The sequence below is a fragment of the Saimiri boliviensis genome, chromosome 4 (genome assembly GCF_048565385.1).
Source record: "Saimiri boliviensis isolate mSaiBol1 chromosome 4, mSaiBol1.pri, whole genome shotgun sequence".
In the NCBI taxonomy this organism is placed as follows: Eukaryota; Metazoa; Chordata; class Mammalia; order Primates; family Cebidae; genus Saimiri; species Saimiri boliviensis.
The window spans coordinates 6,190,454-6,334,632 of NC_133452.1; the positions used below are offsets into that span (position 1 = coordinate 6,190,454).

At 39.0% G+C, this 144,179-nt stretch overlaps 1 long non-coding RNA gene and 1 pseudogene across 1 annotated transcript; one reads left to right on the plus strand and one right to left on the minus strand.

Moving 5' to 3' along the window:
• Positions 1-33,675: 33,675 nt before the first annotated feature.
• On the minus strand, positions 33,676-35,096 carry LOC120363264 (large ribosomal subunit protein uL14-like; annotated as a pseudogene).
• Positions 35,097-46,280: 11,184 nt separating this feature from the next.
• LOC141584222 (uncharacterized) lies at positions 46,281-92,408 on the plus strand. Its single transcript, XR_012517127.1, has 7 exons — positions 46,281-50,030; positions 58,629-58,811; positions 83,835-83,914; positions 85,636-85,843; positions 87,453-87,621; positions 87,907-88,206; positions 91,756-92,408. It is a non-coding gene; the product is annotated as an uncharacterized LOC141584222 (long non-coding RNA).
• Positions 92,409-144,179: the final 51,771 nt, after the last annotated feature.

Below are 144,179 nucleotides of genomic sequence, written 5' to 3' on the forward strand. Positions count from 1 at the left end.
ACCCATAAGAGGCTTCTCTGAAATTCGCTTTGGGTGATCTCTTCTCTGCCTGTTTGATGAAATGCCAAGGTGAAAGAGATTACCAATTGGATCAAAGCACAAGTGCCACACTAGTCACTTGGCACTGTACCCAATATTGGTCTCCCAAAATGCCACCACACATCCACTTGGGGATGGACTACGGCCGACTGGTTAGCCCTTGAAAAAGTTAGGCCTACTACATCCCATCAAGTTTCCAAGGAATGTCAAATTTTCCCCTTGCTATGAGAGACACAGGTAAAATTCACATTAAGAGCTGGAAGTCAAGTGGCCCTTGGGGCTGTCCCATAGGGCTCTGACTTTGGGAAAAGCAGTGAGAGAGTGGCGCATGACTTGTTTCCCCAGGCTGTGGGGTGCTGGAGGAGAGCTGCCATACAGTTCGTGCCTGGTTGGTTGGCCCATCCAAGTGGGAAAGGAACCATTATGCCTATTGCACAAGCATAACAATCACTTTTATTTAGGCTGTGAACGGAATATTTAATCTGTTCCAGCCAGGCATATACATCTTGATATCCAATTTCTATGGCTAGGGTTTGCTTCAAGTACTTTACTTCTGCTATAGACACTTTGGTTTTGTCATTGCACATGAGGTGGGAAATTGTTTGATTTTGTGGGTTTGGGGAGGGGGTAACGGTGGAGGATAGAAGAGGAGGAACAAAGTACATTTCTTTTTTCTTTTTCTTTTTCTTTCTTTTTTTTTTTTTTTTTTTTGACACGTAGTCTTGCTCTGTCACCAGGCTGGAGTGCAGTGGCACAATCTCGGCTCACTGCAACCTCTGCTTCCTGGGTTCAAGCAATTCTTCCACCTCAACCTCCCGAGTAGCTGGGACCACAGGTGCGTGCCGTCACACCCGGCTAAGTTTTTCTGTATTTTTGGTAGAGACAGGCTTTCACTATGTTGGCCACGATGGTCTCCATCTCTCTTTTTTTTTTTTGAGACAGAGTTTCGCTCTTGTTACCCAGGCTGGAGTGCAATGGCACGATCTCAGCTCACCGCAACCTCCGCCTCCTGGGTTCAGGCAATTCTCCTGCCTCAGCCTCCTGCGTAGCTGGGATTACAGGCACACGCCACCATGCCCAGCTAATTTTTGTATTTTTAGTAGAGACGGGGTTTCACCATGTTGACCAGGATGGTCTCGATCTCTCGACCTCGTGATCCACCCGCCTCAGCCTCCCAAAGTGCTGGGATTACAAGCTTGAGCCACCGCGCCCGGCAGGTCTCCATCTCTTGACCTCATGATCCGCCCACCTCTGCTTCCCGGAGTGCTGGAATTACAGGAGTGAACCACTGCACCTAGCCAACAAAGTACATTTCAAAGAAGCCTACAGGGTATTTTCCAGAAACATTCGCTCCTAGGCCATAAAAGCACTCTAAAGTGAGTGTAGGGTTGGTGGAGGCAGAGGTATTAATAGAGATAAGTACTGGGTTGCAGTGGTGGAACTGGCAATTAGAGGGGGTGGTCCTGTTGGTGAAGTGGAGGTAGGGTTTTAGGGTGTTGCAACCCTCTGAGGAGGTCCAGCCCTGATACTTGGTAGTCCATATAACATCTCCCCAAGTATAGCAAAACCACAATGCCAGGTTCGTGTCTGCTCAGAGCAAGAGTCAGTTTTGTAGGCAGTGTAATTTATCCTGGAGGCACAAAGGTAGTTTTCTCAAGAGGCTAACTGTCTCTGATTTTGGAGATCCCCAAAGGGCATGACAAGATAAGCATCAAATGTAATTGTTTGGAGGAGGGTGACTGGATTACGTTGATGATAAGATGTCCTTAGGTAGCTAAGGGAAGAAGAAAAAGATAGATTAAACCCCTTTGAATGTCAGTTTGGAAGCTGTTGGTTCTGGAATGACGATCCATGACTTTGCAGGGGGTGGGGCTTTTTTACTCGGGTGTGGTGCGTCCATCGTTTTTCAGCCGTTCAGATTGCTGTTTCAGTGGTTAGGAGTACTCGCTAAGGTTCCTCCCAGGTTGGTTGGAGCTTTCCCTCTTTCCAACTTTTGATAAAGAACTGACCTCCAGGCTGGTGCTGCTGAACCGGGAATTCGAGGGCTGGAGTCTGCGCTAGGAGGCCTTGGGTCCTGAGGGAGGATAGGGTGGAAGACAGATCAAATATATGGTTTTTGAGAAACTGATCTTTTGTTTCAAATATAGGAAGGTGATTAGCAAAATTTAGATAAGGCAGCCCGTAGAGAATTTCATGATGGGACAGGCCAAGATCTTTTTGAGGGGTAGTCTTAGCAAGGCAATGGGAAGGCATTTTGTCCATGGTAACTGAGTTTCCAATATTCGTTTGGTTAGACGTTTTTTTTTTTAGAGTTTGATTCATGCTTTCTACTGTCCCTGATGAGGGCAGGTGCCAAGGAATATGACATATCCATTTTATTCCTAATGCTTAGGTTAGCCCCTTAATGATGTGTGCAGTGAAGTGGGCTCCATTATCCAAATCAAAGTTCGCTGTTAATCCAAACCTGATATAATATATTCCAACAGAGCTCTGACGACATTACTGGCTGTTACACTTGGGAAGGGGAAAGCTTCTACCCAAAGGGTGAGATGATCTACTATTACTAGTAAATACTTGAGATGGCCTATAGGGGGCATTTCTGTGTAGTCAACTTGGACGCTTTGGAATGGCCTCAGCCCTGGGTTACTTCCCCCAGGAGGCTGTTCCTTTTTGACTTACTTATTAGTTTTTCTGCATACTCTGCAACCATTCACCAATTGCCTAGCAAGGGGATATATCCCTACTCACCAATAGACTCTGAGGGTGGCATGATACACAGCTTGAGGACCCCAGTGTGTTTCTTGATGAAGTTGACAATACTTCCCTCATGAAGGGTTTGGATAGCATTTCCCGTCTATCTGCTACTACCTACTTCCCCTCTGCGCTCTCCTTAGATCCTAATTTTTTTTTTTTTTTTTTTTTTTTTTTTTTTAAGTTTCTCTTGGTCTGTGTGGGAGAAGTTAAATGGAGAATGCGGGCCTCTGGGAAAGAGGCAGCTTGCTTAGCTACTTGATCTGAGCGGTTATTTCCCTTGCTTTCAAAAGATGTGTTTTGTTTTGTTTTGTTTTTGGTGTCCTGGACACGGACAATCGCAATGTCTTTTAGAAGCTGAAGATTTTCTAGTACGTACATAATTAACTCCTTGTGGACCAAATTTTGGCCCTTACTATTGATGAGGTCTCGTTCAGTCCAGATCTTACCAATGGTATGGGCAACTCCACAGGAGTACTTGGAGTCAGAGTAGATAGTTCCTTCCCGATTCTGCAGGGATTTTAGGGCTTGGTTTAATGTAAAGAATTCTCATGTTTGAGCAGACCAGTTATTTGACAGTCTTCCTAACTTGACTTGTGTGAGGGTTTCCCCATCAACTACAGAGTACCTGTTGTGCTTTTTTCTTTTAATGACCTGGGAAGAGCCATCTCTAAAGACATGATGCCCTGTTTGGAAGGGTGTTTCCCTTAGATCCAGTCTGACTCTAGTTTGATAACTGACTAGATCTAAGCATTTATGCTGCTTCTTCCTGGTTTGGATTTCCTGTAGGAAAGCAGCAGGGCTGAGTGAATTGTCAGTGGTTAGTATTAGGTTTTCCCTCTCTAATAAGACAGCTTTATATCTTGAAATTCTTGCAGTGAGCCAGCTCCCTGCCTTCTGATTAAGAATGTTTTAACTTGATGAGGAGCACTTACAATGAGGTTTCCCCCAAAGGTTATTTGTTTACTTTCTTAGGTTAGCAAGGCAGTTGCTGCTTTGGATTGGACATATTCAGGTCATTCACAGGTTGCCAGGTCAATGATTTTTCACAGGAAAGCTGTGGGCTGCTGGTGGCCTCCATGTTTTTGCGCAAATACCCCTAAGGCCACTCCTTTGCTTACATTTACAAAAAAAGTGGACTGGCTGTTCTAAGAAGGGCAAAGCTATAATGGGGGCAGCTGCAAGTAAATGTCTAATTCTTTTACCTGTTGAATCTTATGGGGTCCAAAGGAGAAGGTCTGGTCCTTCTTGAGTGAGATTTTGATGTAAGGGCTTGGTTTATAAGGCGTAAGAGTGAATCCGCAGGTGACAATATTCAAAAAAAAAAGGCAAAGATACAAAACCTTCAATTCATTGGGTTCCTACCTTTAATTTACCTTCACTGATTAGGTGTCCTAGATATTTTACCTCAGGTTCTATGAATTGGAGTTTGCTCCTTACGACCCATAACCCTTGTTCCCTCAGGAAATTTAGGAAGTCAACTGAAATTGCTGTTACTTGATCTTCGTTCTTTCCTGAAATGAACAGGTCATTCACATATTGGAGAAGGCATATGCATGGAGGCAAGAAGAAGTTTTCTAGGACTTATTCTAAAATTTGACCAAATAGATCTGGGGACTCTGCAAACCTTTGGGGCAAGACTGTCCATTGGTACTGCTGTTTTTGACCAGAGTGAGGGTCCTCTCACTTAAAGGCAAACATGACCCAGCTGTCCTCCACTAAAGGGCAAGCCCAAAAGGCATCTTTTAAATCTATCACCGTGAACCATTGGTGGTTGTGCAGAATTCTACCGATAATGGTATAAGGATTGGGAACAACAAGATGGGTGGTCTGAACTAGTTGGTTAATAGCCTGGAGGTCTTGCACTAGCCAGTATGCCCCATCTGGCTTCCTTACAGGTAATATTGGGGCACTATTAGGGGACTTACAGGGCTCTAGGAGCCCATCATGAGCAAGGCTTTCAATTACAGGTTTTAACCCTATCCTAGCTTCCAAAGGAATAGGGTATTGTTTTATTTTCACTGCTTTCTCAGGAGTTTTTACTTTGACATGGACTGAAGGAACCCATAGCTTTCCTTGATTTCTTCCTTTGCCCATATGTCGGGATGGATGTGGCTTTCTTCCAAAGTGGTGAGAAGGTTTAAGGAAGTAAGTTTTCCCTGATTAACATAGAGGCCTATGCCTCATCTTAACATTAAGTCCCTTCCTAGTAAATTAGTTCCTGCTTTGTAAATTAACAAGAACTTAATAGTGATTAACTCATTCTTATATTTTATTTCAGTTTCCTCTAGAATTTTTGCTTTAAATCCTTCCCCCTTTTACTCCTGAGACATTAAAGTCTTCTGCTGAATAGGCTAAACCTGATGGGAGAGAACACGGGGAGGAAGGAGCTGCTCCCAAATCAACTAAGAAAGTAACTGTCTCTGATTTGGGTCTCACTATTAGGTTTATCAAGGGCTCCTGGTGGGACTTGAGATAGAAGATGTAGAACCCCGGACCCCCCTGTTCTTCTTCAAATCTCATGAGTGGAAGGAATTCCTTTTTTTAAAAATCCCACTCAGGGCATTCCCTCTTCAAATGTCCTGCCTTTCCACACCTGAAACATCTGTTTTTCCTTCTCCTCCTCCCTGTTCCCTGACTCAGGTTTCATCCCTCTGCTTCCTGTATAGGGTCTGGCAGCCAGGTAATTAGGAGGTTTGCAACTCTTATTTACCTGGGCTCCCTGTTGAAGAATTCCCTATTGCAGGATGGACAGCATAATTTTGCCTTTTGCTTCTGTTATGCATACCTTTTGGGCCTCTCTTAAAATTTCCTCTATGGGACAGTCGTTCCAATTTTCTGTCTTTTGTAATTTCTTTATAATGTCTGGCCAACTATTGGTGACAAAGGGGAGCTTCAACATCCCTTGTCCCAGTGGATCCTCTATATCTAAACCTGAATATTTTCTTATCTGTTCCTTAAGTCTGTTTAAGAATTCCATGGGCTCTTCATCTTTTCCTTGTTGTATATTAAATGCTTGGGAAATATTTTGGGTTCGAGGAACTGATTCATGAATCCCTTTAATTACCATATCTCAGAGATATCTCATGTTCTTTTGGTGGGCCACACTGTTGTTATCCCACTGAGGGTCCTGGCCAGAAATTTATGCTACACTGCAAGGACATTTTGCACAGGGGATGTTTGCATTCCCAGACTAACATAGCAGCCCTGCAGATCATGGTTCTTTCCTCTCCTGAGAAGAGAATACCTAGAATAGACATTAATTCAGCCCAAGTGTACAATTGTGGCCCCAGAAATTGGTCAATTTGATCCATAACTCCAAAAGGGTCATATAATACTGGCTTGAGTTCCTTCTTTAAATTTCTAACCTCTGAACTAGTTAAGGGGGCATTTGCGAAGCCAATACCCCCTCCTCCTAGTGGTATATCCCTTCAGGGAGAAAAGGTTGAGGCGGACTTCTTCGAGGAAGAGGGAAAAGGTAAGTTTTGCGTATCCCTTCAGCATTGTTCTATTTCCCATTGGAGATTTCCTGAGGAAGGTGCATGTTTGGGTGGCTGTCCAGCAGGGCTGTAGGGTGTCAAGGACTATCAGGTAGGGTTATATGGGGGAGGGACTGAGCGTTCAGCCTGGGGCAGAGAGGTAGGTGGGAGAAGGTGGAATAGAGGAGCCCATGCGTTTTTAGATGTAGAATATGTCTTAGCTAGGTCATCTTTATGGGGTTTTGAGTTTGAGTTTTCCTTTTCATCTTTTAGGGGATGAAGAAGGACAGGACCTTTTCTCCAGCATAGAGCATACTGTTTCCTCTTCAGAAACTGGATTTTATCATTGACCTACTACATCAAGAGTTGGCATATCCAGTCCTCGTACAACCCAAACTTTGGCCCAAAGACTGAAGGTCTGAGGATAGGTTCCTTACTCCAAATCATACAGCAATTCTTTATCATTTGCTGTCTTTTCTTGTATTTGGTTCCCCCTTTCCAGTACTTTAACATAAGGCCTAGGGGACTGTCAGGAGGAATTTTATTGTGTGCTTGGCCTTTTATAGAACCTGACTTACTTGGGGTATTTCCCATCTTGGAAGCTGGTGAGGCTCAATCTCTTGTATTAGAGATTTCTTGCACTACTGTATCCTAGAGGCTCAGCCTTCCCTTTTCCCACTGGAGGTTTCTTGCACTCTTGTGAGCACTCACTTCATCCTTACTGGCCACTTCTCTCATGGGAATTTTAGACTCCTCTTAGCATTGGCAGGTTGATATAATCCCTTGTCTGGAAAACCACCCTAAGCTGTATGAGGTGGCCACAGAACCAAGTCTGGACTCTGCATTCACTTCACACCCAACAGTGCATCTCACTCACACACTTTCATCCTCCAGAGACCCCAACCACCAAGGAATATTTTGTCACCCCAATAGTGACATTTCTTACCTTGGTCTGTGCACAGAGTTGCCTGGTTGCCATGAATTTCTTAAAGATACTCCCTCTCCCCAAATTGCTGAGGGTTAGGATTTATTCATCGCTTGGGATGGGACTCAGTCCTTCACTCCTGGGGCCACCACCACAAGGCAGTGGGGTGCATCTCCCCATGAAAGGTAATCTCTAGCCCCTTTTGAAGGAGAATTGGATCCAGAATGAGCCCCCAAATTGTTGAAAACAAGTGCTCTGCATAGCCAAAAGAAACATGAACTTAGAAAATTTCTCAGCAAGGCACCTTTGCTTCTGCAGAAGCGTGCTGCTTGCTCTTGTTTCAACTGCAAGAGCACACCAAAAAGGAGGGAAAGAGTTTTTAATGCTAACACAGTTCCTGTTTCTGTGTACTTTCCCTATTGGCTGGAGTTGGACCGCACAATCGTAGCTGATCCTGATTGGCTAACACTTAGACTTTTCCATATATGGTAAACGTGGGATTTACAAAACACAGAAGGGGGTAGGATGGATTGATTTACAACTTATGACCAGAAAGTTGAGACTCTAAAGAGGAATTTTGTCATCCCAAAAACTCATATATTTAAATGTTCATGGATGCTGTACCTGGTACTACCAACATTTCCTTCCAAGACAAATAATATTGATTCACCATCCACTCTGTCTAGCGAAAGTTGTTTAAAGTTATGCCAATTCTGTCTTTAAAGTTTGAGGTAAGTTAATCCAGTTGACAGACCCTAAGCTATGTAGTCATACCTTAGTCGCCAGGGAAGCTGAAGGAACAGAGTCACAATAAAGAAGGTGAGAAATTCTTCAAACAGGAAAGTGATTGATTGTAGCAACACAATAAAATAGCAAATAGCCATTGCAGAAGATGAGGTACAGTTTGGGCTGAGAATAAATAAAAAATACCACCATGGTCATGGAATGGTAAGGCAAAGTAGAAAATAGGTGTTCTATTTGGATCATGTCAATGAAGGTTTAGGAGTAGATACTCTCCAGAGAAGGCTGGTTCCTCCCATTCTTGTACATGCCTGCTACTTCCATCAATGAAGCCTACTTCCTGTCTTAGGCTAACCTGTTCTCTAGTCTTAATCAATGTAAAGTGGCAAAAGTCATCTTGTACCAGTTTCAGGAGTAGTCCATAAGAGTCCTAGAAACATTTATTTTTTTTGCAAACCAACCACCATGTTATGAAGCTGAGGCCAGGCAACTGAAAGGTGAGTCCACTTGGAAAATGTAAAATAACATGGAAGAGAACCTGGATTCCCCAACCAACAGTCCGTGCCACAACCCAGACACCTAGGGAGTTTCCCTTTAATGCTCCAGCCCAACTCAAGCTTCCAGCCACTAGAGCAGCCTCAAATAAACACTACCAACAAAATCATAAGAAATAATAAAACATTATTGTTTTAAGCCACTAAGCTTTGAGACCGTTTATTTTATGCTAATAGCTACCTGAAATAAAAATTGCTACCAGAAATGGAATATTTTCATAACAAAATTTTAAACACGTGACATTGGCCTTGGGACAGGGCACAGGGTAGGTCAGATAGTTTGTATCTTCCAACTTTATAGTTGTTTATTTGCTTTTTCAAATTTGTTTTTACTTTTCTAGTTTCTTGGTATTTCAATAAAATCTTTACAATCTGCTTGTGCATTTCTGCAAAATTTTTGTGGATATTTGATTAAAACTGCATAGCATCTGCAGCTCAAATTGGAAGAAAAATTGTAACCTAACAATATTGTCTCCTAACATAAGGGGGAAAAAAACCCACAAACAGACACACACACATACACACACACACACACACCCTCACCATTTTCCGGGTGTGTTTGTAATTTCTCCCTGCAATATTTTATAGTTTCCAATGTATACATTCTTTTAAAACTTTTGTCATGTTTATTCCTAAGGTAGTTCATATGTTTTCATGCTGTTATAAATGGAATTTTAAATTTTTTTGCCAATTTTTTTTGCTAGTGTAAAAAAATATGATTAGTTTCAGTATATTAGTCTTGTTTCTTGCAACTTTGCTAAAATCACTTACTAGTTTTAGATTTTTATAAATTTTATCAGTTTTTCTAGATGTCACATAAATAAAACTGTGCATAAATAAATAGGATTTTACTTCATTCTCTCATTTCTGGGAACATTGGATAGAATTGATCACACTTTTTTCATGTTTTCTTTTTTAAATTTTTCTTGCATTGTCATGTTGGATAGAACTGCCAGTGTATGTTGACACTAGAAATGCCAAGAACAGACATTCTTATTTTTTTCCTGTCTTAAGGAGTATATTAGTTTGCGAGTACTGCCATAACAAAATACCACAAACTGGGTGGCATAAGCAACAGAAACTTATTTCTCACAGTTGTGGTGGCCAAAAGTCCAAAATAGAGGTTTGGTTTCCCCTGAAGCCTCTTGCCTTCGTGTGCACACAGCCACCTTCTCATCATGTTCTCAGATGGCCTTTTCTTTGTGACCATGCATCCCTTGTGTCTCTTCTGTGTCCTAATCTCCTCGTCTTATAAGGACACCAGTCCAGCTGGATTAGAGCACACCTTAACAGCCTCTTTTTAATTTGATTACCTCTTTAAAGGCCCTGCATCAAAATACAGCCACATTTTGAGTTACTAGAGGTTAGAGATGGAGGACACAATTCAGTCCACAACAGAAGAAAAGCTTTCACTTTTTCGCTATTGGATAGAATGCTGTAGATGCCTTCTATCTGTTTGAGTAAATTCTGTTTTATTTTTTATTTAATGAGAATTTTATCAGCAATAGACATTTGATTTGGAAAAATGCATTTTCTGCATCTATTGTGGTAATCATGATTTATCTGTTATAGCGTGTTACTATGGTGATATAGGCAGGATTTGAATATGTTCCCCAAGATTTCCCCTCCTTCCCCAGGATTTAGGCTCTGCATAATCTGCAGAACTGGGAATATGGTGAATGTGATGATTTTACTGCCCTGATTAGGGCATTTTACATGGCACATTTGACTTTAAGAAAGAAACATTATCATGTGAGCTCATTAAAAGCAGAGTTTCTTCCAACTAATTGCAGAAGAGCAAATCAGAGATTTGAAGCGTGAGAAGGATTTGATGCACTGTTGCTGACTTGAAGATGGAAGGAGGCACAAATTAAAGAATATGAATCATCTCTTGAAGCTGATTGCAGCTACCAGCTGACAGCCAAAGTAAAATGGGGACCTCTGACCTACAACCACAGTCACTGAATTCTGCTGACAAAAATTAACATGAAAGCAGATTTTTCCCCAGGCCCTCCAGAAAATCATTCAAACCACCCAACACCTTTATTTCATCCTTGTAATATGCTGAGCAAAGGACTCAGCTACATCACACTGAACTTCTGACCTACAGAATATATACCAATAAATAGGTGTTGTTTAAACGGCTAAATGTTTGGTAACTTACTATTTAACATTAGAAAACTGATACATATGGTGAAATTAAATTGGTTGATTTTGGAATAGTGACTCAATCTTGCATTCTGGAATGAATCCCACTTAGTAATAATATGTTATTCTTTCTAAATATTGTATGATTCAATTTGCTAAAATATTATTTAAATGTTTACATCCTATATTCATGAGAAATACAGGTCTGTACTTTTCTTCTATTGTAATATCTTTTTTTTTTTTTTTTTTGAGATGGAGTTTTGCTCTTGTTACCCAGGCTGGAGTGCAATGGCGCGATCTCGGCTCACCGCAACCTCCGCCTCCTGGGTTCAGGCAATTCTCCTGCCTCAGCCTCCTGAGTAGCTGGGATTACAGGCACATGCCACCATGCCCAGCTAATTTTTTATATTTTTAGTAGAGACGGGGTTTCACCATGTTGACCAGGATGGTCTCGATCTCTTGACCTCGTGATCCACCCGCCTCGGCCTCCCAAAGTGCTGGGATTACAGGCTTGAGCCACCACGCCTGGCTATTGTAATATTTTTATCCTAGTTTTCATATGAGGACAATGCAGGTTGCACAGAATAAGTTGGAAATATTTCTTCCTCATCAACTTTCTGGAAAACTTTATGCAGATTTAGTATTATTTCTTCTTTAATTATTTGATTGAATTTACCCATGAAGCCATCTGTGCCTGTAAGTCTCCTTGTGAAAATGGTTTTAACTACAAATTTAATTTCTTCTATATATATAGCTATTGGAACACTTTATTTCTTAAGGGGTGAAATTTGGTAATGTGTATACTTTAAGGAATTTATTAAATCCAAATTTTAAAATATATTGGCATAAACATGTTCATGATATTTTATTATCCATTTGGTATTTTTATAATCTCTCTTATTCCTGATACTGGCAATTTGTGTCTTCTCTTTTTTTTTTCTCCTAACCACTCTGGCTAGAGGCTTATCAATTGTATCGATTTTCTCAAAGAATCACCTTTAGGTCTCATGGATTTTCTCTATTGTTTTTCTGTTTGATATTTATCATTGCTCTTTATTATTTCCTTTCCTCTGCTTATGTTGTATTTAGTCTGCCCTTTTTTCTAGTTTGTGAAGGTAGAAGCTGAAGTTACTGACCGGTCACTGCTTTTTCTCTAATATAGATATCTCATGATATAAATTTTACCATAGCCCCAGCTTTACTGGAAAGCCGCAAATTTTTATATGCCATGTTTTTATTTTCATTCAACATAAACTACTTTCAACTTTCTTTTTTATTTCTTCTTAGATCATAAGTCATTTAACAGTGTACTTTTTAGTTTCCAAATATTTGGTTATTATCCAGACATCCCTCTGTGATTTATTTCTAATTTAACTTCATTGTGGTCAGAGAAAATAATCTGTATCACCTGAATTCTTCTAAATTTATTGTGATCTGATTTATGGCCAAGAATATTTATCTATCTTGGTGAACAAACACTTGGAAAAAAATGTTTATTTTACTGTTTTGGAGTTGAATTCTAAAAATATTAATTATCAACTCTCACATTGATAGTATTGTTCAGTTTTTATGTATTCTTTCTGACAATCTGTCTGCATGTTCTATCAATTATGGAGAGAGATGTTGAAGTCCCTAAATAGAATCATTAATTTGATAATTTCCCCTACAGTTTTACCATATTTTTCTTCATGTATTTTGAAGATGAGAAAGTACTAGATTCAATAGAGGCTAACATGTTTTGGATTGTTATGTATCATTTTGAAATATTTCTTTATCATTGGTAATTTTTTGTTACCAAATCTCTTTCTGGTGTCAATGTCATCCCTCAAGCTTTACTTTGCTTAGTGATAGGGTTACCATGATATATATTTTTTTCATCTTTTACATGTAACTTACTTGTGGCTCAAATTTTGAAATTTTTACCACTATTCTTTAAATAATTTTTCTGTCTTCTTTTCCTTTGAAGAGTCAAATTTCACCTACATATTTTCTTCCAAATTGCCCCACAGCTCACTTATCTTTTGTATATATTTTGAAAATTACTTTTTATCCAACCTGTAGTTAATCACATCAAATGTCTTTTTCACCTTACACATCAGTTTTTATTTCTGGAGTTTCAATTTTGATCTTTTTGTATCTACTATGTATCTTAACTTTTTGTACATATGAAATATAATTCTAAGAATTGTTTTCTTCATTTTGATCTTGCTTTTAAGGTTTTTTTAGTAAGAGCAAAGTTTATTCTAGGGCTAGTCACATCCCTCTTCTAACGCAAGACCCTAGTACTTTACTCAAGCCCTGTAAATGATGAATTTTCATTGAAGGTGTGAAGAGGCAGTATTCCTAGCGTTGTGTGAGCATCAGTTACTATTCCCTCTAATCCTTTCACATATTTTTATTGAGTCCCTTGAGCAGTTTTCTCCCACACATGTGCTGATTCCTTCTCTGTACAACACTTTTCTTTCCTGTACTCTTGTTCTGAAAACTCTAGCTTTCTTGGTCTATCTGTATCTTGGCTCTCTCTCCTTAATGTAGGAATTTGACTGGGCTCTATCTCGGCTCCCCTCCCTGCATCATGCCATAGAAACTTTCTGTAATCTGGAGCAAGCCTAGAGCTTTCTCTAGTGAACATTAAAAATGTCATTAGCTCTATAGGCTATCTGGTCCACAGTGGAAGAGAGAATTTCAGGAAAAATGTCAAGTAAATCTCCTCCACTCTTTCCACAGAAATCCCATTCCAAGTTCATAACAATTCACATAATAAATGTGAGGAGACAGCAGAGAGTGACCAAGTAGATTTCAGTTGAGACTTTGAACAGGAAAGATTTGAGCCCTAGTTCTTGCTATGAATTCTTTATCATGCCATTTTAATTCCAAGTGGCTCATAGAGAACTCTGCATTCTCCATATCAAACCTTTAAAATCCTAAATTTACACAGCAGATGAGAAAACAGGAATTCTTCATCAATTTCACCTGCATCTTGTTTACAGAGGAGCCATACTTATGACTAAGGGAGCATTTCTTAGGGATTTAACAGAGATGTTCTAAGTGAATTTCCAGGAAATGAAAGTAAAGTAAAAACAGCACAGAGCAGATGTCTGGCCATTCAAAGCCATTCTGCCTTAATTATCAACAGAAAGAGAGAGAAAGTTTGTCTGTGTTTTTAGATTTTCTATAATGACTATCAAGTATAACTGTACTTCAAATAATGCCTAACAGAAATGCATAGAAACAATCAATATTTATTCTGCATTAGTTACTTAACTGAGTAAATAACTTTCACTGGGAACAGTTCAAGTCATAACTTTTTATAAAAACCATGATGTTGCCCAGTTTTCTAGACACAATTTGGATAGTGTAAGAAAAAAAAATGTTGCCTTTAACTAAATGTGTAGAAAAAGCTAAACTTTCCCTAGTTGCAAGGATTATGAAATCATGGGGGACATTATCGAAGTTGGTGGTGCAATTGCTTGTCCTAGACGCACTTTCAAAATAGACTAGTCATCCAAGTACTGTGAACAATTAAGGTACAGGTGCAGCCACACCTGCAGAGAAGAGTGAATACAAAGATCCTAAAGAGAGTGTCCTTAAAGGGGCAGCAGTAGGTCTTTGATACTGAATTGAACTTTCCTACCATTGGTGTGCTTTATATAAAAAAGAAAAGTCATTTGAATAATTCAAGAGAATAAGGCTACAGCTCATCAACAAAGGAAGAGCTGAATGACTAAGCCAACTTTTGGTTACAAACAAGACAGAAAATAAGGTACAGCCAATCTATGGGAAAGTATAATCTACAGTAGAAAGACCACTTGCTGAACCAAAAAGATATGATAATTGCTCATACAAGTATATTTTCAACAGGGACCCTTAAGCAAAGCAAAGAAACAACTTGCAGGTGACAATGTATTAAAGGATGACTCAACACTGTCCTTTTACATGTAGCAGCAGCAGTTTACTACATTTAAAATCCACAGGTAGCCTGGTACAATTTGAATGACCAATGAAACTGCATTTTCACTTAGGAAAAAAACATTTACAATGCAAACGAAACTTCTCTGGTGATCCAGAGGGGCTGCCAGTGTTCCCCGGATTAGGGAAATTAACCAAAATAGCATTGCTAAATTTGCTACAGGTTTTAACCAATTTAGAAAGTAGAATACAAACACTGGCTTAATGGAGTTAGGTAGCTGACTGCGTGTATATGAACAAGTTCAATTGTTATCACTTCCCTCTTTAAAAAGCATTATCAGTGAGGGAGGTACAAAATAATTGAGGAGCAAGCTTATGAGTCTCTGGTATAAGTTATGTTGGGTTTCAGGCTGGTAGACTTTCGCAGAGACTAATGTTTCATGCTGAAGTGCTCCAGGCAGTTTGGAATGAGAGGGGTATTTCAGAAATAAAACAAAATCATCACAGTATGAGATGCTTAACTGAGACAAAGCTATCCATTTCTTTCAAATGTTTCCAACTTGAACTCAACAACTGGTTTGAAATTTTAAATTTTAGAAGTTGTTTTCCGTTGTGAGTACAATCATAAAAGTGGAATATTGGAACAAGAAAAAACACAGACACCGTTTATTTCAAGACTTGATTTTATGGATGGAGAAACCAAACCACTGAAGGTTTAATAAGCTATCTGTCACAAGAAGACACAACTGGGAGGTACTGAAATACACTTTTCGGCTGGTGCTGGCTGCTGAGCCACAACCACTTACCTGATGAGGTTAGAAGGAGAGGTACAGTGGTGTGTGAGTGCATTACAGTAGAGATACTTCTATTAGCAGAATTTGGAAGCCTAGATCTGTGTGCAAGAACAATCTCTAGTTCTTAGTTCTACATACCAAAGCTTTAATGTCCTAAAGGACTTGCCTGAAGTATTATAAAGTCCCCACATCTGTGTTCTGGCAATATTCTAGGACAGAGTCTGGCAAACTTTTTCTGACAGGACCTCATAGGAAGAATATTAGGTACTATGGGCCTCATCATCTAATTGATTTACTCAACTGCCATTGCAACAGGAAAGGAGCCACAAACGAAACCTAAACAGATGAGCATGAGTGTGCTTCCACAGAATTTTGTGGATGGACTCTGGAATTTGAATTTTATATTATTTTCATGTATGATACATTATTCACCATTTAATTTTTCTTGAACCATTAAAAAATGCAAAAATCATCCTCAGTTTATGGGCTGCACAAAGATAGAGAGAAGCCAGAATTTGGACCAAAGGCTGTAGTTTGTTGACTCCTACTCCAGAAGTTAGTGACAGGCATGTTGAAAAAAGACAAGAAGGATTATGATTCAAAATCAGAATAAAGAAGAGCCTAAAAAGAACATTCTCAGGCATGGCCTTGAGTGTCTTCCAGGAAGCTAGGTCTGGAGGAGAGATGAAGCAAAAGTCGTCCCATATTCCCTTGGAAGGATTTCCACGTTCTACAAGCAAAGTGGCAAATACTGCCCGGAACACTCACTGTGGCTCTTTCCCAGAAACAGACCCTAGAAGGGCCTTCTGGAAGCATCCAAACAACTGTTTCTGATACAGAACAGCTGAGCTCTCAGTTAAACCCCACCCTTAAGCCTGGAACCGTAGCCCTAAGTGAAAAGAACTGACCACATTTTTCAACCCAAACGTGACCTTTTGGTGTGTCATGCCCCTATCCTGCGCCCATAAAAAGACCAGCTGGCAGAGCAACACAAACAGCTGAGCACTGGGGAAGACAAGCAGCCGCGTGTCAGGAATACAAGCAGCTGAGTGGTGGGGAGAGAAGCGGCTGAGCATCAGAGACAATGAAAAGACATGGCCAACTTCAGATGGTGCAGCTTCAGGGAAAGATTGCCTGCTCCCCATACCATCCCCTTTCCAACTCCCATCCCACTGACAGCCACTTCCACTGCCCAATAAAATCCTCTGCACACACTACTCTTCAATCTGTTAGAGTGACCTGATTCTTCCTGGATGCTACCCAAGAACCCAGGGGCCGAGAGGGCAGGATCTTGGACAGTGCTGTGGGGCCCACACAGAGCCTGCTCCCACCGAAGAGGAGTGACCGTCTGGTTCCAGCATTCATTTGCTCCGGCTCACACATTTGCTTACTCACACGCTCCCTCTCACAACGAGAGGCCAGCAGTGGGCTGAGTGAACCGAGCCAGTCCAGTTCCTGCCCACGAAGGGGGTTAAGGTCAAGGGAACAATCCTGTCTCGTCTCCAAACGACTTGTGCCATTACCAACTGGGAGCGAGGAGCAGGGAAATAACTGGTTGATTAGGTTTTATTGCCTTTTCCATATTAAGGTGGAGAGGAGGTACAAGGTGAAATTTATAACTTCATTGATGGGAATAGAGACTGAGTGAAGAAGAAAATAATTTTGAACTTGCAAAACATCCAGCTCTGGGAGGCAGAGGGATGTCTACACTGATTTTTAGGCTAGGAGCTTGGAGAGATGTTAGAAGAACATTCACATGGAATTGATATAATCTTACAGTTATACCTCAAGAGAGAAAATAGATTGAAACACAATTAAAAAGAAAAGAATAATTAGTGCAAGCTCTTAATATTTCAGAGTTCTGACTCCTTTTGAGTTAGAAATTTTATGATTCACTGTATGAGAGATTGAGGGGAATGAAAAGGAGGAGGCAGGTGCTACAAAATGCTGAATTAAATTTTCTCAATTCAATTTCCTTCCTAACTCGAAAATTTCTGAAGTGCTACACAATCTAATAGGACTTTTAACCATCTTTGGTTTTGTCAGAAAATGCTCTTCGTTTCTCCTTTTTAACTAGATGACAGGGACCAATTAAATTAATGAGGCTCACAAAAGTATTTCCCTTGGCAAATGGCAGACTGTATTAATGTTTGCACAGTGCAGTTTTTGAGCTGTAAGCCTCTATGTTAAATGCCTATGTTGCACAAGATACCTCCATATGCTATTGGCTTCTTCCAAATTATATATACTAGAATCAGGTTTATTTTTGATTGGTACAAATAATTTAGACATCTATGGAGAATATAGATTATCAACAATATAAGAAACATGAGTAGCTTCATGTAATTCACATTATTTAGGCAAATTAGTTATTTAATAGTGACAAATAAAACTTCTCAAATGATAATAAAAATCTAAAAGATGCTTAAACACGTCTGTTAACATTGTTTAATATTTCAATACTTTGATTGTGATCTAATTAAATGTTTATTATCATATCTAATATTATTTTTAAACATATTGTAGATTAGAGAATATATATATATATATATATTTCAGTGAAATAGCAAAGACTCAAAGATGTGAAAGATGCCTTCATTGTTTTGCTGGAGAAAAAGGATAATAAATATATCTTCCATTGCCCATTTTGTAATCACCTCAAAATAGCACAATATTCTTGCCATATATAAGCACAATATATATTTAAAGGATTCGTTAAGAAAAAAAACTATAGTTATTTTTAACTAAGCTATTTAATAATATTTAAACTGTAGATTTTTCTTAAACTAGACTGCAATGCCTTTAAATGTTCATGCAACTTGGAAAATAAAAAGTCAACATATGAATCTCTTGGCTTATTTTAATATATCCTGTTTTTACCACATATCTACCTCTTAAAACAATACATTTTATATCAGCATTCACACATGAAATTAGTTAGAGCTCATACAATTAAGGAAACTTTTCTCACAAGGAAATCTTTTTTAGAAATAATCTATTCAAAGTTGTTAAATCTATATATTAATTATTATATTCATTAATGAAACTCACAAAATAAATAAAATAAAGGTTTTTTTTAACTCTAATACTGAGTCTTTGAACTTATGAACGCATAGAATAAGGCTAATCTATTGCTGTAACAATGATTCAATATCAAAGGTTTACTTGACTTTTCATCTTACTATAAATACAAAGATTCACTAGACATGAAAAACATAGATTCAATTTTAATATCTTAGTAAATTTCAAATTTAGGTGAACTGATTATATTTAACATGAGCTATACATTGTAGAATTATGTTGTGTTTGTATAAAATACTTGGGTTTAATTTCTAATATAAATACTTTACAGGCTTTATGGTTACAACATAATCTACCCAATTTACTATTCTGCATTGAAGGATACAGTTTCACCTAGAAATTTACTTAAAAGATGGAAAATTTTCTTTCACCTAAAGGGGAATTAAGAATTGATACATTAATTGTCAAATGCACAATCACCAAGAAGGACTTTATTCATATTGATGTTAGGAATACGAAAACATTGCACTTCTGCCTTTATGCTTTCAACCTACCATGCTCTGGAACAAATTTACTAAAACCACAAAATAACAATTCTCTGTTGACTTTTAGTGCACTTCTAAAAACATGAATCAGATAAGACAACAGATAATAAATATGTGTTGAGCAAACTTAATACAAATATATTTAGAATTCTACTTGTAGCTCAGAAGTAATGAGCTGATCCAGAATTAATCTCTCATCATTAGCATCTAGAAATGGGTGAAATATAAAAACAACTATTTTCAGACATTAGGAAACAGGCAGCTCTGACTGTGATCCTTGTGAGAAAGGAAACACATGATGTAAGCTGTGCCATTGCTTAGGCTTAGGGCCAAGAAGCAATTTTCAAAATATATCAGACAGAGAAGGATCCCAAACAGGGCTTGGCAATGCCACTGAAGTAAAGAAATAGAAGGAGGGATTTGAGGAGGCTGAGGAGTCTAGAACTGGTGAGGGAAATTCCAGCGGTTACACAGAGGAAGGCATCCAGTAATTTCTATGTTGTTCCAACTGAGTATTTGGCTGAATATCAGTCTGTAAATGTATAGAATAAAATCCCATAGAGCTTGACAAGATGTACTTCTGAGGGGAAAACATTACCAGGAAGCTCTAAGAATAACAATTCTCAAAGCTTGCATCAGGTTAGCAATCATAAAATTTCTCTGTTGTTGATTCAAATGTTTACATGAAATGCAAACTGCCAGCACCATAACAGTGAAAAAGGAAAACAAAGCTGGTAACAAGATTGAAAAAAATGATATCTTGTATCAATTATTACAGCAATAACTAAGAGAGTGCTCTATTGATGTAATGACAGATAAATAAACTAATACAATATAAGAGGAAATCCAGAAACAGCTCATATTTTGGAATTTAATCAAAGGTGACACTAAATTACAGATGGTATGGCTTTTTAATAATAAGCTATTCTGTATCACTGATATAGTTACATGACTACAAAATGTGTCTACTCCCTGCCTCATGCTATGCACCAAAACCATTCACAGCATGTTTGTACGTCAAAATACGAAAAGGATAGCATTAAAGCTTTTAAAATGTTTTTCATCTACAGTAGTAGTATGTTTATATGAATGTGGAATAGGCAAAACCTTCTTAAACAAAACACAAATATACCTAGTAAAAAGGAGTAAAATGGAACATGTAGACTATGTTAAAATAAAAAATGATTATTTATCAAAAGATACTCTTAAAAGGCCAGCTAGATGCAATCAGGAAGATGTTTTCCCACCAAGAGAAACAAGAATATCTAGTAGATTGGCATATTCTTAACAGATCTTTTGAGAAAATGCATTGAGAGAGGACAGAGAGATAGCACCGACACCAGGGCTGAAGGGGGAAGAAGCTGAGAACCCTGCACAGGGTTGCTAAGTGCCTGGACTTTTTCCTGGCACTAAATGGCTTCTAAGAAAAGTGTGTGTGAAATAAGTGTGGATCAGCCCATTCTTGTCACAAGTTTTCAGGGTCCTCCAGGAAACCTCACTATCCCCATGGATATTTTATTTAGCAGGGGTAGCTGGCCTGTAGGTCAACAGAGTCAGAGCTTGAGTCTGCCTACAGGATTTAGTGCGATGATGGCTGTAGTGGAATGCAGCCATGCGTTCCCATATGCCAAGATGCTCCATACTCCTCTATGTGGCTCTGACTTTTGCCCATTGCTAGACCTGAAGAAAGGAAGTCTGTCTATCCTACAGGACTGACACATGTCTGATCTGTGCACCTCCCCACTTCTGCCAGTGTCTTCCAGGGTCCCTGCCCAGGTGTGCCTGCTCACAGGGCAGCCTGAGCTGCCTTGACAGAGTGCCTTTGTCAGTAGCCACCACCCAAGTGATTTTGCTGGTGACCCCACTACCCCACCAGAACACTATTGATGATGACTTCTGCTGGAGCACTTTCACCTGCAGCACCCCTGTCATTCTGCTGCAGCACTACTGCCTTACCAGACTGCTATTGCCAGTGGCCTGGGAGCATCTCAGTCACCCCAGCGCAATTGGTGCTCAACTTTGAGAGGCCAGAGGACAAAGCTATGGGCCCAGTACTAACCTCTCAGGGTTAGAAAATGCAGCCCAGAAGAGTCAAGCTGAGTCTTGTCACTCTGAAAACATCTAGAAACAGCCAATAGAATAAATCCAACTTATACCATAGTCAAATTCTCAAAGACAGTAAAGAAAATAAAAACAAAAAGCTCCAATCAAAGTACAAGAACTTCAAAGTTTATAGAAATTTCAGCTCTCACAAATGAGAAAGTACCAGTGTAAGTATTCTGGCAAAACTGAGGCAGAATGTCTTCTTACCTGCACATGATTGCACTATGTTTACAACAATGGTCTTAATCAGGTTGAAATTGGCAAGGAAACTCAATGAAGTATAGGAAAAGGTTGAAACCCATCCAAAACAAACAGTAAAACAATTCAAGAGTTGGAAGAGGACAATTTTAAGAAAGAACAAAACTGATGTTCTAGAATGGAAAAATTCACTCCAGGAATTTCATAATATAATTGGAAGCATTAACAATGAAATAGACCAACCTGAGGAAAGAAACTCAGAACTTAAGACTACTCCTTCAAGTAAACACAGGAAGACAAAAAGGAAAAAAGAATTTTAAGAAGGAACAAAACCTCCAAAAATATGACATTATATAGAGAGACAAAATCTACAAGTCATTAGCATTGATGAAAGAGAAAGATTAAACAGCTTGGAAAACTATTTGAAGGCTTAGTCTGAAAATTTCCCCAATCTTGCTAGAGAGGTCAAGATGCAAATTACTAGTAAAGAAGACTATCCTCAAGACACATAATAATTAGATTCTTCAAGGTCAACATGAAAGAAAAAGTCTGAAGGCAGCTACAGGGAAAGGGAAGGTAACTTACAAAGGGATCCCCAGCAGGCTAATAGCAGACCTTTCAGCAGAAACCTTATAAGCCAGAAGAGATTGAGAAACATGTTTTTAGTATCTTTAAACAAAAGAAATTCCAACCAAGAATTTTATATCTTGCCAAAGTAAGCTTCATAAGTGAATGAGAAATAAAATCCTTCTTAGACAAGCAAACACTAAAGGAATTTGTTATCATTAGACCTGCCTTACAAAAGATTTATAGGCTGTGCTAAACATGGAAACAAAAGAACAATACCTGTCAACACAAAAACACTGTTAAGTACACAATCCGTTGACACTAGAAACCAACTGTACAATCAAGTCTACATAACAACCAGTTAACAATATGACAGGATCAAGTCCTTGTATATTAATATCGACCTTGAATGTAAATGGGCTAAACACTCTACTTAAAAGGCATAGAGAAACAAGTTAGATTAAGAACAAAAAGTAAGACTCAGCTATGTGCTATCTTCAAGAGACACATCTCATGCATTAACAATGACCATAAGCTCAAACTAAAGGAATAGATAAAGATCTATCAACCACGCAATCATCTTAATAGATGCAGAAAAGCCTTTCTAACAAAATTTAACATTGCTTCATGTTAACAACCCTCAACAAACTAGGCATAAAAATAACATATCTCAAAATAAAAAGAGCCATCTAGAACAACCCCATAACCAACATCATGCTGAATGGGCAAGAGCGAGAAGCATTCCCCTTGAGAACTGGAACAGGACAAGGATGCCCACTCTCATCACTCTTACACTACATAGTTCTGTAAGTGTGAGCCAGAGCAATAAGGCAAGAGAAAGAAATAAAAGCCATCCAAATAGGAAGAGAGAAAGTCAAACTATCTCTCTTTGCAGATGATATAATTCTATACCTAACCCCATAGCCTCTGCCCAAAGGCTTCTAGAATTGATAAACAATGTCAGTATAGTTTCAGGTTACGAAGTCAAGGTACGGAAATCTAGCATTTCTCTACACCAATAACATTCAAGCTGAGAGCCAAATCAAGAATGCAATCCCATTTACAATAATCACAAACAAATAAAATGCCTAGAAATGCAGCTAGCAATGGAGGTAAAAAGACTTTACAATAAAAATGACAGGCCAGGCTCAGTGGCTTACACCTGTAATCCCAGCACTTTGGGACACCGAGGTGGGCGGATCACTTGAGGTCAGGAGTTTGAGACAAGCCTAGCCAATATGGTGAAACTCCATCTTTACTAAAAATACAAAAAATAGCTGGGTGTGGTGGTAGACACCTGTAGTTCCAACTACTTGGAAAGCTGAGGCAGGAGAATCACTTGAACCCAGAAGGCAGTGTTGCAGTGAGCCATCATACCACTGCACTGCAGCCTGGGTGACAGAGTGAAATTCTGTCTCAAAAAAGAAAGAAAGAAAAAAAAAAAGAAACACTACTATAAGAAATCAGAGATAATACAAACAAATAGAAATTCATTCTGTGCTCATGGTTAAAATGGCCATACTTCCCAAAGCAATGTACAGATTCAGTGCATTCTTATCAAATTAGCAAAATGTTACTTGCAGAATTCGAAAAAAAAACTTTTCTAAAGTCCATATGAAACCACAAAATTGTCTGAATCACCAAAGTAATCCCAACCAAAATCAATAAAGCCAGAGGCATTACCCTACCTGATTTCAAGCTACACTACAAGGCTACAGTACCCAAAACAGCATGGTACTGTACAAAAGCAGATGTAGACCAACGGAACAGAATAGAGAATTTAGATATAAAGCTACACACCTACAACCATCTGATCTTCAACAAAGTTGACAATAACCAGCAATGGCTCCCTTTTCAATAAATGGTGCAGAGATAACTGGCTAGCCATATGCAAAAGTTTGAAACTGAACCACTTCATTATACCATATAAAAAGATTGGGCCAAGATAGACTAAAGACTTTAATGTAAAACCTGAAACTATAAAAATACTTGAAGAAAACCTAGGAAATACCATTCCGGATATCAGCATTGGCAAGAAATTTATGATCACATCCCCAATAGCAATTGCAGCACAACCAAAAATTGACAAGTGGGACCTAAGTAACTAAAGAGCTTTTGCACAGAAAAGTAAACTATCAAAAGAATAAACAGACAACATACAGAATGGGAGAAATTATTCACACACTATGCATCTGACAAAGGTTTAGTAATCTATAAGCAACTTAAACAATTCAAGGAACAAATTAAAATGGGTAAAGAACCTGAACATACACCTCAAAAGAAGATATACACGTGGCCAACAAATATATTTTTTAAATTCTCAGCATCACTAATGATTAGAGAAATGCAAATCAAATCACAATTATATACAATCTCACACCAGTCAGAATGACTATTGTTAAAAAGTCAAAAATAAGTACTGATGAAAATGTAAATTAGTTCAGGCAATGTGGAAAGCATTATGGAGACTTCTTGAAGAAACTTTAAACAGAACTACCATTCGTCCCAGCAATCCTACTATGGGGTATATACCCATAGAAAAAAATGAATCATTCTACAAAACAAGACACATGCACTCATGTGTTTATCATAGGACTATTTCACAGTAACAAAAATATGGAGTCAACCTAAAGGTCCATCAACAGTGGACTAAATAAGTATGATAACATATACACCATTAAATACTACACATCCATGAAAAAGAAAGAAGTTATGTCTTTTGCAGCAACATGAATGGAGCTGGAGGCTATTATCCTAAGTGAATTAACTCAGGAACATGAATCCAAATACCTGTTCTTCCTCATAAGCAGAAGCTAAATTGTGGGTAAACATGAACATAAAACTGGCAACAGTAAGACACTAGAAACTACCAGAGGGATGAGGGTGGGATGAGGGGTAAGTTGAAAAACTACCTATCAGGTATTATGGGTATTATGCTCACTACTGGATGATGGGATCTTCTGTACACCAAACCTCAGCAACATGCAATTTACCCATGTAACAAACCTGCAAGTGACCCTCTGAGCCTAAAATAAAATAAAATAAAATAAACCCTTGTAATGATAGTAAGCAACAACAACAAAAAACAAAAGCTAAATTTTGTGCATAACTAATATCAAAGGCTCTTGATGTCAGCCTCTATTCAGTCTCCAAAATGATAACTGATACAAATATTCTTTAATTTAGAATTTTTAAAATTATGCTTCTGATTTTGAGTCTACAGTTGTTTTTCCTTCATGTATATTTCCTTTAAAATTTGCTCAGCACTTATTCTTCATACCATTATAATAATTCAATACAACAACAACAACAACAACAACAAAGACACTCATAAAATAGTGATAAGACACAGAACACTCCTTACACAGAAGATATCTTCCATGAGAAGATATCTGCAATATGTTTCTTCATGAAAGAACATACACTCAGAATATATACACCCCTACTACTAATTTAAAAAGAGAATAAACATTGCTGAAGTTGCTTATCAGTTTCAGGAGATTTGGGGCTGAGACGATGGGGTCTTCTAAATATACAATCATATCATCTGCAAATAGAGACAATTTGGCTTCCTCTTTTCCTAATTGAATATCCTTTATTTCTTTTTCTTTCCTGATTGCTCTGGCTAGAGCTTCCAATACTATGTTGAACAGGAGTGGTGAGAGAGGGCATCCTTGTCTTTTGCCTGATTTCAAAGAGAATGCTTCCAGTTTTTGCCCATTCAGTATGATATCAGCTGTGGGTTTGTTGTAAATAGCTTTTATTATTTTGTTATATGTACCATCGATACCTAGTTTATTGAGAGCTTTTATCACAAAGACTGTTGAATTTTGTTGAAGGCCTTCTCTGCATCTATTGAGATAATCATGTGTTTTTTTTTCTTTGGTTCTGTTTATATGATGAATTACATTTATAGACTTGCATATGTTGAACCAGCCTTGCATTCCTGGGATGAAGCCTACTTGATCATGATGAATAAGTTTTTTGATTTGCTGTTGCATTCTGTCTGCCAATATTTTATTGAAGACTTTTGCATCTATGTTTATCATGGATACTGGCCTGAAGTTTTCTTTTTTAGTTGCATCTATGCCCAGTTTTGGCATTAGGATGATGTTGGTATCATAAAATGAGTTGAGGAGGATTCCCTCTTTTTGTATTGTTTGGAATAGTTTCAGAAGGAATGGAATCAGCTCCTCTTTGTACGTCTGGTAGAATTCAGCTGTAACCCCATCTGGATCTGGGCTTTTTTTGGTTGGTAGGCTATTAATTACTGTCTCAACTTCAGCCCTTGCTATTGGTCTATTTGGGGATTCAACTTCTTCCTGATTTAGTCTTGGGAGAGTGTAAGTGTCCAGGAATTTATCCAGTTCTTCCAGATTTACTGGTTTGTGTGACCCCTTCCTGACACCTTACACTAAAATTAACTCCAGATGGATTAAAGACCTAAATATAAGACCTAACACCATAAAAAAACCCTAGAAGAAAACCTAGGCAAAACCATTCAGGACCTAGGCATAGGCAAGGACTTCATGGCTAAAACACCAAAAGCATTGGCAACAGAAGCCAAAATAGACAAATAGGATCTAATTAAACTCCAGAGTTTCTGTATAGTAAAGGAATCAATCATTAGAGCAAACCAACAACCAGCAGAATGGGAAGAAATTTTTGCAATCTACCCATCTGACAAAGGGCTAATATCCAGACTCTACTAGGAACTATAACAGATTTATAAGAAAAAAAAACCCATTCAAAAGTGGGCAAAGAATATGAACAGATACTTTACAAAAGAAGACATCTATGAGGCTAACAAACATAAAAAAATGCTCATCACTGGTCATTAGAGAAATGTAAATTAAAACCACATTGAGATATCATCTCACACCAGTTAGAATGGCAATTGTTAAAAAATCTGGAGATAACAGATGTTGGAGAGGATGTGGAAAAATAGGAACATTTTTACACTGTTGGTAGGAGTGAAAATTAGTGCAACCATTGTGGAAGACAGTATGGTGATTCCTCAAGGACCTAGAAATAGAAATAAATACCATTTGACCCAGCAATTCCATTACTAGGTGTATACTCAAAGAATCATAAATTGTTCTATTATAAAGACACATGACATGTATGTTCATTGTGGCACTGTTACAATAGCAAAGACCTAGAACCAACACAAATGTCCATCAATGATAGACTGGATAAAGAAAATGTGGCACATATACACCATGGAATACTATGCAGCCATAAAAAACGATGAGTTTGTGTCCTTCATAGGGACATGGAGGAATTTGAAAACCATCATTCTCGGCAAACTAACACAAGAACAGAAAACCAAACACCACATGTTCTCACTCATAGATGGGTGCTGAACAATTAGAACATGTGGACACAGGGAAGGGAGCATCACACACTGGCTAGGGGAGGGACAGCGGGGGGTGGGGTGGGGAGGGCAGGGAGAGATAATAAGGGGAGAAATAGCAGATACAGGTGGGAAGGGGAGGAATGCAACAAACCACCTTGCCTTGTATGTACCTATGCAACAACTCTGCATGATCTGCATATGTACCCCAGAACCTAAATACAATAAAAAATTAAATTAAATTAAATTGAAATAAAATAAAACACTGTAAGGACATGATGTAAAAAAGAGGATAAACAACCTAATAAAAATATGAATATTAAACAGATACTGTATTTAAAAAATTAATGACCAATAAGTTATTGGCCTTATTAGTCATGACAATAATGAAAGTTAAAACTGTGTAAGAATTAATTTTTTAATTAATTAAAATAGGATTGTTGAATAGAAAAAAGACAAATCAGCAAACATTCTTTAGGATGTGGAGCAACTGGAATCCTCATGCTCTAATGAAGGGAATGTAGCACTTAACGTAACTGTTTGACAATATCTACTGAAGTGAATATTTATTTTCCTTATTACTCACTAATTCCAGTTCTATGTTACGGTCCCCCCTAAATGAGCATGTATGTTTGCTATGTTCTTAGCAACACATTATAATAACAAAAAAGTAGAAATAATTCAAACATCCATGAACCATAGCATTTAGGAATAAGTATGATACAATCATACAATAAAATGTTAAATGAGAGTGCTGGTTCTCATACTTAGTAATCCTTTTGAATTTGGGCAAATTACTCAAACTCTCTAGATACTGATACTACATCTGTAAAATGGCTACCAAATCTGTTTGGCTGGATTGAGATTTATATAGAAATGTGTGAATGTAAGACACCTGAAAAGTAGCCAGCAGAATGATCATTTCCCCTCTCCCAATGAACCTAGTAACATTTACATTTATCATTGTATTTATTAGACCAAATTTATCTCTTTACTTTGGTTTCATTATAGTTAATCCAGTACAAGAAATTATACTTTATATTTTAAATGTGAATATTTAGAGCCTTCTACTAATTTGCACACGACTTGTTTGTGCTTATTTTCATTCTGTCTTGCTAGACCATCCATACTTTTCTAATCTCCTGCTCAATTTTTTTCTGTAAAGCTTTTTATCACTTGATATTTTTTCTTCTGTTCAGATGTAACAGTGAAGTGCAACTGCAGCACATACTTCCTTATTCTTGAACATTTTATTAACAACTTTGATGCTGGTGAGTAGGAGGGGAAGACGTTCGATTAATATTTCATAAAATTGAAATCTATTCTTTTCTTCAAAATGTGCATCATAAAAGAAATATGAAGGGAGAAGATTCCCCACATTAACCCTCCCACTCCTCCTTCTTAAGTGTTGTTCATGTTAATTTGTTAATAATAGCAGTGTCTGGAGAAACCTATTAGCACTTTAACAGCTTAGTGGAGGAGTCTCACTTATGACTTGAGAAAATGCAATATAAAAATAGAACATCTTGCCACAAAATCCTACAATTTATGGACTTTTTAAAAACAAAAAATAATTGTTTTAAATATATACATATATGTATATATATATACACACTTACATGTTATTGATTTTAAAATAATTTGACTAGGTATGGCAAAAAGTAATAATCTTAGCCCATTTTCTGTTGTTACAACAGAATGCCACACATTGAGTAATGTACGAATCAAAGAAATGTATTTAGCTCACAATTCTGAAGTCTGTTGTCCAGCTGTTGTCAACTATGCTGCTGTCCAAGAGCAAAGTGCTGACACCTGGTGAGGGCCTTTTTGTTGTGTCATATCATGGCAGAGAGCATCACGTGGTGAGAGAGCAAGAGCAAAAGAGCCAGAGAGACCTTGCCTTGGTAACAAAGCCCCTCCCACCATAGCAAGCCCATGCCTGTGTTAGTGGCATTCATCCATTCATGAGTGCAGAGCCAGTATTAATCCACTCATGAGGCATTAAGGTATAAGTTTTCAATCCATGAACTTTTAGGAAACACATTCATATTACAGCAACAGTAACCTGCATAAACTTGACAAAATTTGCTGGTGTTGGTTCACATTTTTTAACTGCAAGATTACCTGCAACATGCCATTTATATAGAACAGCCCCCAGACAGGAGCATCACGCAATTGCAGTGGGCTGAAATAGGTTGGTGCTAGGTCATAACCCTTTTTTTTTTTTTCTGACTTTTTTCTTACTTCATCTTTATTCAAGTAGAATTGGTAGACCATGAATGACATATATTTAAGTGGACATTGTGATGAGTCTTTACATATGTAAACACTTGCAAAACTGTCAAATTAAGATAATAAATATTTTCATTAATCCCAGTTGTCTACAGTCTCTTTACAATCTTTCCTAACTACCCCTCCCTGTCTCATACTCAAGTAACCACAGATCTGCTTTCTGTCACCAGACTAACATGCAGTTTCTAGACATTTACATAAATGAAATAATAGAGTATATGTTTTTGGGGCAAGATCTGTATTCTGCCACTCACTCTGCTGCTGTCTTGAATTATTTGACCCTTATTGATGTGCTTGCATATATTAATGGTACATTCTTTTTTAATGCTGAGTATTCATTCCATTGTGTGGATGTACCAAAAATTATTTTTCCATTCGTCTGCTTATGGACATTTGGGTTGTTTCTAGTTTTTGGTTATTCTAAATAAGGATACTATTAATGTTCTTTACAAGCCTTTGTTTACATTATGTTTTCGGTTGTCTTGGGTAAAAAAAAGGGAGTTGAACTTCTGGGTTGTGTAATATATATATAGTCAACTTTTCAAGAAAATGCCAAACTTTTCCAAAGTAGCTGTATTATTTTTATTCGCACCCCAGTAATACATGACAGTACTAATTGCTCTACTTCTTTGCCAGCCCTTGGTGGTCAGTCTTTTAGTCTCAGTTATTCTAATGGGTATATAATAATATCATATTATTTTAATTTGAATTTATTTAAACACCAGTGATATTCTAAACATTTTCATGTGTTCACATGCCATCTCAATATGTTATTTTATAAAGTGTACATTTAAATTTTTGTCCATTGTTTTCTTTGTTAATGGGTAATTTTAAGGATTTTTCCCCCCAAAAAAGTGATTTCTATTTAAAACAAAATGGCAAATACAGCTATGCCTCCAAATATCAGCCTAATGGCTCCTGGAATCAGAACTCATAGAAGTATGACCACATTTAAAAGTCAACACTACAGAAAATTTCTTCAGTGTCATGATAAATAATATTTGAAATTGTTAAGTTTTGCAATAGAGAGAAAGTTTGTCAGGTTATTCTGCAATAAATTGACTTACATTTTCATATTTTGTTTGTTTAGCTTGAATCTTACTCTCCTTTCTGGGCTACTTCAAATCCCTTCTCTCTGCTTCTTTAGCACTATTGCTGTAAGAGTTTTGAATGACAAAATCTTATACATTTTACATACATTTTAACTATTTTGCATAAACATTTCATATTTGGAACAATTTTATATCTTTAGAAAAGGGCAAATATAATGCAGAGAATTCCCATGCACCTTTCTCCCACTTCTCCCTAATGTTATCAACTTACATTACTTTTCAAAACTAACAGACAATCATGGATACATTACTATTAATTCCACAAGTCATTCACAACATGGCTGGGTGCTTTCTTCCAGGCCAGCAGAAGTCTTCTGCTCCTGCATATTTGTTCACCCAGGATAATGTGCCACTGGACAAACTCAAAGTCAACTGATTAGCTACCTAATAATGAGAGTGAAATCCATTATATCCATAAATTCTCAGGGGGCCATTATACAGGGCCTACACACCCATAGAATGGGCAATCTATGGGGCCATCTTAGAATTCTTCCTGTCACAGGTTGTCTCCTTTTTACTGAGTTATAAAAGTTCTTTACAAATTCTAGATACAAATCTATTAGATATAAATGTTTTGCTAATATTTTATTTTTCTGTCTGTGGGTCACATTTTCTTTTCTGTGATGTCTTTTTAAAAATGACATTTTCATTTTAATAAAGTTAGTTGGTCAGTTTTTTATTTGATAGTTTGTGATTTTTTTATGTCTACTTAAAAAAAAAATGTGTCTCACCCAGGGCCATTAAAATGTTCTCTGACATTTTCTTCAATAAATGCCAAAGTGCCAAGCAATTAAGTGAGAAAAAGAAGATCTTTCAACAAGAGATGCTGTAACAAGTGGGTAATATGTGCAACAACAACAAAAAAGTCTTCTTTACTGCACATCATTTATAAAGTGTAAATCAAAATGGACCACAGACTGAAATATAAGTCATGAAACAGTGACTTCTTCACTGATAATCTCAAAATTATCTGTGATGTATTAGATATATGATATTCTAACAAAACAAAAATTTCTTTTAATGACAATTTTTTTTTTTTTTTGAGATGGAGTCTCACTCTGTCACCCAGGCTGGAGTGCAGTGGTATGATCTTGGCTCACTGCAACCTTTGCCTCTTGGGTTCAAGTGATTCTCCTGCCTCAGTCTCCCCAGTAGCTGAAATTACAGGCACGCACCACCACACCCAGCTAATTTTTGAATTAGTAGAGATGGGGTTTCACCATGATGATCAGGCTGGTCCCAAACTCCTAACCTCATGATCTGCCTGCCTCAGCCTCCCAAAGTGCTGGAACTACAGCCCTGAGCTACCGCACCTGGCTTAATGATAATTTTATGACAAATATTGACTCAGTGACAGCTTTGTGCCAGGTACTGCAAATACAGTGTTCAGAAAAATAAATGAGGTCTTTATCAAACAAATAAGGCTAATAAATACAAATAAATCTAGCAAAATTAAACATACATACTTTTTGAAATAGCCATCTCAGGAGCCTATCCCAAAGATATACTGGTAATACCAGAAATTTCACCTTCCATCATTCAGTTAGACTTATACTCAAGCAGATGACAATTATAAGACTTGGACAAAAATTTGCAATAAATATTTGAAAAGACTGTAGGATTACCAGAAGTAGCCAGATATTTGATCTTCCATAGCATTCTTTCTCATTATTTTTTGTGCCTAGGGAGTGTACCACTGTGTTTGCCATTGGTTATTCCACAATCTTTCCTTTATAAATAATTTTTAAATTTGTTCTCAGTGTTTGCTATAACAACAAAAATGCTGAAGTAAATAGCCTTGTCATTTGATACATTTCGTCAGAAAATTTTTGAGAGATAATATTTTATGAGTCACGAAAAAGTGTAATGTTAACTATAGATTTTTCAAATACGCCATTTTTTTAAGTGGAGGAAGTTTCCTTCTGTTCCAAATTTGTTGAGAGGTTTTATCAAGGGTAGGTGTTAAATTTTATCAAGTGCTTTTTTATGTATCCAATGAGAGCAAAAGCTCTAAAATAATATTATTGAAATTTTAATGTGAGCTCAAAGCTAGATACAGAATTGGTTTTAAAACTTGATAATGGAATTACAGTCATATAAAAATGTTTTTGTTCTTATAAAATACACAAAAGTAGTTAGGGATAAAGGGACAGAAGGTAGGTAAATCTGAAATTGCATTCAGTAGTCTTTATTTTTGCAGGAATAGTAGTATTGTGATCTTGAAATGACTATTGTATGAGAAACCAAATACATAATTTGCTTATACTGGTAGAAATAAAGATTTACCAGACAATAGAAAACAGATAAAAATACAAAATCAAAGAAGTGATAAACTTAAGAATGAATTGGAAGAAGTAGTATGAGCACAGGAAGTTTTTGAATTTTTTGCTATTAAAACATATACTAAAAAGAGAAGAAATGGCAACCCAACAAAGACTTCTAGCACTTAGATCATGGTCTCTAAATAACATTTTCCATTAGAAGGGATGACAGGAATTTGAAGGAATATCTAATTTCTTGTCTAAGGCAAATAAAAGATCATGCTGATTATCCTGAACATCATAGCTTTTCAAGTAAGGAAATAATGAATGTTCAATGGAATAACATCAAAGAACGATGGGAATAAAAATAGACACTCTGACTACAAGTGACTGAAGTTAAGACAATATGACCATTAAAAATGGTCACCATTGCAGGTTGTTAGAGTAACAAGTCATTATTCAGAGAAACTGAGAGAGAGAAAAAGTATTTTATCTTTCAGATACAAGTTATTTTTAGGATAACTAATAATAAGTTTTTCTTTTAGAAAAATTATAGCAAATAAACATAGAAGGATTGATAGCAGTAGGAAATCATTTTTGCCACCTCTAATGACAATCTGATTCTGGGCAGCAATTTCACTGGCTATGGAAACTGTATCAGCAAAAGTTTGATGAAAAACTTTTTAAATAATAGATCAAACTGACACCACCTGAGCTCAAAAATCAAAAAGTGGATCAGCCAAATATTATGAGCTGGATGATGAGGTGCAATGGGAATTGCTTCAGAATCATTTTTGCCCAAACATTTGAAATAGGTTTTTTTGTTTGTTTGTTTTTAACGGTTTTAAAGTTTTTTATTTTTTATAAATATACTGGAGAATCATGCAATGCTGCCAGCATTGGGTGCAATCCGGGGCTACAGGTCTGCACACTACTTTGCCACTGGTGCGGTAATAGCAGAACCTTTCATCTCACCTTTATTGTTCACTATGACCCCTGCATTATCTTCAAAATAAAGAAACATGCCATCTTTTCTCTGGTATGACTTTCATTGTCGAATGACCACTGCTGGATGTACCTTTTTTCTAAGCTCTGGTTTGACTTTCTTGACTGTGGCCGTCACCATGTCACCAACACCAGCAGCCGACAGTCTGTTCAGCCGTCCCTGATCCCCTTCACAGAGATGATATACAGGTTTTTGGCTCCTGTGTTGTCAGCACAGTTGATCACAGATCCTACCGGAAGACCCAAGGAAATCTGGAATTTTGTACCAGAGGACTCACCACGTCCTCGCTTTGACTGGAAAGAAGAAAGCTGAAACAGGTTTTTAAGGGAGCAATTGATCAAGTCTATCAGAAAAACAATTTGGTTTATATATATATATATATATGTGTGCGTGTGTGTGTGTGTGTGTGTGTGTGTGTGTAAATTTGAAACATATAATAAAAGTAAATTAAATGATTTTAACAACTACATGCACCAGTTTGGATCCTGATTTGAACAAACCAGCTACAAACATACATTCAAAGCAGTCAGAGGATACTAAATAGGGACTAGGCAGTCCATATTTTGTTAATTTTGTCAGGACCTGATGTCACAATAGAGATTTTAGATGTTTCTTAGAAATGCATAGTGTATAATGAAGTTCCAGAGAACAAGGGACAGGAATTGACGTAATATGTTTTACAATATTCACACAAAGTGAAGTAGGGGCACAGACAGATTAAATGCCACAAGTTGACGACTGCTCTCACTAGCAGCTGTAAAAGGAACTTCAATACATCACTTTTCTACTTTGTTAGGTTCTTCACCCAAAAAATAAGGAAAATCTACAATTTAGGAAGAACACAATGGAGGAAAAGAAAATGACGTAGGCTGGGAAGGAGAGAGCTAGAGTTGGGCTTTGGTGAGGAAACATTAGGAGGATTTAAGCTAAACCGGGAAGCTAGAATGTTCCAAAAACTAGGACCAGAACATGTAAATATCCTGTGGAGGTAGAAGCATAATTCTGTGAAAGAACGGAGTGATCTGAATGTTCAACTTTATGTGTTAATATTTCACCCAATGAGTTGACCTAGTGAGTACCCTAATATCTCCAGCTGTAAGCAGCTGGGGCTATTAGATAATTATTTTAAAATAAAAAACGACAGGTGAAAAATGTTAAGTCTCCGAGCATCATGTGAAACCCATACCTGCACCACATGTCATTCAGCGCTCCAGCCATTCTCCACGCACTCTCCCAGGAACCTTGCTGTGATCAGTTTCAAGTGCCTCCTGTGCTGAATGTTCTCCAACCTCCATCTCAGTTCTAATCTCTGTTTTAAACCCTAGCCCACATTCCTAAAAGGATAAGAAAACCTGGAGGCTCCTAAGCACTTCATGATGAATTGGTCTGCACCTAAAACATCATAGTCCTATAGAATTTCACAAGAACTATGTGAGCACAGTTCTTGTTTCTTTGAATGGCATATCACTCCAGCTGCTTAAACCAGGGCCCAGAAGAATCTTAAATTCCTTCTTTACCCTTTTACTCCCCATCCATGCAACCTATCTGCCTTCAGGTGTGTTGATTCTACTCGATTTGTCTGGAAATATGTCACCTCTTCACCATGCCCCAAAGGCCTCATTACCTTTGAATGTATTTTTGCGTGTGTGTGTGTGTGTGAGTGTGTGTTTGCGTGTGTATAGATGGTTACTGCAATGCCTACTGTAACCTTCTTTTGTTCCTGCAGTAAGGTGATATTTTTCTGAAACACATACCTATCTCATTGTGTCAATCCACTGAATTAAACCTTTCCTAGCTATACAACTCCTGAGCTGCAGAAAACAATGAAAACCCCTGAGAACATCAGGAAGGCCCCTCACATGACAACTTTGTCGACTGCCTTCATCCCATCTGTTCTGCTCTCCTCCGTATGCACCCCAGTCTGACAACTTCTTTTACTACTCACAGTTTCCTAAGTGTCCCATGAATTTGTGTTGTTCCCTGTGGAAATCTGGTGAATACCTACTCCTCTTTAAGGAATGGGACACTAGTCCCTGGGGCAGGCAAGCATCTGACATGCATCAGGCCAAAGATAACCTTGAACATATTATCCACCTGTGCTGTCTGATTTCCTTGTATTTCTCTGGCTCATGGCAGCTAGCATCCTGCAGGAGTGGCTGTTTCTATGAATGGCTAAGCAAGGCAGCTTCGGTTAACACTGGCCCCTGGTGGACAGCCCTGGCCTGTGGGTCACATAAACCACAGGCATTTGCCTACAGCCAGGAGCACAATCTTCCCTACTGGAACCTGTGTCCTCTCTGCCAGGCAAAAGTTGAAATGCAGGGCCTAGGCTGGCATGCTGGGACCTCCACAGATGTTTCCCATTAAGTGTCCGATGGTCTAGAGAGATGAGAAAGAAGAATGTGGATGAGGGGTACTCTCTGGGCTATTCTCTGTGAGGTTAACTGGAACCAGAAGTGACTAGGGATGCAATATGACCAATGTTCCACAATCAGAATAGATTCAGGTGCTCCAGGAAGAAAACACAAGGTGTGGAGCAAAAAGGCAAAAAGTCTGGGCATCGTTGGAGAATCATCTACAAGAAGGTTGGCAGGAAGTCCTTCCTCAACTGGTTGAGGTAGAAATGTAGGAGAGGAAGGTGTCTGTAAACACTCTCTGCAGTCAGAAATGAATTGAAGTGCAAGGTTCTTGGTAGCCTTAGAGATTATCAGACTCTAAAAGTCTCTTCCTTGCTTGGCATTAACCCTTTAGTTTCTGGATCATGGGGAAATCTTGGGGCAACAGACGTTAATAAACCACTCTAGAAATATTTTAGTATTTTAACGTGACACTACCGTTCTTAGCCAAGACACGGTAGCCATAACACTACTATTCTTAGCGGGCTCAGAATATATGCTAGTCTCTTGACATATGCTCTGGAAGTAACAGAGCTGTGCGTCTCTGTTACTTCTGGAATAAGCATAATCATGCAGCTCCAGCCTTTCAAGCAGCCTTCCATCTGTCCTATCCAGAGAGACAGCCCTGTACTCTTTCTTCCACCTGGCTAGATAAATGAACTGTGACTCTGTATTGCAGACACAGCTGTCCCCACAGGTGGGTCCCAACAGCTAACTTGAGGTGGGAGTAGAGGGCCTGAGTAGTCTTCATGTCTAAGCTAAATTTTCTTACAAGTTACTAGAAGCCCTAAAGGTTTCAATAAGTTTGAGTTTGCTCCAGGCAATGATGAAGCTACTGCTGTGACTCTGTTTATCTCTAACTTATGATTAGAACCCAGAGTAAAAGCACGTTCTCATCCCCAATTTACAGCAAAAGCCATGAATTTACAGATGACAGCTTCAGAATTCACATCAGGATCTGATCTGAATAAAGCCTTATTTCCGATATTTGGATACGCCTACTTCATGAGGAATGTGTTCAGACAGGAATGGAAGGAAGGGGCAAGAGCTGTGTTGCATCTCTGTTCCTGTTTGCCCAGATATTCTTGACACAAGATAAAGGGCTGATTGACATAAATTCCATGCTGCTGACAAGTTCTGCTGCTGACATTCTATGCAACCGTGAGACAGGAGGTTGGCGAAAGATACAGGTCACAAAGACCTTGCTGATGAAACAGCATGCAGTAAGGAGCTGGCCAAATCCCACCAAAACCACGAAGGCAAGGAAAGTGACCTCTGGTCATCCTCACTGCTTATTATCCACTAATTATAATACATTAGCATGTTAAAAGACATTCCTCCGGTGCCATGACAGTTTACAAATGCAGTGGTAACATCAGAAAGTTACCCTATAAGCTCTGAAATGGAGAGGAACCCTCAGTTCTGGGAATTGCCCACCCCTTTCCCAGAAAACTCATGAATAATCCACCCCTTGTTTAGCATACAATCAAGAAATAACCATAAAATAGCCAAAGACAAGCCCATGCTGCTGTGCCTATGGAGGAGCCATTCTTTAATTCCTTTACTTTTTAACGAACTCGCTTTCACTTTACGGATTTGCCTTGAATTCTTTCTTGCGTGAGATCCAAGAACCCTCTCTTGGGGTCTGAATCAGGACCTCTTTCAAGTAACAGTATTTGTTTACTGAACTCAAACCTGTTTCTGTAAGGAGAAAGAGGAAATATCAGTATAAATGGATAAAGAATGGGCCAAGAAGATAGGCATGCAAAATCCTAGAGCCATCACAATTTCCTGGGGGACAAGGGGCAAGAAAGAAGTAGAAAGCTAATGAAAACGGATTTGAAGTCTGAGGAGGAATCTTCCCAGGCCAATTTCAAAGAGCATGCTGTGAAAGAAACTGCCAGGGAGTACCTGCTCAATGTGAGTGGGACCTTCAGGAGACCTGCAGAGGTTTGGCAATACATCTGCAGTTCAAGTCTCACTAGTAAAACTGATCCCTAGTATTATTAAATTGTGTCGAATTACAAGACAGTAACTAAACAGCAACAATAACAGAAAAAGTCTGCTTTTGACTAAGTAGGGGATTAGAAAAAGAACCATGAGAAAGCAATCTTCCTGTGTCTCCCAAACTGAGATAAACAGAATACTAGTGTCCTGCAAAATGTTAGTATTAATCAGAAAAGAAGGTTCTGTGATCGAATAGGTCTGACAAGTTCTGACTACCCAAAGTAATGGAATCATTCACTAAAGAATGTCTCAGGTTCTTAACGTGTTAAAATGCGTGATAATTCTCCAGGTATGCGGGTTTTCAAAACTCATTTAACTTCAGAGTCTTTTTTTTTTTTTTTTTTTTCTTTTCAGACCTCCTATTAGCATCCCACTGTATATTTGTGTTCTGTGACACTCAATTTGTAAAACAGGAGGGTAGTACCATTTACATTTCAATGGATGCTAAGAAAAAAAGCCCCAGAAGAAGAATTCCATTCTGTTTGGCAATAAAACCGCTCTGAAGCAGTTCGGAACCTGCCAGAGCGGAAGCACAAAGGCCACTGTGTAGACTCTGTCAGAATACCTCCAAACTGACCCAGATTGCTCCAAATTCATTGTGAGGAATAGAAAATTTCAGGAACATTTATATTGAATGTTCAGATAGATGCTGACGTGCAAGAAGCCAAAAGGCCTGTGGGCAAGCCCCTGCTTCCTGTTTGACTGGGATGAGAACGGGGAGTAAAGACGGCAGGAAGGGGAATGGGGATCAGGGGTCCCACCCCACTGCCCTAGGAAGGGCTTCCTCCTGGCGATGTGGGGCTCCTGGGCTGCTCACTCAGCCAGACTTCTGGAATCCTGCTCCCTCTCAGCTGTGGAATAACTGTGGGGAGGGAGGGAACCAACTTCCTTTCTTTCACAAGAGACACTAAGAGCTTTGTCCTCAAATCCCGCACTAAAAGAGTCTGTTAGTCAAGATGTTAACCGAAAGGGGACCCGATCCAGACCCCAGGAGAGAGTTCTTGGATCTTGAAAAAGAAAGAATTCAAGGCAAATCCATAAAATGAAAGCAAGTTTATTAAGAATGTAAAGGAATAAAGAGTGGCTAATCCACAGCAGAGCAGCAGCATGGCTGACTGCCTACTTCTACAGTATTTTCTTGATTATGTGCTAAACAGAGGGTGAATATTCATGAGTTTTCTGGGAAACTGGTGGGCAGTTCCCAAAACTCAGGGTTCCTCCCCTTTTTAGGCCATACTGGATAACTTCCTAATGTTTTCACAGCATTTGTAAACTGTCGCGGCGCCAGTGAAAGTGTCTTCTAGCATGCCAATGCATGGTAATTAACCCACAAGGGGCAGTGAGGAACTGGCAGCCACCTGCGTCGCCATCTTGGTTTGGTAGAGTTTGGCCGACTTCTTTATCCCAGTCTGTGTCATCAGCAGGGCCTTTGTGACCTACGTCTTGCGCTCACCTCCTGCTTCATACTGTGACTTAGAATGCCACCATCTCCCGGAAATACAGCCCACTAGGTCCCAGCCTCATTTTATCTGCCTCTATTCAAGAAGGAGTTGCTTGGGTTCAAAGGCCTCTGACAGAGAAAGGGAAGAAACATCAACCCTCAGGAGGCAGCAGCATGGACGGCGGCAGCTGCAACCTCTCGTGAGTGAGGATGGCCTCTGTGAACAGGATGCGGTCTCCTGTGAGCGGAGTGCGGTCTCCCTGAGCGGGGTGCGGTCTCCCGTGAGCGGAGTGCGGTCTCCCTGAGCGGGGTGCGGTCTCCCGTGAGCGGGGTGCGGTCTCCCGTGAGCGGAGTGCGGTCTCCCTGAGCCGGGTGCGGTCTCCCGTGAGTGGGGTGCGGTCTCCCTGAGCCGGGTGCGGTCTCCCTGAGCGGGGTGCGGTCTCCCTGAGCCGGGTGCGGTCTCCCGTGAGCGGGGTGCGGTCTCCCTGAGCCGGGTGCGGTCTCCCGTGAGCGGGGTGCGGTCTCCCTGAGCCGGGTGCGGTCTCCCATGAGTGGGGTGCGGTCTCCCTGAGCGGGGTGCGGTCTCCCGTGAGTGGGGTGCGGTCTCCCTGAGCGGGGTGCGGTCTCCCTGAGCCGGGTGCGGTCTCCCGTGAGTGGGGTGCGGTCTCCCTGAGCGGGGTGCGGTCTCCCGTGAGTGGGGTGCGGTCTCCCGTGAGCGGGGTGCGGTCTCCCGTGAGCGGAGTGCGGTCTCCCTGAGCCGGGTGCGGTCTCCCGTGAGTGGGGTGCGGTCTCCCTGAGCCGGGTGCGGTCTCCCTGAGCGGGGTGCGGTCTCCCTGAGCCGGGTGCGGTCTCCCGTGAGCGGGGTGCGGTCTCCCTGAGCCGGGTGCGGTCTCCCGTGAGCGGGGTGCGGTCTCCCTGAGCCGGGTGCGGTCTCCCTGAGCGGGGTGCGGTCTCCCTGAGCCGGGTGCGGTCTCCCGTGAGCGGGGTGCGGTCTCCCTGAGCCGGGTGCGGTCTCCCGTGAGTGGGGTGCGGTCTCCCTGAGCGGGGTGCGGTCTCCCTGAGCCGGGTGCGGTCTCCCGTGAGTGGGGTGCGGTCTCCCTGAGCGGGATGCGGTCCGGCCAGCAGGGTGCGGTCTCCCGTGAGCGGGATGCGGTCACCGGCCAGCGGGGTGCTGTCTCCATTGAGCGGGGTGCGGTCTCCCGCCAGCGGGGTGCGGTCTCCATTGAGCGGGGTGCGGTCTCCCGCGAGCGGGGTGCGGTCTCCCCTGAGCGGGGTGCGGTCTCCCCTGAGCGGGGTGCGGTCTCCCGCCAGCGGGGTGCGGTCTCCCGTGAGCGGGGTGCGGTCTCCCCTGAGCGGGGTGCGGTCTCCCCTGAGCGGGGTGCGGTCTCCCTGCCCGGCGGGTCTGCCGCCTGAAGAGCCGCGTCCCCACCACGCCCGGAAGCTCTGAGGCCAGGCGACCCCTCGGGCTCCCCGAGGAGACTTAGTACGACGGGTTTCGGGCGTCAGCAGGGAGTGAACCGCGGGACGCAGAGCTGCTGCCACGGCGGGGGGGAGGGGCTGCCGCCCTGAGGGGAAAACGCAGGAGCCCTCGGGGCAGTGGGAGGGGCGCGGTAGTGGGAGGAGGCGGTGGTGGGAGGGGCGTGGGGAGGCGGTGGGGGGGTGCAGTGTGGGGGAGGTGGAGGTGGAGGTGGGGGGGAGGCAGGGGCAGGCGGTGGGGGAGGCGGGACGGGCGGTGGGGGGGCGGGGCGCGGTGGGGGGGCGGGGGCGGGGCAGGCGGTGGGGGAGGGGGCAGGTGGTGGGGGGCGGTGCGGGTGGTCGGGGGAGGGGCGGGGTGGTGGGGGGAGGGGCAGGCGGTGTTGGGGGAGGAGCGCGGTGGGGGGGAGGTGGGGAAGCGGGCAGGCGGTGGGGGAAGGGCGCGGTGGGGGGAGGTCGGGGGAGGCGCGCAGGCGGTGGGGGAGGGGCGCGGTGGGGGAGGGGCGCGGTGGGGGTGCGGAAAGGCCCTTCCCCCCTCCTGCGGGCAGCGGCTGGTGCACGTCCTCTTTCGGAAGGAGCCGGGTCCGCGTTCTCTGAGGCTGACGGTCCTGGCCGCTCGTGAATGCGGCGGCACCTGAGATCTTCAGCCCGGGAGAGGCGCCCTGTTCTCGCGCCCTGTCCGCCCTGTGCGCCCCGCTCCGTCCGCGCTGCTCTCCTGTGTTTCCCTCCGGAATCCGGGGATCACGGCCCACCGGCGTCGGTTCCCACAGGATCCTGACGGGAACTGAGCAAAGGAAAGAATAATTCACTGAGAATTAGGGGGAAACCTCAAACACGGAGATACTGTTTATCCTGTAAGTATTCCATTTGCATGGAGACCCAGGTTTTAAATCTCTAATTAAAAACAAAAGCCGTCGAATCCACCTTGGGTTATTTCGTTGTGCGTGTGTGTGTGTCTGTGTGTGTGTGTGTGTGTCAGTCTTGCTCCGTCGCCAGGCTGCAGAAGAGCGGCGCAATCTCGGCTCACTGCAGCCTCCGTCTCCCGGGTTCAAGGGATTCTCCTGCCTCAGCCTCCCTAGTAGCTGGGACTACGGGCACACGCCGCCACACCCAGCTAATGTTTGCATTTTTAGTAGAGATGGGTTTCACCATGTTGGCAAGGGTGGTCTCCGTCTCTTGACCTCGTGATCTGCCCGCCTCGGCCTCCCTGAGTGCTGGGATGACAGGCGTGAGCCACCACACCTTGCCCACATCGGGTTATTTCCATGAACTCATTCCAGGCCCTGCTTGAATCAAAATCTTGTAATTTAGCTCGTCCCACATATGAGCCCCTGAATAAATCCTCACCCCACCTGAAGCTGAAACGCTCCCAAGATGGACCCTTAATACAAGTCTAGGGACTGTCATTAAGTCATCCTGGCGTTAGGCCAGCCCTGGCCTTCTCTGCCTGGCTCTTCTTGGATCCAAAATATTATTTCAACATGCATTCAATATGTAAATTATCCATGAAGCAGTTTCCATTTTTTCACAATACGTCTTCGAAATTCATTGTACATTGTGCACTTAGAGCACATCTCAATTTGGACGACACACAGTCCAAACCCGTGGCTGCTCTGAAGGGTTATAATCATCTCTTCAGTGACCCACCTTGTAATATTATCACTATAGGGATTTGAAATTCAACATGTAAATGGAAATTTTAAGAATTAGTAAATTTAGAGAAATTTTAAGTATTAGTAAATGAATTGAGTAATATTGCCAGCTATAAGTAATATGTTGATCTTTCTACAGATCAACAATGAATAGAAAATAATTAGAATGATGCCATTTATAATCTCTGTAAAAAATTTTAACATTTCCTGAAATTATGAAGTGCAAGTCTTTTTTAATGAAAATTATGATACTTCATTGAAATTCATTTAAAAATACGGATTAAATAGAGACGTACAGTGTTACTGACTATAAAGCCTATCATAAAAAATTGCAGTTCTCCCAACTTGATCCATCATCCCAATAAAAATTTCAACAGTGGATTTTGTGTAAGGTAATAAGCTGAACAAATGGTTGAAATTAGCAAGGCTTTCCTGAAGAAGTGAGGAAAATGAAACATGGGGAAGGCCTGCCAATGTGGTAAGTGCAAAAAGTTACCTTCTTAGAGTTTTAATTTGCATTTCTCTGATTACTAAAAAGCTTGAACAACTATTCATATTTTTATTCATTTTTTCCATTGTGAGATGCCTCCAAATTATTTGCCCATTTCTCAACTTTTTCTTTCTGATTCATAGAAATCCCATTTAATTGTCTGGATATTAATTTTTTCAGTTACATGTAAGTAAATGTTTTCTACTGGCTTGTGGCTTTTTTTCTAACTCTTCATGGTGTCTTTTGGTGCACGGATATCTCTTGTTACAGTAGAATTTACCTTTTCTTTTATGGTTGATGCTTTCTGTGTCTTATTTCAAAATGTGGGGATTTGAGCACATAATCATAAAGGCATTCTTGTGTTAGTCTATTCGGGCTGATATAACAAGATACCATAAACTGGGTAGCTTATAAACAACAGAAGTGTATTTCTTCCACACTTCTGAAGGGTGGAAGTCGAAGATCAAGGCAAATGCATTGTTGCACATGGGGCCAGACACAGATGGTGCCTTTTTGCTGTGTCCTCACATGGTGGAACAGGCCAGGAATCCCGTTAGGGCCTCTGTTATAAGGATGTTAATCCCGTTTCAGAGGTGTCTCCCCTCATTCTAAACTCACCTCTTAAATGGCCCACCTCCTAATACCATCACCTTGGGGATTCAAAATTTAACATAAGAATTTTGGAACCACACAAACTTAGATCACCACAGTTCTCCTGTGCTGCATTTTACGTTTTGAAGTTTGCCTTTTTAAGTTAATGTATAGTAAGTTGACTTTTGTTTATGGTGTAAAGTAAGTTTATAATTTCATTTTCCCCATAGAGATGACAAATTTTTCCAGCATTATTTATCGATTAATTCTCCTTTCTGCACTGAAGTATGATAGAGCCTCTAACATGCAGAGACTTTCCCACATATGTATGGATCTGTTTCTAAACCATTTCTGATCTGTTTCTGCTTTATGTTCTCTATCATTACATAAGTAACACAATGTATTAATTTGTACACTTTAATTTTTTTTACAAATGTTGCAATTAGAATTTTTTTTTTTTTTTTTTTTTTTTTTTTTTTTTTTTTTTTTTTTTTTTAGTTCTAGTTGCAACATTTGTAAAAATGTACTCCAGGCTGGAGTGCAGTGGTATGATCTCAGCTCACAAGCAATTCTCCAGCCTTAGTCTCCAGAGTATCTGGGATTACAGGCATGTGCCACCATGCCTGGTTAATTTTTGTATTTTTAGTACAGATGGGTTTTCACCATGTTGGTCAAGCTGGTCTTGAACTCCTGACCTTGTGATCCGACCCCTGGGCCTCCCAAAGTGCTGGGATTACATGAGCCACCGCACCTGGCCAGTTCACATTATATTTTTGTCTCTCCATACTGACATGAATAATCATAGTAACTACCTCTTTCTTTCTAAACCTTACGGTGTTCATTTCTTTTTCTTATTTATTGTGTTGATTGGGTGCTGAAGAACAATGTTGAATAGATGTGGTAACAGCAGAAAAATCAATTATATCCCTGACTATATGGTAATGTGCATAATATTTCATTATTAAATAAGATGTTGATGAAATATATTTTTGTGTGCCTTTTATGAGAGCATAAAATGTCCCCACTGTTCCTAAATGACTAGGAGTTTTTGTTCGCTTTTGTTTTGTTCTGTTTTAAACATTAATTATTAATCCAATTAACCAAATAATTAATTGGTATATACCTAATGCTTTTTCTGCATGAATGTGATATATTTTATAATTTTTTTTAATATTGAGTCAACCTATTCTTCCTCGATGCTCTAAACTTCATCAAAATGCATTATCTTATTAATACATTTTTGGATTTTAAGTGCTAAGACATTTTAAAGTTTTGGTATTCATGCTAATAAATGAGTGAGTTTAGCCTGAAATTTTAAGTGGTGGTGTTCTCAGGATAGTGTACACACACACGCACAGTATTCTTATGTTTTATAAAATAGATGTTTGTTTATACTTATTTCTATATTTACCTTTTCCTTTGCTCACATCTTTTATTTATTTATTTATTTATTTATTTTTATTTATTTATTTTTTTTTGAGATGGAGTTTCGCGCTTGTTACCTAGGCTAGAGTGCAATGGCACGATCTCGGCTCAATGCAACCTCCACCTCCTGGGTTCAGGCAATTCTCCTGCCTCAGCCTCCTGAGTAGCTGGGATTATAGGCACGTGCCACCATGCCCAGCTAATTTTTTGTATTTTTAGTAGAGACGAGGTTTCACCGTGTTGACCAGGATGGTCTCGATCTCTTGACCTTGTGATCCACCCACCTCGGCCTCCCAAAGTGCTGGGATTACAGGCGTGAGCCACCGCACCCGGCCGCTCACATCTTTTATTATATCTTGTAGCTTCCTTCAGGGAACATTGTTTTCTTTGCAAACCACATCCCTCAGAATTCTATCAATGAGGAACTACCTAATTATTTTCAGATTTTGGGGCCATCTTTGTTTTGTTTTCACTCTTAAAAGATGGATTTCCTACATTTAGAATTTTAAGTTAAGGTCTGTTTACAGTCATCATGTTGAAGATACATAAACCCACTCTTTTGTTGGCTTCTCTTGTGATGATGCCAGCTGTGAGTCTTATGGCCAGCTTTCAGTATGTGATTTTATTTTTTCTCTCTGACTACCTTTAATATTCTTTTTGGTTTTGTTTTTGTGTTCAGCTGTTTGCTTGTAATATGTTTAAGTATATATCTTATTGAATTTTTATCTTTCATCATATTCAAATGTTATCAATCTAATTCTCATTTTTTTGCCCAACCTATCTCCTCTATTTTTTTCTTTCTAGATCTTCAGTAAGACATATACTTCATGTTATTTTCCTGTAATCTATGCCACTCAAATCTTCTCTTTATGGTTCCTCTTTTTGGTTACCTTGGGCTCATTCTGGATTATTTCTTTAGTTCAGTACACTAAGACATTTTTCTGCTTTGATTGATATATTCTTTAGTTCAACCACTGAATTTCCAATGTAAAGTAGCAAGCAAATATACGTAATTTGTTCTGAAAGGTTTATTTAGTTCTTTATTAAATAAGCCTATCATTTATACCTTTTACCTTTTTATTTGATTTGTTATTCCTTATATATTTAGTTATTTTTCACATGTATTCTATTGGTTAATCCCATATCTGCATTGTAAGTTTTATACTGAGCTTTGCTGCTTCTGGGTCTCCTCAGCTCAGGTCTGTATTTGAAAATTAGCTTCTTCGTTTTATCTGGCAGGTTTATATATGATAAACCAGCATGTTTTATCTTCCATATTGCTAGAAATAAAAGTCTTCCCAGTTACTTAAAAAAATTTAGTTTAATAAAATACTGACTTCATAGTAGAAACTTTGCAAAATACTTGAATATAGTCTAGCCCATAAGAGATATGTTTTACATTCTTCAATATTTTTTTCTTAAAATATTTACATACTTGATCATAAGGGACTATTAAATAACATGGGAAAAATACTAATGATACAATGATAAGTGAAAATAACAAAACTGCTTTTCAATATTCTTGAAGCTACAAATAAAAAATGTCTCATATAAGTTTTAAGAAATAATCCCTTTCATCTTTTTGCTCACCTATTTATTTCAACCTCTCTCCTTCCTCCACTGTTTTTTGAATTCAGCTTTCACTCTAGCAAGCCTGGGCCTAATCCTAGAGATACTGATTAAATGAATACTGTATACATAGTTTGGGAATATGCTTTCAAGAAAAAATATTTTCAGGATTTCAGTGTGAAGTGAGGTTTGGAAACCCCTGGAAACATAAGTTACGTTTTTTATAAAGAGATCTCACAATTATATGCAGGGAGTATAGTACTTTAGTGAAGTATAAAATATATATCTGAGCTCACAGAAAAGTATATCTGAACTAGCACTTAGTAGCATTTTTTAACTATTAGGAAATTTTTATTTTAGTTCAAATTATATATAAATTAGTCAAGTCTTATATCTTGGTTTTTTGTCAAATTATGAAGAAAAATTTGATCGTATTTGCATTTCAGAAAACAAAAACAGAGATCTGAAGCACTGTATAGGCATTCCCAAGGAAGAGGATGGCCTCATCTTCCAAAAGCCAGATTGCCAAGCACTCTGGTCTGCTCTGACAGATCACAAATCCTCCCCTTGAAGAGCTAATAACATTTCCCGAAATGGAGATACTCACTTTCCTTTTTAAATTCATACTTCTTGGCCAGAAGCCCTGGCCAGCTCAAGAATTTTTATTGCAAAATTTAAGTATTTTACCAATACGTTTGGAATACCATGAATTCTGTTAATTTTTTTCACTAATCATATAAGAACAAAAATGTGTGTACATTTTAGATCAAGTATATTCAGTGTTATGGTTTTCCTGAGCCAACCAAATATAATGTAAACAAAATGGAAATTAAGTATGACTTTCATTATGAGTTTCTATCACACAGATCTTTCTATGGATAAGAAAGGTTCCATCTGAACATAGTCTTGGCTTTTCAAGACACTATTTCACTTTCTTTTAGTCCCCATCAGTGCAGAAAAGATGGCCTATTTTGTTCCAGAACATATTTAATCAAATATATGTTTTGTAGAAAAGTGTTCTCTAAAATATCATCTACCATGGAGATATGGGTTGAAAATCTAGGAAGCAAAGGTGTTTTTCCTGTCTGTACAACTGTGGGGGAAAGAGAGGAGGGTGCTAAGAGAAAGAGTAAAACAGGTTTATGGGAGCTGGCCTGCCCTTTTCACCAGGGACATGGCTTTCAGCTGGGGAATGTTAAATGGAACCTGTTTGGAGATTAGAGGATGATTTTAGCAAAAGAAAAAGGAGGCTGTGCTCAAGTTATTTTTTAGTCTTCCTGAAATCTTCTTTGTAAAATAAAATATTAAAAAGTAACTATTTGAGAAATACACAAACTACCTGTACCTGTGCATAAAAATCAATGAACTAGGGGGTTATGTAACAAATATGAGCAAGGAATGTTTTTTTACAAATCCACATAAAGTCTGAAAGTTCATGGATTTCACCACAGCAGCTGCTGTTGAGAGATCACTGATAACATCACGCAGGAGACAAGCATACAAGTCTTTTGAGGAACGGCAAGAGCGAGTGTTTTTCAAGAAAGGAAGTAATCTATAGTTCTTTTTTAGTTTAGCAAAGAGGAGATTTCTACATCCCCCACACAGCCACCTGCAAAAAGCATTTCATAGACGTCTGAGAGAAACACATTTTTAAAGGGCACTACCAGGCTCCAGGCGCATTAAGAGAACTGTATTTCTAGCTGCTTAACATTATGTAAACACAGTGGGCAATAGAATGAGCAAATCAAATGCTTAGAGCAATTGAAATAGTTTGAGTTATATAATTTTTTTAACTTTTATTTTTAAATAATACATGCTAATTGGAAAAGAAATTGGCATATACAGATAAGTAAAATATGAAAAAAAATCAAAATCACTTACTATCCTACCACTTAGATACAATCGTTGTTAGTATTTTGATAGGTCTTCTAGAATTTCATATTCATCTACCAAAATATTTAAATATCTAGATATCTATTTCTATCCTTACATGACAAAAACGGAAATGGATTATCCTGCCTTGTAGCCTTTTAAATTTAAAATTATGTACCGCATAGCCACTATTTTTTTGAAAATACGTAACTTTATCATTTTAAATCACTATACATTGTTTCTTTTCATGTTATTTGTGTATTCTATGCTTTATATGTGTGTATACTCAATATATAGAGTATATGGAGAGGTGTGTGCATATATACATATAAATATATGCATATGTACATATATACACTCTAAACCCCAGTTTGGAAACCCTTGTTTCTGTGTTTTAGAACAAACATTTAATTTGCCTCTACATTTTTAATTGAGTCTCTCCCTGGATTGCTGAGGTTTTCTCACAGCCTGCTTATGAGATTTCAAGATTAAATACTCTAAGATAGTAAGTGTCCAGGCATTTCCTTGACCTAGCCTCAGAAGTTGCATACTGTCAGTTCTCAAGTCCTCTATTAGTCAGGACAGTCACACAGTCCAGCCTAGTTTTAAGGAAAGAAAAACCCTTCTCTCTTCTATTGTCTCTTCCCATGTTGAGGAAGTGGCAAGATTTCAGAAGCTCAGGGGCATAGTTTTGCAACAATATTTGCAAAATGCAATCTGCGGTCGAAGTCATCTCACTGAGCAGTGATTTGGTGAAGGGCTGTCTTTTTAGCCCTGGAAGATAGAGAATACCTGTATAGTTTTTCATAGTTTCTTTTATTGCATGAGTGAGGCCAGAAACAAGATGATACTTATTTCTGAAGTGTATTTTTGTATTTTCTTCTTCTTCTTTAAAAAAGTGTTTTTATTATGAAAGAATGAAATTATTTGAAATTTAAAAGAAAAATGTAAAGACAACCTGGAGTGAGTGTGTGTGTGTGTGTGTGTGTGTGTGTGTGTGTGTGTGTGTGTGTATCTATTAGCTTGTTTTAGGTTTTCAGAGATCTAAAAGCATGGAGCATTGTTTTAAATCTGCTCTGTGCCTAATTTAGTGGTGTACACTGATAGACACCAAATATGATCATTAACTATCTGAACTGGTTCTATTATTGGTTAAGTATGTTTTTTTTTAAACATATGTGCAACAATGTTATGGACCATGGAGATATTCCTGCAACCTATAGTTACCTAGATGGAAAATAATACTGAAGTCTTCACCGAAGAGAGCCTTGTGGGTGAAAAATGCTTCTGACTCCTGGGACAAAATGATTGGGGTAAGAGTGCAAGGTTTCTTGGCCAATAACAAGGATGTTTTTATACTAAAATAGAGTCTAAGTAGGTGCATTATGTCCCAGCATCAGTGAGCACCAAGCCTCTGGAATGACTTTCTATTCCTGACCCCTTCAAACAAGCCATTGTTGGTTAAAGTACGTGTCTCTCTTCTAACAGGACTTGAATAGTGAGGCTTTCAAAAGCACCTATAAAAGTATTGGCTTTATGTACTAGCTTCTAAACAGTCTGTCTTTAAATGAAGACATGGTATTTTTCAATAGCTCTTATACCCCTCCCCATTGAATTACTAAAGAACTTCCCACTTGTCTGAAGTGAAATTCTTTCTTTACAATGAAAAAACCTCTCTTCCATCTTCTGAAATATTTAACAGTTTGACCTTATACTGTAACTTCACACTCTACTCAGAATCTTTGTCAAGAGAGAGAAATGAGTCATTTTTCTTAAACTGCTGCTAATGCTGCCAGTGGACGGCCCTACCATTTATTTCTGCAAGAGTAAGAGATGAAATTATTGAGTGTTGCTTTATTTGTTAGAGAATTCTTACCTTTTCTTAATCTTTATGTCTAACGAGAACTGCTATTCTGTGAATATTATATATCTCCTATCCAAATCCAGCAGCTGTCAATTTCTCTTTTTTCTTGTGTTTTATTTCTCTTCGTTTAAAGAGTGCTGTACATGCAGCTTGCTGAACCGAATTAAAGAAGCTAATTATCTTCCTAAGGAAATGCCCTATGGTCAGTGTGGCTTTTTAACATTTGCTGGTTTTATTTTTTCCTTTATTTACTCTTTAGAATTCTGGTATCTTTCTCCTCAGACTAATGACCAAAGAGCATCCAGCTTATGGAATAGGCTGCTTTCTAAACACACATGAGACATCCTAGCACCCCATGTGCTCTTTTGTCTTCCTGAAAATAATAACTCACTTCTAATTTTGGAAACACCTTCTAAACATTCATGGAACTGGAAGCTAGAAGGCAACACAGTAAGATATGTTGAAAAGAAGGATTCTGTTATAATGCAAATGTAACTCGGGAATATAGAGAAGATACAGTCAGTAAAAAATGTGGCAATAAAGATAATATGAAAGTGTTTTATAAACTATCTGGTGCAATATAAATATCTGCTTGCATGATGACAATAAAAATTAATAGTTTAAGTTAGAAGCTCACTCTCAAAGGAGACATTTACCCTGAGGGGAAATGTGCATATGAAGTAAAAAGAATTTTAAAGGAACACTTGCTATTTTCTCATTTTTCTTCTCATGAGAAGAGAGCAACTCTTTGCCCATAATTAGTGCTTTGAACAAGTGGAACATAATCGGGTAAAATCACAAAGCCATTTGTAAAATGACCTCCCACCAGCCTTGATGGAAAAAGTCACAGGTAAGTCACTTGCATTTCTGGTCATCTCTAGATAACAAATCTCCAAATTGCAGTCACAACAGCTGCGTTTATTCCTCTAATTAAACTGTAATAATCAAAACTCCAAATTTCCTTACTCATCAAAGCTTCTTTCTCACAGGCTGCACCCAGGGTGGGGGCCTCTTGTGACAGGAATGGGGCTGCCATCTTTCTCTCCCTTTCATATTCTGACTGCATGCATCTCTGCCCACTGGGCAGCCACTGGCTCTTCCAAAGTTGGGGTGGAAAGGAGCGGTAGGGTACAGAAAAAAGAATTCTCTGACTATAATGTTTGGACGTAGTAAGTGAATATTTGAAATGGACTGATTAGAAATGTTCTCACTGCAAATAGCAGTTGTACTTCCTGTGGTGTGAATGTTCCATCTCCTCAGACTAAAACTCCCTTAGTGTCTTGACATCTGTTGTTCCCATTGTAGGGTCTACAGTTGGTGTGGAGAAAGTTTGCTCCTGGGATCCTCCATGGGTATCATGGGTAGAAATGCAGGTCTCTCCCATGTCTGCCATGGTGGCTCTGCTCACAAGGCAGCTAGAAGGTATCATCTTTTACTTTGGAATTTTCCAAGCATAATTTAAATATCAATTCACTGTTTAAAAACTCTACGAAATTAATGTCAAGCTCATTACTGTCTCTCTCCAAGTTTCCCTTAGAAAAGTTAGGTGAGGGTGGAAAGGGAGAGCCGCTGCCTTCCCCTCCATCACAGGATGGAGAGAAATTATGCCACAGACTAAAGTGAGTCTATCAATAGACACTCTTTTACCAGGTTCTGCAAAGGGCCTAGTTTCTTTGTTATCATAAAAAAGACTGGAGCAATGGACACAAAATACTTGGATGAAGTGCAAACTCCACTTTGACAATGTTTGGACAAAACGGATGTGAAGGGCATTTTATAGATAATTGAAGAGACTTGAAAATGATGTGATCTTTAAATGAGATGAAAATGTATTTAAATGAGAAGTTGAAAAGACTGAAAAGATGTACAAAATAAAGCAGGCAGTATCATCTCATGAATTGAAACTGCATTCACAGGAGAGAGCATGCATGTTTATAATATGCGTTATAATATGAAGGTAATCTCTGTGTAGTAGAAATAAGTTTATTTTGCCATTTTTACTTGTTTTTATTTTAAAATTTTCAACAATGCATATAACTTCTGTAATAGCAAAAAATATGTAAAATGAGGAAAGAAATTCTTTCTTGCAAAAAGAGACTTTTTTCATTATTATTTCCATTTATGGTAAGTTAGAGTGAAAAAAGAAAGAGTACAGGCCAGGCACAGTGGCTCATGCCTGTAATCTCAGCATTTTAGGAGGCCAAGGTGGGAGGATTACTTGAGGCCAGGAATTAGAGACCAGCCTGGGCAGCATGGTGAGACTCCCATCTCTACAAAAAATTTTTAAAAGTACCTGAGTGTGATGGTGTGCACTTGTAAACCCAGCTATTCTGGAGGGTAAGGCAGGAGGCTCTTCTGAGCCCAGGAGGTTGAGGCTGCAGTGAGCCATGATCACACCACTGCACTCTAACCAGGGCAACAGAGAGAGAGACCCTGTCTTTTTGCAGGGCTTCCGTAAGTACCTCGTACCTCATATTGGAATGGAGTTATATTTATTTAGCACCCATTTCTTTATTCTTTTTTTTTTTTTTGCCAAAACAAAGTCATAAATCTTTTTATTTTAGCATCTTATTACCCAAACCACTCATTCAGTTGCCAACAAACATAGCTGGTGCTTTAGGCATGGACCACTCGAAAGCCCTCTTCTGTAACAAATACACAAGTCCAAAGAGCTGTGGTCTCTGATCTATCTAACCCATCGTCAAAGCACCATCATTTAGGTAAAGCCAAAGAGTATAGTCATCCAGTTGTTTCCAGTGTGCAGTGACAGCAGGGTCAACTGACAACGAAAAACTAACAAGTACCCTCCACTCACAAAAGGTACAAAGCCTACAGTGTTTTCCCATTACAGCAAGGATAAAATATGTAATTTTTACTATGACCTACAAAGCTCTATCTTCCCTCTACCCAGCATGATCTTCCCTCGGAACTTCAAAGGCTGAATACTTCTCATTATTCATGTCTCAGCCTAAAAGTCTTACCCTTAAGGACAAAGTTACGACAACCCATCCTCCATTCACTCTCTATCACCCAGTTTTCTATTTTCTGGATATTACCTAAATCTATATCATCAATAATTTGAATTTTATACATTTGTTTGTTACTGTTTTCGTAGTGTTTCTAACTCTTTCCTGCTCCCTTGAGGATACAGTATGGGCTCTCTCCTGCCCTGTGATACATTTCTTACACAGTGTTTGACACATAGTAAATATTGATAAATGATAAATATTTGTAAAATGAGCAAATCAATGCTACAGATATCTTGATACTGATAAATATGCTGACTCTAGTAATAACTAATATATACACTCTATATATAAATATATATAATATATAGTATAGAAATATATATATACACATACCAAATACATATATCAAAATTTATATATATATATATACACACACTACAATAATATTTCTTTGGGTCTTAAAAAAGGAGTCACTGCCATTTTTGAGAACATGAATGAATCTGGAAGACATGTATAAATATGTTGTGTGTCTCCAGGTGACAAATAGATAGACATATATAAACACACACACACACACACACACACACACACACACACACAATATCAGTTTATATATACACACCAAAATTGTTTTATTCATTTATTCTTTGATGAATTGGTCGTTTCCATATCTTGGAAATTTGGAAATTGTTTCTTCTATATATTGGCTTAGGTTATTTCTATGCCTGGTTTAAGATCTCACTTATATGTAGAATCTAAAAAATGTCAAATGCATAGAAGTACAGAGTAGAATTGTGGTTACCAGGGACAGGGAGTGGAAAGAAATGAGATGATGTAGGTCAAAGGATACAAACTTGCAGTTGTATGAGATCAATACGTTTAGAGAGCTAATGCACAGCATTGAAGACTAGAGTTAAATATTGTATTGTATGCCAAACATTTGCAGAGTTAAATATTGTATTGTATACTGAACATTTGCAAAGATAGTAGATTTTTGGTACTCTTAACCACAAGAAAAGATGACTGCATGAAGTGATGAATATGTTAACTTGCTTGACTGTAGTAATTATCTATATATACATGTGCATATGTATTTCAAAACATTATCATGTACACCTTAAATGTATATAAAAATAACTAATTAAAAAGAATACACTGGAAAAATATCCTCCAGAAAAGCCCCACAACTCACAGCAAATATTTGGAAATATAACCAAATATTTAAAATAAAACATGAATTATTTAGCCAGGTACAGTGGCTCACACCTGTAATCCCAGCATTTTGGGAGGCCAAGCAGGAAGGTTGCTTGAGACCAGAAATTTGAGACTAGTCTGGGCAACATCACAAAACCCTGTCTCTTCAAAAAAGTTAGAAAACTAGTGAGGTGTGGTGGCACACACCTGTAGTGGTGGCACACACCTGTAGTCCCAACTACGTGGGAGGCTGGGACAGGAGGCTTGCTTGAGCCTGGGAGATTGAGGCTGCACCAAGCTGGGATTGTGCCACTGCACCCCAGCCTCTACGACAAAGCAAGACCCTGTGTCTAAAATCTAAAAAGAAATAAAAATAATAATATGTTTTTCTCAAGTGTCTTGAAAATATTAAAAATTTGACAAACTGGAGTTGTCAAGTATTAATAATGGGTATGTTTATCTTACAGTGAAGGAGTGCAAATTGGTATAATCTTTCTAGTGAGAAAATTTGAAAAAAAGATACAAAATGTTCAGCAATCACATTTCTGGGGCATCCTGTGCAAAAAGGATCACAAATGGAAATCAGTGAAGACAGAAGGATATCTATGATTGTTTTAATAATTGTGAAAAATGTACAACACACTGTATTTCATCAGTGCAAATCTGGTTTATATGAGCACAGCACAGATGTAAAATGGAATAGTATGTAGTCACTGAAATGTATGAGAATTGACAATGGTTATTTCTGGTGGTGGAATTTCGAGTTTTTTTTTAACTTCTCTTCACATTCTGAAATGATTGAGTTTTTCTACTTAACATTTATATTCTAAAAAATAATAAAAGCATTAACAAAATTATACTTTTATAACCTTTCAAATGCTATATCATATTATACTAAATATAGGGGCTAACAGTCCAATATATTGCTCAATGACTTACAAAATAATGGAGATCTTCACTTTGCTATCTTTTCAAATGTGGATATAGGTTTAACCTTGAATTAATTGAATGTTAGAATTTAATCTGTGTGTATTCCATAAGGCTAATATGAATTTTATGCCTGCTATTCAGAGTTGTAGTTTCTTTTATTGTGCTTTTGGCAGTCTAAGCAATAATTATAGATATCTCTTATAAAAACCTCTGAACTCCTGCCTGGATTTATAATACTATTCATGTTGATCCGGAATTCTCTTGAATAGCTTTGTACATGATTAACTGGAATAAAAAATGAGTCATCGCATAACATACAGTGCAGAAATGAGGCTATATCTTTTCAGGAACAAGTAGTCCCTATTGCATCATTATTTGGGGATAGCTACTTAGCCTCTAGACTTATACTCAGTTTTAAAACAAGAAAGTTTAACTCGTGTCAAAAAGCTAAGGGTGTTTTGTTCATAACTTTTTTCTTGTGAATGATTTGAGTTTCAAGAGAGCTGAATGAACAGCAACATAGTGAATGTTGACCCCGAGATACCAAAAAATCCACATTTGACAGTAGATTTATAACCAGCTTGTCTTATAACAAACCAGAATTTTAAAGACTCTAAATAAAATATATTCAATATGAATCACTGAGCAAAATTCAATTTTAGTTTCCTCATCTCGGGGAAATATGATAGCTTTTTTGGACAATTCTCAATGCCTTATGTAGATATTTTGTCTTATTGCAAAATATCATTATAGTTTAGCCATATGAAAAGTATAATTTTAATGAAATCCTCTTCAACAATACTGCTAAAACCTTTCTCTCTCTCTCTCTCTGTGTGTGTGGGTATGTGTGTGTGTGTGTGCACACCAATGGGTCAGTTACTGTGTATTATTTCATCACTGTGTTTTATCTATTTGATAAAATTTAGATACATGAAAAATCACCAAGGTCTTACATTCTTCCACCATCTCAATTTAGAAAACATAAAAGCTAAACACTAAGAACCAACCAGAAATGGATGTTAATTATCTTCCACATTCATCCAACTGATCCAAATGGATTAAGTCCAATGAACTTTCTATTCGGAAGGTCCACGACGTCTCTTTCATTCTCTTCTTGTTTTTACAATTGATCACGATTTCCTTTTGGCCATTTTGCCAACTACATACCGTTTCTTGAGAAAAACTTTTACTTGGCCTCGATGCTTCTTCAGCTGCCCCATCTCATGTCATTCATCTCCTGGAAATGCCAAAGAGAAATAATGAATGCTTCCGTTTCCTCACCCCTCTCTGTCAGGTGATTAATGCACTCATAAAAAGATTAAGTATAATGGTCTCACCTTTTTTTGTTGGGTCTCTCTCTTAAAAGGCTGCTCATCCGCAGCAAGTCTCTTGCAGCTTTCTTCCACTCTAGTTTCTTTAACACTCACCTCCTGGGTTACTTAAGTTTTCTCTGTTTACTTAGCTGCTTTTGCTCTTTTTTCTGCCTTTTCTTCTTCTGCTCACCCACTAAGGGCATCCATCTCCCAGGACTGAATCCCAGAAACTCGCTTTCCAATTCTGTTGTAATCAGCCTTTTCCCAGCTGATTACAGCCTTTTTTCAAACATTAGCTATTGTCTACTCTGATTTCCATGCTTTATTTTTTCATCATGGACTGTTACTTATTATTTCTTCGTTGTATCATTCAGGTATTTTATTTCTTTTCCATTTCTACAGCCACTAACTGCATTTGTTCATGTACAGGATTGTATAGAGTTCTAATCATACTAATAATAGATTCTGTAAGGCTCCATATTGCTGTGTCTCTTCTTCTGAGGCACTTTATAGTCATCTGCTATGATAGCTCCATAAATATGAGAAAGAAAAATTCTAAGTAAAGTTTACTGAAAAATAAATTAAGCAATCTAGTTTAGTATCAGTTGCTTTTAACAAACTCTTTCAAATTCTGGTACCATCTTTTTTTCAGCAGACACTCTGTACTTCAGCCAAGACCCTTTCTGGAACAACTATACTGAAGTACACCACCCCCATCACGAATAGGGATGTAACTTCTTAAATTTAAAAATACCGGTCTGGAAAATAGTTTGTCTTACCCTCTGCCATCTAACATCTTTAACTCCTTTTGAAAACTAATTTAAGGCTTATTTTGCAATGTTTATTTTGTCCATAAATAAAATTTATTTCTATTAAAGACATTGTTAGGAATTTGCATTCACAAGATTTGGGTTTTGAAGGACACAAAAATTACGAATGACAAAATCATTGCTATATATGATAGAATTGGATGCTAATAAATGTTGCTATGAAAAAAATATATAAATACAGGTTACACTATGTGTTACTAGGAAGACCTGGTATAGGGAAATCCTTTCCAGCCTTCAGACATCATGGTACACATAGAAAATGATAATATCATTTCTGTTTAAAATTACGCATTGGTGTCAACAGAAGAGATTGCACATGACCGGAGGTGTCTAGCTTGGGGGTTCCAGCAAATCATCCTGCTTCTGGTCACCCGTGGATGAGGTGATGGATACGTGGACCCCAGTCGTAGCTATTTAATACACTTCTGCACCACCCAACGCTAACTGGAAAGCTCTGGTGTGGGAGTCCTCAGAAGAATCAATCCCATTCCCTTTGGGTAATCATGGAATTAAGATTTGAAATGCCATTGAAATCATTCTGATTTTTAGCCTTTTAAGTGCCATAGAGGAAGATAAACCCTCTGGTGAGTAAATATTCAGAGTAAAAAAACAGAGTATGTTGGCAAAGAAGGGTATAATTTTCTGGATTAAGGAAGATTTGGTTGCCATTTGTACATACCTATTCATTTTGAATACTTTATGCCTTCTTAGAAACTTTACATTTAACATTTTACCTTTAATTTTAATTTTAAAATATTACATAAGATCGATAATTTTTTTCATTCCTTTTACCCTATTTACTCTGTTTCAGCACCTAAAAGTGAACTGCCATATTATCCAGCAATCCCACTGCTGGATATATACCCAAAAGAAAGAAAATCAGTAAATCAAAAAGATATCTGCACTTTGATGCTTGTTCCAGTACAATTTACATAGCTAAGATTTGGAAGCAACCCAAGCATCCATCAACCAATGAATGGATAAAGAAAATGTGGTACGTAGACACAACAGAACATTGCTGAGTATTTTCCATATGTATTCATGCAGAACAAAAAGGTGAATAAAATGCTGACCAAAGTCAAGAACTGAAAAGCTGAGCATAGTTTTGGTAACTCTATAGCAAACAATTAGGTGCACGAATGAATGAAGAATAAATGAATGAATAATGAAAGAATAATCTTAAAAATAAGGTTTTTATTTAGAAGAGCCAAGCTTTTATTAAATATTAAAAAAAAAGTTGTGAGTTTTGGTAAGAAAAAGTTTACAAAACGCTTCAGGACATTAATATTATAAGCCATAGAGTAAGAAAGAAACGTGATGATGTAACAACCATCTTCCTACCTAAAGGATAATAAGGGTTTCCTTTTTTCAGTAACAGAAAGTGCAAGATAGGAGAGGGAGTATCTAAGGTTTACAACAGTCTGGTTTCCAGTCCTTCACATTCCTAGGCCCGGACTCCAAAGTAGAGTTGGGGAAATAGCGTTATGAGTACTCTAATATAAATTTAGGTTCAATTAGTACAGTCATTATGGAAAACACCATGAAGCTTCCTCAAAAAATTAAAAATATAACCACCGTATCATCCAATTATCTCAGTAGTGTGTTTACAGCCAAAACTATGAAATCCATCTATAGAAGAGATATCTGCACTCCCATGTTTATTATATTCACAATAGCTAAGATATCGAATTAACCTAGGCGACCATCAAGGGATAACTAGAATACATGGTACATATACCCAGTGGAGTACTGTCCTTTGTGAAGACAAGGATGGAAGTGGAGTACATTATAGTAAGTTTAAAAAGTCAGGCATATAAAGACAAATATCACATAATCTCACATGTATGTGGAATCTAAAAAAGTTGAACTCATAAAAACAGAGAGTAAAATGATGGTTACAGAGGCTAAGGGTGGGAAGATTAGGAAGATATTGGTCAAAGGATGCAAAATTTCAATGAGACAGGAGGAATAAGTTCAAGAGATCTCTTGTACATCATGGTGACTACAGTTAATAACAGTGTATTGTATACCTGAAAATTGCCAAGAGAGTAGATTTTAAGTGTTCTCAACACACACACAAAATGGTATGTGAGATGGTCACCATTCTACAATATGTACATATATCGAAGCATTATGCTGTGCATTATAAATATATAGCTTTTAGTTGCCAATTTAAAAATTAATTTAAAAAAGAAAGACTGGAAGAAATAATTGTCTTCCTCCAGAGCAAAGTGCAGACATGCTTACCTCCCATGAAAGATTCGAGATTCCAGGTGTTCCCTCCTCTAATGCTGGCTTTTGCTTGTGCAGTGTCACCTGTCTCTTCATTTCATCCTGCAGCTTGAGTAACTAGTACAAAAAAATGCTATTGCTATTGCTATGAGTAAGCAAGTCCTTTGTCTTTGGGCTAGAAACCTCATGTTTTCTATCAGCATCTGTCAAACCAGGGAAGGATAATTTGTTAGCATACATTACCCTGAGGCTGCTTTTTCTTTCACCTGAGAAATAGAGGTTGTGCATCTTCCTTTATAGAGTTCTTGTGGGGATGAAAGAAGATAACATAAAAACATTAAAAAAAATGGTTAAGAGCATGGATTCCATAGCCTAATGTCCTAGGTATAAATTCCTAGTCTGCCATTTACCAGCTAAACAACTTTGGGCAAGTCACTTCATATTTCTGTGCCTTAAGTTACTCATAAAGTGTTAAATGTGGTTTGGTAATAATACTACCAACTTTACAGTGTTCTGAGTATTAAATATTCTCGGACTGTTGGCTGGCACATAATATGCATTGTGTTGATGTTTGCTCTAATGCATTGAGTAGAAACATTCGTACTGGCTGGTATACAGTAAATGACAGACTTCTGTAGATAAATAGAGAGATACACACATGTATGCATAAATACATAAGCAGACAAAACTGGTTTAGAAACTAGATTTCTTCTGGCCATAGCTATTTATGTAGAGAACTTGATGTTTGAATTACCCAATGAACGACAGATATAATTTATACATATATAGAGAAGAGGACGCATGTCCAGTCAAAAAAATACAGAAAATTTTGAAGCAAGTAGGGGCAATAGCAGTTTGCAGCTACTGTGCGTTTTTTTCCCCTCCTTTCATGTTAATTTCAATGTAAATCACACAGTAGGTGCTCCTTAATGTTATTAACTACCCAGAAAATTAAGGCCTTTAAATGATTATCACACCTGGTAACTCTTTTAAGTTAGAATTTAATATAAATGATTTCTTTGTGCATTGATTTTTCTAAAATCTTCCAAGTCCACTGGCTGGTGAGGTAGCACTTCACTGCTATTTAAGGCCAAAAAGCAGAGCTTCCAACAGCACTTCTTTAAATGTGAATGCATAATTATTCTCTCTCTTCAGTCCATTGGATTCAGCGGTTTATTGGGCACTTTCTCTGTTGCATTGATTTGGCACTAATGATGTGCTTCAAACTAAGAGCTGTAGTCTTCTATTTTTCTCTTAGAGAACATAGTGATAATCTTAGTTTTTCTGTAATCCACTTCATTTGTTATTTGCATTTCTATTTTTTGTTTCAGTTTTATGTTATGAACATCAGGTGGTAGCCACAACGAAGAAATACATTTTCTGGCAGCTGTAAATGTTATCCTTCCTTAAAGAAATTAAACCATCTGGGTATTTTTCCAAGTGCATTGAATTTATTGGAAAAAAATATATAGGATGCATAGAAGAGGAAAGGAATATGCTTTTATAATGAATTTCAAATTGATGGCAATTTTAACAATCTAATTTTCTACAGCGGGTGTAAAGAACTTTTAATTTTTTATATTTGCCTTTCCAATTCCTTTTCTTTGCTCCTCTGTTGAAAGATTGATACAATCTGCATAATTCTACCAAAAAAAGTTTACATGTAGGATATACTGTAATCATAGAAACCTATTGTGCCCTGTTGGAATCAGATAGTTTTGTAAGACCCTGCTGCCTTATTTGACTAATCCTAGCTCTGTAGATAACGGCGTGTGTGTGTTCCAGATTTATCCATTGGAATGGCAATAGTAGAGTAATAAATAACTATGTTCAGAAGAGAGGTGAGACTGCCAACTACCTAAAAAATTAGTGTGCCAGGCAGCACTGACATTTATAAGTCAGATACTCCAGTGTAGCATGGCTGCCTTAGCTCATAGGTTAATGGAAGGTATTGGTTTGTTCTGTACACATAATAAATTGCATGAAGTGACATCAAAAGGCTTCATCCACTGTGTTCTTTCACCTGTACAAGCTTCAGAAACAGTGAAGACACTTTTGGCTAGGAGGAAAATTGGATTTTTTTTTTTTTTTGCGAATTCACCCTGAAATTCCCAAGTGCTATGATTTGTCCTGCAAAGCTGGCTCAGTAAACACCTTGCACTTTATAGTAAGTGAGACAAGTCTACATACTGGGTCTTCTGGAAGTGATTCACCCTATATGGGACTACTGACTGGTAGAGGGAGAGAAGACAGTGCTGGATGCAGGGCCGTTCCCTGGGTAGCCTTGCTCCATCTAGTCCTCTCCCTCTATTCTCAAGAATGATATAGAATGTGCTGAGAATGCAACATCCTGAGATAAGGAGGGACTGACCAGAACAGCCAGGACTCTGTTCCAGTCCCCGCTAGAAAGAAAATGTCCTCCAGTGTTTTAGCCTAGCATGTCACATTGCTCCTGGGATGTAAAATCTATGGTGAGCTGTTTTCTGGGGTCCCTCAGTTGTGGTGCAAGTGGGGCATGTGCAGAGATTCTGTCCTTCCTGGGCAGATTTCCTAGGCCTTGGAAGGCCAGCTCTCCATGAACCTGATGCTTCTGCTGTCCCTTGCTGCCTATCTGTAAGTGCTGTCATACGACATGTGTGAGGGTGCTCTGCCTTAGCAGACTCAGACCAGCAGATAATCAGTGCACAGCAAATCTGTTTCACACAGGGCAGAAAAATCAAGTAGCTTTTTTCAGATGGAACATGACTGGCATTTGGGGCAAGATAAATTTCCATTGTGAAGAACTATGCAGCACCCTCCAGGAGTGGCAGCATTTCTGACCCTCACCACCATAGGCCAGCAGCGACAGCCAGAACATGCACTCACATGTTTCCAAACCTTTCCCTTGTGCTGGGTGGTGATACCATACCTGGTTGAGAACCACTGGGTCTAGGCTGATCTCACTTCCCAGCACCAGCACACATTCCTGATAGGGTTTGCAGCTATGCCCTAGAGCACAAGGAAAATGGTGACCAAACCAGGTAAGATCAAGTCTAGAAGGACCAATTTCATCTGGACATTTTTGGCACTTTAATTTCTTTAAAAGTATGATTTTTTACATTAAAAGGGGTACCCTAAAATTTTGAGGTCAGATTCTGAGTAATATACTTCACATCCAGGGCCAGTTGTATAATGTGCAGGGCCCAGTGTGAAATGAAAATTGGAAACCTCTTGTTCAAAAAACAAGAAAAAAATCAAATTTAATGTACTGAAATGTAAAGACTTTTTCAGAATATTATATTACTTGTAAAAGGAAATAATAGTGAGACATGAATACAAGTTGCAAAAAAATATTTGGTTTGTCATACTTTTGTATGACAATATAAATACAAAAATATTTTATTAATGGAATGCCTTAATTGATAATAAGATTTTTCTGGCTTGCTTTTCTGCAATGCATTTATTAGGTCATCAAGATTTATACTTCTGGAAACATCAGGAAAATACCAGCCAACTGTCACTTTTATTACTCTCATTTTACAAAGCCCTTAAAGAAATCGGTATCTGACAGGTAGTTGGTATTGATGAAATACAATGCATGCAAGATAGGACTGGTTTTCTTAGAAGACCCTGGCTCTCATTTTCTCCTATTTAACAATGTTACCCAAGGAGAAAGTTGAGAACCACCTTCTGAATACTACACAGATGTGTTTAGTATGAGCAGATGTGCTTCCTTACTGAAAATATGTATGAGAAAAATCTATCACATTTAATTGAAAGAAGCATTAGAAGCTTTTGGCAAATGCAAAATTACAAATATTCATTGACCCTTTTATATTTTAAGAAGGATCACTCTGTTGATGTAGCTATTACTAGAGCTATTAAAAGTATTTCATAGGCTGTGACAACATTGGGATAAATTTTTGATAAATTATTTTAAAATATAAATTTTAGTACATCTGGAAATGAAGATTCTTATAGAAAAACTTTTCTAAAATGTTAATTGTTCATGCATATCAGTTTCATGTAAGTCTGAGCTTAATTTTAAATGTAAATGTATGCAATGGCATTTTAGTATTTCCTCCGACATTTTCTGTAACTTGCCCTGTAACTTGTGACTCCATGTCACTGTGACTTGTGACCTCATGAGCTTCATATAATTCAAAATGGTTTTATGCATTCAATTGCTATATCTTCAATTATAAAGAAAAGTTAAATTTACAATTGTCTTCATTAATAATCAGTCCATCTGAATCTTCATACAAAAAGTGTTCATTTCCATTGAATACAACAATCTTTAAATTTAAGCAATATTTCTGGCCTCATGAATATTTGCTTTCCAATATTGCGGCAGTTTGTGAATCCAGAGATTTTAAACTTTTTGGATAATTCTAATAACTCCCTAATACACTATATTGAAATGTCCATGTATGTATTTTTTATTGAGATTTAACTCATAAACCAAAAAATTTGCTCTTTTAAAATGTACAATTCAGTGGTTTTTGGTATATTTACAAGGTTTTGTACCCATCACCGCTGTCTGATTCCTAATTATTTTCATCATACTATCAGCATTCACTCCCCATTCTGCCCACCTTCAAGTCCCTGGTGACCAATAATGCACTTTCTATTTCCATGAATTTGCATATTTTAAAAATTTAATTTTAATGGGTTTACAAAATATGCAGTCTTTCAGGTATGGCTGCATGGCTGCATTCACTTAGAATAATGTTTTAATGGCTTATTCAGTCTGGCATATATATATGTCAGATAACATTCTGTGTATGGATATACCACGTTTTAAAATCTATTTATCAGATAACAGCAATTTGGATTGTTTCTACTTTTTTCACTACTGTAATACTGCTATGAATATTCATGTGACAGTTTTAATGTAAACATGTATTTTGTTCAATTATTAGGGATATGTATCTAGGAGTAGAATTGCTAGGTCACATTGTAATGCTATACTTAACTTTAGAGAAAATGCCAAACTGTTTCCAAAGAGGCTGCATCATTTTAACATTCCCACCAGCTACATAGGAGGCATCCATTTATACACATCCTCTGTCCGTCTTTTATTTTATTGTAGTCATCCTAATGGTTATTTTTTAAAAATGGTATGCCAGTGTGGATTTGATTTGCATTTCTCTAATAACTATTGATGTTCAACATTTTTTCATGAGTATACTGATCATTCACATTTCTTCCTTAAATACATTCTGTTCTGTCACTTTACCCATTTTTAAATAAGTTATTTGCTTTTTCTTATTGACTTATAAGAGTTCTTTATATATTCTGGATGGCCTAAGGCCATTATAAATGGTATGATTTGGAAATATTTTCTCCCATTCTATGGATCATCTTTTCACTTTCTTGATAATATTTTTTGAAACACAAACATTTCACATTTTAATGAAATTCAGTTAATCGGTTTTTCTTTGCTTGTCATGCTTTTGGAGCCATAGCTAAGATAATACATTGTCTAATCCAAGATTATGAAGTTTTGTAGCTATATTTCTGATAAGACTTTTAAAGCTTTAGCTTTCACATTTGTATTTGATTCATGTGAGTCTATTTTTCTGTATGCTGTAAGGTAGGGATTCAACTTCATTCTTTTGTATATGAATACCCAGTTGTCCAGGCACCCTTTGCTAAAGAGTTTGTTTTTCCCCATTTAATGGTCTTGGCACTTTTGTCAAAAATCACTTAACAACAAACATATGGGTGTATATCTGCATTCTCAATTCTATTTCATGGTCAATGTGTCTTTCCTTATGCTGATACCATAAAATTTTGAGGGTAAAAACTTTGTAGTAAGTTTTAAAACCAAGAAGGGTGAATCTTGCAACTTCGTTCTTATTTTTCAAGATGATTTTACTTATTCTGGGTCCCATGCATTTCCATATGAATTATAAGAAGAGCTTTTCAATTTCTTTGGAAAAAAAAAAAAAGAGAGACAGCTTGAATTTTGATAGGGATTGCATAGAACTTGTACATCAATTTGCTGTATACTCTTATTCTAACAATAGTGTCTTCAAATCTATGAACATGTGTCATTGCCTTTATTTATGCCTTATTGTTTTTCAGTGGCATTTTAACCTTTAAGTGTACAAGTTTTATACTTCTTTAAGTTTATTTCTATGAATTTTATTTTTATGCTATTGTAAATGAAAATGATTTTTTTATTTCATCTTCAAAGGTGAGTTCCTAATACATAGAAAAATGATATGTGTGTAATAATGTATCCTATGACCTCACTGCATTCATTTATTAGACCAAATAGTATTTTTAACAAATTCCTTAGAATTTTCTATATATAAGATTATGTTATCTGCAAATAGAGATAATTATATTTCTCCTTTTTCAATCTGAATGCATTCTATTTATTTATTTATTTACTTTTGCCTAATTTCTCTGTCTAGCATCTTTAGTACAATATTGAACAGAGGCAGCAAAATGAATATCCTTGTCTTGTTCCTGATTTTAGGAGGAAAACTTTCAGTCTTTCACAATTAAGATTGATGCAGATTTTTCATAAATGCCCATTATCAGTTTGAGGAAGTCCCTTATATTCCTGGTTTATTGAGTATTTTTATCATGAAAAACTTTGGAATTTTGTCAAGTATTTTTATCCTGAATTTTTACAATCTGGTTTTGTACAGTGGTTTGTTGCAATTATCGAATCAACTTTGCAATCCTGTGATAAATACTACTTGGGAATAACGTAAAATTTGTTTCATATGCTTCTGGGTTCCTTTTTGTAATATTGTATTGAGGATGTTCATAAAGGATATTGATTGGTAATTTTGTTTTTATGATGCCTTTGGATAGTTTTAGTATCAGGGTAAAATTGGCCTCATAGAATAAGATAAGAAGGGTTCCTTTGTCTTCTCTCTTTTGATAAGTGTATAAGAATAATTTGTGTTAATTATTCATTAAATATTTGGTATAATTCATCATTAAAATTATCCAGTTCTGGTCTTCATTTTCTGAGAAATTCTTTGAGAATTAATTCAATCTCTTAGTTGTTACAGATCTGTTCAGAACTTCTAAGTTCTAATACAAGAACATCAGTTTTAATAATTTGTGTTTTTTGAAACTCATCCATTTTATCTAGACAGTTTAATTTGCTTGCATACAATTGCTAATAGTTTTCATTTATAATCCTTCAAATTTCTGTGCTATTGGTAGTAATGCCTCCTCTTTTAGTCCTAATAGAAACTATTTAAATCTTCTTCTTTTCTTTTGGTCAGTCTAGCTAGAGGTTTTTTAATGTTAATTTATTTCCATTCTAAACTCTCTAAGCACTGCTTTAATGGCATCTCATAGTTTTTATGTATGTTATCTTTTCATATCTATCCATCTCAAAGTATTTTCTTATTTACATGATTTCTTCTTTAAGCCATGTAGGAATGTATTGTTTACTTTCCACACATGTCTAAGTTTCCCAAATTTTCTCCTGCTTTTTTATTTTTAAATGTATTTCTTTGTGATTAGGGTACATACTTTGTATGATTTCAATCCTCCCAATTTTATTGAAAACTGTTTTATGACTTGATATATGGCCTATCTTGCAGAATATTCATTGTGTACTTGGAAAGAATGTAAATTCTTCTGTCCTTGGGTGACAATTTCTAGAAATATCTGTTAGGTCTTTCTGGTTTATAATGGTGCTCATTTCCTCTATTTGTTTGTTTATATCCTGGCTACAGTTTTGATCATTGTTGAAAGTAGAGTGTTAAAATCCCCAAGCATTATTTTAAATTTTAGATTTCTCTCTTCAATTCTGTCAGTTGTTTCGTGTTTCTTTTTTAGTGTTCTGTTACTAGTTAGCTATATATTTATAATCATTTTTCTTCTTTATGGATTAACATTATCATTAGAAAATACATGAATAACAATTGTTGTCTTAAAGTCTATTTGTCTGAGATTAGTATAACTATTCTGGCTCTCTTTTCACTACTGTTTTTGTGGTATATTTGTGTCTTTTTACTTCAACTTAGTTGTTTATTTGATTCTAAAGTGTCTATATTAGATGGGATAGTTGGATCATACTTTTGTAAAACTAGTCTTCCAATCTTTGCCTTTTTATGAGAGTGTTTAATATATTAATCCATTTACATTTAATGTAATTACTACTAATATAGATTTGCATCTGCCATTTTACCATTCTTTTTTTATAGTTTTATTTCTCTTTTTCTCTCTTTCTTCATTGTTGTCTCATTTCTGTTAAATAAATATTTTATAGTATACTGCTACAAGTAGTATGCAAAAAAAATGCTCTTAAGTAGCTTTATTTCTTCCACTCTATTTTGTGTTGCTGTTGTCACATATTTTTATATTATGTCATATTTTCTAGGGAATCTTTCATTTCAGTCATTATACCTTTCAAATTCAGAATTTCTGTTTAGTTCTTTGAAATATGATTTTTACCTCTTTGTTTGTACTTTTATTAGGTGAAGCATCATTCTCATATTTTTCATTAGTTTTTTAGACATGATTTTTTTTTAAGGTCTTTGTGAATATTTAGCATAGCCAATTTAATGTCTTTGTCTAGTAAGTCCAATGTGTAGGCTTCTTCAAGGAAGCCTTTCATGGTATAAGGACCATACTTCATTGTGTCTTTGCATGACTTACATTTTTTTTTCTTGAAAATTACATTTTCAATAACATAATGTGACTAACTCAGATATCAAATTCTCACACCTCCCCAGAACCTTTTGTTTTAGCTTTTTTTTTTTTTTGTAGTTACCATTTTCTTGTTTTGAGTTTTATGAAGTACTTCTGCAAAGTTTGTGTTCATTGTCATATGTGACTACAAAAGTCTCTGCCCAGGTAGCTTAGAGGTCAGTTAATGGATTGAACAAAGATTGCCTTTAATGCTTATATCAAATAAGTCTTTTACTATTGCCAAGGGGATTTCTGTGGGTGTTGAGGCATTGATTATATCATTGCCTGGTCTACATGTTTTCACCTCTACCTTAGCCTTTGCCTCCTGCTTTGCAGAATGTCAAGATTAGCCAGCGGGAGCCTGGAATCCTCTCAGACGTTTCCTTAGCAAGTCCTGAGCATGAGCACTGCCTTGGGCATGTGCCTAGCCTTCTGGATTTCCAGGAACATTTCATAGCATATAAAAAACCCCATGGGTATCTAATATCCTACCTTTTACTTAAATGTTTTTGGTCCATTTATGGTTCATCCAAACTATTATTAGCTACCTTTAGAGTGTGAAGTGAATAAAGGGCCTATTTTGTTTTGTTTCATTTTAATGACATTCACCTCTAGGAAAAATATTTGTTGTTGTTGTTGTTGTTGTTGTTGTTGTTGTTGTTTTCCCAGTAAAAGTACTCTGAGTCAAATCAAATACAGAATGTCTTACAAGTAGGTTCTTGATCAAATAATGACAATTTTCTGGGTATAAGACCTTTAAAGAACTCTAGCACCATTCATTCTACTCCCTTGATTGCTGCCAGTCTATTGGTTTTCACTAAAAATGTGGGCCACTATTTTTCAAGGATATTGTGGAAGTGGAAAGTGGGTGATGGAAATATGGCAAATGAAAACACCACAAAACCAACTGTTCTTGCCAAGATTTGCCATTTTTCTTGAATAAATGCTTCTCTGATTTCTGTAAACCTTTGGTCAATCTCCACAGTTCTTAAGATGTTTATTCTGATAATTTTCCTTTTGAATTTTTTTCAAATTTTCTCACCACTTTTATGGCAGACAAAATAATATTGGGAGAACCTTACTTCACCACATTTACTGGCATCACTTCTTATGTACTGTTAATAGTTTACTGACAAAATGTTCCCACTGAGCACTGACAGTTTCTTTCTTAGCACTCAGGCCATACAGCTAATATTTATACAGATGCCTAGGGGTAGAAATGTTGAGACTGTGTCCCACCATGGGCCCCAGTGCTGTTCATGCGGAGCCCCTCCTCTCTCTCCCCAGACTAACTGCTGTTGCCACAGCTGCAGCTTCTACTCCACTGTCCTCACTGCCATCTGAGCCCAGGTTCATCCCATAAGCTCTTTCTCAGGCCCATGTGGTATACTAGAGTGCCCAGGCTTGTGTACACATGCCGGCTGACAAGGCCAAATGTTCAGCCTACACATTGCCTTTTTGTATATCTCCTCTGCTCCCCTGCATGCAGATTGTTCCATTGGCCTTTACTTGCAAAATACAAGTTCAAATATAAAATTTTTAAGAATTTCAGTACAGTGTCAGCATAATTCCCAGCGTGCTTCCCTTTGAGTGAGCAGAGTCCTGTGCCACTGCATGGGACACCTACCCAGGAAGACAATGATGGCCATGCTTTTCTTTACATGAAAAAGACTTTTATGTTTCCTTTTCTCTTGTTGTCATTCTTACATGAAGACAGAGAGAGAGATAGACAGACAGACAGATGTATGTGTTTTTTTCTTCTACCTCCTTCTTTGGTAGCATAGGAATCTCATAAAATATCTTACGAAGAAATAGTAAGAGCAATATAATTTACATAGTATCTGGCACCAACAGATATCCTATAAGTGATCATCCCTTCACCCATTCCACCTTTCCTTCCCACTATTAATTGGGTAATGCTTTCCATTTCTGAAATATTGACAGGTTTTTACCTTTGAACTCTCTGTTTTTATTGCTCCTTTTTTCCCTTGAATGTTAATAGTTCTTTGAAGTTTTCAGTGCTCCTTTTCAGAGGTTCTGACATATTTTACCTGGCTATTAAGTAAGAGTCTTATTACCTTCTTTCTTCAAGTTGGAACCACCTACATAGACATGTTCTATTGTTCATTGCACTCTTAATAATTCTTCATTTCAATTATAGTGATTTATTACATGTCACTTGAACCGTTAACAAGCAATCATTTATAGATCAAGCTTAGGTTATTTTATTTTTAATTTAAAAATGCAGTCACATTGCGACATGCAATAATATTTGTTGTTAAAACACTAAGAATCCATTTTCTCTCATTTTTTTCTATGAATAATTTTCTTAGAATCATACATTGGAAACTGGTTACATCTTTTCTTCATGAATGTTAAATACCTACCCATTACTGCTTGAATTAATCTTGTGAAATAATAATTGGTATATTCAGTTAGCTAACTCTTCAACTCAGAAAATTTTTTGCCTTCAAAATGTCTTTAGAATGCCTAATAATTTAAATTGAGTTCAAATACTGAAGGTCTATCTTGGAAATATACTGCACTCAGTGTTAGGCTAAATGTGTGGATAAGGCATGTCTGTGAATTATAAAGAATCACCGTTGCTGGGCACACCTGTGTAGTCACCGAGCACCCCTGTGGGTCGCGCCTGTAATCCCAGCACTTTGGGAGGCCAAGGTGGATGGGTAACCTGAGGTCAGGAATTTGAGACCAGCCTAGCTAACGTGGTGTAACTCCATCTCTACTTAAAATACACAAATTAGCTTGGGCATGGTGGTGGTTGCCTGTAATCCCAGCAACTCAGGAAGCTGAGGCAAGAAAATTGCTTGAACCCGGGAGGTGGAGGTTGCAGTGAGCAGAGATTGCGCCATTGCACTCCAGCCTTGGCAACAAAAGTGAAACTCTGTCTCAAAAAAAAAAAAAAAAAAAAAATCACAATCTAGTTAAAATGTATATGCATATGCATATCCATGTAAACATTATTTACATGTATGTAAATAACATGCAGATCTGTACAAACATCTAAATATATTTACATGTAAATCAATCTGTGGCCAGAATGGACTTCACCAACCCAGAAGTGAAAGAGAAATAAGGTTTACTTGCAAGCACAGAAGACCCTTAGCCCCTTTGCTCCCTGCCTCTTCCTCCTTCGCCTGAGCTCAGCCTCTATGACTGCCTGGACCCTCACAATGAATCCTTTCCACCCTGGGCACCACATATCATGCCAGAACCACTGCTGTCCTGCTTGCCAAGGTGGATCTTTACCAACAGAAGATAAGAGGGCTAGAGTTGCTTCCTCCCCTGATCACTCCACCCTTAGCATAGAATTAACCTTCTCTTCATTTGTCCCAGTCCATCCAGCTTTGAACTTTTAACTACACTTTATTAAAATGTCATGGGTAGCTTAAGGAAATGACAATGGAAGAAGAAAAGAAAAAAATTCTTTGCAACAGTTTATCCATGGAATTACTTTCAGAGTGACTGGCCCAGAATAATTTTTATGATTTTTCTTTTTTGAGACAGATTTTCACTCTTATTTCCCAAACTGCAGTGCAATGGCATGATCTCAGCTCACTGCAGCATCCACCTGCCAGATTCAAGCAATTCTCTTGCCTCGGCCTCCCGAGTAGCTGGGAGTACAGGCATGCACCACCATGCCTGACTAATTTTTGTATTTTTAGTAGAGACAGGATTCTGTCATGTTGTTCAGGCTGGTCTTGAACTCCTGACCTCAGGTGATCTGCCTGCCTCAGCCTCCCAAAGTGCTGGAAGTACAAGCATGAGCCATTGCACCTGGCTTTATGATTTCTTTAGTGGGTACATCTCTGCTTGGCTACAAGGTTGCCTCACTGCCCGCTCTAGAAAATGGCCAACTTATCTACATATCAGACCTCAAGGCAAGGTACTGTTGTGGTGGGCTAGTCCATTAGACTCCACATATTTATTTAAATTATTTATGGATTATGTATTCTATGCCAGGCACTATTTGGAGCACTTAGAACACACCACTGAGCAAAATAATCTGAGATCCCTGCCCTCATAGACACATGCATCCTATTGGAGAAATATATGCAATAAGTAATAAAGGTAATAGACACAGAAATTAAATAATATGTTACAGGATGATAATTTCTATAAAAGAGAAAAAGAAGTAAATTATGTTAAGGGGAAACCAAAGTGCTTAAGCTTAAGGAAAGGAGGATGTTGCATTTCTGAGTCGACATCGTGTAGACAGGCCTCATTGAGAAAGAATGTTCGAGCAATGTCTTGGAAGAGGTCATGGAGTGAGCCATGAGAATATATGAAGGGAAGAACATTCCAGAAATGAGAAGTAGTCGGGACATGGAGAAAGTGGTGAGGAAAGGACGACTCCAGCAGTGTTTTGAAGAAGTTGAATAAGTGAATAAGGCACACTTAGCTGTAATGAATGACAACCTGGTAGTCAGCTAACTTCAGCAATTTACTGTGATCACAGTATCTCTGCTCAAGATATTGGTCTTGGAATGAACTTGTAACTAACTCTCAAAAACCACTCTAAGTGAATCCATTATAGTGTGGTAATGTAATAGTTGTTAACTCACAGTAAGCAGAATTCTCATACTGTGGAAGTATGGGAGAAGAGATTAATACTAAATATGAAAGAAGAATATAAGATAGTTTTCTAAAGGGAATGAAAATTAGTCTAGTTCTTGTTAGATGCTGCCTCTGTTTTTCCCTTAGGAATTAAGAGAGACACAATTTACATACACTAGGTAGAGACACAAATCAGAGACCTGAACCTCCTTATATAGCAGTACATTTCCTGGTTTTCTCAACCATTGTAGACTCTGCTCCCTCTTATCCTTATGGAGTTGAACCACACCTCGAGTCCAGCATCCGCTCACCTTTACTCTCTGCTTTAACAGTTAGGATTGGTTCATCGGTGGTGTGGCCCCTGCCTCTACTGTTTCTGTGGTCTTAGCCACTGGCAGCCCCTCCCTCTGCAGTGTTGCTCAACAAGCAGCCAGCCATCACCTCCTACTTCATTCAGGTCCCCTCCCAGACTAGCCCTCAGTAGAGGTTGGCCTGAAATCTCCTTTTGAAGCAGGAGTTGCCAGATTTGACAGATGGCTATAGAAAGGAAGGCAATTCCAAGAGAGGAAGCTGAAGAGAGGCCAAATGGTGAACATATTTTAATTATGTTTCTGATAAAGAGGCATTGCAGCAGTAAAAGCCTCAGAAGGAAATGGATCTCTCTGAACTAATGTTAGTACAGAGTAAGAAATATTTACTGAAGAGTCTATTTATGAGGATATGAGCAGCGTGCAGGGAATCCCAGTGGTTAGTGCAGCAATGTGGGGCTAATCCTGGTGGCACAGCAGACGCCTAAACCTAGGGGAGGGGAGTACTGGAGCCTGGAGACAACCAGGAAGAGGAGGCAAGTGTGGAGAAGACCGTTTTGAGAGGAAATTTGTCAGTGAGAGAAGTGAGACCTGCATGCTCCAGCATCCATCGTACGTCATGAATCAACTTCTTTTGCTGCTAGAATAGCACTAGTTATGTAGGATCCTTGGAGAAATGAAAAAACAGATCACTTTTGGTGTTCCTGGTTCTGAGTCAAGAGGCAAAGCAAGCCCAAGCAACCTCACAGGGAGGGGACTTGGGTAATAAATAACTTACCTCAACCCTTTTCACTCTATTCCCCTTCCTGAGCTCCCCATGAGCCAAATCTAGATGAAAGTTTGAGGGCAGTTGGGTGTATTGATTGCAGCTTTCCTGGTCAGTCTCCTGGGGCAGAGCACACAGTAAGCAGATCTGGAGGCCCAGGGAGGACATCACAGAACAGAACAGCAAGCCCATACCTGGGTCTTGAGTTAGTTTCCTGGGGTGGCCATAGCAGTGTCATAAACAAGATGGTTTAAAGCAACAGAAATTTGCATTTTATCCTGGGGTGGCGGCTCACTCCTGGAATCCCAGCACTTTGGGAGGCCGAGGCAAGAGGATCACCTGAGGTCAGGAATTTGAAACCAGCCTAGCAAACATGGTGAAACCCCTTCTCTACTAAAAATACAAAAATTAGCTGACTGTAGTGGTGCACGCCTATAGTCTCAGCTACTTGGGAGGCTGTGGCAGGAGTATCCCTTGAACTTGGGAGGCAGAGGTTGCAGTGAGCGGAGATTGTGGCACTGTACTCCAGCCTGGGAAAAAGAGTAAGAATCGATCTCAAACAAAGAAAACAAAGAAAAAGAAATTTGTATCTCAGGTTCAGAGTAGGCTACAGGTCTGAACTTGAGATGTTGGTGGGGCCACGCCCTCTAAAACCTGCAGAGGAACCCTTCCTTGCCGCTTCCTGGCTTCCAGTACTTGGCTGACAACCGTTGGTGTCCTTGGCTTGTAGATGCATCCCTGCCACCCCGTCTTTACACAGCCTTCCTCCTGTGTCTCTGTCTTTTCACACAGCCTGCTTTCAATCAGGGCACAGGTCATACTGGATTAGCCACCTACTCCAGTATGACTACAACTTAACTAATTACATCTGCTATGACCATACTTCCAAATAAGATAGGTTGCAAGATACTAGGGGTTAGGACTTGAACATGTCATTTTTGGAGGAGACATAATTCAACTAATGTGGAAAAGATAGGCATATTATGCAAAGATTTGATTAGGAGATAAATGAAACGAGCAATAATGTTAACATATTATAGAAGTTAGGAAATAAAATATGAAAGAAACATTAGCAAAGTAAATGGCCGCGGTTACCGCTGTGCCCAGAATTGTTTGTAATATTCACGCGGTGAGTGAGGCTAGTGCCTAGTAGCCACATCTGTAGCTAACAGAACTAAAGTCCACATAACCTCCTAAGTGACACATTAAATAATGTCTATTCACTTCTGTCATATTTGCAACAAAACTTTTAAACTGTAAAAGTCAGAAGTTAGAATTCTATGAGAACATAAGTATCTTCTCTCATATTTACATAATGCATCTACACACAAAAGCCTACTAACTTAGAAAATATTTAAAGAGGTCAAGCATGGAGGTTCACACCTGTAATCCCAGCAGTTGGAAAGCCAACGTGGGAGGTTTATTTGAACCCAGGAGTTCAAGACCAGCCTAGGTGATATAAAAATAAAAAATAAAATATGTCAAAGAAATTATTGCTCCTTATGAGAATCCACCCATGTCACTGCACTTCCTTTTAGAAAGGATCAGTTTGGGAAATGTACCAAACACGTCATTTAGCTTCTCAATTACGTTACTTGCTTGATACATTCGCATGGATATCTATGACTCTCTCTGTAGCCAATATTATTGGCAGATAGCTCTTGGTTTGGTTGTTTCCGCTATTTTAAGGGGCAATTTGAATCACTGTAGAGTCAGCATAATTGCTTGTAAGAAACTTACAAGCATTCCAGGAAACACAGAAAAATCCTGCTACAGATTATCTGAAGGTTGCCATGGACCACTGCCTCTGTGGGGACTCATGTGTATCTGCTGCAGCCAGATGTCTGTGTTTTCATAATGTCAAGGAGGAGGACGTGGAAATGGCTGGATCGGGTTGGGGAGACCCCTAAGTATTCACGATCCAGCACACAGTTTGATGGTTCACAGGGCCTTGGTGAATCAAACATTATTTGCAAAACATTTGTAAAGCTGAGTTGTAGCCCTCAAATTTTATTTTCCTAGGAAAAGAAAAATAATTAAACATCTTCAGAGTTTGCTTTGACTTCTGTAAATTTAACAAGCTGTGCTTTCACAGACCCCTTCTGGAGATTGCAGAGTCTTTAAAACCAGTAGGGGCCTTATCATTTGGGAAACAAAAGCTTACATTCCTAAGAGCCAAGGAGGGGCCCTAAGAACACATCTGCTGTACTAATTTGACCAGTGCTTCTATCTTCAGGAATCCAAGGTCTAATTTTGCTTACCTAAAAAGTAAGACATGAAAGAATAAATTAGGTCATTCCTGGATCAATTGGTTAAAAAAATAACAATAAATACTAACCTAAAATGACAGGTTTTTCTGTAACAGTCCAGTTGGGGGGAATGAAAGGGTCCATTGATCACTCTGTTGGGTGAGAGAACAGGATGATCCATGCTGAAGGATATCATGCTATCACACTGAGGGACAACTTTTAGCCCAGAGAGATAGAGTATGCAAAATACATTGTGAATTATATATTGTTATAAATATATATAATATATAACTAGGTGAATTAAATTTAAAAGAGTTTAATTGAACAAAGAGCAAACCGGGCAGTCTCCCAACCCCGAGTAGGCTCAGAGACTCCAGCACAGCCATGCAGTAGAAGATTTATAGACAGAAAAGTTAAAGTGACATACAGAAAATAGAAGTGAGATACAGAAATAGCCAGATTGCTTACAGGTTGGAGTTTGCTTTATTGCAACATGGTTTCAACAGTTGGCCACCTTTGATGAGCCAAAACTCAGTGATTAACATGAGAGTAAGCTGCAGTCTGTAGACAACTCCATTTAGGTTACAGTTCACAATGTACTGAGAAACTTTTAGGCCAAACTTAAAATATATAAGGAGGCAGATTTAGGCTAAACTTGATTTAACATTATATATACACATATAATGTTACATAATTACATTACCTGCCAGATAATAACAGAAAAATTCTTGGTTCTTTCAGAAAACCTTTGTCATTTGATTTCTGCAGAGTTTGCTGCCTTCTCTATTAGAGGTAGAGGGTACATGTAAAGTGAGTCCAATATGATCTCTGTATTAGTCTGTTCTCGTGCTATTATGAGGAAATAGCCAAGACTAGGTAATTTATTTAAAAAATAGGTTTAATTGAATCACAGTTCTACATGGCTGGAGAGGCCTCAGGAAACTTGCAGCCATGGCAGAAGGCACTCCACCAGGCAGCAAGAGAGAGAATGAGGGCCAGTAGGGGAAATGCCAATGGTTATAAAAGCATCAGATCTCATGAGACTCACTCATTATTATGGGAACAGCAGGGGAAACTGCCCCTATGATTCAGTTACCACCACCTGGTCCTACCCTTGACATGTGAGGATTATTACAGTTCAAGGTGAGATTTGTGTGGGGACACAGAACCAAACCATATCAGTGCCTGATCCCAGAACCACATATTTAGAAGGGTAGTAGACCAGCAAATAATTCCTGACATTATAAGACAAAAGAGATAGTTAAACAGGGAGTAAAGAGATAGAGGCAAATTTGGATTCAGAAAACCAAGAATGACTTTAGAATGAAGAGAAATTTTGAAATGCCCCTTATAGGAAGAATAAGATTTTAGTATGCTGGGAGGAAGATAGGAATTCTGGGTTGAGGGAATTACGTGAACATGACCAAGGCAATGGGAATAGTGCTCAGCCTGTCCACATGCATTGAAGGCAGGGTCTGCAAACCTTTCCTGTAAAGGGCCATATTGTAGTGTTACAGCCTCTGCAGGCCACGTGGTCTCAATTGCAGCCACTCAAATCTATAGCCATAGTAGAAAGGCAGCCTAGACTCTGGAGAACACATAAATGGTGAGCATGGCTGGGGTCCAGTAAAACTTTACAAAGCAGGTGGCACGCAGCCATGGTTTGCTACCTCTAAACAACATGAGAAAAGAGATTTTTCTCTTTTTTCTTCACAAGTTTATCTCAAATACCTAGCTCAGTGCCTGACACATAGTGCATGTTCAGTGAACATCTGTTAAATGATGAATAAAAAAAGAAATAGAGCCTGAAGCTGGACAAATAGCATAGGACCACATCAAAGAACCCATGACTGTCATCGTAAGAAGACTTGGTTTTACTCTGCACACAGAGAGAGACCACTGAGATCACTTCGCATCTCAGGATGGCATCTTGGCAGATGAGATGATGGATTTAAAAGCTAAGATATTTGGGGCAAAAAGTTAGGTTGCACATTGCAACCCATGTGAGAGGAAACAGCTCCTGAGCTAGAACCTGAGTTTTGGGCCTAAGTAATATATTCCTTTCAGAACCTGAGCCTGCAGGACTCAGCCACATGCTAAAGAGCAGAGGAAAAACTTGGTGACCATGGCTGGGCCACTCTGTAAATCACAGAAGCCAGGATGTCTGCAGCAATGAGTAGGCAAGGTGTTTAATTCTGAAAAGTCAGGTGTGGTTGAAGGTGATGCATCCACATGTAAATGTCATGTCAAGTAGGTTATTAGAAAATTGGGTTATTAGAAAGTTCTTCTCTTGAGAAATAATTAAATGTGACAGATTCTGTCATATACATTATCAGTGAGTTCTTCTGCCTGTAGTAGACTTACCTGCATGGCATTTAGAGGATGGTTCCCAAGCCTCCATTTAGATAAGAAGGAAAACGAAGCCAGGAACCTCTATGGAAATTGTTTTCGTCTTGCATACATCATGGGTCATCACACTCAACTACCTGCCAGATGTATAATTTATATAGAAAGCTTTACAAACAGGAACAACTCCAAAAAAGTAATAATAACCCAAAACAATGATAAAAGTAGCAATTTGGTGGAGTTTCCATGAAGTTGATATTATTGAAGCAGGAAAAAGCTTTGACATTGGAGGCTTCAAACTTGACAGAAAAGCCAAGGGAAAAGTTTTCAGTTCTTTACCATCTAGGTCTCCAGTGCAGCAGCTAACAACAAATGTCACTGACAGCTGTGCAGTGTGGAGAGAGAGATCTCTGGAGACCAAAAGTACATGCAGTTGCTATTTTACTTATGATTCTCTTCCTCAAACACTGTTCTCTGTCATTACCCTTGCAAGAAGAAACACTGATGAGAGCCACAGTGAAATTAGGTCAGAAATTTACAAATGAATTTAATTCTGTAGAAATCGAGGTATAGCTTAAAAGTCTAGAAAGGAAGCGAAGTCAAAGGTTCAGTATTCTTGCCTCTTCGTGAAGACCATGGTGTATGTTTTATAATTGTTTTCTCCTTTCTCTAAATAGGCACCCCCAAAATGTTGTTTCTGAGTCTTCTATTTTCTAAAGAAAAGGTTACACACTCAAATTGTTGCAGGGACCAAGCAGGTAACATCAGTGTGGATAAAGTAGGCCATGAATTAAAAAAAAAAAAAAAATGGAGTGGAGGGTGAGAGTGGACCATCAGAGAGGACCAGGCATTTCTTTGAAAAGATGTGCGAGATGGGAAGCTGCAATTCAGTTCAACCGGAACGTGTCTTTGTGTTATTAGCTACTACTGCTTTTATTCAGAGAAACTCATATATACATTTTATGTGAAATCTATGAGTGCTTAAAAAGTTGACTTTTTAAAAAAAATATACATGGTCAAACAAAAGGTATCCGTATGTCCTCAATTAGTTATTTCATGTTGTGAGTCATTTTCTTGTGGGAGATCACTGATGAATTGTTCAAAAATTAATCACGATTACCTTTTGTTTTGAATAAATGTATTTGTGCAAATTACATAGGATCTGAATCAGGGAAGAACAGAATATCATTTAGGGAGAGTTATCATGAGAACTAACACTTTCATTGTATTAACCATGTTCCATGTAATATTCTAAGTGTTTTATGATATGGCAACTCCTTTAGATCTCAGAGCAGCTTTGCCAATAAAGTACTATAAATAAGTCACTCAACTTTACACAGCCTCTATGTGACAAATATCAAAGTGGAAGGTCAGAAGGATAACTCCAGTTCCTTTGCTGTAACCACTATCCAGTCATTTTGCATATTCATTCTGGGATGGCATAGAGTCATGTAGCCTATCTGATATTAGTTTTCTTACTGCTCAAATGGGCCTTACTATCTGCCCCATGTGGGTGTTGTGATATAAAAATAGATCAGATAGATGAGGTTCTTGTGTGCTACCAACTGTTATTCAAACATAAATCGTTATAAAAAATTTGGTATAAGGTACAGACAGTGTAATGGCTATCTTTTTGTTTCTTTGTTTTTCGTTTTTGTGTGTGTGCTTTGTTTTGTTTTTGTTTTTTTGTTTCTTCTCAGTGTGCCTCCACTTCCTGCCACTTCCAGCCACTTAAGATTCCGGTGAGTTCCAGAATGTCCTCCACAGTTTTGTGGCCATCACGCAGGAGCGTGAATTAACATCCTGCTTTATAAATCAGAATCACCTTTTAAAAGTCGACTCTCTGTAGGTGTGCTAGTAATTATTCCTGCTATACTGGAGATGAAAGAAAGTGTGGTCTAACCATGGTGATCTGCCTCAAATAGGAAACTGAATTACTAATCGATGCAGAGTAGCAAAGGTGTTATTATTCTCACTGCTTTGGGAGTGAAATATTCTGCCAGAGATAAGGAGAAAAATGAAAAATATGCAGCTGAATCTGAAGCTCCACCCAATGTGCTAAAAGTCAACTGTATCAAAAACAGAGAGCCAATGCCAGGAAAGAATGGAATATTTAAAAGTGCGCTTCTGACACTTTGTCCAGGGAAAGCTGACAACCAAAGTAGAGCCAGTTTTGTGAGACAGTAAGGCTGATAAAAGCACAGAGTCTTAATGAATATTCTTATATAGCTCTCCAAGAGGGATTGGTCAGATGGTGGGGGCACAGCAGGAGGAGCCCACCTGGTGGCAGCAGGGTGCCCTAGAGCTGGCCTCTCTGAGCTTAGGCTGCAGCACCTCAGAAGGTGACCATTTAAAATGAGCTGATATTGAAAACACTTAGCTCAGTGCCTGGCACATAGCACTCAATCAGTGTTAGCTCCACCTATTATTAACTCGAGAAACTAGAAACATGGGCTGGGCCATCCAAAAAATGAACATAATATGTGGTCATAACATCCATTTCTGAGGTAAATGACTGACCAAAAGGGCCATTGTAACTGTAACTCTGTAGCATGTGAACAATTTCTTTCTTAAAAAAAAAAAAGTATCTTACTTCTTAAAATCTTAAGAATAGCAATAAACTATCCCTACAGTCCAGATAATGTAGTAGATTGCACAAATGGCCAGAACACTTTACTTCCCATGACTGTGCCTTTATAATGTGATTCTTATGTGACTGCAGCATCTCTACTCCTTCCCCAACCAGAAGAGGAAGCTCTTTTCCCATTTCATAAATCTGGTCTGGCTCTGTCCCTCCCTTTGGCCAATAGAATACAGTAGACATGACCTTGCACTAGTTCTGAGACAAGTCCCAAGAAGTGTGCACATCCCACTTCCTCTCTCAGAAGCAGTGTGTGAATAGCCTGCACTGGCGTGCTGAAGATGGAGGCCGGGTCCCAGTTGAAGATGACCTCTGCCTGCCCACAAGTAGCCTGGGAGTTGACCTTTGATATATAAAGGAGCTTTACCCAGGTTAGAAGAACCATTAAACCGAGTGTTACCCAGAACTGCAAGCTAAAAAGATGCGTATTTGTCAAACTACTGTGTCTTGAGGTGGTTTGTTTCTCAACAAAAACAAACTGAACATTTTCAGACCCAGAAAGGCAGTGAACCTGAGTTTGCGTTACACCCTCCACCATCCAGCTGAGTCTGCTGAGGCAGCATCCATTACTTTGCACAGCCTGTAACAGATCAGCATTACTAGACAACAGCTGGCCAAGAATTGTCTCTTTCATGTTAAAGGGACAATAAATAATGTTCTGTTATTGATCCAGGTGTGTCAACTGCTAGACTAGAGTCAGAAGTTCTGTGAATGTTGAATAGAGCAGCTGCAGATTTCTTTATTCCAAAAACTTGGACATTCATAGAATTATACTTCAAAATGTTGTCACAATTTGACATGAACAGTGACACCGAAAATAGGCATTAAAGAAAAACCCAGATTCATTGATTTGCAAAACTAGGGACAAATATGTTTCTTAGTGTTCATTCCTTCTCCTTCAGAGGCCTTTGGGGAATAAGCTGAAAAACCAAGTTACCAGGAAAACACAATCAAGTTCTGCTTATGGCATGAGGAATGTTTTTATGTTGATTGTATCTAACTATAAAGAGCGTACATTACATGCAAGGGCTGCTATAACAAAATACAAAAGACTGGGTGGTTTACATGACAGAAATATATTTCTTCAGGCTGGAAGTCCAAGATGAAGATGTTGGCAGGCTTGGCTCCTTCTGAGGCTCTGGGAAAACATCTTTTCCTGGCCTCTCTCCTTGGCTTTGTGGATGGCTGTGTTGTCCCTGTGTCCTCACCTAATCTTCTCTCTGTACCTGTGTCTAAATTTCCTCTTTTTATAAAGATACCAGTCATATTCTATTTGACCCACCCTAGTGACCTCATTTCCACTTAGTTACCTGTTTAAAGACCATCTCCCCAGACAGTCACATTCAGTTTTAGTCAGATCTGGCTGCTAATACAGAATACCACAGGCTATGCCTCAAAGTTCTGGAGACAAGAAGTCCAAGATCAAGGCACCAGCAGATGAGTGTCTGGTGTGAGTCTCTTTCTGGTCTGCTGATGGCCATCTTCTGGTTGTGGCCTTACATGGCAGAGAGAAAAATCATCTGTCTTGTGTCTCTTAGTATACAGCACTAACACCATTCAGGAGGAATTCACCCTCATTACCTAGTTACCACAACATTGGGGATTAGGATTTCAACATACGAAGTTGGAGGGAATACAGACATTTGGTCCATCACTATTCTGAGGTGTTGGGGGTAAGAATTTCCACATATGATTTTTTTATTATTGCGGACACAATACAGTTTATAATAATGGCAAACATGGAAAGAAAGAAAACAAAGAAACAAACAAAAAAACACGTTAAATGCAGAACAGAAAATGCTAAACAGAATGAGATGACCTAAAAGTATACAATAAGCGAATTACAAGCTTTTACTTTTAAACCTCCAAAAACTACAACATGCACCATTTCCATGATGCAGAGGAGAATGGATCTTATTTTCTGCATTAGATAAGAGGTAATAAACCCTGCAAGTACTTACACAGTCTTGGTGGAAATACACTAGCATTTTCTTTTCTTAAAAAAAGAAATATATTCAAAAGAAGTGCATCCTCATCCTCATTTTTAAACTACAGCTCTTTGTAATGTCAACTTTGAGGGTTATTCAGTAACATAAATTAGTTTATTTGTTTTCTAATAGAAAAATCTTACTTAAACATCTTATGGTGGAGGAAGCTTGCAAAAAAGATGCAAGGTAATATGGCCATGAGCTTGAATTATATTTACTCTTATCTTATTCACTTGTCACATTCATCTGTGCACTAGGCATTGAGCTGGGCATTGGAATGGCTGACATTTTTGAGACCAAATTGTGCTGTGATATCATGATATCTGCTCTATTTATTGTAAGTATAAAATAAGGCATACAGATTTTGTTGTAATTTTCATTCAATTGAATCACAATTGTGTTTACATGGTCTTATTATTTCACAGTGATTTTTCTACAGAAATAAGATGCTGTTCTTTCACTCAGTGAGCTTTTACACTAGTAGGAAAGACTGAAATATTTAAAAGAAAAAAAAAGAAAGAAACAAATACATAATGCTACTGGGACAGATTAAAAGTAGCTGCCGATTTTTTGATTCTTTTAAAAGTGTGGGCCTATTTTCTGTCCCCTTGGTTTTTGCATAAGCTTCATGATGCCTGCCTAATAGAAAACAGTGAAAGGCAGGTTGTGTCAGTTTTCAAGCCCAGATGTTAAGGGAATGGTAACCTCTGCTTCTCTCCTTTGGACACTTGCTCTGTAACCCGGTTGCCATGCCATGAGAAAGCATAAGCAGCTACACAGGGAAATTCATTTGGAGAAAAAGCAAGACCCCTGCCAAGAATCTCAGTTGAAATTCCAGCCAAACTCCAGCATGAACTTATCAGCCATTTGAGTGAGAAAATAAGTTCTATGACATGAAGCTGAGAAGAACTGTTCCTGCTGAGCCCTGTCCACATTTCAGATTGTAGCAAAATAAATGATTGTTATTGCTTTAAATCACAAAGCTTTCGTGAATAAATACCAGAACAACCATAAACTTCTATGAAGGAAATATCCTGACAGCCATGAAAACAAATATAATAACATCTGATTTTCTCTGAAGGTTTAACAAAAAATGCTCTCATTTAAATATATTATATTAAAAGATAAGCTCTCAGATTATAAGAGTATCACTGGATAAGCATTTGAAAAGAGCACATGTTTTCTACTTGGTTGGACTAAATCATAGCTATTTGTGAAATATCACAAATGTTTGGGCATGTGTACATAAATTCTAGATTGGAATTTTTGTTTTACAAATACTTTCACACTTGTCCACTTTTTAAACCATACAATCCTAAGAATGTTATGAGTTTTTGTAGGCATCAACTTTCAGTTTTTATATTATATTTGAAAATTGTAACGTTTGATTATTATATACGTCTTTCTTAGTCAGGTTTTTAAATTGCGTTTGCCAGTCCTTCAGGTTTGTTTCCTTAAAGTAACATATTTCTGGACTTTGTTTCCTTGTAATTTGACAGTTTTTCATAGAGTAATTTATTTATTTGCATTTGTAGCTCTGATTACTATATTTGGTTTTATGATTTCCTCTGTCTTATTAAAATAGATGAGAGCCTAGTTTTTATTCCAAATAGTCTGAAAAGTACAAGATAGAATCCATGCCAACTTTTTTCTTTTTCATAATATTAATTACCAAAGGAAATCAATAGAACATACGTAAATGTTATATTAATCTCTTTTCGTAGAAATTTTATCATTTAGAAAGTGCTTTTATAAATATTGTTTTCTCGTTCTTATTAATGTTGTTTTATTCTCATTTTTACTTGATGAAATTAAGATTAAGAGGTTTATTGATTTGTTAAAGTCACATCACCACTGGTTGTGAAGTGGACTCAAACGTGTGTCTTCTTCATAGAAAAAGAGAAACCAAAATACCTTTGTTCTGTGTAGTCTACCATAATCATGAAGGGAGCAAGTGTTGGGGGATGGGATAGTTGGTTCCTGATTCTGTCCATGTGGACAGCCTTTCATCTGGGGGACACTTGTGGTCACTAATCAAACCCCAACTCTCCACTTCAGCCTCAGCCAGTAGAGGAGGTATGATTCATCTGACTGCTCATTTTGGGAAGACAGATGAGGTGAATCAGCCAGCCATGCCCCTCTTCCTTCTGAGTGTAGCTGCTGGTCCACCACGGACAAGGTCCCTTCTTGATTTCTCCAGGCCAAGTGTTTTGGAACCCATGTGCCAACCTTATCAGTAGACACCTGCCTGGGTCCAACACTTTGGGTGAGTAGGTAATCAATTTGTCTTGGTCAGTGATTCTGATACCTGAATACCACTTGTCCATGCATGGGATACCCTTCTCCATCACTGATTCGTTAATAATAAAAGGAATATTCTGTTCTCCCAACGTCCTAATTTCTGGGTTTTATTCCTTTGTCAGTTCAGAATGCAGACATAAAAGAGGTATGTGTGTTATTTGTGAGGGAGACCTCTTGAACCTCAAGAGTAAATGTGTGAAACAATTTGAATCTTCTTTCTTAATTTAGATTTTGTGAGAGAAATGACCTACAGTAGCCTATAACTATGACGACACTATTATGTCATCTGCAGTAACAAACGTTGGCTCTCAAAAGGTTTCCTCCACTAGTTCAAAAGTAGGTCAGCAAAAGCTCATAGTTATTGAAATAATTTAAGGGGAGGAGGATTATATTTAAATGATTCTTAAAACAAAGACAATCCATTTAGTCAGCTAAGCCATTTAAGGAACCGTTTTGGGTCTAAGATATGATAACATAAGTATATGAATATTCTATAACATCATCATCTTAACTTCTGTTTCAGGTCAGAATTTAATAGCACAGAGCTTTGTGAAAATGAATTGCATATACCCATACACTCTGGCATTTCCAAATCAGAACATGGAAAAGCAAAATGGCAACACTTTTTTTCAACAAATATTTAGCTAGTGCCAACCATGTGTAATTAACTGAAAGAGGAATGCAAAATAAATTAGAGATGGACCTTGACCACCAAGAGTTTATTCTCTGAAAGGAAATATGGCAAGTGTATACAATTCTAAAATATATGGTAAAATATGTTTTGCCTTAAAAACCTACAGTTAAACTATGATGGGGATTTGGAGAAGGAGGGCAGCTTTCATTTTGGGCAGAGGAGGGTAGAGGATAAAGGAAGGGAGAGAAGAGGCAGCACTGATGTTGGGTCTGAGAACTGGGGGAGAGATATTAGGTGGAAAGTCAGGGGGAACCTCCAGGAAAAGCCAATGAGTTAGAGTGGATTGAGTTAATACAATCATGGAAGAGATCTTTCTCTTAATTTCCAAATAATTTAAAATAAACTGTAACAGAAGCTCACAGTACATGCCACACACATCTAGGAGTGTGCAGAATAAGGAGCCAAAACAAGAAACAAGAAATGGCTGCACTCATGTAGCACAAAGAGCCCCTAAGGAGAATGAAAATAAGACTTAGACAAGGAGACGAGCCCAAGTCATTGAGGGCTGGGAATATGAAAGCAGAGAGTATTTCCTCTTGGCCTTTTGGCTAAGACCAAGTGAAAGTAGAGAGTTTGGATCGCTTCTTCTTCTTCTTCTTCTTCTTCTTCTTCTTATTATTATTATTATTATTGTTATCATTGTCCTCCTCCTCTTCCTCCTCCTCCTCCTTCTTCTTTTTTTTTTCTTTTTTTTTTTTTTCTGTGTTTCTTTTGATACTGGGTTCACTCTGTCACCCAGGTTGGAGTACAGTGGTGTAACTATAGCTCACTTCAGTCTCAACCTCCTAAACTCAAGCGATTCTTCCGTCACAGCCTCCCAGGTAGCTGAGACCATAGGTGTGTGCCACCAGGCCTGACTGATTTTTAAAATGTTTTCTAGAGATTGGGTCTTGTTATGATGCCCAGGCTGGTCTGGAACTCCTGGGCTCAAGTGAATCTTCTGCCTCAGCCTCCCAAAGTCCTGGTATTACAGGTCCGAGCCACTGCACCTGGCTTCTGGACTACATATTCTTTACTTGAATGGAGACCTACTAAGGGCTTTGGAACAGGTTAGTGCCTCAAATCAGGGGTGTGCTTGAAGTGCATGAGGCCAAATTGAAGGTGGGGAGGCCATCACAATGACCTAGGGCCATGTATCACAGGTAGAAAATGCCTCGGTGCCAGCAATATTCATGGGTTGAGGGCAGGTGTAACAGACGTGCGAGGGAAATAAAAAGGAATCACCAATTGGTAGAAAACCAAGTTGGAGGAGAGCAGGGGGTGAGGGGTGAAGGAAGAGGGAGTTCCTCTCTGGAGGCATCGAAATGATCCACCTTCTCTTTCTTCTCATGCAGTTACCCACATGAATACACTAAGAGCTGAAAAGAAGCTCCACATGTTCTCTCCAAATCAATTCAATAGCACTTTTGGTCCCTAATTTTAGGAGGCCCAAGGGTGCCTTCTATCATAAAATTTCTCAAGGGGAAGAACTCCAGCGACTTCCCGGGAGCCAAAGCCACCCAACCCACCCAGCATCTGCCTGCTCAACATGCTCTTTGCCCTCGTGCCCATCACTCACTTTCCAGTTCAGTCTGTGTTCAGTGTCAGCAAGATTCTGGAAGCATCTTACCCTTCAGCTTCCCCCTGGAGTAACTGTAAGTCACACATTGTTTAATAGGTGTGTCATACTGTCGGTTGTATTCCAGTGAAATCTGCATTTGGGGCTTGAGTCTTACTGATTCCTAATACAGTGTTTCTATATGTAAATGTGTAGAGCACCATGGTTTACTGCTTGATACACCTGCCAGTTCATTTGTCACTACTAAGCAACAAATTAGTTCATTACTTGTTTTCCAAAGAAGGCAAAATAAACTGCAGCAAACAGTCATGGCACATAAACGGAATACTAATCTCACCACAGAAAGCCTCCTTTATTATTTTGAATTTTAAAAGAATATAGAAAAGGAGCCATCTCCGACTATGCTACACAAAGGCAAAGTGATAAGAACAAGCTTAATGTTAATTGTTCAGCCCAAGAAACGATTTCTTGTCTGGTCATTTTGGTCACTGAATTTTCATTATTGTAGATTCCCCAATAGCAAATAAATGGTAGGCATTAATATTCATAACTATGTGAGGTAGGATAAATACTATTAATCTGAGTTCACAGAGCATAAATCTGAGACTCAAGAAGGTTAAGTAGCCAGCCCAACAGCTCCAGCTCGTGGCACATCCCCTGACGTGTTTAAAAAAGAAATCTAAAAGTTTATGTTAGAAATTCTCTATGCTTTTCATTGCAATGATTTGTCAACCCAAGTCACTTGTTATTTGCCTCTATGTTTCTAAAGATCCTCACCAGAGAAAGAAAATTGCCTTAGCTGCATTTTTAAGAAAGCGTAGAGGGAGTGATTCTGAAGTTTCTAGGGTATGACATTGGAGTTGACATTTCAAATCAGAGTGCAGGTGTTTATAAAAGATAGAGGAACCTGGACTGTGACTGCCTAGAAATGGTCTCATTTTGCATACCAGAGAATGGAAGCATCTATTACTTCTACTCCAGAAACCCTAGCTAAGTTGCTTAAGAGGGAGAATCATTTTGATAAAAGAACACGTGGTCCCATTATCTCTGAAGGGCCTAGAATAAAAGCTTCAATTTAAAAAAAAAAAAAAAAGATGAATAAATACTTACAATGAGCTAGGCACAATGCCCAGTGGAAAAGCACACTCAGTCCTAGTAAAAGAAGACACTTTAAGCACTCAGGGCAGTATTTCTCTCTCCATTCAAGTGATATGGGAGAATAATTTGTGCTCTTAAAGAACTTCATGATCGCAAGAACAAAAATGTTTTAAAAAGAGGCATTTCTTTATAAGGGAAAATAAGGTTCATCTTTTAATGGTTTTTAGATATTTTTAACCATCCCTCTCAATGAGGAGAAGAAAAAGTGATAAGAAATATAATGGGGAATGGGGCATTTTTCCTGATTCAGGCCATAATGAGCTGATATTTTTGTTAGTTATAAAAACGTTTGCTGAAAATCTTTTTGTTCTTCCCAGTCTTTAACATGTAATAGGAATTGATGTTATTTGCATGATCATCATGACTTCTTTTCATAGCAACTCCTCTTATTGAAATAGCTGAACATTTAATAAATATCAGATTTTTTAAATAATTACTTTTAACTTCAGAAACATGATAGAAACTACTGCATGACAGTGCATCTAAAAGCCTGTCTTATCCCCAAGACTCATGAATCAAGTAACAGAATACCTTTCTGAGGCCATTCTTTTTGCAGCAGCAAAGGAAGTGTGTGCATCTGGTGAATGAGCCATCTGTCTCAAAGCCTGTAGCCCCAATGCCACAGCACTCTCATCAATAGATGTCTGGATTCCAATTGGCCGTGTGGGTGGCAGGCACTAACACCTCGTTTTGATGAAAGAGCCCTACAATGTCATTACCAAGGGCGACATTTTACTAGCAATCAGACATAGCACTCTTATCTAGAAAGTCACTCAGCCTTCATCAAGGGTGCACCCCCTGCTCTAGGAGAATGCATGAGGCATTCTTTCTGCTACAGCCACCTAGCCATTTTTAGAACTGCTGCCCAAAATGCGTGTCTTAACATGAGGCAGCTGCTGACACTGATCGAGTTCCTTGTCTGTGCTTATCTTGTCACGGGAACAAATTTTCAGGCTTATATATGGCGATGGTCCTAATCAATCACGGACCAGGTTTCTTGGCTTCCCAGTGCTTGATAGTTGTGGAAAATCCATTCACAGAAACCTGCAAAGGTGGAAGAAGATGACGTTAAATAAATGGAGGAAAGAAAGAATTTACTCAGTAACTCAAATGTTTCATAAAGTAATCTAACTCTTGTTACACAGAAGAAGGCACAGAGATTTGGCACGTCTTGCAGAAATCAGTCACTAAAGATTTTGTATAAAAGATAGCAAAACCTGGACCATGAGTGTCTACAAATGGTCTTATTTTGCATACCAGAGAATGGGAGCAGCTATAACTTCTATTCCAGAAACCCTGGTTAAGTTACTTTTTTTGCAAAGACATTGCAAAAAACAAGAGGCACAGAGTCCCCGAAGTGCAGGCAGGTCTGACGGGTTCCAGGGAATGTGAGAAAGCTGGTGCAGCTCAAAAGAGTGAGCAAAAGGCAGGAAGGGAACTGAGCTTGCAGGTACAAGTGCTTGGCCATGACAATCTCAGTCCAGCATAGGGCGGACTTGGACTTTTAAATTTTCTTAGGGAGAAGGTGCTGGAGGTTTTAAAGCAGATGAGAGTTCCTCGTGGCTATTATGTATTCAGGATTCCAAAGAGGAACAATAATAGAAGCAGAGGATCGCAATAATCCAGGAGAGAGATGACAGGCTGGAGCAGCAGTGGGAGAGAAGGTGAGAAGTGATAAGGTTCTGGATGTATTTGAAGGAGAGCAAACAGGATTTGACGACAGATAGGTATGGAGTGTTTAAGAGCAAAGAGTAAATAATACTATGACTTTTGAACTGAGTAACTGGAAAAATGTATTTACCCATAACTGAAATGGGGAAGACTGCAGGAAAAACAGGTTTAGGAGTATAAAATATCATGAACTCAGTTTTGGATGTTTGAAATTTACAATTATTATTTCGTATACAAGTGAGATGTCAAATGGGCAGCTGGATATGTTAACATGAAGTTTGAATAAGAGGAGTGAACTAGAGACAAAACATTGAGTATCCTCTCATGTGGATGTCGTCCAAAGCCTCTGGTTTGGGTAACATTATCAAGGGGTGATTATAGTTGAACAAGAGATGATGTCCAAGAACTGGCTGGGCCTGTGAATATCTCAGTTATTAAAGATCAAGAGAAAAGGGAAATTGCAAAGGAGGCTTTGAAGAAATAGTCAATAGATTCAGAGGAAAAGCAGTAGAGCTTGATTTTCTGCACACCAATTTAACAATAAATAAGTAAAAGATTCCAGGAGGAAGGAGTTAGGTAAAGTGCCTAATACTGCTAATACATCAAATAATGGGTCATTGAAAAATGACTGTTGGATTTGACAACAGGATTTTAGAAAAATTGTAGGAATTTTTTCTTTAATGTGGCAGATTTATAACTCTACTTGTTTGTTAACTCTCTTCCCTTCTCAAAAAGTCTGTTTTCATAACTCTTCTGAGTGTACATTAATTTTTATAATCCCAAATGTCTATCCAAGGTGACTGGACCAGGGATAGATCGTCAGCGCTGAGTGGACCAATCAGCTTCTCTCCTCTGGGAACCCAGAAATCCCCAAGTTTGGGAGACTTGAGATGAGAGTTGAATGTGAACTGGAAACTGTGCTCAGAAGGGAGGAAGCAGGCTACAAGAATGAAAGGAGAAAAACAGTTTACATTTAAATGCGTTGTTTTTGAGATGAAATACTCCAAAACATCTAACTGAGCATTGGCTAGGGTCATGCAAATTGAAAAGTCTCTTTAGTGAAGCATTTAAAAGAATTAAATGGAAAAAGAAGACTCAAAGTATAAGAAATCGAAACATAAAATTTTAGGCTTGATGTTTTTAAAAATGTAGTCCTGGATTTTTTGGTGCCCACAGACAAATGGCAGAAGTCAATGCATATTCTCTCTGCAAAAATTCACTGTTGACTCAAGCCTCTAAGAATTCTTCCAGAAAATGTTTTTAGAATCATTAAATTGTCAATAATAAAATACAAAAAATGTTGGGTAATCATCCAAAAAAAATCAATGGAGATGTCTAATAAAATACAGAATATCCAATTAAACTTGAATTTTACATAAACAATGAATGTGATCTTTAGTATAAGTGTATACCAATATTGCATGGGGAATTCTTACATTAAATTGAAAGAAAAAGGAAAACAAGTACACGTTGTTAATGTGAATTTCAAATTGTGAACTATAACTGGGTGTGCAATATTTTTTTGTTTCTTTTCTTTTTTTTTTAATTTTTTAATGCATTTTAGGTTTTGGGGTACATGTGAAGAAAATGCAAGATTGTTGCATAGGTACACACATGGCAGTGTGATGCGCTGCCTTCCTCCCCATCACCTGTATCTGGCATTTCTCCCCATGTTATCACTCCCCATCTCCCCACCCCCCGCTGTCCCTCCCATATTTCCCCCTGACAGACCCCAGTGTGTGATACTCCCCTCCCTGTGTCCATGTATTCTCATTGTTCAACACACACCTATGAGTGAGAACATGCGGTGTTTGATTTTCTGTTCTTGTGTCAGTTTGCTGAGAATGACGGTTTCCATCCATGTCCCTACAAAGGACATGAACTCATCATTTTTGATGACTGCATAGTATTCCATGGTGTATATGTGCCACATTTTCCCTGTCCAGTCTATCATGGATGGGCATTAGGGTTGGTTACAGGTCTTTGCTATTGTAAACAGTGCTGCTATGAACATCCATGTGCATGTGTCCTATAGTAGAATGATTTATAAACCTTTGGATATATACCCAGTAATGGGATTGCTGGGTCAAATGGAATTTCTATGTCTAGGTCCTTGAGTAATTGCTACACTGTCTTCCACAATGGTTGAACTAATTTACACTCCCACCAACAGTGTAAAAGTGTTCCTATTTCTCCACATCCTCTCCAGCATCTGTTGTCTCCAGATTTTTAATGATTGCCATTCTAACTGGCATGAGATGGTATCTCAATGTAGCTTTGATTTGCATTTCTCTAATGACCAGTGATGATGAGCCTTTTTTCATATGTTTGTTGGTCTCATGTATGTTTTCTTTTGTAAAGTGTCTGTTCATATCCTTCGCCCACTTTTGAATGGGCTTGTTTGTTTTTTTCTTGTAAATCTGTTTTAGTTCTTTGTAGATTGGGGATATCAGCCCTTTGTCAGATGGGTAGATTGCAAAAATTTTTTCCCACTGTGTTGGTTGCCGATTCACTCTAATGACTGTTTCTTTTGCTGTGCAGAAGCTGTGGAGTTTGATTAGGTCCCATATGTCTATTTTGGCTTTTGTTGCCAATGCTTTTGCTGTTTTGTTCATGAAGTCCTTGCCTATGCCTATGTCCTATATGGTTTTGCCTAGATTTTCTTCTAGGGTTTTTATGGTGTTAGGTCTTATGTTTAAGTATTTAATCCATCTGGAGTTAATTTTAGTGCAAGGTGTCAGTAAGGGGTCCAGTTTCTGCTTTCTGCATGTGGCCAGCCAGTTTTCCCAACACCATTTATTAAACAGGGAATCCTTTCCCCATTGCTTGTTTTTATCAGGTTTGTCAAAGATCAGATGGTTGTAGATGTCTGGTATTGCCTCCAAGGCCTCTGTTCTGTTTCATTGGTCTATATCTCTGTTTTGGTACTAGTACCATGCTGTTTTGATTACTGTAGGCTTGTAGTATAGTTTGAAGTCTGGTACTGTGTTGCCTCCTGCTTTGTATTTTTTGCTTGGAATTGACTTGGCTATGTGGGCTTTCTTTTGGTTCCATATAAAGTTTGAGGTAGTGTTTTCCAGTTTTGTGAAGAAGGTCGCTGGTAGCTTGATGGGGATAGTGTTGAATCTGTAAATTACTTTGGGCAGTATGGCCATTTTCACAATATTGATTCTTCCTAACCGTGAACATGGAATGTTTCTCCATCTGTTTTTGTCCTCGCTTATTTCATTGGGCAGTGGTTTGTAGTTCTCCTTGAAGAGGTCCTTTACATACTTTGTTAATTGTATTCCCAAGTATTTTATTCTCTTTGTAGCAATTGTGAATAGCAGTTCGTTCTTGATGTAACTCTCTTTAAGTCTGTTATTGGTGTAGAGGAATGCTTATGATTTTTGCATATCGATTTTGTATCCTGAGACTTTGCTGAAGTTCCTTATCAGTTCCAGGAGATTTTGGGCTGAGACGATGGGATCTTCTAGCTATACAATCATGTCATCTGCAAATAGAGACAATTTGAGTTCTTCCTTTTCTATTTGAATACCCTTTATTTCTTTTTCTTGCCTGATTGCTTTGGCTAGAACTTCTAATACTATATTGAATAGGAGTGGTGAGAGAGGGCATCCTTGTCTAGTGCCAGATTTCAAAGGAAATGCTTCCAGTCTTTGCCCATTCAGTGTGATACTGGCTGTTGGTTTGTTGTAAATAGCTTTTATTATTTTGAGATACGTTTTGTCAATACCTAGATTATTGAGGGTGTTTAGCGTAAAGGTCTGTTGAATTTTGTCAAAGGCCTTCTCTGCATCAATTAAGATAATCATGTGGTTTTTGTCTTTGGTTCTGTTTATGTGGTGTATTATGTTTATAGAATTGCGAATGTTGAACGAGCCTTGCATCCCTGGTATGAAGCCTACTTGATTGTGACGGATAAGCTTTTTGATGTGCTGTTGCAATCTGTTTGCCAGTATTTTATTGAAGATTTCTGCATCTATGTTCATCGTGGATATTGGCCTGAAGTTTTCTTTTCTTGTTGAGTCTCTGCCAGCTTTTGGTATCAGAATGATGTTGGTCTCATAAAATGATTTGGGAAGGATTCCCTCTTTTTGGATTGTTTGGAATAGTTTCAGAAGGAATGGTACCAGCTCCTCTTTGTATGTCTGGTAGAATTCGGCTATGAACCTGTCTGGACCTGGGATTTTTTTGGGTGGTAGGCTCTTAATTGCTGCCTCAACTTCAGACCTTGTCATTGGCCTATTCAGGGTTTTGGCTTCTTCCTGGTTTAGGCTTCGGAGGATGCAAGTGTCTAGAATTTATCCATTTCTTCCAGGTTTACTAGTTTATGTGCATGTAAATGTTTGTAATAATCTCTGATGATGGTTTGTATTTCTGTGGAATCTGTGGTGATATCCCCTTTATCATTTTTTATTGCATTATTTGATTATTCTCTCTTTTCTTTTTTATTAATCTGGCTAGTGGTCTATTTTGTTGATCTTTTCAAAAAACCAGCTCCTGGATTTATTGATTTTTTGAAGGGTTTTTTGTGTCTCTATCTCCTTCAGTTCTGCTCTGATGTTAGTTATGTCTTGTCTTCTGCTAGGTTTTGAGTCTTTTTTTTGTTTGTTTGTTTTTGGTCTTACTCCTCTAGCTCTTCAATTATGATGATAGAGTGTCGATTTGATCTTTTCTTACTTCTCATGTGGGCATTTATTGCTATATATTTTCCTCTAGACACTGCTTTAAATGTGTCCCAGAGGTTCTGGTATGTTGTGTCTTCATTCTCGTTGGTTTAGAAGAACATCTTTATTTCTGCCTTCATTTCCTTGTTTATGCAGTCTACATTCAAGAGCTAGTTGTTCAGTTTCCATGAAGCTGTGTGGTTCTGAGTTAGTTTCTCAATTCTGAGTTCTAACTTGATTGCACTGTGGTCTGAGAGACTGTTCGTTATGATTTCCATTCTTTTGCATTTGCTGAGGATTGATTTACTTTCAATTATGTGGTCAATTTTAGAGTAGGTGTGATGTGGTGCTGAAAAGAATGTATATTCTGTGGATTTGGGGTGAAGAGTTCTGTAAATGTCTATTAGGTTTCCTTGATCCAGGTCTGAGTTCAAGTCCTGGATATCCTTGTTAATTTTCTGTATGGTTGATCTAATGTTGACAATGGGGTGTTAAAGTCTCCCACTATTATTGTGTGTGGGAGTCTAAGTCTCTTTGTAAGTCATTAAGAACTTGCCTTATGTATCTGGGTGCTCATCTATTGGGTGTGTATTATTTAGGATCATTAGCTCTTCTTGTTGCATTGATCCTTTTACCATTATGTAATGTCCTTCTTTGTCTCTTTTGATCTTTGTTGCTTTAAAGTCTATTTCATCAGAGACAAGAATTGCAACTCCTGCTTTTTGCTCTCCATTTGCTTGGTAAATCTTCCTCCATCCCTTTATTTTGAGCCTTTGTGTATCCTTGCATGTGAGATGGGTTTTCTGGATAAAGCACACTGTTGTGTTCTGGCTTTTTATCCAAATTGCCAGTCTGTGTCTTTCGAATGGGGTATTTAGCCCATTTACATTTAGGATTAATGTTGTTATATGTGAATTTGATCCTCCCATTTTGATGCTAGCTGGCTGTTTTGCCCATTAGTTGATGCAGATTCTTGATTGTGTTGATGCTGTTTACCATTTGGTATGTTTTTGGAGTGGGTGGTACTGGTTGTTCCTTTCTATGTTTAGTGCTTCTTTCAGGAGCTCTTGTAAAACAGGCCTGGTGATGAAATCTCTGAGTACTTGCTTGTTCATAAAGAATTTTATTTTTCCTTCACTTATGAAGCTTAGCTTGGCTGTATATGAAATTCTGGGTTGAAAGTTGTTTTTTTTTATGGATGTTGAATATTGGCCCCCACTCTCTTCTGGCTTGTAGGGTTTCTGCTGAGAGATCTGCTGTGAGTCTGATGGGCTTCCCTTTGTGGGTAACCCGACCTTTCTCTCCAGCTGCCCTTAGCATTTTCTCCTTCATTTCAATCCTGGTGAATCTGATGATTATGTGCCTTGGTGTTGCTCTTCTTGAGGAATATCTTTGTAGTGTTCTCTGTATTTCCTGGACTTGAATATTGGCCTGCCTTGCTAGGTTGGGGAAGTTTTCCTGGATAATAACCTAAAGAGTATTTTCCAGGTTGGATTGATTCTATCTATCACATTCAGGTACCCCTATCAAATATAAATTAGTCTTTTCACATAGTCCCATATTTCTTGGAGACTTTGTTGATTCCTTTTTACCCTTTTTTCTCTAATCTTGCCTTCTCATTTTATTTCATTGAATTGATCTTCAACCTCTGATATCCTTTCTTCTGCTTGGTCAGTTCAGCTGTTGAAACTTGTGTATGCTTTACAAAGTTCTCCTGTTGTGTTTTTCAGCACCATCAATTCACTTATATTCCTCTCTAAGTTGTTTATTCTCATTAGCATTTCATCAAATCTTTTTTCAAAGTTCTTAGTTTCTTTGCATTGGGTTAGAACATGTCCTTTTAGCTCACAGAAGTTTCTTATTACCTACCTTCTGAAGCCTGATTCTGTCAATTCATCTCATTTATTCTCCATCCAGCCTTATTCCCTTGCTGGTGAGGAGTTGTGATCCCTTGTAGGAGGGGATATGTTCTGAATTCGGGTGTCTTCATCCTTTTTGCACTGATTTATTTCCATCTTTGTGTATTTATCCACCTGTTGTCTTTGTAGTTATTGACTTTCAGATTGGGTCTCTGAGTGGATGTCCAATTTGTTGATGATGAAGTTATTTCTTTCTGCTTCTTAGTTTTCCTTCTACCAGTCAGGCCCTCTGCTGTAGGACTGCTGAGGTCTGCTCCAGGCCCTACTTGCCTGGGGCTCACCTGCAGCAGCTGCAGAACAGTAAGGCTTGCTGCCAGTTTCTTCTGCTATCTTTGTCCCTGAAGGATACCCGTGATGTCAGTTTGAGCTCTCCTTTATGACGTGACTCTTTGGATATATGGGGGTCAGGGAGCTGCTTGAGGAGATAGTCTGTCCTTTATAGGAGCTCTAGTGCTGAGCTGTGAGCTTCATTGTTCATTCAGAGTTGCTGGGAAGGTATGTTTAAGTATGCTGCAACTGAACTCATAAACTCCCTTTTTATTTTCTCAGGTGTTTTGTCCCGGGGAGTTAGGGCTTTATTGATGAGTTTCTGTGGTGCTGCTGGCTTTTTTCAGAGCTGCCCTGTCCAGCAAGAGGCAACCTAGTCACTGTCTGCCTGCAGAGGCTTTGCTGAGCTGCTCTGGGCTCCGCCCAGCTGCTGTGTGAACTTCCCTGCAGTTCTGTTTATACGGGTGTAGTTAGAACTGCCTCAGCAATGGCAGCCCACCTCTGTAATGGCAGACTCTCTCTGTAGTGGCAGGTTGGCTCGGCAATGGTGGGCTGCCTCAGCAATGGCAGACTACCTCCATAATGGTGGAGTGCCTTGGTAATGGTGGATGCCCCTCCCCCACAGAGCTGGACCATCCCAGGTTCAGTTGTGCTTCCTGTGAAACTCTCAATCCAGATTGTTTCAGTTTGTTGTTTTTTGTCAGGGGTGGGACCAGCCAAGCCTGATCACCTGGCTCCCTGCCTCAGAGCCTTTTTTTTCTTTCTTTTTTTTTGTTTCCCAGGTGTTCCAGTCACCTGTTAAAAAGGTGCCAGGATCTGTGTGATTTCCCATGCAGCGACCCACTGTGCCAGCTGAAACAGCCGTGCTGAGATTTGTGGCACTATTTTGCCTGGTAATCTCCTGGCCTGGCTCCCTGTTTCAATCCCCTTTTCTATCAGTTGAATGGGTGACTCTGTCTTTCCCAGGCTCCAATCGCCAGCTAAAATGGTGCCCAGACCTGTGTATTTTGTACAGAGAACTGCCGTGCCGAGGTGCCAGCAAAACAGCCACATCAGCCAAAACAGCCGCACAGCCACGCTGGCCAAAACAGCCATGCTGGCGACCCATGGGGCTCCTCCACCTGGAAATCTCCTGGTCTGTGGACAATAAAAATCCATCTAGAAATGTGGCGTTCACTCACTCTCCTCACTTCCACTGGTAACTGCAATCCTGAGCTGCTCCGAATGAGCCATCAGTGTGCTATATTTTTATTGGCTAAATCTAGCTAGGAACCCCACAAATCAATGACAGAAAACTACAGAAATCAAAAGACCAAGACCAAGAGAAAGCACCAAAAACAGTCAGAAGTAAAAACAAAGAAAAAAAATATCATTGCAAAAATTGTTGAAACCTCAGTAGAAGCTGGACAATCCAGAAAACAATATGATTCCATGCTTAACAATGAAAGAAAATATTCACCCTTCAAGAAAATATGTTTCAAAATGAGTACAAATTAAAGACAAATAAATTATTTTATACAAATAAATTACTGAGAATCTACCACTGAAAGATTCCTCACTGAACAAAATTCTAAAATATGTTCTTTGGGCAGAAATAAAGAGGCCTCAAACAGAAGGAAAGGTGATAAAAATGTTTTGTGATGTAAATCCATACAAGTATTGACCAAATAAAAAAATAAAAAGTAAATCTAATTTTCAAGGGCCATAAAAACACACACGATACATGTTTGGTAAAATGTTTGGTAAAAGTAGTATATAAACCCAAATTAAATGCTGAACAAGAGTATTGGGAAGTAAAGCAGAGATATAGTCTACTTTTAGACTTTCAAAATAAAATCGTAGAAATGAAACTTATAAAATTTGTAGCAGAGAAAAATTGAATGAGAAAAAAATAATTTATTAAAGTCAAAAAGAATGATGAAAGAATAAACATCTAAAAGATGAAACAAATGGAAAGCATAAAGAAATATGGTAGCTATGAGCTCAAATTTATATTATATACATTTTTTTACACAGTCTCTCTCTCTCCCAGGCTGGAGTTCAATGGTGTGATCTTGGCTCAGTGCAAACTTCGCCTCCATGCTTCAAGTGATTCTCCAGCCTCAGCCTCCTGAGTAGTTGGGACTAAAGATACATGCCACCACATCTGGCTAATTGTTGAATTGTTGGTGAAGACAGGGTTTCACCATGTTGGCCAGGGTGGTCTCAAACTCCTGACCTCAAGTGATCCATCCGTCTTGGCCTCCCAACATGCTGGGATTATAGGCAGGGGTAAGACATGGCACCTGGCCCATTATATTATGATAAAAAAAAAAACTTTGGAGACAGATATATTACTTGACAAAAAAAAAATTAAACTGCATGCTTATATTAGTCCATCCTCATCTACAATAAAGACATACCTGAGATTGGGTAATTTATAAAGAAAAGAGGTTTAATTGACTCACAGTTTAGCATGACTTGGGAAGCCTCACGAAACTTATAATCATGGTGGAAGGAGAAGCAAACATGTTCTTTTTCACATGGCAGCAGAAAGAAATGCCAAGCAAAAGGTGGAAAAGCCCCTTTTTACCTTTTGAGATCTCATGAGAACTCACTCACCATCATAAGAACAACGTGAGGGTAACTGCCTCCATGATTCAATTACCTCCCACTGGGTTCCTCCTATGATGCAGGGGGATTATGGGAACTAAAATTTAAGGTGAGATTTGGGTGGGGACATAGAGTCAAAATGTATCATCCTACTGCTGACCACTCCCAAATCTCATGTCTTCATATTTCAAAACAAAATCACGTCCTTCCAACAGGCCCCCAAAGTATTAACTCATTCCTGCATTGACCCAAAAGGCCAAGTCCAAAGTTTTTTCTGAGACAACTCCCACCTGCCTATAAGCCTAAAAACAAAAGCAAGTTAGTTACTTTCTAGATACAGGCATTGGGTAAATACACCTGTTCAAAATGGGAGAAATTGGTCAAAACAAAACTACATGCTTGATGCAAGTCTGAAATCCAGAGGGACAGCCAAATCTTAAACTTCTGAAATTATCTCTTTTGACTCCATGTCTCACATCCAAGGCATGCTGATTCAAGAGGTGGGCTTTTATGGCCTTGGGCAACTCTACCCCTGTGGCTGTGCAGGGTACAGCCCCTGCTCCCAGCTGCTTCCATGGACTGGTATTGAGTATCTGTAGCTTTTCCAGATGCATGATGCAAGCTGTCAGTGGATCTATCACGCTGGGGCATGGAGAATGGTGGCCCTCTTCTTACAGCTCCAGTAAGCAGTGCCCCAGTGGGAACTCTGTGTAGGGGCTCTGACACCACATTTCCCTTCCACACTGCCCTAGCAGAGGTTCTCCATGAGGGCTCCACCCCTGAAGCAAACTTCTGCCTGGACATTTAGGTGTTTCCTTACATCTTCTGAAATCTGAAATCTAGCTGGAGATTCCCAAGCCTCAGTTCTTGACATCTGTGCACCCACAGGCCCAACACCATGTGTAAGCTGCCAAGTCTTGGAGCTTGCATTCTCTGAAGCAACAGCCTGAACTGCACATTGGCCCTTTTAGACACAGCAGGAGCCAAAGCAGCTGCGATTCAGGGCATCAGGTCCCAAGGTTTCATACAGCAGTAACTGACCCATGAAAACATTATTCACTCCTAAGTCTCCAGGCCTATAACGTTGGAGGGGATCCTTTAAGATCTCTGGCATGCCCTGGAGACATTTTCCCCATTGTCTTGGCGTTGAACACTTGCTCCTTGTTAGTTAATGCAAATTTCTGCAGTTGGCTTGAATTTGTCCCCAGAAAATGGAATTTTCTTTTCTATTGCATCATCAGGCTGAAAAGTTTCCAAACTTTTACACTCTGCTTCCTCTTGAACACTTTGCTTTTTAGAAATTTAATCTGCCAGATACCCTAAATCACCTCTCTCAAGTTCAAGAATCCACAGATCTCTAGGGCAGGGGCAAAATTCTGCCAGTCTCTTTGCATAGCAAGTGTAACCTTTATTCCAGTTCCCAAGAAGTTCCTCATTTCCAGCTGAGACCTCCTCAGCCTGAACTTTATTGTCTATATCACTATCAGCAGCTTGGGCAAAGTCATTCAACAAGTCTCCAACGAGTTCTAAACTTTCCCACATCTTCCTGTCTTCAGAGCCTTCCAAGTCTCTAGGAAATTCTGAACTTCCCCACATTTTTCTGTAGCACTGCGCCACTACCCAGTGCCAATTTACTATACTAATCCATTCTCACACTGCTAATAAAGACAACTCAGGACTGGCTAATTTATAAAGGAAAGGGGTTTAATTGACTCAGTTCAGCATGGCTGTGAAGGCCTCAGGAAACTTACAATCATGGCAGAAAGGGAAGCAAACACATCCTTCTTCATATGGCAGCAGAAAGGAGAAATACCAAGCAAAAGAAGAAAAACCCCTTATAAAACCATCAGATCTCATAGAACTCACTATCATGAGAACAGCATGAGGGTAACTGCTTCTGTGATTCAATTACCTTCCACTGGAACCCTCCCATGACTTGTGTGGATTACGGGAATTGCAATTCAAGATGAGATTTGTGTGGGAACACAAGCCAAACTATATCAATGCTGCTTGTAAAATAAACAAATTTAAGGACAGATAAATATTATAATAAGTTAAAATGTAGGAAAAATACATATACAGAAGATAACTAAAAGTAAACTGATAAAATTATATTACTATCTGGGAAAATAATTTTTAAAGCAAAGCCACTAAATATTTAAAGATGTTTTTACATAATAACCAAAATTTAGATTTTTCTGAACTTCCATGAATCTGAAAATTTAGTTCAAATATATTGAGTGAAGAAAAGAAAAATTTTAAATGTCTGTCATCGTAGTAGAAGATTTGAATACAGTACTTGAAATAGATCAAATAAACAGAAAATCTTAGGGAATACAGAAAACAGAAGCCATACAATTACCAAACTCTTCTGCGGACAATATCTCTACAATAGTGCAGTCAACAGTTGAAGAACATACATTCTTTATATGCACATATGGAAAATACGGTTTACAATAGCAACTCCCTTAAAGCCCATCTTTAGTAACCAAAGACTAAATCTAAGCAAAAGATATGCGTGTCTTAATAAAGAAAATCATAAAATTTTATTGAAATAATTGAAAAAAGACCTAAAGATACACTGTGTTCTAAGAGAACTTTAATCAAACCTGCCCAAACTCTAATTTATTAGCATTTGGGCAGGTTTGATTTAAGTTCTGCCAAATTCTAATGGAAATTCCAACAGAATTTTTTTTTGTTTGTTTGTTTTTGTTTTTGTTTTTGTTTTTGTTTTTGTTTTGAGACGCAGTTTCGCTCTTGTTAGCCAGGCTGGAGTGCAATGGCGTGATCTCGGCTCACTGCAACCTCCACCTCCTGGGTTCAGGCAATTCTCCTGCCTCAGCCTCCTGAGTAGCTGGGATTACAGGCACGCGCCACGATGCCCAGCTAATTTTTTTTTTTTTTTTTTTGTATTTTAGTAGAGACGGGGTTTCACCACGTTGATCAGGATAGTCTTGATCTGTTGACCTCGTGATCCACCCACCTCAGCCTCCCAAAGTGCTGGGATTACAGGCTTGAGCCACCACACCCAGCCAGAAATTTTTTTGAATTTGATGTGCTGATTCTAAGATGTGCATGAGAGAGTGAAAAAACAAGACAGTCTGAATAGCAGAAGAAAAAATGATTGTTTATCAGTCACCAAAAGCCATAAAACTAGGGTAGTTACAAATGTGGTGTTGTTGCAGGGCTAAACAAAGGAGCTTAAAAAAGAGAAATAGCCACACATATGGATTATTGACTTAGAAATGCCATTACTAACTATGGTGGGAAGGGAGAATAGCTTATTAAAAATTCGCTAGAGAGCACTTGATTATTCACAGCTAATGGAAAGGACGATTCTTTTTCCCATGTAACACCAAATACAAGAATCACTTCTGAGAAAGATTCAAGATTTAAGGTGAAAGGCAAAACTTGAAAACTTGGAAGACAATGTAAGTAATTTTAAAAATATTGTCATGTACTGGGTGATTTCTTAAATATATTGCAAAAACAGTATGAAACATAAAGAAAAAGGGCTTCTAAATTTGAAATGGCAAAATAAAAAACTTTGGTCCATCAAAATATAGTATAAAAGAAAGCCATAAACTCAGAGGAGATATTTACAATACATATAATCCATAAAGGATCAGAATTTAGAATACTTACATACACACTGTATATACACATAAACACATATGTTTGTATAGAGATATACATATCATATGCATGTATATGCATGTGTATCCTACAACTCAATTGAAAATATGAAACAATACAATGAAAAATAAACAAAAGACTGACTCAGAAACTTTACAAAGTAGGAAACAGGAAAGGCCAATAATATTTTATGTATCAGATAAGTGAATATTTAAAACTCTGCCAATATTAAGGGTTGGGGGTAAACCACTTTGAGAAAGATTCTGGCAGCATCTAGTAAAATTTAGAATATACATATCTTCTAAGTTGTCATCCTATTTTTAAGAAATTTACATGTGAGCAACAAGAGATGGATGTAATATTTATAACAGCATAGTTTATAATATCCAAACATGTAATACTTGCCAACAGAAGTGTGCTGTACTTATGCAGAATATTACATAGCAGTAATAATTAATGAATACACCTAAAACATTCCCACCGAGATGCGTGTGGGTCGTGCTATTGAAAATTTAGTAGACAATTCTGGGGGATGGGGTTTACTGTGTTACAGACAAAACGTATGAACTGAAAAATGTAAAAGTTCAAGGGAGGTGAAGAGCTTTTCAGAAATAGACTTTGCAAGCACATAGATGGCCCTGGATCCCATCCCAAGGGAAGTGGAAAAGGAACAGTTTGGTTTCTGAAAGACACAGAGTAAAAATGTTTGCAGATGCTGAGCACGAGCAAGAGTTAAGGAGGAGGCTGGGAAGGAGGGCAAGGAAGTCAGGGGAAACAGAGAAAGGACTCACGCAATGCAAGCTCAGGAAGAGGTCATCTATCCAGGAGCATGGGTGCCACAGATTCCAGCCTGGTTAGAAAAGTGGGCTGCTCTTCTGTTAGAAAGCTCTCCTTTCAGAAAATGACCTGAAGCAAATGCGAGGGAGCCATCATACTTTCTTTAAATCTGGATGATGAAGGTGAGTGCTTACTTTATTCTCTATCCTCTGAGACAGTGGTCCCCAACCTGTTTGGCTCCAGGGACCAGTTTCATGGAAGACAATTTTTCCACAGACCAGGGTAGGGTCTTGTATTAGTCCATTTTCATACTGCTATGAAGAAATAGCTGAGATTGGGTAATTTTATAAAGAAAAGGAGGTTTAATGGACTCACAGTTCCGTGTGGCTGGGGAGGCCTCACAGTCATGGCAGGAGGTGAAGGAGAAGCAAAGTCACCTCCTGCATGGCAGCAGACAAGAGAATGTGTTTGGGAGAACCACCCTTTATAAAACTCTCAGATCGCGTGAGACTTACTCACTGTCACAAGAACACAAGAACAACATAAGAAAACTGCCCCATGATTCAATTACCTCCCACCAAGTCCCTCCCATGACACATGGGGATTATGAGAGCTACAGTTCAAGATGGGATCTGGGTGGGAACACAGCTAAACCATATTAGAAGTGGTGTTGGGACGAAACTGTTCCACCTGAGATCATCAGGCATTAGATTCTAATAAGGAGCACACAACCTGGATGCCTCACATGCTCCGTTCACCATAGGGTTAGTGCTCCTGTGAAAAGCTAGTGCTGCCACCGATCTGACAGCAGGTGGGGCTCCGGCAGTCTTCCTCACTGGCCGGCTGCTCACCTCCACTGTGTGGCCTGGTTTCTAACAGGCCACAGGACTGGTCGCTGTTCACAGCCTGGTGGTAGGAGACTTCTGCTCCGAGGGATACTTGAAATATTTCTTTATATAAAACATTTTACACATTTTTATTTCCTAAAAAATAAAACTGTGGTGAACTTTTCACACTGAGGGGGAAACAAAACACTCACAGGAAGAAGGACATTTTTTAGGATGAAGTCACGGATGCCTGGTATTTGTGGTGCCCCCACGGAGCTGCTCTGCCTGTGAACCCCAACTTTCACACTCAGAGAGTTTCAGCCCCTACCTCCGCACCTGTCTCAGTGGAAACTACTGTTGGAAGTTTGGTTTCTAAAGGAAAATAGAATTGGCTCATGGGCTCCGGTAATCATGAATAAACACTAACGAAGCTGATTTGTTGATGTTTCAACAGTTTTACATAAAATGAGTCTTGAACAAATGAAAACAACGTAAACAAAATATTTATTAGTATCCTTGTACAGAGAGTTGGGAGAATTAAATTTAAAAGGCCCAAATTCTGTAACGCAATCAGTTTACCTATTGACCTATCCAAGAAGCTACTTATGAGGCTGCCACCACTGGCTATGGCAAGAGATCCCCATGCCCAAGATGTGTCATCCTCCTCAAAGTGTCAAGTGATGGCGTAGTGACACCAGGTCACAGTGTCAATACTGACAGACAGCTGATCTGATCTTATCCTTTTGTTCCTGGGAAGTGCCTCCTGTATGGTTTTGCCATGTGGCTACTGCAACCGTCAATCTGAGCAACTTGATGCTAAATTTATAGGATATAGATAAATATATATTTATATATTATTTAGATAAATATAAATAATATTCATTTATATTAATATATTAATATTAAATATATAATAAATACCAATATAAATATATTAATATAAATCAATATTAATAATAGTAATAATTTTAATGAATAATTAATAAATTGTAATAATAATTGATATATTTGTTATTAATAATAATAAATATATCTATAGAATAACTAATATTTATATAGATAAAGATAAATTTATAGGCGTGGTATAAATATGTACCAGTTCTTAGGATGTGTTATACTCTCTTTGGAGAGTTAATGGCATCTGGAAGAGCCATCATCTCTCACTGTGGTGTTTTTCTCCACTAGCATTAGAAAGCAAACCTGTCCCTGGAATCGTTAAATCCCAGAGAAAAGAAATTTGACTGCACTTGGAAAAATTTTTTAAAGTTGAATGGATAAGCTTATGGCACAAAAATAACACAAACGTTCCACTGTTTATTCACTGAAAGAGGAAAAAAAATCATTGGCTTTATCAACCAAGGCTTGCATCCAAGCACAGTGAGAGTTTCTCACTCTGGTATTGGTCCTGTAAGTGGGAGTACAGCTCATAAGAGAAGGTGACGGGAAAAACAGACTGAGATGGTGCCCATATCTAAGCCATCTACAATCTGGGTCAGAAAAGTCTCATCTTTACATTTTTAATATACGACAAAAGAGAGAAGATATGTCGATAGATAAGATGTGCTGAAAGTTCTTAATGGATACATCTTTGTGATGTTAATAGTTATTAATAATAATCTAGAACTTAGTTATCTGGTGTTTCATTTCTAATTAGGATATAAAAAGTCATAACAAAAATCACTCCTGCCCTAATAATGACAAAAAGCCAATAATCTATAAAATCTGAATTTTTTTAGGTAGATCAGAGAGCTGAGGCCACAACACCACCAAATAAACTGAATTATTAACAGTAAAAAAGCCCTCCAAGGAATTACAAGATACACAAAATTACTTCTTTGACAGAGCAGGAAAGGAAGCGGCAGCTACCAGAAAAATAAGAAAATAGCGAATATTTTAATGAATGCTTATGACCCAAAAGATAAACATGAGACTTAAGATTTAACTAAAAGTCAGCAGATTAGGAGTCAGTCAACTTTTTCTTAAAGGGCTAGGTAGTAAATATTTGGGGATTTGCAAGCCATGTGGTCTGTGTTACAACTACTCAGCTCTGCTGTGGTAACGCGAAAGTGGCCGTAGATAACACACAGGCTTATGAGCATGGCTGTGTTCCTCTAAACTTTATTTTCAAAAGTGAGTGGGAGCCCCATGAACCAGAGTTTGCTGATCCCTTATCGAATGCTTCTTAGCATCTCAGATGAATTCTAAGTTGGCATAATCCTATCTCCTTTCACTGCCTCAAATGGACCAGCAACAGTGCCAGAGGAGAAGCTGGCCTCAACAATTGGCATGAAAATTAAGGAAGCTGAGCCAAGTTCCCACTCCATTAGTTCCCGCTTACATTAGTGTAAGTAATTTGTACTTACACTAAGTTCCTAGGTTCCCAATGAGCAATCCTGTCTTAGTCTATTCAGGCTGCTATAACAAATCACCATAGACTGGGTGTCTTAAAGAGCCGACATTTCTTTCTCACAGATTGGAAGTCTGGAGGTCCGAGAGCAAGGTGCTGGCTGATTCAGTTTCTCAGTGAGGATCTTCTTTCTGGTCCTATGTCCTCACAGCAAGAAAGACAGTTCTCCTCTCTCTTCTTCTTATAAGGACACTAATCCCATTGTGGGAGCCCCACTCTCATGGCCTCATCTAAACTTAATTACCTCTGAAAATACACCACCATCTAATACCATCTCATTGGAGGTTAAAGCTTTCATGTATGAATCTTGGAGAGACACAAATTTTCAATCCATAACAAGTCCAAAGTCTACCATCCAACGTGCACACCAGTCAGGGTTCCATCATGAAAGCAGGGATTCTGCGTGGATGAAGTGTTCTGGAATACCGTGGCAAGCATCTTCTGCCATGACACCCAGTCCTCTTCCGAAGGATCTCAGGGCCATACACTTGCGTGAGTGTACCCGGGTCAAGGGAATACCTGGACATCTCAAGGCCCAGAGGAAGCAGGGACAGGGCTGGCAATGAGATGGAGAGAATTTAAAGCATCATCACAGTGTGCCCATTAGAGTGAGGGCACCCGGAGCTGCAGAAGAATACAGCCCTGGCCACGGTGCCCTTGCAGTGCCACGCATGCGATTCCCATCACAGACTCAAGGTTTGGGGAAAAACCCTTCATGTACTTTTCAAAAGCTGAGCACTTCCAGGTGCCAGAGTGGGACCACAAAGGAAGCTAGAGAAGTTTCTAGAAGCTGGTGCTTCTCTATAGGTACTATTTCTGCAGTTCTATAGCTGAGCATTTGGTGGTTGTCCCAGGCCTGCTACGGACTAGCAAGATCAGCAGCTAAGAATAAGAAAAGGAAGAGAGTGAGGTCAAGCAAGAGCTGCGGGTCTCTGCCTGGCTGTCACTCTGTTGCCAAGACAACTTCAGAGAATCGCAGCTGCTGCATCACTTCACTTCTGCCTGCAACCTTCTGCACACGTTCCTCTTTCACCCTCTACTAACCTAGAGATGGTATTCCAGGTAACAGACTTCCAGTTTACCTAGTTGACACAGGATAAACTACCACAAAGGTTTTTTTTTTCCCCCTGCAGAGGGAATTATTACCAGCTAGTCCATCCTGAGAACCTTGGATCAAATATTTGTTCTTTTAATTTCCTCATGGTGTGAATGAAAAAGGCTCCTACTCATGCTGTTAGGACCTTAAGTTCCCCAAGGTTTCAAAGGTGTGAAGAGCCAGAAGGCATTTTATCCTAACCACAGAGTGTGACTGCATGGGTGTGAGGCTCAGGAACTCAGAAATTGCAGCTTTCTGAGCAGAGTCACCAGGAGACTCAGCCAGAGGTGGTACTCGGTCTAACGGCTGTTCTGTTCCTGACAGTCAGGCCCGAGGACATCGGCTTAGATATTTTCTCCAACTACTGCCACAGCTGCTGAACCAGAATGATTTTCCAAAACCCTCTTAGCCTCCTGGACCTGTGGCAGATTCTGCAGTTCATGGGCAAAGTCTCACTACAAAACCAACCCCAGGGACAGAATCCCATATTTCCTGCCTAAAGGACCCAGGATCACTATTCTTCAGTTTCCTCTATAAACAGCTCCTTCTGGGGTATGACAACTTCACTGTGAGTTTTTTCTTTTCTTCTTCTTCTTTTTTTTTTAGAGACAGAGTCTTTCTCCATGGCCAGAGAGCAGTGGCATGATCTCAGGTGTGACTTTCAAATGGTGGGGGAGGCACCGAAGAAGAGTAACAACTGGACAAGCACAAGGGAAGAGCAAGGGGGCAAAGACTGCAGGGTGTTGATGTGGGCAAGGCTGAAACAACGAACTGCAGACTGCAAACCTGTGAGGAAGCAGACCAGCTCAACCCCTGTTCTGTGAGCTCATCTGCTCCCTCCTTGAATAGAAGGATCTTGACTGAAAACACCTTTGGGAGCCACGTAGTTCACGTCCTGCAGTCTGTTGTAAGGCAGTTTTCTTAATTAAGGTAACACTTTCTCCTTTAGCAGATCTGCCTGGAAATGTACAGTGGCTTGAACACCAAAAAAGTTCATTTCTTGCTCATTTAACACGTGTAAATGGTTCCAAGCAGGCAGGGGTGGAGGAGTTGGAGTACTGAGAAGGGTTCTACTCCACAGAATCATTCAGTGACTGGTTTGGCGTGGGCTCGGCTGCCTCTACCACATGACGCCTGAAGTCATCTAAGTATTTCCCATCTGGTTAGAGGATAGGAAAAGATCATGAAGAAGCATGTGTGGGAATGTGTGTAGGCCAGGCTGAAGTGGCTCATATCACTTCCACTTCTATCGCATTGCTTCCCTATAATGACAAAGGAGATCAGGAAATGCCATCTCCTTCCCTGTGCTCAGAAAGAAGGCGAGAATGTGGACTACAGGGAGGGCTTGTGTTTGCAGCAGAAGAAAAGCACAGAGAAGGCGGACAGCTCAGAGAGAAAGAAACATCAAGGCACCTAAGATTCTGCTGTGGTAGAGGAAATAGCTGGGAATAAGTGAATAAGGGCTGAGAACGTGAGGAAGGACGTATATCAGAGGCTATGATTTCAAAAAGAGAACAGAGCAAACTCAATCCAAATTTCAAAAGTTGGCTCCATAGTGGATAGTGTCAAGGCTATCGTTGATGCAGATGAGAAAGCTAAATTCAGTAGCAAAAAAAATAATAGCTAGCATGCATTAAACATTTGCCGCATGTAACGTAGTAAGCCCTTTACTTCTTTTGAGATTTGAAATAACACTACTGTCTTGAAACAATTATTACTGACATTTATAGAGGAGAAAAGTGAAGCACAGAGACCATATTAATTCCTAAGATTACTGGGATGTTTATACCAGGGAGTTTGATACAGCCAAGACTCAGGCTCCCAACTAGTAACTACACAGTCTCTATGACTGGGAAAAACTTTAATTAGAGAGAAAAGATTTTGCTGGGTGAGCCATGAATGTGCATGGAGTAGGTAGATAAAAAACTGAAATGTAGACATCAATAACAGGGGATCTAAAATAAAGTATGAGTCTGCACTGATGTCTCTCTCCAACGCATTAGCACATGGATCATTCCAGTCACCCTCCTTTACTTATCTTTAAATTCCCACTCAGAAATCTGACCACCCTCATCCACCAAGCATTTGCTTCATTGTTCAGTCATAGTATACATGCACAGTAGCATCAGAATTGTTAATCAGCACCCCCATGGGAAACAACAAAATCAGCTACAGTACAACGTTTAATTTGCCTTTAGTCTTGCAGACTAATTTCCAGAGTTTTTCACGTCAGCATTTTCCCCTTGTCCCTTTCAGTGAGCTTGTTTCATACATTTTTAATACAGGGAGATTGTTTCACCACATTCTTCCTTCCATCCTGAGATCTCACCACCTAAGTCATTTTTTTAATGGCATATGTTAAATTTTCTTTTTCATGCTGTAAAGTTCTATGAACAAAATTCATAGTGTAATGTATCCACCATTTCAGTATCATACAGAATAGTCCCACTATTCACCCCCCAAATACCCTCTTCTTCACATGTTTAACCTCCCCCACTCCTCAAACCCTGGCAACCAATGACCTTGTTACCAGTGCTGTAGTTTTGCCTTTTCTGGAATGTCTCATACCTAGAATCGTAAAGTGTGTAGGCTTTCTGAAAAATAATTAATACATTTAAATTTTAGTACAGTTTTTGATATATGGAATAGTTAAATAGAGAATACATAGAGTTCCACATATCTGTTTCACCCCTGCTCCCACGCCCATACACAGTCTCCACATTACTAACATCTTGCAGTAGTGTAACACTATTTGATATGGTTTGGCTGTGTCGCCACCTGAATCTTATCTTAAATTCCCATGTGTTGTGGGAGGGACCCACTGGGAGGTAATTGAATCATGGGGGCAGGTCTTTCCTGTGCTGTTCAGGTGATACTAAATAAGTCTCACAAGATCCAATGGTTTTAAAAAGGGGAGTTTCCCTGCACAGGCTCTCTTCTCCTGTCTCCTGCCATGTGAGACGTGATTTTCACCTTCTGCCATGATTGTGAGGCCTCGCCAGCCACGTGGATCTGTGAGTCCATTAGACTTCTTTCTTTTGGAAATTGCCCAGTCTCACGTATGCCTTTATCAGTAGCATGCAAACGAATTAATACGCTATTGTTACAATCCATCAACCAATACCAATACATTGTATTAAATACTGTCCACTAAGATTCATTCCAACATGTCACATTGTTACTGTTACATATCATGCAGCCTTTCACACTGGCTTCTTTCACTTCTCAATGTGCACTTGGTTCCTGCATATCTTTCCATTGCTTCCTACCTCATATCCTTTTACTAGTGACTAATTTTCCAATCTATGGCTATATCACAGTTTCTTTATCCCTTCACCTATTAAATAATATCTTGGTTGCTTCTAGTTTTTGGTGATTATTAATAAAGCTGTTACAAATATTTGCATGCATTTTTTCTGTGGGACAATTGAATCTTTTAACTCAATTGCATAAATACCAAGAGTGCAGCTATGTACTAAGAGTATGATTAGCTTTGTCAGATACCACCATACTGCCTTCCAAAGTGACTCTATCATTTTGTGTTCTCATCAGCAGTAAATGAGTTTCCAGTGGCTCCATATCCTCACTGGCAATCAGTAATCAGTGCTCTGAATTTGGGGCATTCTAATAGGTGTGTAGTGGTATGTTGTTGTTTTCATTTACATTTCCCTAATATGATGTTGAACGTTTTTCATATACACACTTGCCATCTGTTTATCTTCTTTAATGAGGTGTCTTTTCAGATCTCTTGCTTAAATTTTAATTGGGTTGTTTGTTTCCTTACTGTTGAGTTTTAGCATTATTTGCGTATTTTGGATACAAGTCCTTTTTCAGATATATGCTTTGCAAATACGTTCTCCCAGTTTGTGGCTTGTCTCTTCATTTTCTTAATAGCACCTTTGAAAGAGCAGAGCAGGTTTTAATTTTAATAAAGTTCCTTTTTTTTTTTTAATTTCATGGATCACATTTTTTGGTGTTATACCTAAAAACGCTTCACCAAATCCAAGGTTAATTAAGTTTCCTTCTCTTTTTTCTTCTAGAAGTTGTAATGCTTTTCCTAATTCAATGTTAAGTTGTTTACAGTGCTTCAGTGTAAATACCTGGTATGGCATGGAAACTTTAGCAAAAGTTTACTACAAATACTTATATTTGTAGGTGGGGGGCTGAAAAGGAATTGGAGTCTCCTAATGCAAGGTAACATACATGGAAAATAGATATGATATGCTTGAGAAATTACCCAAACACAGAACAAACTGAACAGAAGCAAGAACCCCAAATCAGAAGTAACTAAGTATACAAACTCTTCCAAGAATCCTCAGAAATCCTGAGAACTTACTAAGTCCTACCCTGTATGAAGAGTGAACATTGGAGTCAATGTAATTTAAATCTTAAAGGTCAAAGTGACTCTGACATTTAAGTCAGAGTAGCAGGAATACCAGACTAGCAAGTGGATCTTCTCCTTATAGCTATCATTATAGGGGAAAAGGAGACCTTTAGAAAGGATTTTGGGATTGTTTTCTTTATCTTACTGAATTAGAAATCATCATAGAGAAGCTGGCTAAGCAAGCTAAGAGTGCAGTAAAATCATGGAGGACTAATATCACATCTGATTCATCATCAGATGACATCGAATAGGCACTAAATAATTGTTTGTTAAATGGTTGCTTCTTGAATTCTTTGATTTCAAAGAAATTGATCCCATAGAGCAGACCATCAGTTACAGAGCTAAAAAGAATTTTAGATACAACTTATCATAATTCTCCTGGAAACGTGCTATTTTCAATTATGTTGTAATTTTATCTATAGTAGAATTGTTAGATCCCAATTACTAGTGAAGTTTAGCTACTTTTAAAAGATAAAATCCTGATGTGGTTTAATGGGCACTTTAAATTAAGAGTCTAATTCAGCTATTTATTCCTCTAGGAAATCAGCTTTCCTTAATTCTACAGCAAGAGTCCCATGTATCAGCACACATGTGGCTAAGCCTTGCTGGCCACACATCTCTTTACCTTTCCATATCTTCTCCCAGGAGAACTCAAGGATCTCCTATGGATAGGATCAATTCGGATAAATAGAAGATGTGAGACATTAGTAAGTATCAGCGAGCCCCAGTGTTTTGTTCTAGAATGTGTTACTGTACAAAGAACAGTATCTTATGGTTTCCAGTGCCTTTCCACAAAGTATTACATACATTACGTCGTTTAATCCTTATACTTGAAGCTGGAAAAGCAAACACTGTCTTGTTTTTAAAGATTAGAAAACAAGCAGAAAGGAGCTGATTGGCTTGACCAGGGTCATGCAGCTGATCAGCTGCAGAAAACAGTCTCTAGCCAAGGTCTCTTTTTTCTCTATATTCCCACCTTTCAAACAAACAGAAAAATGTTAAGGGCTTCAAACAAGGAATTCTGTTTACTACAATATTGTTCTCAATTCTTATCAAATCATTTGGAAAAGTATCTGAATTCTCATTCCCTTCAGAGGTTGCAGTGCATCTTCTTGAAAGGAATCGATAATGATTTAAATTATGGTTTAAAAAAATGTATGCACTATCACTTTAACAGGTGTCATGAAAAGTCAAAATTCTTGTGTAACAGAAAAACATTTAATATTCATAGACACCCAGTAAAATATTCTACAGAAAAATAATTAATAGCATCATGACAATGTGTCATGTTTTATTATGCAAAAACTATTTTGACTTGCTTTTCATACCCAGATTTATATATATTGATGGGTGGAATAATTCATAATGCCATTTTACTATTAAACTACCCAAGTTTCACTTTATATTTTTCACTAAACAATTAATTTTGTCCATGTGCACTCTATTTGAATAGACTGACATGAATTTGTCATTTATTCTAATTATGCATTCGAAGCAAGTTGCAGACAGCAACACAGTTGAGCTGTATGTTTACTGTTTAATATTTATAGGGTTCCAGCAATGATTAAGCAGCACTTACAACAAAATCCCTGCTCCTCTGGACACGTAAATTCAAGTGTTTTGATAGATTTTGTAGTCAAGATACCCATTTTATACTTACCTGTAGGTTAGTTCTACAAATCCATGAATCATGCTGCTTAGCCCAAAGGTCATGGATTTGCTCCTCCTGTTATAAAATTAACTTTACTTTGTGCTATAGCTGCAAACTGCACTAGCCATTCTAATCAGCCATCTGAGATCATGCCACTGGGTCTGAGGAGAGGGCAGGATGGATGAGCATGTGCAAAGGAATCAGTACAAATTCAATTTCACTACTATAAGAGACTCAAAGCATGCATACAGCTGACAAATCCCTAGCATGTTCATGAACATCCACACATTCTAAAAGTGTCTTCTGAGTCTGACTTCGGTGATTTCAAAATTCTTCATTAGTATTTTGGCATTGAAAATTTTATTCTTTCTTTTCTGTTGGTATGGAACTCAAGCCAGTCTCTTCCTTGAGGAAGAACAGTGGCAAAGGATCTTTAGGGAAACTTGGGAAATGTGAGCACATCTGTTCTGATGTCTTGCAAAGCTAACTGCCCAGGTGACCTCTGGAAGTCCCATGACAAATGAGGCATGATGGCCAGTGGAGAGGGAAGAGAAAGCTCAGTGAGTCACTCAGGGCAGAGGTGCAATGAAAGGTCTACATTCAAACACAGAAAATGGTAAAGTCTTGAAAATATAAAAGCACACATGCCTATCAAAGATATAAAGTGAAAACTGGTGGTGGGGAGGAAAGGGAAGAGTGTGATTTTGAAACAGGGTACTGCATAATTCAGACAGGTCGGAATGACTTTATGGAGCCTTCGAAGGCTGGCAATGAGGGGAGTGGTATTTTGAAACAAGATGGACAACAAAAAAATGAATTCTTATAATATTTCTCTAAGCAATTCATTTAGGAATAGAGGACAGGGTAAATGCATAAAGGATGAGAACCACAGAAATGAGACCCACAATAGTTCAGAAATTAAAGACTCAAATAAAGATACAGGGAAAAGCAACTCGGTAGATATTGCCATAGCTATTGTTTTTTGTCACCTCTTGTAATCTTTGCAAATGAATTCCAGATTTATTCTTCTATGTCTTATAAGAGAGAGCATTTAGTGACAATTTCAGCTTGAATGTAGAAAGATAAACGTTTTAGAAAACATTAAATTTACTCTGGTATTTTAAATCCACATTACCAGGTGATGGTTGTGCTTCCAGAGCAACTGTGACTGCTACAGTAATATGTGCCTTTGGCTGTGTGTGTGTAAGTGAAAGAGAGAGAGGCGGCATACAAGTCACATAAAATAATGGCAAAACACTTACTTCTCCTCCAAAAAATAAGATAAATTTTAATATGACTGGGTCAGATTCCAGGATACAGACATGTCCGTGTATTTTAATGGACAGGGCTATTATATTACACATCTGAATCTTCTATTTCCCTCTGTTCATGTCTAGGTAGGTAAATTTCCTGGAGCTTGTCTTATTTTTTTCTTCCCCTCTTTTCTTCTACCCTGGTGTGTTTCTGTTTTAGAAAGAAAGGGATTTCCCACTTTAGCTTTGAGCTTAAGTAACATGCTCTAGCTTTGTCTATGAAAGTCTTACATCAAATAATCAATTAGGGGCCCAGAAAGTAGTACATGCACAATTTTATTTTCCTTTTACCATCAGTCCCTGAAGGAAAGTGGGGGCTGGCTGGATCAGGGCAGAATCTAATAATGCCTTAAATCTCAGCAATGTGCAAGAGAGTTCTCTCCAGAAACTCTTCCCTTGAGAAATCCATCTTCCTCATTCCCTTTGAGATGGTAATGAAATAGCTGGAAATTTAGAATTAGACGTCCTACAAAAGATATGACCTTTAATAGACAGGAAAGATCAAGTGTGAAAATGTGAGTCTGAAGGCAGGCTGGTGGTGATGGAATAGATGACCCCCAAAATCACTGCAAATAGAGAAGAAAGATCCCGCTTCAGCCGAGGCCATGATTAGTTTATAAAGATGTCTCAATTCCAAGGGCAATTATTCGGGCATGTGGGTAGATGGTAGGAAATGGCAATTGAGGGGCTGACAGGTGGGGAAGCAAGACCTGCGTTAGCCTCATGTCCTGCAATCCACATCCCAAAGCAATAACATGAATCCACTTATGTTAGGAAAGGGATTACTTGCACTGTCCAAGCTGATTTTTTAAGAAGCCAGATCCCATCAGAAGCAACTAAGTGAAAATGACACATTTTCTCCATGTGGAGTGGGGGAGGGGATATACTTTTAAAAGGCCATTGAGACCAGTTCCTTACAACACAACAAACTTCGTATTTGCTGTGATGGTATCTGATCAGGCATTGTGTGATTCAAACGCCATGTATCCAGCAAGCTGTGTTTCAGGCTGTCCAGCGTCTTTCCTCAATGACACACCCTACACCCGCCGGCAGGCCCTGGGCAGCCTGCCCAAAGTCTCCCAGTCTCTAGCTACCACCACGGTTTCACCTAAACTCCCCTGAGACTGAAATTGTACACACTGCTGATCCAGGCTCCTTCTGGGAGTTTGACCAGTAACAGATCAACGTTGGAAATGCATGTGGCCATTCTTTATTTTTCCATGTGGATCAGATAAGCTGAGATCGTCACTCTGCAAAGACAGAAAAAGCGAATCTAAAGTCATTCCTGCCACTCTGATATGCACAGTGAGGAAGAGATGGGAGAATTCTGCTAGTGTTTCACACTCTCATCTTGTCCTGAGGTTCAGCCGCTTTCCTCTGGATTTTTAAGTTAGCACAAATACGTTTCTGACACTTTCAACCAAAAGGTCTTAATTAACGATGGAACATGAGGCAGGACCTACCTAAGAGATGACACACGGCATTTTTTCCTTCGCTGCTCATCAGTCATGCAGTCATAAGACTAATGTTTCTTACCAAACTCCAGAGTTTATTAAGTCTTGGGGAGAAATCTGAGTATAATACGAGAACTAAGTAGATATTATTCTATGAATCTTTCTAAAGTAATGAGACCAGTTTTCTGTATAACTTGGAGAAATACTTTTGTTGCCTTAAATTTGAATTTGGTAATCTTAAGAGGAATTGGTGGGTAATGAATATCCAAAATATCCAAGAAACTTACCTACTTCAATAGCAAAATAATTTAAAAATCCAATTTAAAAAAAAAAAACAGGCAAAGGACCTGAATAAGAATATTTCAAAAAAACAAAAGACATAACAGTAGCCAGCAGATTAATGAAAAAGTATTCAACCTCATTAATCAGCAGGGAAAAAAAAAAAATCAAAATCCCCAACGAGATACGATCTCACACCTGTTACAATGGCTTTTTAAAAAAGACAGATAACAAGTGTGGGCAAGGGAGTGAAGAACGTGAAACTTTATACACTATTGGTGTAAATGTAGATTGCTGCTGCCATTATGAAAAATACTGTGTGGGTTTCTAAAGAAATTTATAACACAACTAACATATAACCCAGCAATCCCTCTTCTGGTATACCCCAAATAAATGAATTCACCTCCTTGTAAAGATAGCTGCACTCTCATGTTCATTGCAGCACTATTCACAACAGCCAAGATATGAAAACAACTGCAGTGTTCATTGATGCATGAATGGATAAACTGTGATATATATGATGGAATGTTATTCAAACTTATAAAATAAGGAAGTCCTGCCAGTTGTGAAAGCATGGATAAACCTAGAGGATGTTATTCTAAGTGAAGTAAGCCAGACATAGAGAAAGACTGCATTATCTTGCTTATGTGTGAAATCTTGAAACCAAACAAATAAGCAATCAAATTCATAGAAATAGATAATAGAATGATGGCTGGTGGGAGAAGGAAGACAGGTGAGGAAAGTGGGGAGATGTGGGTAAAAACGTATGAAATTATAGTAATGTGAGATGAGCGTCCAGACATCTATTCACCTTACTAACTGGAACTATAGTTAGTAATACTGTATTGTATCCTGGAAATTTGCCAGCAGAGTAGATTTTTGGGTACTGTTACACAAAAAAGAAGGTACCTATCTGAGCTGATGCATACCAGAGGACTCCAAAAAGTTTGTGGACTAAAGGAATTAAAATACAAGAATAAAAAAATCTAAACTTTAATATCCATATAAGTTCCATCAAGTTCAAGACACTTTTGCAAGTGATGATACCGGCCACTTAGTTCATCCCTAAAGAACTGAGAGTCCTGGGAACTTAACCATTTCAATGTAGTCATTTTTACATTCTTATCTACAGACTCATGAGTGCCCACTATTTTCTTTAAGACTATAAAAAAAGGAAAGTCAGGAGAAGCCAAATTGGGTCTGTGAGGGGAAGGCCTAGTGATTTTCCATCCAAACTCTTTCAGAATTTTCCTTATGCTATATGAGTAATCAGCAGGAGGACTATCATAGTGGGAAAGGACTCTGGAGAAGTTTCCTTGGGCATTTTTCTGCTAAAATGTTGGCTTTCTCAAAAACACTTTGATAATAAGCAGATGTTATTATGTTTGCCCCTCCAGAAAGTCAATAAGCAAAACGCCTTGAGCATCCCAAAACTGATACCATGACTTTTGATTGTGACTGGTCTGCTTTTGCTTTAACTGGGCCAGTTCCACTTCTTAGCGGCCATTGCTTTGATTGTGCTTGGTCTTGAGGATTGTACTGGGGAAGCCATGTTTCATCTTCTGTTATAATTCTTTGAAGAAAGCTTCTGTATCTTGATCATACTAGTTTAAAACCTCCAGTGAAAGGTCTGCTTTTTTCTGCAGCTTATTTGGACACAATGTTTTTGGTATCTATTGAGTGACATGTTTGCTGAACTTTAGTTTTCCTGTCAAAATTGGGTAAGCTGAAGCAACTGAGATATCAATGGTGTTGACTGTTGTTTGAGCTGTCAATGATGGCATGAACAAGATGAATTATTTTTCTCACAAATTGATTAGAATGGTCTACTGCTGTGGGCTTAATTTTTAACATCATCTTTTCCCTTGTTATAACAAGCTATCTATTTGTAAGCTGCTGACTTCTTTGGGGCATTGTCCCCATAAACTTTTTATAAAGCATCAGTGATTGTATCATTATTCTACCCAAGCTTGACCATAAAATTGATGTTTGCTCTTGCTTCAATTTTTTCAGAATTTATGTTGTTCTGATAGGAATTTTTTTTTGTCAAACTATGTCTAATCCTTCTTAGTACTTCAAACTAGATTCTGTTCAGACATGGTTACGGTAAGTTAGTATGAGTTTATTTTACTGCAAAAGAAATTGAAACCCATGCATACTTTTTTCATAATATTAATTTTCCATGAACATTTTGAAAACCCCTCCTATGTTAATTTACTTGATTGTAATAATCACTTTACTATCTATGTATATATAAAAACATAATGTTGTACACATTAAATATATACATTTTTAATCAAGTAATTAGGAGATGTCCTTGAAGGTGAGAATTGCTATATTGTCAAAACAACATCAACTCATGAATAAAAAATCCCTTCAGGAACAGATCTAATGTGCCTCATGTTTTTCTTAAACCTAGAGGTTTCCGGAGAGGTTACAATAGCAAAAAGGGCATTCTGATATATCAGTTGGGTGGAATTTGAATTCCAGCACTCTCCTCTCCTTCACAAATGCTCCTCCTAAAATCAGCTTTATTTCAATAGAGGGCCCATGTCAAAAATGAAGAAGCACTTTCTTGGTAATCATTACACTTGATCTTAGCCAAAGAGAAATAAACAGATGAAGAACCCCACCTATTTAAATTATTATTTCAGCAACTAATATTTCCCCAGATTAAATCTTCTGTGCATTGTTGACCATTCTTCCTTTTCCTTTTCTGACTTTATCCTAATCCATTCAGAATAGTAGTTCCTTTTAATGTTGATTTAGTATCAAATGGAAAACTTTCGTCATTTGAGTTTTTATATTTAAAATATCCAGATAGAAGGGGGCAAGTGACTACAGAACTTCAAATAAATCCTCCGTGAAAAGATTTTCCCGTGTCAACGGATGTAGAAAAAGATCTGCCCCTGTTGTTTTGCAAACAATGAATCTCCTCTAGCCTATAAATAATGGAAAGGAAAATCTCAGAAAGGATTTTTCTAATTCCAGTGGCTTCAGGCTACCTACCCAGTATGCCTTCTTGTTTACAACTGCAAGTACAAATGTATGATATTTCCCTCTTTTCACTCAAAACATTAGCTTTTTGGCTTATGGAATTAACCTCTGCCGTGAATTTATGCTGTTTGCTTGCTGTTGCTATTTTAAACACTGAATCTATTTTGCACCTTTTAAACATAAGGCTCTTAGAGTGTTATATAAACTGCTACTCCATAAATTCTCTTTTTATCCTACATAAGGTAAATGTTAAATCTTCACCCAAATTTACCGATAGGCAAACTGGAAGATCTAGGCATTCAACAGAAGCTCAATATTCTATTGGAAACATTTTGAACTTGAGTAACCTTATTAACCATGATTCTAACTTTTGCAAACTTGGAGTTTTAGCAGCTGTCCTACAGGGATATGCTGGACAAACTGTGTCCTGGACACCCCAATAATATGCCTGAGTCTCCTTGCCTTGGCCTCCTGACCCCTTTCACCTGTCCCCCCTTCCCAGGAAAGAGATCTCTTTCTGGGGGTCCACTTTTCAAATAAAAACTAATCAATCCAGAGTCCATACCCCAACCACCTCGCAAACTCCAGGTCACTATCCACCTCCCCTAATAACACCAACCCCAAGACCAGGTATTAGACAATTAGGGACAGCCTATACAGCCCAGAGCCCATTGAAATTATTCAAACTAGCCAATCCGAAGCCAGTTTACCCTAATTCATACTTTTCTCAGAAGCCACAAGAAGAGCTCTTGCCCACACTTCTCCTGCCTCCTCTTTTTAATTTTATTTTTATGTATTTATTTTTGACACAGAATTTCATTCTTGTTGCCCAGGCTGGAGTGCAATAACACTATCTCGGCTCACTGCAACCTTTGCTTCCCAGGTTCAAGTGATTCTCCAGCCTTAGGCTCCCAAGTAGCTGGAATTACAGGCGCCTGCCACTGCACTTCGCTAATTTTTGTATTTTTAGTAGAGATGGGGTTTCACCATGTTGGCCAGGCTGGTTTTGAGCTCCTGACCTCAAGTGATCCACCTGCCTCAGCCTACCAAAGTTCTGGGATTACAGGCATGAGCAGAGCGCCCAGCATCCACCTCTGTTTCTTGACCTGCCTGGATACTCTTTTCTTGAAACCCTACATGGTGTGGTATGTGTCCTTTCCTTGGGAACTATGAATAACAAATAAATTATCTTTTTGATGGCAATTGTGATCTGTTGGTCTTATAGTACCCCACTTTTTCTATTAACGCACTATATTTTAAAACACCCACCTAATTGGAGACCAAGGGGTCTTTCTTTATCTTTACTTCCCTATTACCTTTCCCTTTAACATGTGTGTTTTTTGTTTGTTTGTTTGTTTGTTTGTTTGAATTATTTGAATTATGTGAATCACCTATGGTCCTGTTACTATGCCTACACAGAACATGGTATTTGCAATTCTCAGATACAGTCATAGCCAAAGTCAAGACATCGAATTAAAAAACCTAAATAACCCTTTTTTCTGAGATGGAGGTTTGCTCTTGTTGCCCAAGCTGGAGTGCAACAACATGATCTCAGTTCATTGTAACCTCTGCCTCCCAGGGTCAAGCGATCCTCCTGTGTCAACCTCCCAAGTAGCTGGTATTACAGGTGCACGCCACCACACTCTGCCAATTTTTTGTATAATTGTGTAATGTTTTATATAATTGTATTAAAAAGTTGCTTTTTTATCCGAGATCCTGAGACTTAGTCAAGCCATAGAAACATGCTGATACCCTTCTTTGCAAGGCTAAAATAATTCTGTTTACTTTGCAATTCCTTCTCTTTTTCAGTTCTTTGGTCTCTATGTAAATTTAGCTGAAAAAAGTCTGATGTGATTGCTGTGGCTAGCCAAGGGGGAGGGAAAATGTAAATGTTGCAGGCAAAATGGAAATTTTGGCATTAATATCTTTTGGAAACTGTCTGTGATTTTTTTGTGCCCCCATTAATGTAGATTTGAACACTGTTCAATTATTTTGACAGAAATTTAACTCCTCAAAGTCAGTGAGTATTTAAAAACGAAATGAGATGGTTTCTAAGGTCCCATCCTGCACTAAAGTGATCTTTGGTAGGCTTATAACAAGTGTTCATGGGTGTCTTCCTGAAATTTAAACCAAATCATTACATTTAGTTTGCAATGTAATAGAAAAAAATATTTCCTCCAAAATAATTACTGATATTCCTAATATGCATTATTTACTCTTTTGTGATGTGTTTTCTAGAATATTTGAATTTTCTTTTTCATTTACAGTTAATGTTACTACGAGAACAGAAATATGTGTATGTATTCTTCTAATAAACTACCTCCTCTAGGTATTAAGATAGAACTCATCTATATTGAACATTCACAATGATTTTTTTCATGAAGCAAATTATTGGGTTATAGATTTTCATAAACCTCTTACATTTTTTCAAATATCTTTCATTATTGTTTACCAGCACTGTTTTGAGGAATCTAAGTAACTTGAAAGGCATATCAGCAGGTGCTTCTTTGAAATTTACTTCAACAACTTATGGTTCATTTACCCTTAATATCAGCTGCAACAAATGAGTTATAGCCATCATGAAAGTGGGTGGTAGAATGTAAGTTGTAAGTACTAGATCTCAGAGAAAATGTAAATGTTTATTTAAAATTGGTTATTAGATTAAAACACAAGGAAATGAGATCTCCACTCTCCATGATTTTCTAGGATAGAAAATTAACAGGGCAAAACCTCTTATCCAGAGTTGATTGCTAAATCTTCGGAAATTTTATAAATCTGTTGTTTAACAAAGACTTTTTAATGAATAAATTATATAGTTATAATTAAATTGTATGAAACTCAAAGGCAATAAATATGAAAAATTAATTTTCCCCGTTATTTCCAATTATTCTCCCATACTGCACTATTTTCTGTGGTCTTGAGGTCCTTGGTGTCCACTGCATCCACTGCTCTGTGTGGTGGGAACACTGTCCAATGGTGTTCTACTGCAACTCTCTCCCATCTCTGGATCAATGAATTCATGCTGGTAGCTTGACATCTGCTATGTGGATAGAATTTCTACTGCAGAAATCAGTGAATGCTACAAATCAGGGCTTAAGTCATGGTTTTGCTGATCATCTAAACACAAGAAAGTATTGAAAAAATCAATAATGGAGATAAAAATTTAAACTATGTCTTGTGTGTTGCTGTTACATTATGAATGGCACAAAAAAATCAGAGAATATTGTGCTGGTTTTCAAAACTACTTTCCAAAGACTTCTTCTAAAGAAAAGAAGTCTCATTAATGAACTAGTGAAGTTTCTCATATGTATTTGTTTCATATTCATATCATTCAATGTAAATAGAAATTTTAATCAACATTTATGGCAGAGCTATCCTTGGTATTTGAGTGCAACCACAGATCGTCAACATTAAAATTTTTTTTTCAAACATCAATAGAAGCTTTCTGTGAAATTCAATTTACTATGTGAAAATGACAATAGTTATATATATTATATGTATGTATATATATGTATATATTTTTTGGTAGTGTTGCTCACTCACCCAGGCTAGAGTGCAGTGGCATGATCTTGGCTCACTGCAACCTCTACCTACTGGGTTCAAGTGATTCTCCTACCTCAGCCTCCCAAGTAGCTGGGACTACAGGTGCATGCCACCACGCCTGGCTAATTTTTGGTGTTTTTAGTAGAGATGGGGTTTCACCATGTTAATCAAGATGGTCTTGATCTCCTGACCTTGTTATTCACCTGCTTCGACCTCCCAAAGTGCTGGGATTACAGGCATGAGCCACCACACCAGGACTATTTTATTATTTATAAATATTTTGTTATCAGTAAAATTCCTAGTAAACTTATTCACAAGTATATATCTATGCATACGTCCTAACTTTTTTTTTTTGTTAAACTACACGTTACTCCTGTGGTAACCTGGGACATTTACTCTAGAGGGTAAAATTCTGTCCCCAGGGCCTTTCTGCATGACAATCCTCCTTTATCTGCCAAGACATTTAGAACATCGCCATTTCTTGGTCAAATTTTTTCTGTGGGGTAAAATGTAGACACTAACCAAGTTTTTACATGCTCACAAATCTCTAGTAGACATCAAGCCAATATCTACAACTAGCAGGAGCAGCAATATCTCCTTTTCTGGCCCACCTTAGGATCTGTACGACTTTAGAACAGTTCTCTCAATATGCCTTCCAATTACATTTTCATCCTCCATTTTTATTTCATGGAATTTTAAAATTCTGTCTTTAATATTAAAAAATTAAAACCTTAAATATACTTTGTTTTCATCAAATATCCCAAATGGGGCATGTATCTCTCACTTTTGCTAAAACATATCTAGATAATAATTTAGGTATTCTAAAGTAGCTACATGAGCTTGTGTTACTTTCTGGAATTTCAACAACCCTTGCAGAAACATTTCTCACTGCTTCTATGATGTGGTCATAACACTGTATTATGACCTTGCAGCATTGCAGATGGCCAGTAAATTGGCAAGAAAATACTAATAACACCCAACTGCTATGTGCTCCAACATGTTTACCCAAGAAAACAAAACTTAACAGCAGTGAGGTGGAAATGCAGAGTAGAAGTAGGTGGAACAAACCTCTAGAAGAATTACTTTCTTGCCCTGTGTTTTCTAAGGGGTGCACAAATGCCTGTGACATTCTTTGTGAAGCTAGGGTTCTGTCCCACTTAAGAAAGAAACCAAGCTCATCTCCTGCTCTGCATCTCAAAGCTGCATTGCCATGGCAGCAGAGGACAGTGGGGAGGACAGTGCTAGTGCTGGGGTCTCTTCATCTGAGCCTTAGCCTTCCCATGTCCTCAGGAAGCCCTTCATCTCCGTGGACAGGCTCAGCAGGTGGTTAGACCAGGAATCATTATATGCAGATGGTACCAGAAGGTTAATGCATTTATTTCTTTGACTTTCCTGCTCTTCTATTCTTCAGTGTTGTGGAGCAGCCTGCTTTTATGGTTTGTGTAGTGTGTGATGTAATACATGCTATGTGTCCAAGTTGCTTAAATTTCCTCTTTTTTCATACAATTCACTAAACTGCAATGAGAATGGCCTCTATTCTGGTGAATTGATGGTGTTGACATTTGGTATTTAAGGAGAACAAAGGTATACAGAGGCGCTAGACAACAAGGTAAGGGGGCTGCAGAATACGATATTCAAGGGAGATCAGCACTTTGCACATGGACAGCGTCATGGCCTCCAAGGATTTTGTACGAGGATGCAGCTATTAATTTGTTCTGTGCTGCTGAGCACACTCCCCAAAATCACACACATACAACTCACATAAGTGCTGCTTTCTTAACAATTTTACAGAGAAAATCTAAATGAAAATGTATTATTCACAAGGAAAGTTTCTAAAAAAGCCTTTTTATGTCTTCAAACATTTAGTAGGCAAAAATCACTAATGTTAAATAAATACGCAAATAGGAAGGGAAAACAATTATGCAATAGAGTTGTTTTGAAATTTTAGAAATAAGTTATTCATTTTATCTTAAAATCTGAATATATTTTTTAAAATGACTGTACCGCTATTGCTAAGAGTTTACAGGAAACAACAGTCATTTGTCCAGAGATTGCTCCAGAGAACATCAGGGACACAGAGAGGAGAATGAAATAGGAACCCTCTCCAGTTCCTTCCAGTTTTTTTTCAGAACTGGAATCTGATGATTTGCCATATTGTCTTACTTAACTCAAAAAAGGACTTCGTTTTAAATTTTTGTCAAAGGGATTACTGCTCCCTTGGACCTGAATAATACAGAATATTAAGGGTATGGCTTCCCTGAGTCTCCTTTGGAACATTCAGTGTTCACTGTAAAAATCCCTGGTCAACATGGTGAAACCCCGTCTCTACTAAAAATACAAAAAATTAGTTGGGCATGGTGGTGCGTGCCTGTAATCCCAGCTACTCAGGAGGCTGAGGCAGGAGAATTGCCTGAACCCAGGAGGCGGAGGTTGCGGTGAGCCGAGATCGCGCCATTGCACTCCAGCCTGGGTAACAAGAGCGAAACTCCATCTCAAAAAAACAAAAAAACGAAACAAAACAAAACAAAAAAATCCCAAGAGTGTGAGATACCGTGTATCATGAGTTGCATCTACCCGGCAGGCAGGACTGACCTTAGGCAGCTCACTCAGGAATGACAGTGTCTCAACCTCTGAGGAGAGCTGAAAGGAGGCACCCACAGATTTCAGCCTTCAGAGGCCAGAGAGAGCGCTCACATCAAGAGGGGATATGTCATGTGTGGGAAGGAAACTGTGCCTTTCCAAGTCAAACTCTTTTCTTAGGAGCAGAAGATGTCAGTGGAGGTGCCTTTGCTTCTTCTTGCATTTGGAGTTAAGAGCTGAAGATCAATTTCCTTTTCTAACTTAATTTGGAAAGCATCCTATAGAAAAACTTTTGGTTTTCAATTTATAAGTAGGTTATTATTGATGAAATTGAATCTGACCAACGTTGTTAGGTTTTAGAAGTTTATCACAAATCCCTCCAAATTTGAAAGCAGATGCTTTGGTCACCAGAGCAGAGAAAAACAGGAGCCCTTCTTTATTTCCAGTGTCCAGATGTTTTCCTGTCCTGCAAATGTATAAACCCTACAACTAAAGATCATCCATCTGCTTTAACAGATGTCTAGTGCCTCTTTCAATCCTGTGCTGCACTGTGGGTTTGATAATAATGGCAGAATATTGGAGGCAGGTAGGGGAGTTTCCCAGGTAGGGGAGAGGAAGTGGATTACACTGCTGATGGGGATGGCAATGAAGGTTTGTAGCATCATAACAGAGAGAAACGGCATCCCAGAGGACAGACCCACAGTGAAAACAGCATTGCCCATTAAGATAATGTTGCCCAAGGGCAAGGCTCATTTAAAGGTTCTGTGTGTGTGTGTGTGTAGAACCTAATCCTGGAAATTGCTCTCTGTTTTAGTAAAATACATCTAGCATTAAACCTAATCTACATTTACAGATCAGTAACAACACTTATGTAATACTGATAACACAATATCCTTATGCATCTAGTATATAAAAATTGATTTGTGAGAGTCTTTGTTAAACAAAGGAATGAGATAATTTGCCTAAATTTATTATATACAAGTGTTGGTGGAGTTTTAACTTGCATGTGCATGGTAGTAACTTAGTGCAGGGTGCTTAAAACAGTTGGCATCTATTAAATCCTCTAAGAAGGTGTCTGTCAACTAATGAGCACTCACCACTATGGAAATCTATGAAAATCTGTGGAAGTCTGTGGAACACTATGAAAAGAGGGGCTTTACACTGTAGAAAACAGAGCCAGCTCTGGTCCTTTCCATATTACCCAAGACTGCAAAAACCATCCATATATGCAACTTCTGGTCAATACTAATAGTTATTTTTAAATTTACTACTGAATTTTTTGAATGTATTCTACGATCTCCAGAAAAGAAGCAAAAGGTTGTTACACATAGCCAACTCTGCAAGTTGATTACATTTGAAGATGATTTGTTTTGTAACCAGTGTATTAGGGTTCCCTAGAGGGCCAGAACCCATAGGAGATAGACAGATATATATATATATATATATATATATATATATATATATATATATATACATATATGAGTATATATATATGTATGTATATATATATGTATATATATGAGATCACATGTGAATTTATATATATATATATATATATGAGATCATATGTGAATTTATATCTATATATGAGATCACATGTGAATTTATATATATAGGAGGATTTATATATATGTGTGTATATGTATATATAAATTCTCATGTGATCATGTGAATTAATACTCCATAAAACTCATATAAACTCATATACATATGTGTGTATACATATATAGTATTTAATTCACATGATCATATGGTCCCACAACAGGCCATCTGAAAGCTGCGGAGCAAGGAAGCCAGTCCAGTCCCAAAGCTGAAGAAGTTGGAGTCCAGTGTTCCAGGATAAGAAGCAACCAGCATGGGACAAAGACGTAAGCTAGGAGGCTCATTCAGTCTAATATTTGTACATTTTTCTGTGTGCTTTACATCCTGGCCACACTGGCAGCGGATTAGATGGTGCCCACCAGATCAAGGGTGGGTCTGCCTTTCCTAGCCCACTGATTCAAATATTAATCTCCTTTGGCACCACAGACACACCCTGGATCAATATTTTGCATCCTTCAATCCAATCAAGTTGACACTCAGTATTAACCATCACAACCAGCCATATTATTCCCTAGCATTTCTTTTAAGAAAAGAAAAACAACAGCAACAACAAAAAGCAATGTAAACTTGTTGGTGAAAAGGGTCAAACTCTGTAAAATATTAGAAGAAATTTACTCTGAAGCAGCTACCAGTGACCGGTGCCCTATGACACAGCCCTCAGGAGATCCTCGGAACATGTGCCCAAAGTGGTTGGGCTACAACTTGAACTTGGCTTTATGCATATTAGGGAGACATAAGTCAACAGTCAATACATGTAAGATATACTTTGGTTCTATCTGGAAAGGTGGGACAACTGTAAGTGAAGGCTTCCAGGTCATAGGCAGATTCAAAGATTTTCTGACTGGCAATCAGTTGAAAGAGTTATTATCTAAAGACCTGGAATCCATGTTAAGAAAAGTTTTGGTTCAGATAAGAGGTTGTGGAGGCCAAGGTTTTATCAAGCAGATGAAGCCTCCAGGTAGCAGGCTTCTGAGAGGAGAAATTGTAAATGTTTCTTATCAGACATAAAGGATCTGTTCCCTTAGTCTTAAGGTCTATGTTGTTGTTAACACGGTCAGCTGGGCCTGCGTTTGAAAAGGAGGAAGGTATAGTGAAGCATGCTCAATGCCCCCTTTCCATCAGGGCCTGGACTAGTTTTTCAGGTTAATTTTGGAATGCCCTTGGCCAAGAGGTCGAGGGGCTCAGAATTTTGTTTTTGTTTTACAAACTGATTTAATTACTGTATTTTACCTCATTACTATCTCCTTGAATCCTTAAATGTTGAGAAAAGTGCTGTCACTGTTTTTATACATACAAGCAATGTAAGAGCAATGAAGTGTGTTGCCCTCATCTGTGCAGCTGCTCACTGTGGATCTGGATCGAAAACCAGGGTCCTGTGGTCCTGAGCTCTTTCTGTGATGGCAGGGGCCTCCCTGAGTCATCCCCCAGGCTGACATTCCTTGAAACAGCATATTTTGGTATGCTAAATAAAGCAATGCAGGGTACCCTTAACATCTGATGAAGAAATCTAAAATGTGAAAGTGGATCACATCCATCAGTGACAAAGACAAATGAAACACTTTATTATAAAAGTTTAATGGGGTAAAAATGAAAAATGTACACTTACTGTTGCATAGCTCAATAGGCTTGTGGCAAAATTGAATTTGCTTCCTGAGAGCCTGTGCACTCCAACTGGGACCCCAGCAAGACGAGAGTATGAATTACAGGGAAGGAGAGCCTAGGGAAGGCACATGCCCTCAGCCCCTTCCTTCAGGCTCCTACTGTCAGAAACACTTACACGTTGCAGTTAGAACAATTAAATAATTCACATTTATTGAAGTTTGACAACCTGTACACTGTCTAAAATTTTCAACAGCTTCCAGGCTGGTGGAGCAGCACCACAGTCTCACATCATCCACACTGTTCAAATCTGCTCCTTGAACCCCAGCCTCATGGCACAGCCAGGGTTTCCATACTGTAACCTGGGTCGCCCTGCCACCAGTCACGTGTGTGCCTCTGCCAGTGTCTGTGTCTCAAACTGATACTCTCCAATGCAGGGGCTAAATCCCTCTCTTTGGGAGAGTATTTGCTCTGTTAAGCCAGCAGCATTTGGAATCTGTCAGACCCGGTTTTACACCCCAGTGTCACCAGTTACAAGCTGGCCATGTCACTTAATCTTACTGTCTTAGTCCCTTGTAAACTGTGGATAACCATACTCACTTCAAAGACATGTTGATGTTAAGCATTATAGAGAAGGAAAAGCACTTACAAATCATTCATTACTATTACATACTATCTAATAAGCAAGTATTAGATAGTACCTATCATTATCAATGACATTATTTATTAAAAATATCAATTAACATATCAATTCAATATTATCAATGTTATTATCAGACAGTAAGTATCTTTATCATTATTACTTTAGACGCAGCTCAAGCCTTCCTTTTTCTGAAAAGATTCCCCCAACATTTCGTCTCTCCCCACATAGCACCTTAACCCACCTATTTTAAATAACCTCTTATACTGATTCATTCAGCAACACATGGTCTATCACCTTCCACTGCACAAAGAGATTATGAATGCACAGACTCACTTTTGCCAGAATCTTCTATAGAGCTTGACACATAGTATGTACTTAATGCTTGTTGAGTTTGTAAATAAAAACACAGGATTCAGAAAAAAATAACCATAGGTATATACGTCCACATGAGTAGAAAATGTCACAATTTTCTAACATTTTAAAGTCTTTTAAGTATATTTTGGAACTTTATACCTTCTCAGATTTTTTTCCCATTGCACTACATTGTTAGGGCTAGAAAAAAAAAAATCACATTCCCAGGAACTAGAGTAAATGTTTTCATTGCTCAGTTTTCTGTCTTTTTTGGAGTAAGTCGTGGTAACTTCTTTTCTTACTAGCTGGTAAATTCCCAGAGGACAACTAAGTTCTTACGCAACTCTGTGTCTCCCACAGCATCTGGCACATTACACTTCTCAGTTAAATATTTGGTGAAGGATTTATTAATTGACTGAATAAAGGATAAATGATTGAAGAGTTAAATATGTTAGAAAAACAGAGTATTTATCTATAATTAGGTGAGTAGCTGATCGCAGCATGCTTTTGGCTCACTTAGCTTTTACAAAAATCTTTTGAAAGGTGTGGAAATCTTGTAAAAAAAAAAAAAGAAAGTTGTAGAAAAAGTGAAAGAGTACAACTTCTTTTGCCAACAAAATCTACAACAAATTACACCGCTCTTTTATTTTTAAAAATACGCATTGTGTGACTGTGGGAATGGCCTCTTCCGTCTCCCCAGGATCTCCAGTACATAGGTCGAATGCTGGAGAACTATTTTCTGATTCTCATCATGCTTTCTTGTTAGGCACCAAGAGGAATCTTTATAGACAAAGTGTTTAGTTTTTGTTCTTTGAGAACAACATGTCTTCAGTGACTATTCTTAGAACCCTCCGTAGGAGGCAGAGATCCACCTCTGTGGAGAGTGATTCACCACTGCCTCACTAATTATGCACCATCCCTACCATAGACGATGAGGCTGAATATCAAAAAACCAAATCCAAGGAACCTGGAGGCTAATTGGCCTGAAAACATTCCTTTGCTAAAGCCTGCAGGCAGGAGACGCAGTCAATTAAGCTCTAACAGGCAAACCGGGCAACGGTGGCTCCCTCGCCCCCACCACTGCCAGGCTCCACATGCCAGCTGCGACAGGAAGTCAAACAGCCGTACCCCCTTCATTCCCTCGGCCATTTCTGCTAAGTCCTGCTGCTCTTTTGTTGTGTTTTCCTCTTCCAAAATATTATTTCATAGCATTTTTTTAAAAGAAGCATGCTTTGTGGTCCCCATGATGATTCTTGGGGTAAATAAGAAAGGTCATTTACCCCACAGATTTGTCTCCTAATAGGGAAGAGACAGACGTTGACACACGCAATTAGAAAGAGCTTCCAGCAGAGGACAGGAGAAGAGATAGGCCTGTGCAGAGCAGTCCAAGCCTTAACCTCCAGATTGGAACCCAGGAGTTAAGGTGAGGGTCTCCTTCCCTTTCCAGGGTCTTACATAGGACACCTGGCAATGGGAAACTCAGGCAGAGCATCCTTTTCTGCTCCTCTCACCTAAGCATCTGTTTACATCCACATAAGCACTTTCTTTTCAAACTCATGCTTCACTAGAAGCACAGCCAGGAGCCAAGGCGTGAGCAAGCCAGAGGACAGGTAAGGTGCCCAAAACATTCACTTAACCTGACGGAAACAGGTTTGTAGAGAGACAGCACTGTAGAGAGACAGACAGATTCATTCAACACTAGAACATTCACTTAACCTGAACATTCTCTTAACCTGATGGAAACAGATTTGTTGAGGCCCAAAACATTTACTTAACCTGATGGAAACTCAAAACAGCATTGTAGAGAGACAGACAGATAGCTTCACTCAACACTATGTTCCGGGTCCTGTTCTAAGCACTGGGATACAGCACTGGACTAAGTCAGCAAAGACCCTGCTTACCTGAAATGTCATTCACAGCGGGAGAGGAGTGGAGGAGAATGGACCAGAAACAAGTAAGAAAGAAAATGTCTAGGACTCCAGACAGCGAGTGCCATATAACACAATGGAGCAGGATGGAGTCTTAGGCAGAGTCCAGGGAACTTCTGCCATTTTCTACAGCTTGATCAGAGAAGGTCTCTCTAATGAATGGCATTTAATTATAGCTGGGAAGGGAGGGAACCCGTCATGCCAGGAACTGGAGAACGAGTGTTCCAAGGCTCTGAACTGGAGCCTGCCTGGGGTGTTCAGGCAGCATTAAGAACTACAGTGTGACTGGTTGCTCAGGTGAAAAGAGAGGAAGAAGGAAAGTTTGAAAGGGATTACCCTTTGGCAATAAGATGACTGTAGTTCAGATAATGGAAGTAGTTCAGTGGAAGTGATAAAAAAAAATTGGATTCTGAATATTTTTGAAAGCCAAACTGAAGAGCTTTTATTGTTAAAATTGAGTCTATTGACCAACCATCGGATTGACCTAGGACTGAAGAGTTTCCGGTGTCATAGGAGTGTCAGTACGAGACTGAGGAAGTCCTGGGCAAAGACTGACCAAGTCTTAGAAGGAATTGGTCATCCTAGGTAGAGGGAAATGGAGGCATTAAAGGTGACTCTAAGGATGTGACCTTGGCCAATGTGAGGATGGACTTGCCAATTAACAGACATGGAGGTGGCCAAGGGTTTGCAGAAAGGGCAAAAGAAAAGGAGAATCAGGAACTGACATATGACATGGTTTGGCTGTGTCCCCACCCAAAATTTTATCTTGAATTGTAATCCCCATAATCCCCATGTGTCAAAGGAGAGACCAGGTGGAAGTAATTGGATCATGATGGTGGCTTCCCTCATGCTGTTCTCAGGAGAGTGAATGAGTTCTCACTGGATCTGATGGTTTTATAACTGACTTCATCCTCCTTCCTGCCACCTTGCGAAGAAGATGCCTTGTTTCCCCTTCCACCATGATTGTAAACTTCCTGAGGCCTCCTCAGCCATGCTGAATTCTGAGTCAATTAAACCTCATTCCTTTATTATTTACCCAGTCTCGGGCCATTCTTTATAGCAGTGTGAAAATGAAATAATATCACATATTTAGTTTAAGATGCTTATTAAAGCTTCAAGTGGATATGCTGGGTTCAGAATCAAGAGTCTGAATTTCAGGAAAGAAATCCAGGTAAGAGAAATAAGTGTGGCTGTCATCAGAACATAAATACCTTGTATTTATTGTCTCAAAGCCATTGGGCTGAATGACATCACTGAGGGAGTAAGTACAGATCCAAGAGAGATCAGAAGCTGGAGATCCGGGGCCCTCCAACATTGAGAGGTTGAAGGTGGAGTCAAATGGGGTAGCAGGGGAGCGAGAAGAGAATCCAGAGAGTAGTGCCGCAGAACCCAGGTGGAGCAAAGGCTGGTGAGTGATCAGCCTTTTCTTGGACTGCAGATACCGAGTAAGATGGGGACTGAGAACAGAACCCTCAGCTATATGGCTGTGGCAATCAAGATAACAGTGTAGAGCTGATTGGATCTGGAGAGAATCAGAGGAAACCCCATAATAATGGCAGGAATGCTGGAAAAGCAGCCAGAGTTAGAAGTCGCCATCTCCCTGGAAGGATGGGAGGTGATGTGGGCTGTGTGGCTAACTATGCCAGGGATGGATAGGGCACTCTGGATCTGCAGGGTAGGAGGCAGTACGAGTTGGAGCTGGCAAAGAGGATGAAGCAGGATATCTTCCTCTGTCCTAGACGTAGGGTTTGATGTGTGGAGAGAAAGCACACACTGGGGAGGCTGCAGGGAAGTCCTGTCCTCAGGGAGGAATCATGCTGCGAACTGCAAAATGCACATGCAATCTCAAGATAAATATAGGAGCCATCAGAGAAATTGCCATTTACAAACAGGGAATCTGCTAGATTCCCTCCAGGCTGACAACAGCTTGTGTTCACTGTCCCTTGCTCTTAGGATATTTTTTATTTTGAGTGCCCAGTAAGTCCTTGATAGTCATTATTATATTTTCAGTAAAGCAATATGCACTAAGAATCATTCTAATTTTAGTGATAAGGAGACCAAGACACAGCAGTTTTGTTTTCTAAGATTATGTGTTAGCCCGCGGCAGAGGCAAAATCAGAATGAACGGCTGGCTGACCGCACAGCCACGCTCTTCCTCCCACACCACCTTGCGGGTCTAAAAGGCCTCACATACCAACTCACAGCATGGCCCTAGACAGAGCTCTAAGGGGCAGCTGCTCCTATCTTTGCCCACACTGAACGTCAAAAAACATCTTAAGAGTCTCGTGGTGTGCATCCAGGTCAACATTAGTAGACAGCATGGCATAGTTCAATGTTCTCTATGCAGACTGTACGAACAGTACAAAATGATTTATCAAGGATGACTACATAAGAATAGTGTGGCCTTTATTGTACATATTTATAAACCACCTACAAAGGCTTTGTAGTGGGGACTGTATTAGTCAGGGTTCTCTAGAGGAACAGAACTAATAGGATAGATGTGTATATGAAAGGGGAATTTATTAAGGAGAATTGACTCACACAGTCACAAGGTAAGGTCCCACAATAGGCCATCTGCAAGCTGAGGAGCATGGAAGCCAGTCTGAGTCCCAACGCTGAAGAACTTGGAGTCTGATGTTCAAGGATAAGAGCATCCAGCATGGGAGAAAGATGTGGACCAGAAAAAGAAACCAGTCTACTCTTTCCGCATTCTTCTGCCTACTTTTGTCCTGACTTCGCTGGAAGCTTAGATGGTGCCCACCCAGACTGAGGGTGGGTCTGCCTTTCCCAGTTCACTGACTCAACTGTTAATCTCCTTTGGTGGCACGTTCCCAGACACACCCAGGAACAATACTTAGCATCCTTCAATCCAGTCAAGTTGACACTCAATATTGACCATCACCAGTCCCCACTGCCTTCTCCAGCTCCTTATCAGAACAGAGCGGTGATTGAACATCTCCCACAGCAAGGGGAGAAGAGCAGCCAGGCTGTGGCTGCGTCCAGCACCGTGAGCCCTGAGGTAGGTACCAGGAGCATCTCAGCCACTGTTCCTTTCGAAAACTGCACACTTCAGATTTCTCCTTCCAAGCTGTAATGTCCAAATACATGGAAACAAGAAGGGAACACATGATCACCTAGCTTATAACTCAGCAGTGATTCTGCAGCAGACACAATGAGTGCCCACACCCTGGAAGGACTCCCAAGACAGCTGGGGTGTCCTTTTTAAACCTTTTACCTACAAGGCATGTCTTCCCCTTCATGATATCCTTCTTTGTGGCACAAACTTCCAAAATCCTTCCTGGGCCTTCCTGAAGAGACAAGGCCAAGCAATTTAGATACATGTGTTTCCTGCCCTGTTCTCTTTGTAATGTTCTGTAATGAAGTAGGGGTCTTGTTGCCAGAAGAAATAGGACAGAAGTTCACGCAGCACAGGAGTGAGAGAGCTACACTTTTACCTGTGGGGAGCTTTGCTTTTGTGCTGAAAAGGAAACAAAGCATTCCGCTGTGCTGTTGATTTTCCCTCTCTCAAAGACAGTTGACCTCTACCATGCTCCTGAATTTAACAATTTAAATCCATTTACTTCTCTCTGATAACCTTGATCCTTTTCCCCCTTTTTAGTCATAATTCATCCCCATCAATACTTTTCATTCCACAAGAAATGCAATTCATGTTGATCATTGAGTCATGTTCTGGATTACTTTCCTGCCCCGTTCTAAGGGCCTACTTTTTATACCTCCGTGATCTTAGAACCAGCGATGTTTCACCCTTCAAATGCTGAATCATGAGCAGTGGATTTATTTTGTGGAAGGCCGACTTCCCCTTGAAATGTGTTGCAAATTCTGGTCATCTGTTGTGTTTGTTCCTGGGGATACCACACACATGGCCGTAATTTTGGTGTCATAAAACAACAGTAATTGATTTTCTCAGGGTTCTAGAGATTAAAGGTTAAAACCCAAGGTGAGGACAGGACCACACTCCCTCCAAAGTCTCCAGGGGAGGAACCTACCGAGCCTTTGCCGTTTCTGGTGTTGCTGGCAAGCCTCGGCACTGGGGCCTGTGGCCGCACCATGCTCATCCCTGTTTCCATCCTCACATGGCCTGCTCCCCGGGGACTGTCCCTGCATCTCCTTTTCTGCCTCTTGTAAGTCACCTGTCAGTGGATGTAGGGCCCACCCTTAGTCCAGGAAGACTCTATCTCAAGATTCTTGCTTTATCTGCAAAAATATCTAAAAAGACCCTTATTCCAAAAAAGCCCACATTCCGAAGTTCCAGGTGGAGGTGTCTCTGGGGGGGACCACTCTTCAACCTGCTGCCCCTGTGTTAGTGGTTGACAGAGGCCTACGCAGTGCTGCAGCTCCTTGTACACTGAGCAGTCTCCTCTGAGTTCGATTCTCAGCTGTGTTCAATGTTCTCCTTGTCATGTCACACAGGTGCTTTGGCTTCTGGAAGAAACTATTTTTGTTTGTTTGTTTTTGAGACAGAGTCTTGCTCTGTCACCAGACTGGAGTGCAGTGGCCCAATCTCAGCTCAATGCAATTGCCACCTCCTGGGTTCAAGTGATTCTCCTGCCTCAACCTCCTGAGTAGTTGGGATTACAGGTGTGTGCCACCATGCCTAGCTAATTTTTGTATTTTTAGTAGAGATAGGGTTTCACCATGTTGACCAGGATGGTCTCAGTCTCTTGACCTAATGATCCTTCCATCTCAGCCTCCCAAAGTGCTGTGATTACAGGCATGAGCCACCATGACCAGCCTCTGCAAGAAACTTTTAAACCACTTTTGGGAGGAAAAAAAATCACTTCTTGTGATATGGTATGGCTGTGTCCCCACCCAAATCTCATCTTGAATTGTAGCTCCCTATAATTCCCACGTGTTGTGGGTTGCACTTCTCAGTGAAAGATCATTGAGTAATGGGGGCAATTTCTCCCATACTGTTCTCATGGTAGTGAATAAGTCTCATGAGAGCTGATGATTTTATAAGAGATTTCCCTTTGCTTGGTTTTCATTCTCTCTTACCTGCCACCATGTAAGACATGCCTTTCACCTTCCACTATGATTGTGAGGCCCTGTTCTTACAATCGCACAGTGACCAGCCATGTGGAACTCTTTGTCTTTATAAATTACCCAGTCTTGGGTCTATCTTTATCAGCAGCATGAAACTCAAGCTGGAAACAGCAAGACCACAAATTCATGTATGTGCATGCGTGTATGCACGTGTGTATGTATATGTCCCTGTGCAAGCTTGTATGCATATGCATGTATGCATGTGTGTGTATGCATGCCCCTGGGTGTGTGCATATGCTCACACATACATCTGTATGGAGAAATAACAGGGAGATACATATTATGGTTATTACTGCGCAAAACCATTAAACATTCATCAGGAAGCAGAGGCTGGGGAAGCTACCTCAGGGTGTCACTGTTAATCACTTTGTTTTTGAGGTATTATGGACTGCACACTTCAAACCTGAAGTGCATGGAACCCAGATTAATGGTGATAATGGTAGGGGGCAGTTTTTAAAATTCAAGAGCTCAGAGGGTTTCAGTCATCTGCGCTGCCTGAGATGTCCGGCAGCGTCATTAGCATCACCACCTTTCTTTCTCGCACCTGCTCCTTCCTTCTGCTGCTCATAATTCTGTGAGGTCATGAGAATCTCATCAAATTTGATCTCTTACCATAAGCACCCAGCTTACCTTCTTGATTTTTTTTTAAAAGTAAGTGTTAATTTGTACATTTGCACCAGAAAGTTGGCCACCTAAAATCTGGGTTATTTGATGAAAATACTTTTTGCCATCAGTGATAGATTTAGTTCTGACACCTTATGCACAGTTTCACTTGAAACCATATGGGTAACCTTAAGTGAATCACATCCATGAATCTCAGACTTTTAAAAAAAAAATCTGCAAATTCACTTATTCAACAAATGTGTGCTGAAAGCTCCCTGTCTGGCAGGCATACTCCCTGTTTGGGATACAACAGGGGATGAGACGAAGACCCTGCCTTGATGAGACTCACTGTTGGGTGACAGGACCCAGAAAACAATAATCACAACAAATATATGCACTGCATGTATGACAGCATCACAGAAGCGCTTTAGGAGAAAAAAATAGAATAAAGGTTATCAGGATCGCCAGGCTGGAGCCATGTGTAATTAAACAAAGAGCCCAGACTAGATGACTCTATGTGGACAGCCTTGGCAGCCCATCCAATAGAATCATTGGGGCGATGCACTGTAAATAACAAAGCCACATCTCTGCCCTTCTTATTCAGGTATGGGGCATCGCTGATGGTGCACATTTCTGCCTGTCTCATTCAGGTATTGGTCATGGCTGACAGTGTATATCTCTACCCATCTCATTCAGATATTGGGCATGGCTGATGGTGTATGTTTCTACTCGTCTTATTCAGTTACGGGGTTTGGCTGACAGTACACCATTATGGTTGCTATTTTCTTTCCAAATGATTATGGCTCAACTGTCATGTCATGAATCATTTTTCCAGTGCTTACTCCACGCCAGGCCTTTTGCTTGGTACTGGTAATACGGACAAATAAGATTCCCTTTCCTAAAGGAAGAGACAGATAACCCTGTGACTACAAAGCAGCACGGTAAGATCTCAGAGAAGAATGCTTCTCTGTGTGCCAAGGCATTCTGAACTCAAGGCACTCAGCCCAGATTAGGGAATCCATGCAATGTTTCCCATGGGTGAGGCCTGCGCTGAGCTACAGGGCACCTGCTGGAGCAGCCAGAGGGTAAGAGCAAGTGTGAAGGGACAGTCAGGAGGGGCTGTCCAGGCTGAGGGAGTAAAGTAGGCAAATACAGAGAGGCAAGAGGGTCTCAGCCAGTTCTGGGAACTGGAAGCCATTTGGAATGAAGGAAACACAGAATGTAAGCAGGCAACTGGGGAAAGATGGAACTATAGGGGAGAAGAAAGTAGCTGGGTCTTGTTTCTAGAAGCCACACTTGGGAGGTAGTGAGTCCAGCAGGGATTGGAGGGAGACTGGAAGGGGGAAGGCTAGCTACTAAGTTGGATTTTTTCAAGCTATATCCAGTGACTAGGATCATTATTAGGCTGCTGAAGGGTTAGAAATCATGGATGCTGCCTTGATCCAGGGTTGGAGATTCACAAGAGGTGGGCGTGATGGTTGAGGACAAAGGTGAGACAGTGGCCGAGATAAAGGATTGCAAGTCTAGCCCAGGTGTGAAGCGAAGTCCATATAGAGAGAAAACTGGGGAGGTGCTGTGGGGGTCAGGGACCCTTGCTGTGTCTTTGGTCTAGGGATCTGGAAGACAACAGAAAAACTCGAAGTCTGTACTGCAGGAAATGGGAAGATGAACTATTACGTTTTTGTAGAAAGATTTTCAGGCAGTGCTGGAGACATCTATACTAATTTGTCATGGCTGCCACAACAATATACCACAGGCTAGGTGGCTTCAAGACCAGAAATAAATTTTCTTATAGTTCTGGAAACCAGAAGTTCAAGATCAATGTACCAGCAGGTTTGGGGTTTTTAATTGTACTTTAGATTCTGGGGTACATGTGCAGATTATGCAAGATTGTTGCATAGGTATATTCATGGCAAGGTGGTTTGTGGCCACCATCCTGCCATCACCTATACCTGACATTTCTCCCCACGTTATTCCTCCGCCAACCTCCCTTCCACTCTCCCTCTCATAGCCCTCCCCAAGGGACCCCAGTGTGTGATGCTCCCCTCTTTGTGTCCGTGTGTTCTCATTGTTCAATACCCGCCTATGAGTGAGAACATGTGGTGTTTGATTTTCTGTTCTTGTGTCAATTTGCTGAGAATGATGGTTTCCAGGTTCATCCATGTCCCTACAAAGGACCCAAACTCATCATTTTTCATGGCTGCATAGTATTCCATGGTGTATATGCATCACATTTTCTTTGTCTGGTCTATCATTGATGGGTCTTTGGGTTGATTCCAGGTCTTTGCTGTTGTAAACAGTGCAGCGATGAACATGCATGTGTGTATGTCTTTAAAATAGAACCATTTATAGTCCTTTGGGTTTATACCCAGTAATGGGATTGCTGGGTCAAATGGAATTTCTATTTCTAGATCACTGCGGAATTAGCACACTGTCTTCCACAACCATTGTGGAAGGTTTGGGTTTTTCAAAGGCCCTTCTCCTTGGCTTGCAGGTGGCGCTTTCTTGCCATGTCCCTTATGGCTTTTCCTCTGTGTATGCCAAAGCCCTTGGTGTCTCTTTCTTGTCTTGTAAGGACACCAGTCTTATTGCATTAGGGTGCAAACCCTTATGATCTCATTTAACCTTATGTACCTCTTCAAAGGCCCTATCTCCAAATACAGTCATAATAGGAATTAGGGCTTCAATGTATAAAATTTAAAGTGACACAACTCAGTCAATGGCACTCTGCCCTCTGAACCCCAAAATTTATGCCTTCCTAATACACATATACAAACACCCCCCAGCCCAGCAGCCCCCCAAAGTCTTATCTCATTCTAGTATCAACTCTAACCCCAAAGTACCATCTAAATATTATCTAAATATATATGAGTGGGACTTGAGGTATGACTCACCTGAGGCAAAGTTCCTCTCCAGCTGGTAACACATGAAACCAGACAAGTTGTGTGTTCCAATATACAGTGTGGCACAGGCGTAGGACAGACATTCTCACTCCAGAAAAGAGAAACTGGAGAAAAGATATGGGTGACGTGTCCCAAACAAGTTCAAAACCTAGCAAGGCAAGCTCATTAGATTTTAAGGATCAAGAAGAATCCTCTTTGGCCTGATGTTCCATCCCATAGGCCCCTTATGGTGGAAGCTCCACCTTCTGGGACTGCAGTGCAGCAGTATCCCTGTCAGGCCTGCGTGACATCCCCATCTGTGGCTCTGGGGAGCAGCATTACCCTGAGGCCTCAGGTGGTGGCAGCCTGGTCTACTGACCCTGAGGAGGTGGGAGACAGCCTTGTCCCCCAGGCCTGTGTGCTCTGGGCCTGTAGTGGGAGGAGCATCCCTGAGAATCTCAGAATCACTTTGAGGGTCATGTTTCCCTTTTCTTGAAGTATAAAACACATTATGTTTGTTTGTTTTAATGTGGCTAACAAAGACATACCTGAGACTGGGTAATTTATAAATGAAAGAGGTTTAATGGATTCACAGTTCCACATGGATGGCGAGGTCTCACAATCACGTGGGAAGGTGAATGGGAAAAAAAGGCACGTCTTACATGGCAGCAGGCAAAAAAGAGCATGTTCAGGGGAACCACCCTGTATAAAACCATCAGATCTCATGAGACTTATTCACTAACATGAGAACAGCACTGAACAAACCCACCCCCATGACTCAATTACCTCCCACCAGATTGCCCCCACAATACTTGGGGATTATTACAACTCAAGGTGAGATTTGGGTGGAGAGACGGTGCCAAAGCATATCACATGTCCATAGCCACATAGCTCCATTGTGCCATCCTCTAGAATTCTGGAACTTGTTCGACCTTCCTTCATTTAATCCCACCTCTGCCTCCTTTAGTGCAAACCGCCTGTATTTCTACTGTTATTACCCAGTCTCTATCCATGGCTTCCACTGGGATGACTGCATAGCTTCATAAGTTACACCCATAATCTCTCTATCAAGCAGTTTTCCAGCCACACTCTTGATGTTCTGTCCAGAACGTCTTTTCTCATTTTTTACAATATGGATAGGATTGTAAATCCTCATTAAAGAAATGAGGATTTCTTTAATTTTCAAGTTCTGGTTCATTTTTGTTTAACAATTCTCCTTCTTAATTCTTTCTCCTCTAGGAGTTTACTATAAGCAGTAAGGGAAATCCAGGCCACAACACAACACTTTGCTTGGAAATCTCAGCTAAATATCTAAGTTCAACACAAACAAGTTCTACATTCCACAGAACATCAGAACACAATTCAGACAAGTTATTTGCCAAGGGTTATAATGAAGATTATCTTTACTCTTGTTTCCAGTAATATGGTACTCATTTCTATCTGAGACTGCACCAGAATAATGTTTAACATCCATATTTCTATCAAAAGTCAAGGCAATCCAGGCTTTTTAAACGTGCTCCTCAAAACTTAACCTATGCACTACCATTACACGATTCCAAAGCCGTTTCCATATTTTTCAGTATTGGCTGCAGTAACACCAGTTGTACCAAAATCTGTGTTGTTTAGTTTGCTAGTGTTACCATAAGAAATACCAAAAGCTGAATTAATAAAGCAACTGAGATTTATTTTCTTATGGTTCTTGAGGTGAGAAGTCCAAGATCAGAATGTCAGCAGCTATGACTTCTCTTGAGGCCTCTCTCCTTGGCTTGCAGATAGCTACCATCTCACTGTGTTCTCACATGGCTCTTCCTTAGTGTAGATGAACTCCTAGTGTTCCTTCCTCTTTTTAAAGGGACTTTAGTTCTATTGGATAAGTCCCTACCTTTGTGACCTCATTTAACTCTAATTATCTCTTTCAAGGCTCTATCTCTAAGTACAGTCACATTGAAGGTTAGCATTTCAACATATGAATGTTGGGAGAACACAATTCAGTCCATAACAGTATCACTGACTATGGAACACCAGAATGAGGAATAGAAGAGATTTCTGTTTTTAGCTAGCTGATGAACAAAGGCTTCAGAGGACACCTCCTGGTATATTACACATTCACATACATGACTGAGATACATGAAGGTAGGGACTTCTTCAGGTGCCAG